This window comes from Camelus dromedarius, chromosome 8 (assembly GCF_036321535.1).
Source record: "Camelus dromedarius isolate mCamDro1 chromosome 8, mCamDro1.pat, whole genome shotgun sequence".
Taxonomy (NCBI): Eukaryota; Metazoa; Chordata; class Mammalia; order Artiodactyla; family Camelidae; genus Camelus; species Camelus dromedarius.
This window is the reverse complement of record NC_087443.1, coordinates 49,717,353-49,861,531: the sequence shown is the minus strand read 5'-3', so window position 1 is coordinate 49,861,531 and position 144,179 is coordinate 49,717,353. Positions and strand designations below refer to the sequence as shown.

General features: G+C 41.4%; 3 protein-coding genes and 1 non-coding gene across 10 annotated transcripts; 2 read left to right on the top strand and 2 right to left on the bottom strand.

Moving 5' to 3' along the window:
- Nucleotides 1–10,840: 10,840 nt before the first annotated feature.
- FAS (Fas cell surface death receptor) lies at nucleotides 10,841–41,858 on the bottom strand. Of its 4 annotated transcripts, none has more exons than XM_064488193.1 (10): nucleotides 41,553–41,856; nucleotides 28,487–28,652; nucleotides 22,881–23,018; nucleotides 21,723–21,831; nucleotides 19,766–19,821; nucleotides 19,539–19,610; nucleotides 18,239–18,300; nucleotides 17,300–17,324; nucleotides 13,464–16,543; nucleotides 10,841–11,108 (listed from the first exon to the last, which is right to left on the bottom strand). In XM_064488193.1, the coding sequence occupies exons 1-9, from the start codon at nucleotides 41,580–41,582 to the stop codon at nucleotides 16,212–16,214; spliced, it is 990 nt and encodes a 329-aa protein (XP_064344263.1). In that variant the 5' UTR covers nucleotides 41,583–41,856; the 3' UTR covers nucleotides 10,841–11,108; nucleotides 13,464–16,211. The 4 variants fall into 4 exon arrangements, with proteins under 4 accessions (XP_064344263.1, XP_010994581.3, XP_010994582.3 ...); XM_010996279.3 differs by having other exon boundaries at nucleotides 14,912–16,543; XM_010996280.3 differs by lacking the exon at nucleotides 19,539–19,610 and having other exon boundaries at nucleotides 41,553–41,858.
- A 30,017-nt stretch (nucleotides 41,859–71,875) lies between these two features.
- ACTA2 (actin alpha 2, smooth muscle) lies at nucleotides 71,876–89,015 on the top strand. The gene is made up of 9 exons (XM_010996278.3): nucleotides 71,876–72,168; nucleotides 75,828–75,982; nucleotides 77,726–77,854; nucleotides 80,399–80,509; nucleotides 82,364–82,448; nucleotides 82,815–82,976; nucleotides 84,463–84,654; nucleotides 85,867–86,048; nucleotides 88,723–89,015. The coding sequence occupies exons 2-9, from the start codon at nucleotides 75,854–75,856 to the stop codon at nucleotides 88,864–88,866; spliced, it is 1,134 nt and encodes a 377-aa protein (XP_010994580.1). The 5' UTR covers nucleotides 71,876–72,168; nucleotides 75,828–75,853; the 3' UTR covers nucleotides 88,867–89,015.
- On the bottom strand, nucleotides 80,505–138,935 carry STAMBPL1 (STAM binding protein like 1). Of its 4 annotated transcripts, none has more exons than XM_064488191.1 (11): nucleotides 136,568–136,586; nucleotides 118,112–118,194; nucleotides 114,044–114,261; nucleotides 112,646–112,721; nucleotides 110,805–110,900; nucleotides 108,382–108,739; nucleotides 107,212–107,336; nucleotides 105,140–105,277; nucleotides 100,924–101,036; nucleotides 99,454–99,553; nucleotides 80,505–82,032 (listed from the first exon to the last, which is right to left on the bottom strand). In XM_064488191.1, the coding sequence occupies exons 2-11, from the start codon at nucleotides 118,139–118,141 to the stop codon at nucleotides 82,024–82,026; spliced, it is 1,263 nt and encodes a 420-aa protein (XP_064344261.1). In that variant the 5' UTR covers nucleotides 118,142–118,194; nucleotides 136,568–136,586; the 3' UTR covers nucleotides 80,505–82,023. The 4 variants fall into 4 exon arrangements, with proteins under 4 accessions (XP_064344261.1, XP_031317214.1, XP_031317215.1 ...); XM_031461354.2 differs by lacking the exons at nucleotides 80,505–82,032; nucleotides 136,568–136,586 and adding exons at nucleotides 97,869–98,191; nucleotides 138,519–138,935; XM_031461355.2 differs by lacking the exons at nucleotides 80,505–82,032; nucleotides 136,568–136,586 and adding exons at nucleotides 97,869–98,191; nucleotides 138,073–138,229.
- On the top strand, nucleotides 128,829–128,934 carry LOC116156175 (U6 spliceosomal RNA). The gene has a single exon (XR_004140020.2). It is a non-coding gene; the product is annotated as a U6 spliceosomal RNA (small nuclear RNA).
- Nucleotides 138,936–144,179: the final 5,244 nt, after the last annotated feature.

Below are 144,179 nucleotides of genomic sequence, written 5' to 3'. Positions count from 1 at the left end.
AGAATTTTTTCTTCCCATTACATTGATTTGACTTTTTTTCATTGTAATTGGAGCATCTTCAGTTGAATGTGCATTATAAACCTCCCCTGCCCCATCTGCCCTATGAAGTTGTTTTGTTTTGTTTTGTTTTTTGTAAAATCACCACTTTTCACTCATGTCCATGAATAGATTTTGTTTTTGTTGTTGAATCACAAGAAGAATTGATAATCTCTCTCCTGTGTTTAGAGCTATGTTTCTCCTGGGGACTCTGCAACATCTAATTTAAGTGGGAGAGAATTCTGACTCTAGACCACCTTCAGACTGAAAAATTGCAGCACAAAACTCCTGCCTCCACAGATGGCAGACATCCCTGCCCCCACAACTGCATGAGCCAATTCCTTAAAACTCTCTCATTGAATATATATATCCTACTGCCTCTGTTTCTCTAAAGAGCCCGAGGTATGATGTAGAAACAACTCTGAGTGCTGAGGCTAGGTTTTAAAAGGCAATGGAGCTTCGGCTTGCTACTTTTGGGATGCTTGCCGTTGAAATCCAGTGACCACGCTGTGAGGAAAGTAAGTGAGAAGACTGTGTGTTGGTGTTCTGACCACAGTCCAGCTGAGATCCCAGGTGACAGCCGGCCCCAACCACCAGACACACGATGGAGGGAGGGAGCGAGTGAGCCGTCTCGTGCTTCCAGCCCTAGGCGGCTGAGCTGCGCTAGTTCATGCAGCACGAACAGAAAGAAGCTACCCTTGACTCTCCCCACCCCACCAAGCCCTGCCTACGCTGCAGATTTGTAAGCAAACTAAATGATTATTGTGGTTGTAAGCCACTAATTTCAGGGCAGATTGTAAACAGCAACAGAGAGCTGAAACACTTTGCAAATGAACGTAGGGACCAGTTTAGACTAGGTTTTACTACAGTAACAATCAATTCCCAAATCCCAGAGATGTAATATCAGAAAAATTCTCATTCATATCACTTGTCTGTTGTGGGTTAGCTGCAGTTCTACTTCAGATAATCTCAGTTCTGGGCCCAAAATGAAAGAGTTGCCTCTATCTGCAACCGGATGGTGTCACAGTAAAGGGCAAAAAGGAAATGAAGAAACCACACACTGGCTCTGAAAGCTTCTTCCGGGAAGAGGCACACATTTCTACTCACACTTCACTGGACAAAGAAACCACAGCGGCCAAGATTGACAGCCCTTCAAATGAGGCGGGAAAGTATGATCCTTCTGCAGGAAGGAGCGGAAGTTGCACGACAAGCCACACGGGGGTGTGCATGTATAACCCCCCACCCCAACAGGGAGGAGTGCGGGGGGGTGCAGGACAATACTGTACTCTACCAGAGTGAACATCCTTATGTAGGAGAAAGAACAGTAAAGAGTCAACGGTTTGGAAACACTTTCTAATTCTAGTTTCAGAAAAAGACTGCTCAGATAGCAATACCTCTTTTAAAACAGTGCCCACTATCCCAGCCAGTGTAAGATTGTTTCCTTGTTCTCTTATTACATAGCATTTTCCCCCTTAATATTGATCATACTCTTGTAATTACTCCGTACTGGTGGGGAAAGGGCGGATGGTCACAGAAAGAATTTAACCGGAAGGCTTTCTCTAAGAGGTGGTGAGGAGTTATTGAGGATTTGTAAGCAGAGGAGCAAAGCAATCTGCCTTATATTTTAGAAAGTCTAGTAGCAATTTGGAAGATGGATTCAAGTAGTGTGAGCCTGGAGTCTGGCTAACCAGCAGTTCTGAGGATTTTGTCTAGATGAGTGGTGAGTAGATTCTGAATAAGTTGATAATGGGACAAAGACCACGGGCATTAAAAAATATTAGTAAGCTCCATTGACCAGCAAGGGTCATGGAAAGGATGTGGGAAGTGTGGGAGAAAAAGATGAGGATGCTTGAGTTTTCTAGCTTAGACGATTGCTTGTGAAGACAGAACAGCTGGGATGTTTCCTTACTTGGGTTATCCTTCTCCACTTTTCAGAGAGCCTGGTCTGCAAAAGAGGCTTCCAGGAACACTGGACTTATGTTCAAGGCATGGGTTTTCCACTTGTTTATCCATGTTTGTGTCACAGGTCTTAGCAATTTCTTACCCAAAATTTATGTGAAAAAAAGAGTCTTAGACCAAGAAAGGAAGTAATGTTGGTAAAATTTAGACCTGAATTCTGCTGAAATGTGTGTCTGAGAATTCCTGGCAAGGAAGGATGTGAAGCCATCTGAAATGATGCTGTCTTTGCTCCATGGCAAGTCGTGAAGAGATCCAGAGGGTTGCTCAGCCCGCATATCTGCTTGGATGTTATCCATTTGCATGGTGAGGATAAACTATCCTCTGAGGAAAGAGGAAGAACAGAGGATGTATCTGCCCAGATTCCTCCCAACTGATGTTTTCCAATGGTCAAAATTTCCCCCACAAGGAGATTATGCCCCTGTACTTCCGGATAGTGTCATCCAGTCTTTTCAGTAATCTCTTGGGATGTTGGACCCTACACCCTGATGTGCGGTGTTCTGTCTACACCCGGAAATGGTGATCAGAACCAGACACATCGAGAGTGCAGGTGGTCAGTCAAGGCTGGGTTGACATACTCAGCGCAAGTTACTAGGTAGACTCATGCAGCAAAACGATGGGGATAAGCAGACTTTCAACATCATTAGTCATTAGGGAGTTGCAAATCAAAACCACAGTGAGCTATTACTTCACATCCACATAGGATGGCAATAATCAAAAAGACAGTAGCAAGTGTTGGGGAGAATGTGGAGAAATTGGAATCCACATTCATTGCTGCTGGGAATGTAAAGTAGTGCAGCCACTTTGCAGAAAATTTTGTCAGTTCATCAAGATGTAAAACATAGAGTTACCATGTGGTCCAGCAATTCCTCCTACTCCTAGGTATATACCTAAGAGAAATGACAATGTGTCTACACAAAAAACTAGTACACTCGTGCTCATAACCAGCATTGTTCATAATAGCCAAGAAGTGTAAACAAGTCAAATATCCATCAACTGATAAAACGTGATACATCTATACAGTGGACTATTATTCACCCATAAAAAGGAATGAAGTACAGATACGTAGTATAACATGGATGAACCTTATGCTAAGTGAAAAAAACCAGTCACAAAAAAGCAACATACTGTGTGATTCCACTGATACCCGATGTCTCGAATATAGAGACAGAAAATAGAGTAGCAGTTACCTAGGGCTGGGGCTGGGGAAATGAGGACTCACTGTTAACAGGTATGGGGTTTTTGCAAGAGGTGATAAAAATGTTCTAAATTTAGATTATGGTGATGTCTGCACAATTCCGTGAATACACTAAAAACCATTGAACTATACGCTTTAAATGGGGGAATGTTATGGGGGTGCTGATCAGGTAGAGGGGATATTTAACTTCTCTGAGCCTCAGTTTTGTCATTTGTAAAATACTTAGTTCGCAGGTTTTTGTTGGAAGAAGTGATGTCTGAAGTGCCCGGGTGGGACCTGGCCCTTGAGAAACGCACAGCTGTAAATTCTCCTCAAGGAGATAATGTGGAACCTGTTTTCAACACGGATTTTAGAGAGGCTGATGGACAGGATGGGCTGTTTCCAAGACAAACTTACAGGTAAGCTTAATTTAATACATAGTTTTCAAGGATTCAAGGCTCCTGGAAGCCCATGTATGCGTCCTCTGGGTCAGTATTTCTCAGGGAGCCTTCACTGGAATTCACTCATGGGGAAGCACGTTAGGAATTCAGATGTGGGCACTGCTCCTCTGCACACGAGAACAGTCCTCTCCAATTTAAACTTCCCCTGCTGGGTGATTCATGTAAACTCAGTGCCACAGAGGTTAAATGACCACAATCAAAATGTCCTGCCTAACGTTCTGGGTTATTCTCAGGGATAAAAGAATGCAGCCCACGTGCACTCAGAATGTATTTTGATGTGGTTGGCTTGTCTTTCCCACAAGACTGCAAGCTCCCAAGTACTAGAAACTCTGCCCAGTAGCTTCCTTCTTGTATGAACATGGCAAAGGTGCTCCGACCTGAGAGAGAGGGTCCTAAAGGAGGCTAATGGTCTGGTGCTATAGGAAGATTAGCCGGTGTGATGGCTTCAGTTAGGGTCCAGTAGACACTGTCAGTATCTGAGTTTGTAATAACTATCTTGTAGTCCAATTCTTGGAAAAATAAAACATCTGAAATTTCCTAATTTCCTCTATGAATATCAAATAGCACCTTATTTAGTAAAAGTTACAAAGTCAAAGATACAAAATGAGCAGAGTTTAACCCAGCTATAGGTTTGAGTTGCTTGTGCTTAAATCTAACTTTCAACAAATGTGTATGTACCTATCTGCATGGGAAATGGCTTAAAAATAACTTTTGTTTTATAGATGTCTAAAAGAATAAGCCCACATAATTCTAATGTTCATCACTGGCTAGAGATAATCAGTTTTAATTGTTCATGAATATCTGTTCATATCTATATAGAGATACGTTTAGATTTGGAAGGATACACAGTTTGATGTCACTTCCTTGAGAAGCCCTTCCCTGATCTTCCACCCCTAATCCAGTCTAGATTAAGTTTCCTGGTTATACCAGTTCATAGCACCTCTACTTTTTCTTGATACCCCTTATTGGAGAAGAAATTATTTAGTTAATTGCTATAGATGTTTTCTGCTATATATTCCCACCATGAGACAAGCTCAGTGAAGTAGATAAACTCCATGAGGTGAGAGCAGTGTCTAACTACTTGCTGCTATGTCCCTAGCATTTAACTGAGTGCCACAGATGTAGTTGGGTAAATATTCAGTGCCGATTTCTTGAGTTAACAAAGTGTGATATTAAAGCTCTGTGTGTGTACATGTGGGCGCTTCTCAAGCTAGTTAGCTCCCACCTCGTTTTGTCAAGTGCAATTATGAAGCATCACGTGGAAACAAAAAATGCCACTATAGCGCTTATTAGGAACTACTGCATTTTGTAAACTTAAAACAGAATAGAGAATTCTCCCCCGCCCCCCGCCCACACACACACACACACACACACAGTTTGTGAAAAGCGGTATGAGGATAGAAGATGCCTCGCTGAATTGAGCCTGGTCTGGTCATCTTTACTGAGTGTCAGCTGAGAGCCTTCTCTAGGTAGGGGCAGGCACTCCCTCATCTAACTTTAAATCTTATGTCAGCCCCATGTTGGTTTTCACTTAATGTTCATTAGGCTTCCAATGAGCATAAGACTAAAATTTCGTGCAAATGACACTGCTCATTATTTTAGAACTCTCTCTAAAGTACAAAAGCTCAATCTGAATTGTCAGCAGAAAGGTGTATGAATTTGTACAAAGCTTTATCTTCTTGGAGTCTCATCTTCTTGGAATATCAGTTTCTTCATCCTTAAAATGGGGGTAATAATAATAATAACCTACCTCAAAGTCTGGGAGTAGAATGCATTGATGACAATAAAATATAAAGATGTTCTTGCATGGACTGGTGATAATACGCTGTAAATGGAAGAGTAGGAATATCTCAAACCTCTCCACGTCTGTGACCCTCCATCCTCAACCCCTGCAGGAAACTATCTCAGCAAACTTCCCTGTTGAAACACTTGCTCTTTTTTTTTTTTAAATAGAAGTATAGCTGATTTACAATATTGTGTTAGTTTCTGATGTACAGCATGGTGATTCAGTTATACATATAATATATATTCTTTTCATATTCTTTTCCATTATGGTTTATTACAGGATATTGAGTATAGTTCCCTGTGCTATACAGTAGGACCTTGATGTTTATCTATTTTATATATAGTGGTTTGTATCTGCTAATCCTAAACTCCTAATGGATTCCCCCCACATCCTCTTTCCCCTTTGGTAACCGTAAATTTGTTTGCTATGTCTGTGAGTCTGTTTCTGTTTTATAAATAAATTCATCTGTGCCATATTTTAGATTCTACATATAAGTGATATAGGGTATTTGTCTTTCTCTTTCTGACTTACTTCACTTAGTATGATCATCTCTAGGTCCACCCATGTTGTTGCAAATGGCATTATTTCATTCATTTTTATGGCTGAGTATTCTGTTGTGTATATATACCACATCATCTTTATCCAGTCATCTGTCGATGGACCCTTAGGCTGCTCCCATGTCTTGGCTATGGTCAGTAGTGCTGCTATAAACACTGAGGTGCATGTATCTTTTCGAATTAGAACTCCTTCTGGATATATGCCCAGGATTGGGATTGCTGGATCATATGGCAACTCTGTTTATAATTTTTAAAGGAACTTCCATGCTGTGCTCCATGGTGGCTACGCCAGTTTGCATCCCCACCAATAGGAAACACTGGCTCTTACTGACAGGAAGGGCAGAGATTGAGGCAAGGGATGAGGTGATCTATCAAAACTATTACTGCCGTCGTCTGAATTCTGGATCTTCATCCAAAGCAAACTCATCCAAGGAAATGAAAGTCTGATAAGCATTGTATATGTCACCTGAAGCTGAAGAGCCCAGAAAAGCCTTTGATTGCTACTATCAGACAAGAACTGGCTTTCATTACATGTCGTTTTCTGACTGTGCAGGATTAAAATCTGCAGCTGAACTTGAAAGTTTTTAGTGCTAAAAGATGCAGTTTCATGGAAGAAGCCAGCCATAAAAGACCACATATGATAGGATTCCATTTGTATAAAATGTCCAGAAGAGTTAAACCCCTAGAGACAGAAAGCAGATTGGTAGTTTCCAGGAGCTGGAGAGAGGGGACAGTGGGAAGTGATCCTCAGTGGATACAGGGTTTTCTTTGGGAATGATGAAAAGTTTTGAAATTAGAGAGAGGTGGTGGTTGCACAACACTGTAAGTATACTGAATACCGCTGAATTGCCCACTTTCAAGTGGGTAATCTTATGTAAATTTGATCTCAGTTAAACACAAAAAAGGGAGGGGTGAAGAAAGGGACTTTCCAAATTCTATATTCTTAAGAAAGCCCTTTCTCAGTGAAAAGATGAGTAAGGTGTGAGGCATAGGTCAGCTGCTAGAAAAGTTGGAGGAGTGAAGAAACTGCCCCAGGGCAGAGTGTGCCTGGAACAAGAAGTACTTGGCAGGATTAGGAGTAGAAAATGCTGTTTGAGGCCCCCTCCCCTCATTTACTGATTCAGGGCTCCACCCATTCAACAAGTGGGCTTGGCACCCCCCACCCCAGCCCACAAGTGCAATCAAGTCCATTTACTGATATTTTTTTTTCCCATTTACTGTTTATTGTGTGTCTCCTGCTGCTAAAACCTCAGCTCCACAAATGGCAGAGTCTTTGGCTATTTTATTTCTCTTTTAGTGAAGGGCCTGACATGGTACCTGGCTCAAAAATAGTAGTCGTTCAATAAATATTTGCTGAAAGAGGAGAAATTCTGTAGTTCCATTTCAGCACCTTCCTTTCTCTATCAGTGTGATGTCTGAACACAGTCCAAGTGAAGCAGGTTTCTACAGCCTTTGCTGAAAACTTCACCAGCAGCCCTATCTCCCGTTGCCTAAGATGAGAGCAGAAACACCCACGTCCAGGTGCAGGGGCTGTCACGTCCAAGCTAGGTCGTTCACACTGGCCACGCCCCCAAGGGGTCAGACCGCATAGCTCTCTGGCTCTGTTCACTCTTCAGATCAGACCTTCTCTGCTGGGGGAGCAGCTCAGGGGAGGAGCACCCTCTGAGGAGTAGCGGGGCTGAATATTTGCTTAGAAATTGTGAGACCCTTGCCAGTACTGGTCAGAAATTCCAGGTGGTCTTTGATAGCCATTGTGAAAGAATTCCAGGAGACTCGTGGAACTTCATTTCTAAACTGCCTGCACAGCTTTACAAGTCCAAAGGCATGGCTCAGTGGGATAGCGAAGCCTGCTTGTATCAGCTCAGAAGAGTTAATTGTTAAATGCTCAGGAATTTTGTAAGCCAATTCCTGCACCGCTGCCTCCTCCTGCAGGGTGAAGGCCCCGGTCCAGAAGGCACTGGCTCACTGATTTAGAAGCAAAGATAAGCCCATGAGGTCCAGAGGTAAAGCTCAAGACAATTCTGTTGAGTCTGCCAAGTCCTATTACTCAAATATACCCATAAATGGGGTAGAACTTTTAAGGATGCTCTGCAGACTGCCCAGCCTAAGTCTGATTATCACCCCAGAAATATTTCCAATTACTTGCTGTGAACGTAAAAGGATGAACAAAACACACAATTCTGCCTTCATTAGTTAACCTTCATTTGTGAGTAGAGGATATTTTGTAAAACTTTGATTCAAAATAGAAAATAATAAGTGCAGTTATAAGGGAAGCTAAAAATAGCTTCTGGGCCTTAATCTCTCTCCTTCCACTGGTCTGTCTTTGCATAATGCAGTGTCTTAAACTGTGGTCCAAGGGCTTTCAGCGTCACAGCTATCAAGGATACTGGGTGATGTGCACATTCCCAGGCACAGCGCTGGACTCACTGAAGGTCCCTGGGAGCAGGACCTGGGGAAAATGCATTTAAAAATTTCCTCAGGTCACTCTTATGCACGTAAATGGTTAAGCACCTGTGTCATAGTACATTAAAATTCATTACACTTGCACTTGTATTTTTCTCTTGTTCCTCCCAATGTAAAGAAGGGCAGGTGAGATGTGTCTGTATTTTATAAATGAGGAAACAGAAACTCAGAAATGTTCAAGGTCGCAAGTTAATTTGTGGCAGATCTAGAATTGGACCTTGCATTTGCCTGGTTGTAGATCGAGTCTTTGACCTACCAGTCCATGCTGGGCTCCATGCTTTCCTCTATTGGAAAAAAAAATGAATCAAAATATGAAATGACTGGAAAATGTTCCCAAAGGATAACAGTCTTTTGTACAATCAGGGCAGTTAGTACTAGGAGAAACACTGCCATCTTGTGGTTACTTGGAAGCAAAGTGCAGCCTTGTGGTTGAACAGGGGATCATTTCTTTTTGCTTGCCTTTCAGGGATGGGTCTGTGCTGAGCCATCCTCACTCTCCGTTGATGCGTCTGAAGGACCAGCTGACTGGTTCTTTGACTTTTGGCCTATGGTTTTGTAGCTGAGATTTGTTTCCTCCTAGCTGAAGTTAATGTACTCATTGAGGGCAGACACCACAAGATGACTAGTGCCGTACAATAACCAGTAGATGCAGGGGACCCTAGTGAAATACTTCCTGAGGCCAACAGATCCTAGATCTCTAGATCTTTAGTCTTTTTTTTTTTTTTTAAGATTTTAAAACATTTTTGCCATGGTTACAAAATCTTCCTGAAGAAACCAAGGTGTGATCTCACTGTTGGGAAGGGAGACCCCCAGTGCCCACTCCCGGGAGAATACAGAGATGAGGGAGCTCTCTCCTCCCTTCAGCTCCAGCACACTGACCTCTGCAAACTCAGACAGAAATCCTCACAGGGGGCGGTCATTGGGCAGATGTATCATACAGACCACAGAACTATCAGACACCCCCCAGAAACAGCCAGTGTTATCTGGCCAGGGAGTCATGGGACAGTCAGCCTCCAGGATGACAAAAAATCTGCTTCAGCTCCCCCAAGCCACTCCCACCCACCCCCCCCCCCCCGACATCTGTGCAAATTGCTGATTACTGCTCAGTCCTCAGGTTTGGAACATTTCACACATGCTTCCCTGCCTCAAATGGCAAACTTCCCAGGCTGCTGCATAGCCGAACCACAGTCAGTGACCTCCATCCGCACCACTCCCATGTGAAATATGAAAGAGAGAGAGAAGAAAGGGCATATCAAAAGGAGGGATGGAGGAAAAGAAGAATAAAGATGGGGAAGAGGAACTGAAGAGAGGGGAGGGCGCAAGAGAGGTGATTTTGTGCAGTGCTATAGAAGAGAGGGAGGAGGAGGAAGCTGAGAAAATGAGGATGAGCAGGAAGGAAAGGAAGTGGTCGCCGGGCACCCAGATTCCATGTTTCTGGATCTGTGGCTCCAACAGGAGCTGATAGTTGATGGCTGGAGACATCTCGCCAGGCGGCTAATGTTACCACGTAGATTGGTCTTCTTTCATTAAAAAAAAGAAAGAAAGAAAGATCAATATTGGTGTCAGGAAGCTAATCCCTTCCTTCAAACATTCTTATGGAAGAAAAGAAGATAGAGCTTGGTCTCTGCTTTATCTATGATAAGTGTTTCCAGACAGACACTTCGCTTGGTGGCTAGAAATTAAATGTAGGACTTTTAAGCAAAACCTGCAGAACTCTCCTGACATTCACTTGGTCTCATCGTAAACTGAGCTCTTCTACTTTAAAAATGCAAAGTCTGCAGTGTGAGCATAGTATTTACTCCCACCATAGTAATATCAAGCTACCGACAGTTTAACAATTGGCTCACACATTTCCTAAGTGTTTAACAATTGACTCTTGTGAGCTGGTACAAACAGGCTTCCCTGAGCCATGCCTTTGGACTGCCTGTCCTATAATGTAATACACTTTTCTATTGTCACCTTGAGTTGAGTACCCCAAATAGCCCAGCACTCCTACCCAGACACCCCTTTCACCCTCTTATCAAGAGTCCTCCTTCCCACTACATCTTTGGAAATTTAGGGGAGCCCGATCCTACCCCAGGCTCAAGGAATGAGGCTTGTGGATTTAGTCAACCAGCCCATCTTGTCCCTGTGCTACATAACTCTTGTCTTTTCCGGATGTTGTGACATGCAGATAGGTCCAGGTAACTTGTCATTATCACTCAGACAAGTAGGTACTGATGAAGATGGTAAATCCAAGAGACTCACAAGGAATCATGACTGGAGGCACTGGGTTAGGTTAGTCCTTAACCCCCCGCCCCCATCTCTGAACTTCCAGTGAAACATACCAATCACTTTACATTTTGCTTAAACATCTGAGTTGGGTTATTATTACTGTCAAGGTATAGAGTCAGGCACTGTGGTATATACTTCATATGCATTTTATTTAATCCTCATAAAACCCCCAACATATTGAAACAAGTTTCCCGTTTTATAGAGGGGGAAACTGAGGCTCAAAGAGATTAAAACATTTGTTTCTACTATTACGGAAAAAATAAATATTTAATCCCAGATCTGTAGGCCTCAAGATTCACCCCAATAACAAAACTCAGATCCATTTGACCACTCGGACTACAGGAAACCCCACGGGCTCTGTTCTGCTCTCTTGATCTCTGTCAAAGGGCACCGTGTAACTGAAAACAAATTGAGTGTTACTTGTAACTTAAAAATGTAAAACAAAACATTGCTTCTGATCATCCAATGACAAAACTGGAGACTTAGGGTCAATACAGAGTTGTAAGTTCATTTCTTGAGGTTCACTCCCTCCCCATCTGAACAAACAGCAATGATACACAACATATTTTATAAGGAAAACTAAAAGGCATAGCCAGGCTAAAGAATAAGAACTGTAAGAATGGAAAACAATTGCAAGGTAATTAATGACTTTGGACACAAGCCAAAGCTGCGTGCTATCAATGCCTGGAAGAAAAGCCGAGTTTGCTCCTGGGTTTAGCCAAGGCTAAATGTGCAGAAGGACAGGAGCCAGGCTCCTTTCTTAAAACCAGGGACTGAGGCTGAGCTTTCTGACTCATGAAAGACAGCTGAAACAGGGCTACTGCCAAACACCGCCTGGGACCTATGTGAAGTTCTGGGGCTCGGGAGCTGGGAAGACCTAGACGCAGCCTCATGACGTGGAACTGAGCCAAGCTGCCCCCAGATGTGTGACTGAATATGTGACAGCCCCAAAGTCACCAAGTGACACCAGTGTGAGTCACCAGATGCCTCTGTAAATCCTGGCTCAGAACTGAGGACTGCGGAAGCCCTGGTAAAAGAAGCCACAAAACTACTAGGTAGACAAAGGTGAGTGCAGAGAAATAGGGGGGAAAAAATCTGTCATTCAAGATGAACCTACAAAGCTCAAAAACACCAAAGGAAATCACACGAGAAAAGCCACACTACAAAATCAGCATGAAATCACTGCAGTTAAAGTCATGGTAACAAAGCCATTCTAAAAAGGATTTTAAAATAACTAGAAGATCCTCAAAGAGGAAGATGGTGGAATAAAATCTATTAAACTATACTAAGTTGCCAATGAAAGCCAAGCAGAAATGAAACAGGTATAAGTGAAAGTGTGAACGAAGCAATTAGAAATGCTAAGAATGAAAGATGTAGACAACAAAATACATCTCAGTGGGCAGAATACTAAGCCTGATTAATAAGAAAGAAAATAGTTAATTTGAAGAGAGTCATGGCAATTCCCCCAAATGCCACATATAGAGACAATTACATTAAAAACACAAAGAAGTAAAAATAAGAGACCTGAAAAATAACTCAAGAAGCTTCACCAGATAACACAGATTGCTTCAGAAGAGAAAAGGGCTAAGAATTTTCCAGACATGACAAAGGCTTCAGCCCTGTCTTTCAGATTTAAAACTTACTCTTACTAAATAGGTTAAGTAAAACTAAATCCACACTGAACCTCATTATAGTGAAATAGCAGAACACCGAGGGAAAGGGTAGGGGAAGCTTTAAAAATGACCAGAGTTAAAAAATAAATATTGCCTTTGAAGGAATGATATTTAGGCCAACTGCAGACATTTGATCCACAGTGATAGATGTAAGAAGATAGTAGATCAACATTTTCGAAGTGCTGAGGGAAAATTGCAGGTACCCTGGCATGAAGTTCTATAGTCAGATAAATTCCCTTTTAGGAGTGAGGATGGAAAAAATCCTAAACTGCATTGAGTAGATACCTTATCCAGACAGTTGTACAGAAACTGACGATTCAATAGTCCAAAAAATGTCTGATCAAATTAGAGTTGGGAGAACGCCGTGTACAAGCCGATGAGATAGACCAAGATGTGTGAAGCAAGGCTCACCGTGTGATCTATGACCTCCTCCTAAAAGTAGCCTTTGTTCTGCAGCTCATGGGGGACCTCTGGGTGACGCTCTTACCCTGAATGTCTGCCACAAAGTGGACCAGACCAGGTCCACCACAATAAAGGTGATCTTGAACCAAGGGCACCTCAGACTCTGGGACACGACTGTGATTATTGGGAAGAGTGACACTCAGGAGAAACTGTGAAGGAAAAGAGCCACTGCACCAAGTCCAAAGCCTTTCTCAACCTCCCTCGTCCTCCCAAAGGAACCTGAATTTCTTGGGTTGGAATGCACCAGAGTGGGTACAGGGCGTTCTCTAACTCACTTCAGCTGGCCAAGTACAAGGCGTGCCTCAGAGATACCGTGGATTCAATTCCAAATGACCGCAATGAAGCAAGTCCCACAAGTTTTTTGGTTTCCCAGTGCATATAAAAGTTACGTTTACACTACACTGCAGTCTATAAGTGTGCGATAGCATTATGTCTAAAAAAAATGTGCATACCTTAATTAAAAAATACTTTGTTGCTAAAAAATGCTACCTGCCCATCATCTGAGCCTTCAGCAAGCCGTAATTTTTTTTTGCAACAGTAACATCAACAATCACTGATCACAGATCACCATAACAAATATAATCATAATGAGAAAATTTGAAATATTGCAAGAATTACCAAAATGTGCATGAAGTGAGCAAATGCTGTTGGAAAAATGATGCCAAGAAACTTGCTCGATGCAGGGTTGCCACAAAATTTCAGTTTGTAAAAAGCACGATATCTGTAAAGTGCAATAAAGTGAAATTCAATAAAATGAGGTCTGACTGTAGGACTTCTGCTTCTGGCCATGAAGATTAACTAGTCCCAGAGTTGCCCTCCAACTGTCTGCAACTAGAAAACTGGACAACTGTCAGTACAGACCATCCCTTGGAGAAGACAAACTAATGAGGTGAGCCCTCTGATCTCTCAGACTTTCTGCCCAGAGGCAACTTCCAGATCCTAGGGCAGGAGGAACTCTAAGAAGAGCACAGTCATCATGTGAAAGTGGAGGAGCAGAGGGTGGAGTTCAGGAAGCAGAGGCTGCCAGAATTTTCAGAACAACGTACTGAAAAGAAGGAAGCTACCCACAAAAGAGATCCAGAAATCTGTACGGAAATTCCCTGGAGTCTTTGGCCCATACTATGTGCACATGCAGAGAGAGGACTTTCCCAAAGCCAGGCAAACAACAGCTATGGATGCTGTAAGCAGAACAAAGCAGACATAGCGGTCGGAGATGTGGACGATCCAACCAATCAGAGTGAAAAGACCTCATTGAACAGACCCAGGAAGTGCTGGACTTTAGTCATAGGGCTAAACCGGCCATTGAGTGCAGGTTGCCAGCCCTAACAAAGATAGACCCAAACTACCTATGCTGTAGCCACTGGCCACATGTGGTTGTTGAACCTCTGAAACGTGGCCAGTCCAAACTGACAGCTGCTTATAAGTATAAATAAAATACAAACCACCTGACTTCAATTAAAAAATAAAATAAAATGCAAACCAGATTTTGAAGACTTTACTGTGAAAAAGAAGAATGTAAACTATCTCATTAATAGTTTTTATATTGACTACATATTGAGATGATAATATGTGGGGAGTAATCACTTAAATAAAATACATTATTAAAATTAAATTTAAAAAAAAGAGATAGTCCAGTGATCACTAAGTAGCCAGAATGGGAAGTATGCATGAAAGAATATTTCAAAATATTTATTTAGCTTTCTTACCAACAAAACCAACCCTTTGAAATATTTACTTTCTTATCCACACTTCCAGTGCCTGATATGTACTCCTGTCGTAGTAAATCTTCGCATAATAAATAATTAGATATTGTTTGGAAGGGGTATTCTTGGGAGTAACAGGGAATTATTTAACTACTAAAATGGCTTTAAAATGGCAATACCTCCTGAGAGACCAAAGAAAGGATTAAAGCTTTATAAACAGGTTACATTTAGCAATAGTTAGAAATAAAGGAAAACAAAAACAAAAAGCAAGCCCCCACTAAAAAAAAAAAAAAAAAAGAGATAACCAGAAATACCAAAAACATGATTTTAATTAAATATTTTTTACCTATGTTCTATACGTACAAGCAAGAGGAGAGAATCTTCTATCAATGGATGCTCTTTACGAAGTCCTAAGTATCTTCTTCAGCTTCTGCCTATTTTCAGTTTACAACTATACAAATATAAATAGTATTTATTTAAATTCACATTTAATACAAACTTTCAGAAGTGTTTAAATGTAAAAGTCAAGACGTGGTAGTGAGGGGAGGAGCTTGTTTGTCTAAGAAGCTGCGGGAAATCACAGCAGAGCCTAAAACCTGGTATGCTTTCACTTTTGCCTTGTATAAGCTGTTTTTGCAGCAAGAGAGAGTACATGGTGGGGGGTGGTTACTGAACATTTTGTGGGGGGCGGGGCAAAATTCAAATCTACCTTACCAGCTTTGGCGGTAGACTTGGGTCTGCCCATGTCTACCTTCTCTAAGTGCCCTTGGTCTCTCAGAACCAAGCTAGACGTTTCTAAGGGCGGCCCCAGCTTTTTGTGAGTCACCTGTTTCTGAGGCAGTACTTCCAGGAATGGGAGTGCATAGGCCACCGAGATGCACATCAAGGAGAAAATAGAGAGGGGGTGATGCTCTCGTAATTCTTTCCTGATCAAAATGTTTTGACACCTGAGAAAGCAGATTATTTCAACCCAGTAAAATGGCAAACAAGTATATTCAAGCATTATAATTAGTTTGCCTTTTCTATGTGAATTCAAAATTGAAGTATTTCACAATGAAATGCCAATAAGCCGTGCAAAGATCTTCGAGGTAGTACCTTATTAAAGTCTGCACTCAGATGTGTATGCAAGCTGTCCCCGAATAGGCTCCTCTGAGAGCTGTAAACAAAGTTTATAAAAAAAATAGGATAAAATCTCTAGAATTATCAGTGGAGCTGGGGAGGTAATTTAGAGGCAGTGGTTGTGACATTGCAACAAAAGAGGCCATCTGCTAATTGATGGAAGGGGGTCAGCCTGTGGATAGGCATTTGTATTCACACACATTAATTACATTCATACTACCGAATTATACATTTGATACTTGAGCACGATCTCAACCTTTTGTCCTTTGCGTACACACCTACTTGCATATGTAACACACCATTGTATTTACTCTTAACCGTGTCCATCTTCCCAACTAGATTTTAAACATCCTTTAAGGTAGAATCATGAGATGCTCAAAGCCTGTAAATATATAAGCCTTACAAATCTAATAAATGAGAAGAGGAAACACACCCAGTAAAGAGCCCAAGCAATATTTATAGCCTGCAGCTCTTAAGAACTTACTCAAACAAAAATCTTTCTATTGCCTAGTACGTTCTCAGAACTGAGTTAGTGCTGTTCACTTTAGGCCACGATTTCATTTTCATTTTGAAAGTCTGCATTTTCGTGTTCACTCGTAACATCTTTCTGGACTATGTCTTGAATTTTGTCTGCAAGAGCACAAAGATTGGTTTTCCTGAGACCGTTAATCAAAGTGCTGTATGCGCCTCTCTTCCCATGATGTTGATACCAGTAACGGAGCAGCTGGACCTTCTGTTCAGCTGTGTCATGGAGATGGTCATTCTTAATCTCGTCTATTTTGGCTTCATGGATACCATTCTTCCGAACGAATTCTTTGACTTCAGTTATTTTCATCTGTCCAGCAATAGTAGTGATATATTTACTCAAGTCAACGTCTGAAAAATAGAGAATAGTCTCTGGAAATTTGTTTTCCTAAACAAAATTCCCATGACCGAAAATCATGTTTACTTCCCTTGACAGTAGTTAAGTCCTAGAAACCTAAAAGAGCTGATTGGGCGGAAAAACAAAAACAGAAAAAACCTTGAGTTCTAATCCGAACTCCCCCTGTGTCCCCAGGCGTTTGATTTAGGACCTGGGCAGGATACACAACATCTCTGTATCTTCTTTCCTCCTCTATAAAATAAAAGGGCTGGAAAAAGTCACCCATAACATCCCTTATGGATCTGATCATCAACAACCCACACATCTAAAAGGCGAGCAGAGAGTTTATGACCATCTTACCACTGGATCAGTCAAAGAACAGAAGCGAACAGAACTGAATAGAGTCATGAATGCTGTTTCAGAACTAGGTTACAACAATCATAACTGGGTCTACCATTCAGATTAGCCTCTACGTCAGTTCAGGCAGGAGTTCTATAATACGCCTAGCTGCTTGTGAAGGAAAATTTTCTTAAGTCTCAGGATGTAATGTCTTATTGCTACCTGATTTATTTTTAACCATGAGCATTACTTTTATACATTTAAGCAAACTGCCTAATAAACTCTTGATCATGAGCCAGAAGAACAGTAGCCTCAAGGACTAGCAAGACCCCACAATACGTCCCTGAAATTAGCAATGTCATTTTACACTAAAATTGGCCTGCTACTCCTAAGGAAGCCATCTCTATGAAGTAAAAGGATAAGAGCCTTACCTGTCAAATTCATTGGCATTATTTCCTGAGAAGAAAGAAAAAAAAGTGGAGGGAAGGAGAGAGATAAATAAAAATATATTTAGAATGCTCTAAATGTAATCTTCTAATTCTTCCTTTACACTGAAGGAAGTATGGTTACTTCATGTATAAAATTAACTAGACTAAGTGACTATGGAGGATTCTTTCACCATTCGAATTTTTATTCTGAAAGGTTCCAGCCTTCCCAGAAACTCAGGAATATTGGCTTTGCACACAGGCAAAGAACCTAAGGAATTCATGGAGTTGCTGAAATCACTCTCTGTAGGGACTCATGAAAATAAATATAATCAATATAATCACTCTGTAATATTCTTTACTGAAACTATTTTAATTTTCAACAGGAGAAAACAGTTTAAGTTGAAATTATTTTGTACCACATTGATTTAAAGAACCCTAAGTCCCACCGGGACAAATGAGAAAGTCATTATTTATCGGGTGAACTGGTGACTCTCTGCAGTGTATCTTTTGCTATTTGAAATGCTTTGATCCCATGTTGGGAAAAGATAAGGTGAGAGGTAAGATAGCAAGGGGCTAGAGAGAGTTGTGTTGTGCCTCTGCAGTGGACTTTAAGAGTTATCTCTGTCCCTGGGCTTGGAAGTCTCTCTGCGTTTCTCTTCCAGGATTAACACCAACATGGAACGTGGAGGTTTGGCCATATCCTTTTTACAGCTCTCTTTGTGTAAGTGAGCATTTGTTGATAAGAATTTATTAATTCTCCTATTATTTGTATAGGAGCTTCTTACAAACTGGGTACCATATCTTAATTCATTTTTGATGCCCCTCTGAACCCATGCACACACAAACACAATAAATGTTTGTTTTTTAAAAAGTAACAAGTGAAAAGGTGAATGACTACTTTCTCTATTTTTTTTTAAAGCTAATGCCCCTTTCAACACTTACAGTATGTGAGGCTATAGATTTCCGGTCACCATTCTCTTTACTCCTGCGCCATCTTTTCACCTCTGAAAGAGCCAAGAAATTTCTGTCAGACTCAGGTCTCAGCCTTGTAGGAAGCATGTGAGAACATACTCTCATACTAAGAGAAAATGTGAGAAGAAAGGAGAAATTAATTGAAACTTAAAGTGACCAATCACCATAAGAGGCAGACTTGTCCTGATTTTGAACATGCCATCCCACCGGATCAAGTGGTCTAGAGATATGTAACATCTTAATGGAGCCATCTATCTGATGGCCACACTAGCCTGGCTGAAGCTGGATTTTGACTTTGTATGGCCATCACCACCCTCACTCACCGGCTTGGAGTTGGGTAGCATGGCTACAGCAGGGCACAGATACCCTAGGCTTTGCGAAGTTGATACCAGTTTGCCATGGAGCAGCATTTAATACCCAGAAACTCAAGTACACACACTCACAAATAACTCAGACTCATATACACTTGAAGTCAGTATGAGATGGAAGAAAGAAATCTCTAAGTCTCCAAGCACAGTTAAAGTATTTAAAACACTGAGTGTATATTTTTAGCTAAACAACCTCTAAAGGCAAGACAACCTCTGTATCTTCAGCTGACCTGGAGAAACAGTGACTTGTTCCAACAGAAAAGGAAAACTTGGATGCTTCAGAGTTACTGAAAGTTGGCAACACCTTGTGTTGTATGAATGATCTAAAGGGATTTTTCTAGAGTAATTGTATTTATACCCAATTTGGGTTTACCTGCTGACTTTACTAAGTACCCCTTGCATAAAATGTATTGCCATAGTATTTTAAGTTAAAGTAGAGAAACAATAAAAAAAAACAACAACAACAACATGGAGTCTGGACAAGTGAGAGGAGGCACAGAGAGGGATGAATTTATCATGTGTCCCCTGCAGTGCCTTTCCTGGGAATGCCCTTGCTTCTTGAGTTCTCTTTATGCATGGAATGATCTCAACGTATAGTGAAGAACAACTTCTGATTCTTGGCCAACTGGGCTGCTGCCTGAATGAAAATACCCTTCTTCATAGGGAGGATGGGAACACCCAATCAGTGCCCTCAAAGGGTTGCTCAAAAACAGTAGCTGCGAGATCACATCTTCTGTTCTTATCAGCCCTCAGCAGTGCATTTAGAGGCAGGAATTTAACACTGTAACAGAGCTGCCTGCCCGCTAGGAGCTTTCCTGTAGGTAGGAGACAGAGGGGAATTCTTGTGAACAACTACTTCCCAAGTTACTTCCACATGCAGTGTGAACAAAGTAAGAACTTACGCCTGTATATCAGTGCAGATATTGGAATGAGGATCAGGATGGCCCACAAGCCGTGTAAGTATGATCTGGGTCCTGTGGATTGGAACATTGGACATGGTGTATGAAAGTAAGAAGACTTTAAGATTAAAACAGAGTACTCTCAGCAAATCAAAAGCGATTGGCTTTTCTTCGTGTTTTACAGTAGGGTTGGAAGAAAGGAGAATATGGCCATTAAAAGAGATAATAACCTTGGCATTTGGTGTTGCTGGTTGGTGTGCAGTTCTCAATGATTCCATGTTCACACCTAGAAAAAAAACACAGAAGGGATTCAAAAAGCCTGACAGACTGATTCCTTGATCTTCTACAATGACACACTGTAAATCCAGGGCCATTGTATTCATTTTTGCTTCTCTGGCTAACGTATTCCCTCAAAGATTTCTAGATGAGCATCTAAGTTGGTATGAATCATAACCTAATTTGGATGTTTGGATGAAAAATATCTGAAAGAATGACTATGGTTTAAAACCTTGAGGTAAAGGAAAAGTTTTAAAATATCAACATGTAAGAAAAAGGATGAAATAGACACAAAAATAAACTTTAAGTTGGTAACACACTGTGCTCTTAAAATCATAAATTGCCAAAAGCAATTTCAAAACAGGGCTATAGAGCAGTAAAATGGCCAGATAATAACCCCTTCCCAGGCTACTTCTTAGCAAGTCTACCCAGCTGGCCCTTATAGGTGTCCCCTTTTAACATCAAGTGGTGATCAGGACACTGCAGAGGCCCCTGTGGGATCTTCTTCAGACAGCCGAAGACTGACAGATTGTCTGAATCACAGCCTGGCTCTGCCCACTTCCTAACCAGGTGAGCTTGGGCAAGTCCCTTAACCCCCATGAGCCTCTTTTCTCATCAATAACAAGGAAATATAACCTGTAATGAAAAGGAATATGAAAACGAATATATGTTCCTATATGACTAAAGTATTGTGCTGTACACCAGAAACTGACACAGCATCGTAAACTGACTGTACTTCAATGAAAAGTAAAAATAAAATAAATAACAAGGAAATAATAACACCTGTCTCAAAGGGTTAGGGTGAGAAGAAAAATCGAGACTGTGAAATACTTAGAATTATTATTATCATCATCCTTATTTTCCTACATTAGTTCTTTCCCCCATCCCAACTTATGCGGTTATCATGAGGGCACTCTCAAACACTTGGGGCTAGGAGGGAGAGGCTAGATTAACTGCACATAATTTAACATTTTCTAGTAAATAAGAGATAAGACATTGTGTCCCTACTTTTCGAGTCTGTAAGTGAACTCCTAAAAATTTCCCAAGATGAGTTACATGTTGTTAAGGAGAGACACATGAATATAATCCTAAACATTTATACTTCTGCAAAACAATATCTTACAAAGCAAAAGGTATTTTTACAACACATGTTACCCAATCTGATCTTCACTGAAATGAGGCTGATAGGACAAATGAATATTATTTGCATCCTATGAGTGAGGAAACTGAAACTCAGAGAGGTTAAGTGATCTGTTCAAAATCACCCAATTAATCAGAAGAAAAGTGAAATGTGCAACCAGGTTTTCTAACTTTGGGTCAAAACCAAGCTCTTTAACATGAAAGACAGGCCCTGGCTCCATCTCAAGTCTTTCCTACACTCCAGCCAGGTTCTCAGTTCTCCAGAACTTCCTTTTGTCTCTTTGCAGCTGCTGTTCCCCTGCCCAAAATGTCTTTTCCATCTGTGTACACCTGGTAAGTCTCTTTCTTTCTTTCCTTCAAGACTCTAGCCATTTGCCATAGCTTTACCCAGCTCCCCAGGTGGAGTTGAAAGGTTTTCCTACATAACTCATAACACCCTGAGCACAAGTCTCTTCTGGCCACGTGGTGTGGACACAAGAACCATTGCTTTTCTTGACACTCTCTGCCTCCAGCCTTAGACCTTGAATGCCAGACACATGTTTGCTCACATTGTTAGCCTGACCAGCCAGTACAGTATCAAGCACACGGGAGGTGTTCAGTAAATGTTTGGAGATCAAATGTTTGGATGAAGAAGTGGTTATCCAAGTTGCTTAGAGGCAAAGCAAGACTAGAATGCAAATTCTTGACTCTCAGCCAGTGTTGCTCCCCTTAGGAAATCATTATCTCTCAAGATATACCTAGCGTTTTAATCAGAGAAAGACTAAAACTTACGTGGTGCAAGGGTTACAGTGTTCGCATAGAGGAGTGTTACAAAAAAAGTTTGGTTTACATCTGCACTTGGTATTCTGGGTCCGGGTACAGTTTTTTTCCACTTCTAGGCCTGAAAAACCAATTTGCAGACTATTAATTAGAGCAGCTAGTTATCAAGGGACGATGAAAATGATGCAGAAGCTACATGGATTTCTGAGAGCCAGCACTTACATCAGCAGTCATGCGATCACACCTTTAGTGACACAACTAGTGTTTAAATCCAAAAGCCAACTCTGGGTTGGAAGAGTTGGAATCATTGAGCAGAGTTTTAAGTAGACGGACAATCCAGCAACCAAGACAGCCTGACCTTTGCTTAAACAGCTCCCCTGTTCTTCTGGTCTAGAGCCTGGCTGCTCACAAAGTATGCCTTAGGGACCAGGAACATTAGCATCACCCAGGAGCCTGTTAGAAATGCAGAATGTCAGGCCCTGATCCAGATTTAGTCAGTCAGACCGGTGCCAAAACTCTTACTTGAGGTTCTGATTTAATTGCTCCTGGCATTTTTCACAGCTTCCTGTGTGATTCTGATGTATAATCAGGGTTGCAAAACATTGCTTGAGAGCCTGAGTAGGGACAAGAAAAGATTTCTGTCCAGAGAGTTCCTGATGTCTGACAAAACCTGGAGTACTTCCGTTATATTTCAGTCTGAACCCTGGGCATAGGTTGGTATATCCATGAAAGTGCAGGTCCCCAGTTGGCATTTTGAGGACAAACCAGATCCCCAAAGAAGGGGGAGCGGCCCACCCGCCTCTCGGATTTCTTTGTCCCTGTATCTGCAGGCTCCGAGCTCTTTCTGGCCAAGAACAGGAGCCGTTATATAAGCATAAATAAAGGCAGGGAAAACAAATGTCCCTGGGATTTTGATTGGAGCTGATGAACCCTGTTCACCATGTTTACGTTTAGTCATTCTCCCACATCTGGGAGAACTGCCTAGACTTGATCCATAAACGCGTAGGCCAGTGATTCACTCAATACCTGGACCTGCTCCACCGTGGCCAGCCCACTCCTGTCCCTCCTGTATGCCAGCAGCGCCAGAGTAGGCCCCAATTTCAGGCTGTATTATCAATGGTGCTACATGGAGTGTCACGATTAGTCCCTTTCGATTGTTTTTTAACTTACCGTGTTCTCCATCACAAACGCTACATCTTCTGCATCTATCAGAATGATGGCTCTTGTCTGTGTACTCCTCCCGCTCTGAGCAGAGCACACATTTTGATTCACCCCCAGGGCTTGTACAGTCGCCATCTTTCCGTTTGCCTGCCCAAGAAAAAAAATCGAGCAAGTGTTTGAATGCAAGGTGGTCAGGCAACAGCCTGGGAAGCGTGCCGGGATGATAATGAAACACTGCTAAAACAGGAGGGGCGGGGCTAAGCTAATGACATATAGATACAGTAAGGGAGAAGGTGGGTGTAAAACTCATGTGAAGAGACGGAATTTCTCCCAAGACGAAAGCTCAAAGAGTAACTGAGGGATATGCCTACAGAAATAGGATAATTAACAATAGGAGCATATAAAAAAGAAGTTAGAATGACCAAAAGCACTGGAAGAGATGCCTTGCTCAACTTTTTGGGGAGGAGAGGAGAAGGTTGGTAAGTATATATTCACAGTAGAGAGGACCGCCACTGGCCACTGAGATTGATTATCTAAACAAATCTACTTGCTCTGACTTCTCATTTTACTTTTGAAAGTCCACAAATCCTGGCAAGGATAGTATTGTTTAAGGAAGAGGACATTTGAAGTTCTAAAGACTTTGGTCAAATTTTTAATAGCAACAATATCTTTAACAAAATACTTTGTCTCTCTAAGTCTCAATTCCTTCATGCACATAATGGAGATAATAATGCTGTTCTTGCATGGCTAACAGAGCTGCACAGGGCCTGCCTAGTAAATGCTCACAGTTCCCTTTTCTCTCCCCCGCTTTTTTTCCTATTCCTTTGCCATTAAAGAACAGAGTACATTTTCACGTGCAGGAATGACCATAGTTATTTTAAAAAATTATTATAAGGTTTGCTATCTTAATACACATAATTTTAAATCATATTCACAATTTCTTTAATTTAAAAATAAAATGAGTCATTGGATTGCTATTAGTAAGCATTATACAACAATGCCTTTTGGAAAATTCATTTATTTAAGAAGTGTTTATTAAATACCTATTGTGTGCCGGGAGCTTTGTAGAAACTGGAAATACTGCAGGAAATAAGACAAAGCCTCGGTGTCCAAAGACTACATTCTCAAGGTAGAAGCAGGCAATGCATAAATAAATACTGTAAGATGTCAAGTGATAAGTGCTGCGGGGAAAGCTAGTCTAGGACAAGGAGATAGAGAATGAAGATGAAAGAGATAGACAGCATAAGGGGACATCTAAGAGAAAAGCGTAACTAGTGACTCTTAATTGCTACGTTATAGTTAATTGAAAAGAACAGACAAAGTGTAACGTGCCCCACTCGCTTGTACAGCAAAAATAATTTATGTTTTCTTTCCCAAGTACATGACTCTCTTAATAACGTCATAGCATTCTTTTGATTTATTTTTGCTTTTTAAAAGCAAATTTATTGTAACATTTCAGACAATTACTTTACATGACTGTTCAGAGAATAGTCTCATTTCAGATCCCATGACAACAATAACAAAAGGTTAGTAGGTTAGTATACAGAGAAAATGAAAGAAGGAAAATTTGAGATCTATATTAAATTTGAAAAAAAAATCCCCAGTAACAGTAGCTCCGTGCCATTCATGAGACATACGTTACAAAAGCATCACAAATACTCAGTTTCACTTAATCCACTACAGCATGTAGTTTCCATCTAGAAGAATGAAGGTAAAATGTATATGAACCCAGCAGCTCTGTAACAATTCTTATAACGGTAACAATAAATGAGAATATTAACACCTATCAAGCCAAGCACTCTGCTAAACACTATTAGCATATTTCCATTTAATGTGCACAGCAATCATTAAAGGTCAGAACTATTGTTATTTCCTTTTTACTGTTAAAGAACGTGACTCAAAGAGATAAAAAATTAGCCCCAGGACATGAAGCTTGTAAGTAGCTAGGAGGACCAACCATCCCCGTTTGCCCAGAGTGTGGGACTTCTGGTGCTAAAATTGGGGAAGTCTCAGGCAAACCAGAATAAGTTGGTCATCCTGTAAGTATCAGATGGAGGATTTGAATCCAGCGTCTTATGCGAGAACTTGAGCTGTTAAACCCTTTTCAGTATCAGCTTGGTAAAGATTTCAGCTACCATGTTACAAACTAAGATAAAACTTTGGAAGTAGTTCCAAGTTCATCAAGTTTACATGCCAAGACTGGAGGCTCCCTGGGGTCGGGAGCTCTGTCCCTCTTCCTTCATCTCAGTCCCAACAGCTCATCTGCTACACAGGAGAATCTATGCCCCGGGCCGTGATTTCTTCACTTGCTTTGCCTTTTGCTTTTTAACACGATCCTGTCACTCTCTCTGAAGTCAGGGCTTCCCTGTCTGCCTTCCAGGGATCTCTCTACTAGGGAATTATTTACTTGGTATGGCCACTCCGGGTGCCAGAAACCTAACTGCAAATGGCAAGTAGCATGCAGTTCAATACATTACAATATCTTTACATTTTCCCTAATTGAGAACTTTGTAAAGGATTAGTCATTGTGTCAGAGAGCCTTGACTGTCACCCAATATCCCTTTTCCCTTCTCCCATAGGAATAGAGTACTTATCAGGGGAAACGGCTGCCCTGAACCAAGACCACATCTCCTAGCATCCTTTGCATGGCCATGTGACTAAGTTCTGGCCAATGCGATGTTAGCAGAGGCATCCAGTGATACCTTCCAGGACTTCTCCTGAAGAGAGCCAGTGTGCAGTTTAAGTCTGAACTCTAATCTGCCCCACTTGCATGTACGACAAGAATAATATATGCTGTCTTTCCTAGGTATATGACTTTCTTAATGATTTCATAGCATTCTTTTTGATAAATACTTACTACATGAACAAATTATTAAATTTTAACATATATAAAATCTTAGCAAACAAAGGCAATAGTATGCCAATAGGAAAAAAGAAACAAATTGTGGAAACTCAGAACCAAATTTAAATACAGTGCATCAGGGCTCTATAACACTGGAGCAGTCTCTTTAAGAAAACCAAGTCAAAGTATGATTTTGATTGCTTGCCAGTGGAATTATACTAGTTTCTAAATGAATTGACCTCTTTAATGCAGAGTGTGCCTAGCACAATGCCTACGACATGCCAGGGATGTCATATCAGAGCTTCTTTCTTTCCTCCAACATATACAGCCTAAATTTATCAAAATATAAAAAAAGAGTGGTTGTTCTCTTGAAAATAAGATTTTAAAATATATTTGTTTCTGAGTATAATAGTATATATACTCATTGTAGAAAATTTAGGAAAGTATAAAAAGCACCTATATGTCAACCACTCTGAGATATCATTTTGGTGCATTCCTATGCATATAAATACACACATATATAGATGTATGTGTGTGTGTGTGTGTGTGTGTGTGTGTGTGTGTGTGTACACACATAAAATATATGCAGTGTACCACAGAATTCTTCTTATTATGGTGATGTGACAAGGACTTTTTTTTTTTGATTAAAAAAATGTCAATTCACATAGGGGATCATTGTAAAAATACTGTAAATATTTCAGTTTATAAAGTATAACTGTATAATTATTTGCCACTCTTGTGGTGTAGAAACAAGTTAATAAAATTCCAGCTTCTTTCTTACTTAAGTTACATTCAAAATGCATCCCCTATAATTTCTTGTTTCTCTTTCTCCTTTTTCCTGTCTTTCTTTCCTCCTCCTTCCTTCCTTCTTTTCTTTCTTCCTTTCTTTTTGGGGGAGAGAAAACTAAGACACCAATAATCTATACGAAAGGCTTTCAGATTTTTTTGATTTTCTCCATTTATTTTGCCTCCATCTAATTCATTAACAATTTTTTCAGTAACTCAACTTTACTGAAATTCTCCAAAACATTCAAAATAATTTTCATAGAAATAAACTGTTTTTTTCTGTGTATGTTATATATTGATTTATGTAACATTTAATTAAATTACATATTAATATCACACCACCAACAAGCATAAACAGATTTGGAAGCAATGTGAATACTGATAGGCCTAAAACTCAGTAAGAGGGAACAGAAGTGGAAAGAGTGTTTAGCATGTGCTGGACACCATCCAGGATGCTTTAGAGATGGAGCAGAGAGAGTCAGTTATCCAGCCAGCAGAGTAGTTAGAAACCTCTTAAGGGAATTTACCTACATTGAGGCCTATATCAGAAATATATCAGAAAACATGACTTTGATTTATACATAATATTCCAGTCTTTGAACACTCTGAAGCTTACTTAATCTCACATCATTGGGTATCATAGTGAAATGCCATGCATACAATATTTTCTTTCATTTTTGACTATTTTCTTAAGACATTTTCCTATAAATCTATTACTGTATCAGTGGGTATAAATACTTCCAAAGTTTTGACCCACCTATCCACATTTCTTTATTAAAAGGTTTTAACAATTTACGTTGAGGAGTAACATCTGAGAGTTCTTATCTCACAAGCAAACCCATCAGGGCTGAGATTGTTTCAAAAATGAGAATAAAACAAAGCAAAACAAAAAAAAGCAAACTGACAAAAATTCTTGACAGTTTGATATGCAAAACATATTATCTTCATTGTAATTTGCCTTTTAGGTTTTAAAAATATGAGGAAAGGTCTCAATTCAGAGGACAAATAGATGGTGTTTAGCAAAGCCGGGAAGCCATTCTTATTCCCGTTTGGAGAACAGTAAATATAAATAGGCTTAAGTGCAAATGGGTTAGATTATGAGAGATATTCCCTAAGGGTTATTAAAATCTGCAGAGGAGGCCAAGGAAAACTGATGGAATCTTTTTATAAATCGGGCCCATGCCTGGTTAGCAGCTTGAGTGCTGGAAGCCTGGGAAACCAAACATGAAACCGACTACCGTCCTTTATGTTTCTATTCATCTATCTCGTATGCCCACATGTTCTTGTCCTTTAACTTCCTGTCTTCCTTCACAATGTAGCTGAGAGGTCCACATCTGTAGAAAATAGTAGTCAACTCCACCCCATGTTGAAAAAAAAAAAGTCTGCACAGTTGCATTTTGCTTAGCTTCTAATTTGCCAGTGTTGGAAGGATTTCCGATCTGAAATTGGTTTGCATTTCAAAATACTGATTTTAAAAAATTGTTGGTTTTTGTTGCTTTTCTAGCTCATCTAGTTAATTTGGTTGCAAGATGCAAATGTATTTTGCAGGCTTCAGTGCTAGGGCAGATAGCTTTCTTAGAGACCTTCTGATTGAAGGGAAGTGCTGAGACACATGTCTTAAGGGTGGAAGTCCCTTGCTTTCAGAGCTCCACAATTATTTTGATATATTCTAACCAGTTCTGATGTGATAAGCTTTAATATGCACTAACAAGTCTTCTTTTGCTATTGAAATATGGTGCTAAATAAGTAAATCCTCTCATTTCGGAGATACAAATCATTTATAAATTAAATTTACTCACTCACAGCAAACAAGGGTGATAAAGATGAATTACGCTGGTCTTGGGAAAATAATGTCATATTTTTTTCTTCCCAGTCATGCCGTAATGCAGGAGAAAGAAACACTGTAAAAATACTTGCTTCATTATTATATATGCTACTCCTCATTCTGATTTTCATTCTATTCGTTGGATTCTTTGGTATAACATACCAGGAGGACATGGCTGACAGCAATATGCATGCTCACGTTGCTGGCCTTCAGGGCACCTGTCCTCCCTTTCAGTAATATTCTTACTCATTTTCAGCGTCTCAGAGTCGACTTCAGTCCCTTGGGCATTATCACCTTTAGACGATGGTCCAGCCATGGAGGCAAATATCTGTGAAAGGAATGCATGAAGAGAATTTGATTGACTTCTGATCTAAGCAACTTAGTAAAGACTTGTGTCAGCTGCCCCCAAATGGCTGTATTTTATTTGCCACGCACAGGCAACATCGACTGACTTGCCTTTTGCCGACTTGCCTCCAAAAAAGCAGCAGCTCAGCTGCATGACAGTGCAGACCTCGGGTTCTCCACACTACCTGAGAAACAGCACCACGGACGGTAGGAGCCCGAGCCCTCGGCTCAAAAGGGAACACGACTCCCACTTTCCAGCCCTGTGGCGGGGGTGGGGGGACAGTCACTTAAATTCTCCATCTGTTATCTGTAAAGTGGAAGCAACCTCTTCTTCATAGGTTTGTTGTGATCATTGAATAACACACTTAAAGCTCTTAGCGCAACTCCTGGTGTGTAATAAACAGGTGCCCGGTTAGCAGTATTATTATTAATTATTATCATTGTTATTATCATGAAATTCCAGTGAGGGACAACATAGCAGGGTAGGAAAAAGCATGAAATTTCACAACGACCATGGTTTGAATCCCAGCTCTGCTGCCAACACTGACTTTAGGCAAGTTTTATAGCCTCACTGACCCTGAGTTCCCTGATCTGTAAGTGACAACAGTCCTTTCTGTCTTGAAGGGTTATCGTGAGGATAAAAAGTGATAATCTCTCCCAAACCGGGTACTTAGCTGATAGCATGTTTTTGTTTCTTCCCTTTCAATGCACAGCCACAGAATCTAGTTTTGATGAAATCCTTCTTGGTTATCCAGCCATCCAATACACCCAATAGGATTTTCTTCACTTTTAGTCAGGAAAAAATGAACTTCTCTGAATAGAGAACTAATCTTTAATCTATTATTGGTTCCCTTTTTTCTGGAGGCAAAAGCCCATAGGTCTCAATGACATTGTGTCAAATTTATCTTAGTTATAGACTTGAGTTCCGTAGGAAAATCAGCCCCCTAAGTGTACAGAAGCATTTGAGGGTAATGTCTGTTTGATCTTTTTCTCAGTTTTCTTAAGCATTTATTGTTTGGTCTCTCTAAACATAAATTCAAATAATCTTTCATCTTACGTAGAATATGTAAAAATTTAAACTACTAGCTCTGAGGATTTTTTTCTCGAGGTCATTTGTCATAGTTTTCATGGCATATGTTATTTTTTTTACTTTATGGTATAGTAATAACACTGGCATCTTCTGGGTCAAGGGAACTAAATACTCTACACGTATAAATCGCTGCCACCGGAGTCCCCGCCTCTGCCCTTTTAGCCCTTCCCCCTTTGCCACCAAAGCTTGTACCCCCTCTAGGGCACAAGATGCCATCAAACCTCCATGGAAGCAGGGATGAAGGAAATGTGGCTGCCACCTTTTCCTCCTGAGATGGATGTATTTAGAAATTCATTTCTAACATCCAGACTTCCAGGAGGGAAAATGACACCAAAACACCAAGAGAATACCGAACTTGTCCAGGGTCACTCGTGAGCAGAAGGTAGAAAGCTAAGACTTGCCAAAGTCTCCTGACTTCTATTACCGTCCTGTTACAGTGTTCCTTCTCCTCCACCCAAGAGACAAGTGAACTCACCATAAAGTACAGCTTACGTTCTCTATACAAACAAGTCTATGTAGGGAACAACTGGCACTGGTACACAGATCAGAGGAAATATGCCTAAATATGCTGACTTCACCATCAACTACTGCCTCTTCAATCCAACAGACATTTCTTGGCACTTAAATATGTGCCAGGTTCTGTGAATACAAAGATGAGTAACGCTGACTGTAATTGAAAATGAATGTTAAGTTTCCAAAAGCAGATTTCCACATGGGAGTGTGATTTGTAATATATTAATCGTTGGGGATTTTTTTAACATTATATTTGTACAACTCTCACTTTTTTTATTGAATTATAGTATTTTTACAATGTTGTGTTAGTTTCTGGTATATAGCCTGGTGATTCAGTTATACATATGTATATTCTTTTTCATATTCTTATTATAGATTATTACAAGATGACTCACTTTTAAAAATTTGAATCTACGATCTTTTTCTAAGACATAATAAGTAGCTTTGAACAAAAAATATTTTTTAGTATAAATTTCTGTTTTCAGGATGACAGTTTCCACTTTTACTTTCTCTACAGAAGGTCATCCTGTCATCCTGTTCATATTTGTCCCTCTTCTAGATCAGAGAATCAATAGCTAAGGAACAGTAACTGAAGTGGGCACTTTAGGAAATAATCATGTGGTTGTAATCATACCAAAGGGTTAGTTGCTAAGATGGGAAGGGCTTTCAAATGAAAATCATTCACTTTTTAGGATCCTTTAATCCATTACTAACTTTGTTCTATTTGACAGTCAGGGATCAAATATACTAACCATGTAACATTCCAGACATTGCCTGCACATGAAAATTCTTGAATGAACGTAAAAATCTCTCTGTAGCCGAAGAGATCAGTAAGTCCTGTTTGCAACAGATAATGGAAAACCGAATCTAAGCAACCAGACTGAGTAGGAGCAATTCCTTTCTGCGATCAGCCACCTCCATTGCTGTGAAGAGGGGGTTAACAGTGAGATATCACTTGTTCTCCTTCCAGTTCAATTCTGGTTTCTCACCCAAAACTAAAGAAAATGACACAGAGTTAAACTCAAAGTCTTACAGTGATTGGGCTAGCCAAAACTGACATGTCAAAGGCACTCAAAGTTGATACAGCATTGTGTGTGTGTGTGTGTGTGTGTGTGTGTGTGTGTGTGTGTGTGTGTGTGTCCCCTGCAGCTATGGGGCCTATCCTCCCTGGGATGCTAATCTCCTCCAACATTCATGCGACAAATTATAAGCAGGAACCACAATTCCTGGTTGAAAGAACCCAGCGTTCAGAGAGGCAGCACATTTTGCTTTTTTAAAGATTTTAATTAAAAAAAATTTTTTTTACATTTTTGAATTGTTAGATTAGTGCTATTTCTAAAAAAACCTGTGCACATAGTCAATCTTCCAGAGCTGTCTAAAAGAAATGTACTTTCCAATTCATCTTGTTTTAGTTTTGAGGTTCTGACTGGAAATCAAAACCTACTGTCCAGAAGGCATTCAGAATTTGAGACCCGTGAATCCTGGAGCAGAGCAGTGAAAGACACAAGGATCACTGGCCCTGAAGCAGATACCAGCACCACCTCATCTCACATTTGATCACACCTGTTTCAGAGGTGAATTTCTGGGAACATTTCCTACTTAGTTCAGCATCGAAGAATTATGTCAAGTATGAAAAAAAGAAAAATGGGTCTGCAGAGCAGGTTGTAACTGTTAACATGATGTGATGTAAGCTGCTTGTATTTTTTTAAGTTTTTGCATTAGCTCAAGCTTGCAGTATGCAAAGATTTAACCCAAACTTTCCAGGCAGAAACTGGGGTGTTTTTGACTGTGACAAGGCAGGAAACCCACAAAGAACAAAGTGATCAGAATGCTCAAAACATTTTTTTTTCAAAAAAGCAGAAAAGGCCAAAAAACGAGTTAAATCAAAGATGTGAAATGTGGATAAATTAAACCAAACGGGGGGAAAAAGGAATAAAATTAATTTTAAATCTCCATCATAATTAATAATAAAAACTCACAGAGACCTCAGTTTTATATTCAGCTGGGAACAGTATTAGCTAAAACAGTTATGAGTTATTTAAATAAGCAAGTACTTTGCTGAGTACCTACTATGTGCCAGACAGATGCTTGGGAACAGAGCAGTAAACAGATGAATACTCAGCTCTCACAGAGTTTATATGTGAATGATGTATATTAGTTGGGGTTCTCCAGAGAAGAGGACCAACAGTGAGTGGGTGTGTGTGTGTATATATATATATGTGTGTGTGTATATACGTGTGTGTGTATATATATGTGTATATGTGGAGAGAGAGATTAATTCACTTTAAGGAATTGGCTCACACAACTACAAAGGTTTGGCAAGTCCAAAATCTTGCTGATGGGGTAGACCAGTAGTCTGGGGAGTCAGGGAAGAGTTGCAGTTCAAGTCCAAAGGCAGTCTGCAGGCAGATGAGCTTCTTCTTTGGGGGACTTCAGCCTTTATTCTATGAAGGCCTTCAGTTGATTGAATGAGGCCCATTCACATTATGGAGAGCATCTAATTTACTCAAAGTCTATCCATTTAAATGTTCAACTCATCCAAAACAAACAAACACAACCTTCACAGAAACATCCAGAATCATGTTTGAGTAACTATCTGGGTGCCATGGTCCAGTCATGTTGACACATATGATTAAGCATCACATGGACAGAAGTGATGATGAGACAGAGAAAAAGGCAATATGTCAAGGAGGAATTAATGCTATTTAAAAGAATAAAGCAAGCTTAGGGGCATGGAGTTTGAGGGGTGAGGCAGTGCTGCTTTATAAAGAGTGGTCTGGGAAGGCCACTGAATAAGACGACATTTGGGCAGTGACCTGATGCAAGCTGGATGACTATCCCGGAAGGGCTTTCCAGATGGGTCACACCCAGGGGAACTTGGCTTTGCCAAAATGGGGAAGTACCTGAGGTCCTCAGTAAAACATCACTAGCAGCTAGCTGTTGAGAGAAATAAGATCAATATTTCCTGAACCACACAAGTAATTAACATTCTGACTGTTGAAGCCATTGTGGGATCACATGGCCAATCATAACCACAGAAACTGCAAGCTCGTAGAATTCTGGAGCATCAAAGCAGAAAGGACCATATGAGCATCTGCTCAGCTTCAATATAGATCTTAAAAATGGACCTCCTTGGGTCTTTCATGATCTACAGAATTTTTTTAAATTGAACTATAGTTGATTTACAATGTTGTGTTAATTTCTGGTGTACAGCATAGTGACTGAGTTATATATATTCTTTTTCATGTTCTTTCCCACTATAGGTTATTGCAAGGTAATGAATATAGTTATAGAAAACAAACTTACAGTTACCAAAGGGGAAAGGAGAGGAGGGCTAAATGAAGAGTTTGGGATTAGCAGATACCAACTACTATATATAAAATAGATAAACAACAAGATCTTACTGCATATCTACGGGATTTTAATATTTCCTGAAAATCAGAAATTTGCTTTTCTCTCTCCTTCTGAATCATTCATGAAAATGTTAAGTAAGAAAACCAAGCCCTAGAGTCATTTGCCCATCCTCTCATGACATTTGCCTGGCTTATCACCTCATGGTCTTCACAATAAACCTGCGCATCAGGAATTACTGCTGTCTTGCCTTATAGCTGAGGAAGCAGAGCAGAAAGCATGTCAAATGACTTGTCCCATAGCCCTTAGGTAGGGCTGGCTAAGGGAGGACTCAGCACATCCGGCCAAAGTCTGGGCTCAGTTTCAGGTTTATCAATTAGTTTCCTAGTTAACTTTCTCCATTTAGGCACGCAAACAACTCAAGTTGTTTTCAGACAATTGTTGGCAAGGCGCTTCAGTGTTAATTATACAATGAACCTTCAAAACAAATGCATGTTGAGGGTGGAGGGAGTCTGGTAGGAATTTTCTGAAAGCCAGAAGTCAGTCTCAAGCCCTCTGGTCTGAGAAAGCTGCAGCTGGACTGTCCCGGCTGGGGTTCTGGCTGGAAGGGAAATTTCTCAGCCCTGGTCTTGAGAAGAAGGGGAGTTTAGGTTTCCCTTCCCCCAATGTGGGTGCTGAGTTTCTGATTACAGCCACAATACCCACTGGGAGTGCAGTCTCCTGCAGGGATGGGGATTTGCCGACCACAAATCCTGGGAACCAGAAGTCTTCCTGTTCTGGAATCTTTGTATTTGTTCTCTTTGAAACTCTCAGAAACAGGGTAACATGAGATTCTGTCCCTTGTATCGGATGATGAGAAACTGAAAAGAACGGTTGGATTTTTATTAATTATCTGTGTCCATGATGAATCACTTTTCATAGCCAACCTGGTTACTACATAGAAGAAATGAAGCAGAAGAGGCCAGAAATATCTCCATATTTGGAGATAGGGCCTTTAAAGGGGAAATTAGTTAAAAGAGGTCCCTGGGTGGGCCCTAATCCCAATGGCTGGTGTTCCTATAAGAAGAGGAAATTAGGATACAAAGAGACAGAGGGAAGACGATGTGAAGACACAAGGAGAAGGCCATACAAGTCAAGGAGAGAGGCGTGGAGTGGACCGTTCCCTCAGTATCCTCAGAAGGAACCAAACTTGCTGACATCTTGATCTCAGACTTCTAGCCTCCAGAAGAGAGAAAATAAATTTCTGTTTTTAAGCCACACAGTGTGTGGTACTTTGTTACCACAACCACAGGAAACTAATACAGGCCCAAAACACTGTCTGCTGATTTCCTCAGATCCTGGATTTGAGGGAGGTCAGGGGTGCATACACACTGGGGAAATCCCTCGCAGCTGAGCACAAGGATTTCCCACCCTGAACTATCACTGAGCTAAACAGACAAGAGATTTCAAATTGTCTTCTGAACCGGCATCACCAGTGACCAACAGGAGTCTGAACTTCTTCCCAGTCTTCCAGGCCCCACTGGGGACTGAAATCTCACTGTCCTCTACTGCCTGGGACACAGCTAGAGGGACAGACTGGTTCTGCTCATTCACTTTTTAGACTTTTAGTTACTTTCCAACACTTTAGGAAAAAGAAATTCTAAAAAGACCATCAACAGTCTACCATTTCTGGCTGCATAATGCATCTCTAATATATTTGTGTAAAAAGGAAGGAGATAGTAATGGTATTTTGTAGCATGTACGTTATTGAAAAACTGAAATAAAAGTAAATAAAATAAAATTTTCTCCATGAAAGAGATAAGTGAATGTTCCATTCATTCTTATTTTTTTGTTCCAAACTTGTAAATAAAAATACACAAGGTAATCTTATTCCGGCAATGTGTTCTTTCTTTCTTAAGGCCAGTTTCTGGGAAGATCAGAAGAGAGATAGTTGAGGTAATGGGAGTAAGTGACTGGTTAGACCCCTGACTGAATCCAGCAATATGTAAAATAAAATGAGGGTCTGTTTCTGTTTTGTAAGTAAGTTCATTTGTGTGTGTGTGTGTGTGTGTGTGTGTGTGTTTTAGATTCCACAAATGAGTCATATCGTATGGTATGTTTCTTTCTCACAGACACAGAAAACAAACTTATGGTTACCAGTGGGGGAAGAGGGTGGGAAGGGATAAATTGGGAGTTCTAGATTTGCAGATACTATTATACATAAAATAGATAAACAACAAGTTTATACTGTATAGCATAGGAAACTATATTCAATATCTTGTAGTAACTTATGGTGAAAAAGAATATGAAAATGAATATATGTATGTTCATGTATGACTGAAGTGTTGTGCTGTACACCAGAAATTGGCACAGCATTGTAAAATAACTATACTTCAATAAAAATAGTTTAAAAAAAAAAGGAAAAAAAAATAAAATGAGGGAACTAGAGAATTCCATCTGGGGTTAGGTTTGGATTTTAGTGCTAGAGTTAGAAAAATAGTTCTCAAAACCCTGAAAGACATCAGAATTTTGCAGGGATGCATTAAAAGTAAAGAATGTTTTGATCTCAACACAGACATAAAGAATCAGGATCTCTGAGAATGGGGCCCTCCTTATGATTCTCTTCTGCCCTGGTATTTCGATGCGCACCCTAGCTGAAGACCAGCTAGGCTGAAGGAAGCAGAATCTGGGGTTAGCAGGCTACTACATTTACACGTGAGAAGATAAAAACATTACAGACTAACTGCATCTGTGCTCTGCACGTGAAAATCCGAATCTGACTTTTCAGGGAGAAATAATGACCCTTCCCAAAATAAGCCTGAAAAAAAGAGAAATCATCTTTGGTGGAGGAAATGGGTAGTGGAAGGGCTACCAAGTTGTAGACTAAAACCCTAGAGTTCTTAAATGCCCTGAGGGGTCGTAGGCGTAACACAGGAGTAAAGCATCCAGGTGGAATAGTCAACAAAGTGTAGGAGGGGCTGGTCAAAATGGAGAGGTCCCCTGGACCAAAGGGGCAGCTATCTGATCCAGGCAAGTGGGGGCCAGGTGGCATGTGGGCTCAGATCTTCCATTTTTCAAGAGAGACCAAAATCCTCCAACATTTAAGTAGTGGCAGCTAATATTAAAAATACATACATGCAGAGGAGATATAGCTCAGTGGTAGAGCACATGCTTAGCATGCATGAGGACCTGGATTCAATCCCTAGTACCCCCATTAAATACATACATACATACATACATACATACATACATACATACATACATAATCTGAATCACCCCCCACCCCCAAAAAATACTTGCCTACATACATACTGTATATGTCAATACGATTCAAGGTAAACAAAACATAGTCTGGGGCAGTGTAGACTCAATTTTTAAACTCAGGCCTAAATCTATTCAGACATGCATGTGAAAAAAAAAACAACAGCCTACCAGAAACAAGGATCCTTTTGTGAGGATGGCTAAAAACAAAAGGTCAATCCTTGGCAGGGGCAAGTGCCTTTCGCCACAAGTTCTCTGAGTTCTTTTTCTCTCTCTCTCATTCTCTTCCCTCTCTTTTTTCCCAGATCTCTGACCTCAGAAATCCAAAGCATTGGGAGAAGGGTATAGCTCAGTGGTAGAGCGCATGCTTAGCACACACAAGGTCCTGGGTTCATTCCCCAGTACTGCCATTAAAAATAAGTAAACCTAATTACCTACCCCCCCCCAAAAAAAAACCAAAATAAATAAATAAATAACATGAAATTAAAAAAAAAAAGAAATCAAAAGCACTGATGTTTCCCACATCTCACTTCTTTATGGCCTCCCAGAGCACAGAGGTGAATAAGTCTTATGCATCCTTTGACTAAAGTCATTAATGACTCCAAAGCAAAGTTTACTCTTATTTTCCAAGTTATTCCCGGCTCACAGCTTAACAAAACCTATGTACAGTAGGCTTGCTTGCCTTGCTGGGCAGAGTACATCTGCCAATTGAATTTGTAGTCAGATTTGCTAATTTACAAGACTGGCCTTACTCAAAATGCACAATTTCATGCAAAAGTCACTTTCATCCGCCGCTCGGATGTGGGGCCAGGTGTCCAAAAGAGCAATGGTTGCTCTTCCTAAGTACCCAGAGATGGGGATGGCTCGGTTGCACAAAAGCTCATTTCAAAGTGGGATCAAAGGGAGAACTAGCCCATTTCCTTCCAGGGAAGGTGAAGTTAATAATCTTGCAGTCATCAGCTTTCTAATTTGGGCTTTACTACTCATACTCTCACTTCAAAGAAAACAAAAGTAGGCGAGTACACTTGAATTATTTGTTCCTGTTCAAGACTGAAATGAAGATACTTAATGATGTCAGGAGTCCAGCTACATTAAAAGCTAAAAATATCTTATTTTATTTCATTTCGTTTATTTATTCATTTTACTTCTCTCATTTTAAAACTAGGATCTTCCAGATAATGAAAATGGGCTTACTATGTAGTTAAATGCTGTTTTCCCACTTTTGCAAATAGATGCACACACCTTTAGCAAAAAGAAAACAATACAATAAATTAAGGTACTTACAGTGGTCTTACAAATAATTTTTGGCATAAGATATATATGTTATTATCTTCATATTATTATTATTTTTCATCATAAGTAAATAATTTTTCAGTACCTATTATGAAGCATGTGCTCATTTAAGGGACTTTTGGAACCCACGATAATTTACCAAAAGGTGTTTAACTCACTAGGGGTTTTTACTAGGGGATTTCCTTATTCAGGTTTTTAATCATCTCTTAGAAAATGATCATTCTGTCCAGTCGGCAGCTGTGGTATAATGATCTGCTTCCCTAAAGCATGGTAGTAGCCTTCAGAGAGATGCCTTTGAAATACTGACACTTCCACTATTAAGAACTATTCTGAAGTGAATTACTTGTCTAGTGTCCCAAAGAAACCTACTTAGAGACAACATCCAATTGTTCTTTGCCTTTATTTCATATTTTCCCTTCTCTAAACTCACTGCAAGAATAAACAGTTCTTTTTCTAAATTAAACTTGAATTTGCCACTAAGGGTGATAATTGTATTAGGGAGATGGACAATAGAAGATTTTTCATTCATCTGATTGTAGCTAGTTGTGGAGACCCCGAGGATTTCTACATACCAATTTTATTTTTGCCTCCCAATCCTGCCATCATTTATAAATTTGTGTTTTTCCATCCTGATTGTTAATGTTTTAAATTACATTTCATAATTTTCTTTTATTCATAAGACTTTTCAAGTCCTTTGTGATATAACGACAACTTGTTAAAAACAAAAAAACGGAAACACTGCAACCTAGTTCATGTTTCTTAGGCTGGTTTAAGGAAACTTACTAAATTGTAAATTTAACAACTGTTCTTTACTTTCTCCCTGGAACTCTTCTGTATGATTACTTATAAATACACTGGCTCCTTTTTCAACTGCCCTCTCCTTTCCCTCGACTATGATTTTGAGAACCACTCTGAGAAATAAAGAAGAAAATGGCTACCTAGTCATTGCCTAACCATAGACCTAGACAGTACAAGACAAGGCTGTAAGGACCATGTGCTATGAAAAGCAGCAGCAGGCGCGCTCACAGCTACTTCTCACACATATTTCTAAAGGAAGTTTGACTCTTTTTCCGTATCCTTTAGATGTTTGTGAATTGCTTTGGGATTTCAAACTTACCTATTTTTGGTGCCATGGAAATGACACCCAGAAACTAGGGGAGAAAAAAACTAATTCCAAGAGGGAAGAAAGAAGCGAAGAGAAGCAAAGAGGTAAAGGATGAGATATTTGCTGGCTGTAGATCACATTAGAGACAAGAGGACTAGAGGAAGAGAGGCAAATAGAAAATATAGTAGCTACTTCCCATCTACTTCCAGCCCACTGACATGATTAAACCACATTTGCCTCTGGGTTCCATATCACTAGCACTCCTGCCTCTGTTTTATTTATTATTGCAACTAGTGAGTAAGCATTACTAAGTGCAAAGTCATAAAAGCAATCATTTTCTGGAGACACACAAGGTGACTTAACGGTGTGGAAACTTCTTCAAGAATAGAGGCATGGTGGGGGGGAGGGTGTAGCTCAAGTGGTAGAGCTCATGCTTAGCATGCACAAGGTCGTGGGTTCAATCCTCAGTACCTCCATTAAAATAAACCTAATTACTGCCACCCCAATCTCAGAAAGAAAAAAAGAACATAAAATAATTTTTAAAAAATAAAATATTAAAAAAACAGTAAGAGGCATGATGTTGGGCCAGAGATGGGTGGAAGGCAGGATTCTGTGTAACTAAATTTAAGGGTCATATTAGAAAAGAGATATAGAGAATATACTATAAAATGTAAATGGTGGTTATCTAGGTGATAGGGTTATGTCAGATATTTACATGTCTGTACTGATAAATTTTATTTAATCTTTAATTTCTTAGGTCATATATCATATATAGCAATAATAAACAAATTATGGTAAGCATATATTATAGATACTATTATATATATAATAAGTAAATGTATATATATATATGCATATATGTGTATGAATATGTGTGCATTCTTTTGGAAAAGCTGAGTTTCCTTGATGCTTTAAACATGCACATCAGGTAAAAATCCTATGGTATAAAAGTTAACGAGTAGCTCTGAGCTTTGACAATTTTGCTACACTTACTAATACTTTTGTCCCAAGAACTGAGAGATTCTCAAATCAACCAACACTGTAATAAGGCAGTGGTTAATCATAAGGAAGAGAAGAGTGTGGCTGTATACATGTTCTCAACTTCGAATCTGAAATTTTCTTTAAGGAAATTTCTAAAGGAGCCCAAATAGTGTACATTACTTCTGAAGGAACCAGGGAGAATTACTTAAGCTTCCTGAACCCCATTTCGCCAGCTGTAAAATGGAGAGGAGAACGTCTTCCTTACTGCGCAGCAGAACTGACTGAGATCACATCTGTAAACGCTCCTACTGTAGTACGTGGTCCTTTGGTGGGGACCGACAAAATAAGAATCCATTGAATTTCAGAGAATTCGGAACTCAAATGAACCTCTCGATGCCAAGTGTCTGCGATTAGCCATCATCAAGCTGGCATTTCTGAGACAGAGACTCTCCAAAAGAGGTGGCTGCTGCTTGGATCTGTAGGCCAAGGACAGGCTTCCTGGCGCATGCGCGGAGGCAGCAGTACCAACGCCAGAGCAGTGAGGCCAAGGTTCCCTCCTGCCCCGGAGTTCAGCAAGCGATGAAACATTACAAGAAAAAAAAAAAAAAAAAAAAAAAGCCACACCTGAGATAGTGACTCACAGTCTTAGGAGAGGGGTTCCCGGAAGGGAAACAAAAGTTTCTTTTTCTGTGTCGTGATAAGAAGATAAACAAGTCTCTTCAGCCCTGAAACAAACTTTTCAAGAAAGAAACGGTGCAGTCCAAAGCCTCAGGTTTAATCACTGCCTCCGGGCTGATTTATTCCCCAAATTTGGGAACTGTTGGAAAACTCGTATATCAGTTCACAGAGAGCGCTGGTTCTCACCGTCCCGCGGCGCACACGGCCACCCGCACAGAAGCGGACCTTTGGCGTGACATGTAAGGACCTGTCCAGAAGATCCCCTCCTGTCGCCTGCCGGCCTCCCTATCCAGCGACCCCCAGACTTCCCAGGCCCCTGCCGGCCCCTCGCGCCCACCCGTCTCCGCCTCTGACAGCGTCCCGGGGGATCATCCGGAGCTGTTCCTCCGGCCGTGTGGGGTCGCCGCTTCGCATCCAACCCCCAGAAAAGTGAGGTTCCCGGTTTCCTGAGACCCGGCCCTCAGGGGAAGTCCTAGCAGTCCCGGGAGCCGGCCTGTCAAAGGCCGGCTGAGCCCGGACGCCCACACGGGCATCCCCTCGCCGTGCCCGGAGAGCGTCCCTCACCCGTCCCACTGCACCAGTCCCCGGAGCGCAGCCGGGAGAGGCCCCTGCCCCGGCAGGAGAGGACTCACCAGAAGCAGGAGGACCCAGATCACGGACATGGCTGGGGAGCAATCGCCGAAGTGAAGGAGCCTCTCAAACAACCAGCAGAGCCGGTCACACACTCGAGAAGTGACAGCCCCGCCTGTCCCCTCCCTCCCCTCCAGCCAAGCCCAGGAGTGGGTTCCCTGCCAGGACCCGCCCCGGGGCGCTCGCGCAGTCACACAAGAGCCGCTTCCCTTTCTCCAGAAGCGTCTGTGAGCATCTGCGGGTGGCTCTTCCGGGAGACCCGAAAAGAGGCCTAAAGAAATGTCCCCGGGGCCGGGGCGGAGGATGGAGGGTGGCGGCGGAGGAAGCTTTGGGGGGAACGCCGAGGTGGGGGAGGGCGCCTTTGATTCAGCAAGTCGGCCTGTGCGCTGGGGGCGGGGTGTAGAGCGGGGAGCGGGGCAGGAGTCAGGGTTTGTTGCACAAATGGGCATTCCCCACTGGGGGCGTGTCCGCAGTCGGCTGGCATGCCGGGTTCAGGTGAGGACTCTGAGAGCCAGCTTGCTGTCCTTCCTGAACTCTTCAGCAGTTCAAACTGGGAAGGCTGGGGGGGGGGGGGGGGGGACCTGGAGTACAGAGCGCAGACGTCCTGCCAAGAGCGGGAGCCTTGGCTAACTGCTGGGAACCATAGGAGAAAACGGAGCCTTCACTCACCTCCGCCTGTCGTGGTGGCGACATGAGAGGCTCACCGGAGCCCCCGGAGAACAGGCTAACTCCTATGACAAATCACACAGCTCCAGCTGAATTAGAAGTTCACAGTTACTTCCCCTCCTTTGATAGTCATTATTTCTTGGTTTCTTTTTTTTTTTTTTTAAGAGATTATCTTTAAACTTTTTTCTTAATTTTTTTTAAAGTAATACTTTAGTGCTTTGGTTAACAGCTCAAAGTAACTATTGTTTTGGAAAAGTTGATCTGTTTAGCGAGTTGTGCAAGAATTTTGCAGAAAGGAAGTCTGTCAAATGACATCGTTAAAGAACATTATTCTGAAAGTAGTTTCTAGGCTGGGCACAAGTGAAGTCGTCAGTATTTCTTTGCAGTCCTCTGCTAAGCTCTGCACCTCACTCTGTTGCCCGTTTTCCTTCCAATTTGGCTTCATTCCATTAGGAACACTCTCCTTCCCCACCCGTTGCCTGGCTCATTTCTCTTCCATCAGGCTTCCTCTTTGTGGACATTTTCTTCCAGTAGCCATTCCAGGCTCCTCGGTCTGGGTTAAGTCACCCTCCTGAATGCATTCACTCACCTTGTGTTTTGCCCTGCACACATGGCTCAGTCTTGTAGGTGTTGATAGGCCTGTCTCTGCTCCACCTCCCCGGAGATTGTTAGTGAGTACTGTGAAGAAGACCCTGACTGGCCAGTTTTGTACCTACAGTTCCCAGCACAAAGCAGACACAAAAAGATGTTGGAGGGGGTGGCGAAGGGGAAGATGGTACATGGGGACTCTGTATATTTTTGCAACTATTTTGCAAAATCTAAAACTATTCTGAAATTTTTAAAGTTTATTGAAATAAAAATATCATAAAAAGAAGGAAGGGAAGAAAGGGGCAGTAAGGGAGGGAGAGAGGAGAGAGAGAAAAAGAGAGCTAATAATCTATAATGAAAAAGAATATGAAAAAGATTATATATATATTATATATATATGAATCAATATGCTGTACAGCAGAAACTAGCACAACATTGTAAATCGACCATTATTTCAATAAAAAGAGAGAGAGGACAATTGACAAAATCAACATCTTCTTGAGAGTGAATTACAAAAGTGAATTACAACAACTTTTACAAATGGCTTTTCCTTACTTAATATTTACCGTTGTAGCCCAGTGAGGCAGGTGATGATTAAACTTACTTTCTAAATAAAGAATTGTAGCCAAAAAAGTTTAAGCAACATAGGCAATTTGGCTAGTTAATAAACAGCAGATTCAGGAATTAAACTTAAGATATTCTTGCTCCTGAGGCCCTGCTCTTCCTAACCTCCCTCCACCAACCCCCAACACATACACCTCATTATCCTCAAATTCAATGAAATAGTAATAGGTGCTTTGTGGGGAGAAATGTGTTTCATGATCAAATGATTTTAGAAAATTTTGGGTTAATTTAAACAGGTATCTTAATCCAAGACTTCTCAGAGCCTTTAATATGCTAATATGTGTTGTGAATGTCCAAGAGGGGGCTATGACATATATTGTTCCCTAGTCTTCTTTATCTTCTTTATGGAGTCCTTCGAAGAGCACCTATTGAATGAACACCTTGTAAATGCTGCTGTTCTGAGGAAAGCAGTTCGGACATCTCTAAAGGTTATTTTTTATTTTAACAACACATTCCTAAGGGCCTCCAAGCTTTCAAGAGCAAAGAAATACAATTTTAATAATAGAATTTCAAGCATTCTACCAGTTGTGGGCAATATTTTGGACAACCATCCTGATTTTACTCAAATCAAACCATACAAGTTAAGCTTGCTTCTTCTACTTCATGCCATCGAACATCTCATTCTGAATAACATTTAAAACATATCTACCTATTTGGAAAAAAAAAAAAGCTGAGAGGAAAAAAACCCTCAATACCTTTTTACCATCAAGACTACTCTTAATCTTTCTCCTCATGGACCTGTTTCAAAAATTGTTGTCAACCAAGTTGCTTGTACTAAATAGCAACAAACTGATTTTAATCATCCCCACCTATAGTGCACCTTCATGATTGTTTATCCTACATCTTTTCTTCCTGGTAACAGCACTTCAAAGTTATCTTTGGAAAATTTTCTCCTCTGTCCTCTTCTTAGTTATTTGATGTGTATGGCTGTATTAGTCAGGGTTCTCTAGAAAAACAAAACCAATAGGATGTCTATAGACATAGCTATAGACATTGAGATCTGTATAGCTAGATCTATCAATAGATCTGTGTATATATAGAGAGAAAGACATATGTTAAGGAATTGGTTTGTGTGGTTATGTAAGTGGCAAGCCCAAAATCTGCAGGGTAGGCTAGCAGGCTGGAGAGCCAGGGAAGAATTGCAGTTCACACCCAAAGGCCATCTGCTGGTAGAACTCTCTCTCTCTCAAGAGAGGTCATCTCTTTTCTTAAGGCCTTCAACTGATTGGATGAGGCTCACCCACATTATGGAGGGCAACTGCTTTACTCAAAGTCTACTGATTTAAATATTAATCTCACCCCAAAAACACACTGAGAAACATCTAGAATAGTACCAAATGTTGGGTACTATGACCTAGTCAAGTTGACACATAGAATGTTAACCATCACAGTGGCATATAGACACCAATCCAGGGCCTGTATATGTATTGGAGGGAAAGAGGGGGACAGGATTGCCACTTGGTTAAGGCAACCAGCACATCATGTTCTGTTGTGAGCTTTGCTGGAAACAGTGGGACACAGCTCTTCTTTTTCTCTGCTGCGTTTGAAGTGGGTTTATGTGAGGCGTGGAACTAATGTGGTTGTGACTAGAGCTTGTGTACTGGCCAGAGCTGAAGGCAGAGTCCACCCAAGCGGAGAGGAAACTATGCTGAGAGGTGGAGCCCGGTAGTGTCAAGTGAGTCCTGGATTGATTTAGTCCTGAAATCAAAACCTTTTACCCAACTCAATAAATTCTTAATGTTGGTTTAAGCCAGAGACTTAACAACTAAAAGAATCTTAACTAATATGTCATCAGAGCTTATAATCAGCATCAGAAATTCTGTGTTATCAAAATTAGTCCTTACAAATTGACCGTTAATAGTTTTAGGCGCAAGTAACGATAATCACCTAAACAAGCCTTGTAGAGATGGCCAAAGATCTAGGGACATCACTTGTAGCAAAGAATTTTTCTGTCACTAGAGGGCACCAGGTACCAACCACATCAGCCAAGTGACAGAAGGAACTGGAATACTGTTTCTATGTCCATTAATAGAACTGGAAGAAAGATGAGGGAGTGCTTTGATATGGGTGGATAATCAGAGAACCTGATCTTATAAGATATTTTCATCTCCATGAGAACATCTTATTTCTTACAGGGTTAAAGAAATGATGTAGACAAAACACCTAGCACACTCAAATCCTAGTTACTACCTTGGCACTGCTCTTCCTAAATGAAGTGCCTTCACAGAACAGGCTGCTAATTGGGGGTCACAGTTCTAGTGGAAAGAAAGACAAGTTTAGTAGCTTACAATGGCTTTCCTGGACTTCTTCCTGTATGAGTGTGTTCACGTACCTGTGCGTGCAGCCCAACGAAAAGTGCTTGCAGCCTGGCTGACCGGGGCTGGAAAGCTTGGCCACTGGAATGTGGAGCAAGTTATTCAGTCTCCCAATTTCTTCCACTATGAAAACTGGTAATACTAACCCACCTCTTGAGCAAGAACTGGAAAAAGACAATGGATTAAAGAACATTTAGACTTTAGTGGCTAGGTCTCAGAGAACATCCTGGACAGCAGGTAGTTGGAGAAAACAGCCCTGATTTTATAGTCCAGTTGGGCACTCCCCCGCTGAGTGCCCAGAAAGCACAGATATTCTATGAACCCACACATGAAAAGTGGGCCCACCCCCGGGTGTTCAGAACCAACACATGAAAAGGTCAGGACCACTTTTCAAGAAGTGCTAATCTGGGGCAGATAAGACTTACAGCCCAGCTTAAGGCAATGTTTCTTAAGCCTCAGTCTACCTTTTGCCATTTCGGTGGTCCATTTATACTTTCATTTAAAAAATATATATTTTTTAAGTCAACTTACTTTGTTTCTTAAGTAATCTATTTTTAAAATAAAACATTACATTATAACCATAAATGGAAAAATCAGCATTCCTTACCAAAGATAGAAGGAATCCATAAAAATAAATATACAGCTATGGAACCAAAATATTTGCCTGCATACCACTAAAAAATGTTCCCCAAACCAGAAAGGTTGACTTAAGACATGGAAGTCTCTATGCTTTAGCCCTCCTCGCTGCCCCTAAATAATCGCCAGTGAAAAGATCAGCACACTTGGACCTCAGGCCCTCCCCAGGAGAGTGGGAGAGAGGTGATGTCAAGAGCAAGAGATACCAGAGCAGCATGGAGTGAGGGGCAGCCACTGCCTCTTAAGCCCCGTTGAGTGCTAGAAGGAATGCAAATGGGGGGAACCCTCTGCCAGGGCACCAGACTTCCCCGGTTAGAACAGGCAGAGTGACAGCTCAAGGGAGATGATGGATAGGGAAGAGGAGAGGGCTGCAATGAATCCTGCAGAGTTAGAGAGAGAATGGGGAGGGTACCGGGAGGCTAATTTAGAGCCCAGAGCGATTGGACACAGGGAGATGTAGATGGTTTCCTGCAGAAGGTGGCCTTAGTCAACTAATACAGAACAGTGAGAAGGACAGCCCCATGGATTTCAATCATAGCTCAGTTACTTCACTAGCTGTGAGAAGCTTTGTGTATGATTTAACCTCTCTCAGCCTCAATTTTCTTACTTACCAAACAGAAGCCCTTTCAGCAATACAATTTGCCAGGGAGGTGGTCTGGCATTTTATACTTTAATTTTAATTTTTGCAAAGTGCAGATGGTCCTCTGAAGACCATGTGAATCACCAGCACCTTTTATAGGTGACAGTTTTTGTGGGCTCGAGCCCAAGGTGCCCTTTCAGTTATGGGTACCCCTCTCTTTCTCCTCTAGGTTAGAGGGTATAAGCATTTCCTGCAGCCCATCACCTTGGCTTCTCCACAGAGAAAATAGCATATTTTAAACATTCTGGGAAAGAATTAAACTATATTTTAAACATTCTGGGAAAGAACTAAAGAACTAAAGAACTAAATCATTGGCTCAGGCTGTTTGTTTGCATAATCATCCATTGTTGCCTCTGATCAAGTCCAAAGGTGAAAGGATACCTCTACCTCTCTTCGTAGGTGTCTTGACCACTTAGAAAGGCTCAAAGGGTTCAGGAGGAACTAAATGCAAACTGCATGCCCAGTTTGTGCTATGTCTGTGGTTCACTTGCTGGTTCAGTCCCGTGGAACTGAATGGGTCTTGACAAAGAACAAAGATCTTAGTAACTTGCTTTCTGGTGTGCCTCAACGATTATTATAAAGTGATTCAAAACCATATTGAGAAATGCCCCAAAAACGGGTGTCAAGGATTTATGATTTTAAATTATTTTAAATTTCTAAGCGTCTCCTCCTTCTATATACACACCGCCTCTAGGAAGGATGGTTCTCTAGAAGACTGTCTGGAGGTAGGTATGAGTCTGCTGGTTTGGAGAGGCTGAGACTGAGCAAAACTGCCTCATATAGGAGAGTGTTGGGAGATTTCGAGTAGGGGTGAGGGTCTTGGGGTGGGGCAGGGTTGCGTTGAGGCAGGAGCCAGGGGGTGATGTCAATGTGGGGTCAGGAGGAACAATTTAGGAAAAGACTTGTTTGATGGGATATTTTTTCCCAAAGGAATGCTCTGCATTGGGCCCTGTTTTGATAGGTCCTGTCTTTTTGTGGAGAATCACAATATGCTTATCTGGACTGCTTTTCTTGTGGAAGGGTGAAGGGGCCAAACAAAAGCACGGAAGAAGTGGACAGTGGACCCCAGAGATTTATGTACACTTAGAGCAAGACCTGTCAGAGCTCAAGAGAGGCCTGGCTCAGAGAACTTGGACCACATCTGCCTTTGGAGGTTCTCACAGTACAATAAATAAAGCCAAACAAAAACCAACACAAATATCAAAATGGGTTGACAAAAACTGTGGAATGTCTTAAGTTTTCTGATTTGGCAGATTGATGCTTTTAATACGTAAAACTTCAGTGCAGAATCTCATTGGGCACTGGTGTCAAGAATGTATATTTGAGGCCCTTCTTGGATGTGAGGACTGGGCCATTGTTGCCTCTGAGCTACACTCTCAGAATCTTAGGGTAAGAGAGACCTTTGAGACCACCGGATTAATACCCCTACTTTATTCCAGACTCTGCTTTATGACAGCTCTGGGCTTAGCTGGAATCCTGCCAGCACTGGGTCCGACTGTTACCGAGTCCAAACTCATTCTGCTTGCTGCATGACAGGCCAATAAATCAGGAGACAAGGTGTTCAGACAAGGAATAACGACTTTATCCAGAAAGACAGCAAACCGAGAAGATGGCAGACTAATGTCCTGAAGAACTAGATTCCCCAAGTCAGAATTTAGGCTCCTTTTATACTAAAAAAGGGAAGGGGGTGTGCTTGGTTGGTACAAACTTCTTGGTGTCAGAATCCTTTGATCTTGGAGCTGTCCATGTAGGTCAGGTCATGATGTTCCTGTAAACCTCCAAGGAGACAAATGTTATTCTCTGTTCTGCAACTTTTTATCTCCCTATGAATGGAAAAGTGTTGTACCCCTAGAGGTCAGAGCCCTGAGAATGAGCTATCCTGTATACTTTGACAAAAGATGCAAAACCAGCATGACTAAGCACAGGAAACACACAACAGCACAGGGCTAGCACTCAAGGGACAGATCTAATGTAGAGTCGGATTTGTTCTTCCCTACTACATGACCATCTCCCAATTCCCAGGGCACTTCATTTTAGAACACTTTCCAATGGTAAGAAATTCTTCCTGACATTATAACTTCCGGTAGTTTAAGTGTTTGCTCAACACCCACTGTGCAAAAAACCCTACTTGTAAGAAGAACTGGAAGAGCCTTGTATAAAAACGGGTGGAAGTGACTCTCCGCAAACCGAGGTTGCAAGAGGAATTTTTGCAGTCATTAAGTTTCCTACAAGCTGTTCACACACCTGCATCTTAAGAGTTTTTCAAATCCAGGCAACAAGGATAACGAGTCAACCTGACTCCCTGATCACAATAAAGTTGGGGAAAGTGAGACTTTTGCTGCAGCCTCCACATTAAGGAAAGACAAGAAGCAGGCATTCTCTCTCTGCTCACCTGACTTTGAAATCTCCTTGGAATTTCCAAGTCATTCAAGGGGCATATCAAAAATCTTAAAAAATCTTTTTCAAATATATTTTTATTTAAACCTTAATATATATGTTGGGAAGAATTGTTGAAGGAGAAAGGGATTGTGGAAGCCAACAAAATGAAGGTATTATTAATAATAATATCTAATAATATGAATTAGATTTAATAATAATATCTAATACTTAATAACTGATGTTTAACACAGACATTTGTGTGTTCTTTGCATTCCTATTAAGTCATCTAAGCCTTATAACTACCCCATGGATTAGGTCCTGTTACCATCCCATTTCATAGACAAGAAACTTGTGGCAGCTTACCCGAAGTCATGTGGTTATTAGGTGGCCGAGGTGAACCTCCGAAGTCTGTGCTGAACCCATTTCCTCTTCAGACAAGTTAGATAATGGCCTTATGATCAAGATGTAAACTCTCTAAGGAAGTACAGAACCTGATTGTTTCGTTGTTCTGTTGAACACGTGGTTTCCTGTTGACTAATGTTGCACTTTCATCATTTTATTTCTTAAATTTCAGGCTTTATCTACTAAGACTTCATGACCTAAGGGAACTCTTTATTGCCCTGAGCAATTCTATCAAGTAAGAAATTTTGCTGTTTCTGTATCCGTTCTCCCCTTCCAAGAACCATAGCGCTTGTTCACGTAAATTGGATTGAAATGAAGACTGTAATGAGTAAGGTTGTGGGGCCAGAATGCCGCACTCCAACTCAGTGCTTTCCAAACCTTAATCTGGAGATAAATCACCTGGTGATATTATTGAAATTCAGATTCTGATTCAGTAGGTCCGGAGAGAAGCATGAGATTCTGTATTTCTCATAAACTCCCATGGGATGTTGATGGCCCATCTGGAAAGGACACTTGAGCTGGCAAGGTAGCCGGCTCAGGGAAACCATCCATCCATCCAGTCGTCTGATCTCATTCAGATAAAAACAAGCTGACTCCAGTTTTAACATTTTGGCCAGTTATATTATTATTTGAGTATCTCTTATGGTATTAGGAAGGAAAGGTAGGGAAATCAATAAACTAAATAATGTTATAATAAATGTATTTTCATCCAGTTTCCATATAGTGTATTATTATACTCCTTTGGCCAGATTTTCACTTAGCAGAAACAAGTCTGTCCCGACTACATAAATAAATCTTTCCTACCAAGAAAGGGGGGGGGGTGAACTTAGTTCATTTTCAATCACACTGAGCTTTTATTTCTGTGAACAGAAAGAAAACTGGCAAGAAGCCTGTAGTTTCCTTCAGCCAATCAGAGTAATGTGACCATAAATGTCCATGAATTCCCCTCTCAGTGGATCTCTCCTTCTTTATTTCTGTCGTGGGGACATGTATCTTACAGTTCTGTGTCACATATTCTGCCTTTTATGTCTTACTTTCTCCTCAAAAAAAAAAAAAAGCACAGTGAGATTGCTCGTGTAAAAAATTTTTTTAATGTTAAACTTAGTATACATGCAGCTTTTGATTACCTTTTAAGGATAATACCTAACACATTTAGAACACTTAATATGAGCCAAGTACTCTTCATTAAATATGTCATTTAATGCTCATAAAAATCCTGTGAGGTAGATCTTCTTATACCCATTCTATAGGTGGGGTAAGGTGAGGCCCCAAGTGGTTAAGTATCTTGCACTGGTCACACAGCGAGTAAATTGCAGAGCTGGGATGTGAATTGCTTCTTGCATTTAATGGTGCACTGCCCTCTTCCTGAGCCAACACATACTAGCTAATTGAGCATTTGCTCTGCGTCGGACCCTTTTACATATATTATCTCATTTAATTCTCAGACCCACATCTACAAGGAAAGACTAACTTTTCTTATTCACGTAAACAGGGGCCTTAATTAAGTCCCTGAGGCAAGTAAGGGGCTCCTGTCTGTGTGACTCTAAAGTCTGCTTTTTTTTTGTATGATATCTCGATATCTCTCACCTTTTTAGTGAATGAGAGCTTTTGCCTCCTGCTTTTGTTTTTTTTTCCACATAGGGCCAATATAAATCCTTTGCATACATCAGAGCACAGACTAGAATATATATTCTCTGGTGCTGGGGATCTTTCTGGTAGGGTATAAAATACCTTGCCTAACTTTTTCCCACCCTTTTACCCCCTCACCTTTCCTGCCTCCCTCCCATTTCCCTCTTCCTGTGACATTGTGTCACCTCTGACCATCTACCTTTCTGTGGCCTCATTAACAATGTAGACATTGGCTCGAATTGGAAAATGCCCCTCCCTTGCCTTCCCTCGCGGCTTCCCCATGCCCTGGGATCGCGTCTCTTCATTCTGCTTTCTTTTCCTTCAATACTAGTCTAGACTGCATGCAAAATAGAATTGACTATCTTCTTTTTATGTTGTGAGTATAGCAAAAGTCCGTAAACCACAATGATGAAGGATAAAGCCTTGGCCAATTAAAAATAATAATAACAATAACAACAACAACAATAATAATAATAAGCATTCCTTCTCGCAGCCCAAAGATAAATACGTTACTGACATTTATCAGGAGTTTAACTGCACTAGAGAGCGCTTCACGCACACCTAATCTCATCTGATTCTAACACTGTCTTAATGTTTAATACGATCCTCATTTTACAGATTAAGAACCTTAGGCCTGGTGAATTGAAGCAGCTTGCCCAGTATGGGGTAGAGCTGGGTGGGGACACAGGTCTCCAGGCTCCTGATTTACCCCTCTCTCAACTGACTCCACTCCCTGTTTGATGGTGTATTGTCTTCGCCCTTTGTTTACGCCAATTTATTGGCAGTCGGCATCCTCTCACACTGTCCCCACCCTGTCATCCAAATTACCCCTCTGGAAGGATTCCCTCCCTCCACGTTGGCAGTCCAGATCTCACATCCCACACAAGGCAAGACTGAAAACTCGTAGCCTTGCCTGACTTGCTTCGCCCCACTGCGACCTTTCCAAACTTAGAACTTTCTCAGCACATTTGAGACGTGAGTGAGACTGCCTTTCATATTTGAAGTCTGAGAAAATTATCTTTCTTTTTAAAACTTTACACTTCATATAAATCCACATCAACTTGGAACTGAGCTACCCCATTCTTACTTATCTTGGCCTTGTAGCTGGACTTGACTTTATTTGTTACCAGACACATTACTAATCAGAAAGCAAGTTGCTTCACAGAAGAGCATCATTGTCCACTGTCTCTGAGAGGAGGCTTTGAGCTTGAGTCTGGATCCCAACAGTCTTCCTTACTTAGGTGAGTATCTATATGAGAGAGGGAGAGAGATGCCTCAGCTTAAGACCATCATGTTCTCTTTCTCATTCTTTGTTAGAGTTATTGCTACTACAGTAACCAGAGTTTAATATCCCACGTTGAGCAGCCTACATTTTAAGGGTTCCTGACAATTTCTTGGCCAGACTCTACTCCCTCCTAAATGCTGGCATCTTCTCCTCGTGAACATCTCTCTTTGAAGTCAGGAGGAATCTGGTCTGTGATGAATCACAAGTCTTGGCTTCCTTAGGTGCCAGGGCTGCCAAAGTTCCCTGTGCAGAGCCTGGAAATTCACTGACCCCATTTTTTTCTTCTCTTTATCTCAGCTCTCACCTCGCTCCCTCTATCTCCACCTCCCCACCCCCATGCCAGTGTGGCCCATAAGCACTGGCTTAATAGCAGTAAAGAATCTATAATTTGAATTACACTTATTTTAATTTCTGGTGTTTCAGGGAATGGACCATGTTCCTAAAATAACATGTTCACAAAATAATGTTTTTTCTCACCAGTGACAATTTTTGGATGCACATTTATTCTTCTCTTTTCTCTGCTTCTGGTCATCCTGCGTTTTCTTCCAGTAAATGAGGACACAGGAGGACCATTTGCTTAATGCAGATGTAGTTCAGGACAGGGAAAGTGCCACGTGCTCAGGTCTGTTCTGGGAGACTGGTGGCTGAGGGGCCAGCATCCTCTTAGGAATGAACTTTCTGTCTGTATGAGCCACATTTTCCCATACTTACTGCCTTCAAAGGCTCACTTGCATTAAAGGGTCTTTCTCTACTGCTATCATATAGAAAGTGGTAGGATTCTGGGTGTATACAGTGGGGTGGCCAAGTGAACACAGATTTGGCTTATTTAACAGGGTGAGGGATAAAAGGAACTTTCTAGGTTACCCTGATGACCAACCACAGTTTGGCTTTCACTTGGTTTATAATTCTGAAGGTATATGGAGACAACTTTTTCATCTTCAGTTCTGTACCCAATAGCACACATTGCTACCTGCCACTTTCCTGTCCCTCAGTGAGGAAGCAATGACAACCAGCCTGTCCCCACCCAGGAGTGAACCTGGAGGCCAATTCACTTCTGGGCTTTAATTCCAAAGCTATGTTTTGAATTTGGGGCAAGTCTCTATCTTTGCAGTGTCAGGAGAACAGGAAGATTTAGGATGCAGAGATGAACAGGACACGGGTTCTGTCCCCTAGAATAATTCAGGTAGCCAGTATAACCTATGGGCTAATAACGTGGACTCTGAAAGTCAAATTCTGGCCCCACAACTATTAATTATATGAGCAGGGAGCAGTTCCTTAGTTTTTCTGAGCTTTTAGTTTTCTGATCTGTAAAAAGAAGATGATAACAACAATGTACTTTATATGCTTATTGTAAGGGTGTAGGGTGTTGATGGAAAGGATGTGACACACAGTAATTTCTTGATGAATACTCGTTCCTGTTAGCCTTGTTATTAACTTAGAAGAGGCAAAATTGTTAGGAAACCCAAGAGGGCAAAGGCTTGCCTCTAGCTTCAGGTACCATAGAAGGCTTTACGGAGAAGCTGCTGCTACAGGAGCACAACTTACCGTGGGTTAGCTGGAGAGAAGACTCAGTTTAATAAGTTCCCCTCACAGGGTGGTCCCCAGACACCCTGACGTCTAGGTTCCCTGGCAGTAGGGTGAGCAGAGCTCTACTGCAAACAGACCGAGCCTAACTAATGACTAGACCCAGCTCTCAGCATGAGCCTAAAGGCTTTGTTCTTTCCTTTGCAGTTGGGTTCCCAGGTTCTAATAGAACAGAGTCTTTTCTATTGTCTTCCACCACTGATGGATGAGCGCAGGTGAGACGCAGGCTCTCCCAGTGTCCACAGAAAACAGGCTTGTGCAGATCTGTTGAGTGCCAACAAGTGTGTGGACTGTTGTGTTTTCTCAGCCTCAACTGTTTGTGTGAAAGGGAGAATAGGGACTTCTTTTAGCATTTTAAAAATAATTCAGCCCGCAAAACTGTTAATTCATTCGATGCCAAAGATGCCAGGAATAAGTTTCCCCTTTGGGATTCAGAGAAAGACGTTTTGCTGCTTATTCAAAGGAATCTGAGGGGCATAGACAAAAGTCCCTAACCCAGAGCTCAGCATCTCAAACAGTGTGAGCATCCTCTACAAACATTGGTATTGGTTTCAGCCTCTGAGAAGATCTAATAACGTTTGATAAAAGAAATAATTATTTAATTTTCAAACCTCAACTCTACCCAAGTGTCTGGATATTTATATTTTGCTTTATTTAGTGAAACATTTTCAAGGAATTCTGTGTAACTTTTCCACCATAACTTCTTAATTATGGATACACATTTTGAAATATCAAGAGAACACAACTGTATTAATTTAAAATTACAGGCAGTCTCAATACATAGCACATATTTTAAACAATAAAATACAATGTCACTGAATTGTAATGAATTGAGATTCATTATAGATATGATAGTTATTTTCAAGTCAGTGAAGAGGAAGTGTAGTTTAGCTATAGAATTACAGAATTTGAGGGCCAAAAACCTGAAACACATCAGTACAGTGGAAGGGTTATTTCAGTGTGATGGATGCACATACCTTTTGCATGACTTTCAAAATGAACCAGTATATTGTCCTTGACCTTATCAACTTCTCTGAGACTAAACACTTCCCTCTCATCTTTACTCCGGCATTAGTGATAATATAAACCTTATTTATTAATATATTACTTAGATGTTATCTATTACATATTATATAATTACTATGATTAATAAGAATGATTCATGATAATAACCTGTAATCTACAAAGGACGTAAGAATCCGTGGCTGGGGCATCTGGTCCTGGCCTCAAGCTTGAAAAGGACCTTGGATGTTGGCAACAATTAATTTGGGAATTTAACAAAGAGGAGCCAGATGAAGTCTCTGTCACAAACACTGATTCTCAGTTAAACTGAGCCGTAGCTGTGCCGTGCTGTGATGTGGCACTGTAGTGTTAGGGCTGTGGTAACAGTCCTTTGCACAAGTACGCACGAATGTTGCTACAAATGCACTGATTCTGCTGCTAATACTGCCCAGTACTGATGCACCCAAACCTGAGGGGAGAAGACAGGTTCGTACTGCCATAACTGTTTAGTCTCTCGCAGTTTGTGTCCTTGCTTTTATTGTAGAATAATTAGTGAGAGTCCACTCTGTGCCAGGCACTGTTTCATGTCCTGGAGATGCAGCCAGTAGCGAGCAAAATTGAAGAAAATTTCCTACTCTTACGGAGTTTAAAGTCCGGGGGGGAAAGCAGGCCTGGCCCCCGCTGAGAGCCTGGAACCCGCAGATCTGTTTTCTGCAGGCTCCCTCTCTCCCTTTCTGGGCTGCTGCCTGTATTCTCCCTGCCTTCCCCCCTGAGATTCTCGAAGTAGGGCTCTGGGAAACCAGGAATGACAGGAAAGCTTTTGTTATGTCTAATCTGTAATGAGCAATGAGTACTTTTGGTTTCCGAAAAAAAAATCACAAGCCTATCTTCCTTCTCAACTGGTTTCCCTCCCGGGGCTGGTACCTCACTGAAGCGTCGATGGTGACCTGCAAGTATCTTCTTCCGTCCTGAGTTTGCCACCTCTCTTATTATAGATTCAGCAATTTTCCTCACAAGTCTTAAAATACCCAAATGTTCAAAGATTTAGAAAACGCAGAGGCAGTATCATTGTTTGCTCTTTAGACAGTTGTCTTCTTTTGTTAACCGATAACTTAAAACAATATTTTACTTTGACTTCAGGTTCTAATTTAATGGGATGCTAATGCAACCTGTGATAATAGTTAAAGACAGTGAGCACTAGTTACATGCTAGACATCGCACTAAACAATTTCCATTATCTCATTGTACTTTCGGAATAAATGTGTCATTTCCCCCACTTTGAAGATGCAATTTAGAGAGCTGAAGTAAATTGCCCATGGCCACAAAGCCAGCAAGTCGCTGATTGGGGTTTGAAACCAGCCCTCACTCTAACCCTCTGCTGTTTGTCCCAGAAGGTTGACCTGCTCCTGGCAATCACTGAGAATATTCTTTTAAAAAAGGACCACATCCCACATACTTTTTTGACCCCATAGCTTTAGAGCATTAGTCAAGTTTCCCCAAATGCTTCCTAATTAGAAGAAAAGAGATTTATTTTACCAAGCAGTCTTATATGAGCTATACCAAGGTCAATGGTCAGGTAGAATTTCACAAAAACACTTTTATTAATTAATAACCATTAACTGATCTATCTGTCTCCCCCGAGGAATTCATTTTGAAAAAGCCCACCAACATTTAATACATTACATGCTATGGTAATTGCTTTTTTCTGTATTTTCAAATTAATTGGGTAGGGCTTTAGCCTCAGTCTCCCTTTAAATACATAAAGCATCCAATTTCAAGTGCAAACTCTTTGGACATCTATTTTGGGAAAGAGATCAAGAACATTTTTCTATTCGCTGTTGGTTTCCTAAATTGGGGTCTTGAGCGCCTAGTTTCTTTACCAAAGATTCAAGCCAAATGAAATATCGCTTTAGTCGGGTTATATTTAGAGTTCATCTCATTGTCTGGTTGAGTCCTGGCTTTAAAATCTAACAAAAATTTGTAGCTCTGAAGGTACATTCTTTGGCAAAACACACAGATAATTATACGTGAATATATATTTTTTTGCATTTGATCTGACAAAAACTAGCTTGCGAGGTGACTGTGGTTCAGCTGCAGAAATGAACATAGATTTCACTCAAATGTCTTTAATCAGGGCCATTTTGGGTTTGTTCATTTTAAGCACTTTGTACTCAAACAAAGAATGGCCCATGTTGAAGAGGCTTTGGGCACAGGGAACGGGGATTATCACAGCTTTGCAACCCAAACAGGACCCACAGGGCACACTGTCTTACACCCATGAGTGCTCGCTACACTGATGAACTGGAATGAAGCTGTACATTTTTCTTTAGAAAGGGGCAGTCTCTGGGACTGCCACTCCCTCTCCCCATCAGGACATTTCACTTCCTGTCTCTAAAGCTGTTCAGATGGGATGAGGCCCTGGAGCTCCCGGAGGATGGGAATCCATTTGGTTCAAGGCCAGGACTGCCAGGGTCAATTTCATGGCCTCTGTCTCCACAGCAGCACCTGCAATTATCCCAGTGAGGGATTTCTGACTCTGTGGGTCACGCAGAGGGAAAGGGGGGTTGGGGATGAAAGGGAAGGTCCAAGCAAAAAGAAAATAGAAAAATGAAACCTGACAGTAAAAATTTATTTTTGGAAAGATCTAGGACTTACAAAATTGGCTTTTAAAATAAAACAACCACAAACACCATATGAGTTCAGTCTGCTTTCATCTCCTGCAATGGCTCATTTCAGTAGCTCAGCCCTCACACATACCACACACACGTGGCCACGTTGACAAAGACTGAAAAGAGAATCCTTTGTCTCCACCCCATGGACAGCCTTTACGGAACATCCAATATGGGATTTGCTCATTTTGTGTTTGTATTTGTCCTTAGTTGTACTTATTTCACCACGTTAACAATCTGAGGATAAAAAACCAAATAGTTCAACTATTATTTTACCAAGTTGGAGGGGAGAGATCCATTTAAGCAGCTTAAGTTGTAAACTTTATGAAAAGTGAAAGTAAGAAAAAAGCCTGCCTTCTCCAGCTAAGGCATTCTGGAAAACCCTTTCCTGCCCAAATCCACAGTTGTCTGAGAAGGGCTTGCAACTCAGTCTCCATCACTCATGAGGGTGGCTATTATTTGTGCCCTTCATGGGGGAGGGCAAGGGAAAGACAAAGTTTGTCGTGACACTTTGTTGTCTTTTGGTGGTGGAATCCCAGTGTTAGACGCAAACTCAGACCTATCTCTTTTCAGATTTTGGATTCAGAAATCTCAAATGGAAAATTCTAGAGCTGTGCAGACTGTCTAATTTGGGGACTATCCAAATGCAAGCTTAATAATCTGATATGATGACCTTCTTGGCACCACTTAGTATCACTGCAGGCTGAGTTGTGCTTAGCTAGAACTAGACTTGTTCAGACAGTGCCAGCATTGCTAACTGATTGCCCTCTCTGACGAGCAGGGCTGGAGCTCAAAGGAAGACTTGGGATAAAAATGGTGATGGAAGTCGGAGAACATGAAGCAGTTTGCTGCCTTCAAAATCAGTGGAGAGGACCGTCAGGTCAGCAAGACTTTTCTGGGACTTCAGAGAGTTTCTGGAGAGTGGAAGTAGGAAGTGAAGATTGGAGGGAGGCTTCTTGGAGAAATAGATCTACTTGAAGGGAGTGGTGACTTTGCTTGTGAGTGAAGAAAGAGCTAATAAGCAACTTGGTCCAAGTACACAAAAGCAAAACTTTTTCTTGAGCATCATATCCTGCATTTTCACAATCAACATAAGGGATTTATGGATTGGCTGAAAACTGAAAACACTGTTCGATCTCTGAAAATGCATCTAAATTCATCTTCTTTTATTATCAGTGTGGTCTGCCATCAGCATATTTTCAAAAAGTGCCTATTTCCTAAAGGATTAGAGGCATTCATTCATCATCAAGGCCCAGGTGGAGTTGAAAATTTACCAACATCCACATGAGAGACACTTACTGAGCACCTGCTATGCCCTTGGCATTTGATAGACACTGGCGATGCCATGGGGAAGGGTCAGAGTCCCTGCCCTAACCGAGTGAGAAAGGCGGGTATGGATGAAATAATCATCATAATAAACTATTACAAACACTGAGATATATTAGAAGGTAAAGGTTTAGTGCTCTTAAGGCCCATAACAAGATCTAGTCAGGAGGGAGTATGGTGGTCAGGGAAGGGTTCTGAGAAGCTGATCATCTCAGAGATCTGAAAAATCTGAATAGGAATAAACCACCCAAAAAAGGAGGATGAGAGATGAAGTCCTAGGCTCTGGAAGTCTCCTTTGTACGAGAGAAAATGTGGCATTCTGGGCGGGTTGTTTCTTTTCAAGTAGAGACATCAAAGTTACGTCGACACAGAATGATCAGGTTACAACATGGGTTTAGGCACAACTGATGCCCCCAACCTTTTTTTTTTCTCAGAGTGCTCTGTTTATTCCAGGATGTGAAAATATTCATTTCTTCATTTCTTCCAAAGCAGTTTTTTAAAAATTGAAGTATAGTCAGTTACAATGTATCAATTTCTGGCATACAGCATAATGTTTCAGTCATACATATGCATACATATGTTTTCACATTCTTTTTCATTATAAGTGACTACAAGATATTGAATATAGTTCCCTGTGCTATATACAGAAGAAATTTGCCTTTTAATCTATTTTATATATAGGAGTTAGTACTTGTACGTCTCGAACAAAGCAGTTTTTTTTAAGATGGAGTATTGACACTAAAGTCAAGAAAGTTTTTTTGGGGATATGAGGAATGAAAGGGCATTAGAAAAATCTATTTTAATCTGATGGAAACAATGTATTCCAATTTCCCCCACTCCCATCACTTAGGATTATACTTGTTGGTTCAACAATCAAGATCGTACCTCCAAATTGTCTTGAGTACTATTCAATGTGAGGGCAAAAATAGAAAACCCTGATACAACACAGATAATAGCTTTCCAAACCCTTAACCCTTTATGTTTCCTGGGATGTTTCTTCTTATTCAGAAGGATCTACCCAGACACATTTTCCGTTTGTATGTAGTCTGGGAACAAAATAAAATAATGTCATGTTTTACCCCCAAATGCCAAACCCATACAAATTTCTGATGGACAGAAACTTTTCCTTCTGTAAATATGAGAAAACTTCCACCCACATCCACTTTCCAAGAAGGCTTTAAAAGGGGTGAATGAGGAACAGGGAGCTGCAGGATTTCCACAGCACATACTCACTCTGTTACTAGAAAAGAGGACAGAAATTCCTAAATCAACAGTTGCCTGAAACATTTTTAGCAGAGCCTCATTCCAGGCCAGCCAGTGAGAATTAAGCAGGAAAAGACTTTCTGTGACTCAGAAGCTGCCTTCCCTTATAAAGTCAAGGTTCACTGGAGTGGTATTTTGACTACTTTGGGAGGAGGGGTTGCCTGCATCCAGTTCTCTGAAGAAGCCAGAATTTTCTGTTCCTCTCTACCAAAAAAGTACTCCATCCACAAATATGTGCGCATAACACAAACCTTGCCTGCGTTCTTTCAGGTCAGCTAAGTGCCCGTGTTACCAGCATCCACCAGCTGGGTTTTGGATAAAGTTCTCGTTGTCATGGATTCAGGAAAACAGACATGTTTCATTGCTCTATTATGAATTTTAAACCCAAATGACCCAAGATCCTGCATGCTGACTTCCTGGGTTCCCATGCCTGACATATAAAAAAATTGCTGCAAAATAAGGAAGTTCATTAATGCATAGATGGGGCCATACGGAAACGTAATTAAATATTGTAATTAGTCAGATATTCTGGATAAATGAGAGTTTCTAACTCTAACATATCTGAGTTGGAAGTTTTCAAAGACTTACATACACATTTAATATACCACATACAAGTTGTACACAAATAATTATATATACAACCTTACTGAATTGAATAGTTCTAAAGAAATGTCAGGACCATGTTACACCTTCAAGGCACAACTGGAAAAATCTCAATTATTGTGATATGTTACAGTAAAAAAGCACTTGTTATCTGGACACTGTCATTGTTTGACTTCTGGATAAAATATAAGCTTGCGGTATGATGATAATACCAACAAAATCTTGAGATTCACTTAAAAAACTCAAATTTATATTTATGCTGAGTAGAGTCCCAAGGTGGGGGCGGGGGTGGGGGTAGGGGAAGACTGGTCAACCCTCTTCTTATTTTTAATTTAGTGCTGATTAAAATGGATTCAGAGGATAACCTTTAAAAATTGTGAATCACTATGTTGTACCCCTGTAACTTGTCTAATACCGTATATTGACTGTACTTCAATAAAAGAAAAAGAATAAATGCCTAGAGAAATCAGATATATCACCCAGAAAAAAAAAAAATAAATAATCTGGGCTCAGGGGCGTGAACCTTCATGGCTTCTGGACTGGCTGAAATAATTCACAGAGATTCAGCTTGTTTTTCTTTTATTGGCCTTTACAAGACTCTGCCCTTTACAAGACTCTGCCCTAGGGTAAGAAAACAATGAAACAATTTGTTCTACTGTATATGGTCATCTTTCATCTTTGGAAGTTTAAGATAAAGGTTCTTAGGCTTGTTTGTGTGTTTGAAGGTTGCCCCGATTTGCACTTTGGGTGCAGACAACGCGGACTGTGATCAAAGGCAGGTGAGCATGGAACTGGGCTGAGGAACGTTCTCCCGAGAGTCACCAGGATTCAGTATTCCACCGTGTTCTCTCGTCAGTCCTCACGACAACCAGATTATTTCGGTTTTACAGATGAGAAAACTGAGGAGCTGAGATGCTGGATGGTTTGCCCAATGACTCAGATTAGGTTGTTGGAGGAAAACCTGGCATTGGAATCCAGCTTAATTCCAAGGCCCATACACTTTCTCCTACTTCGTGGTGCTTTTCATCATAGAGAGGGGAAGTCTCGGCCTGTTCCATCTACCTCAGATTCCGAGCAGGCTTTTAAAGAAGTGGGAGTTCCTCAGTAGGAAATTACCCTATAGGGTCTCAATTTTGTTGCAAAAGGAAGCGAATGCCTCAAATTCCAAATTGCAGCTCTTAGAATTCTTGAAGCATCCAAAGATATCTTGCAGGGCCCTTCCTGTTCACTTTCTTTTCTAGGGGCTAAAGTATGCCTGATGCTAAAAACAGAGTGTTGTGTAAACTCCGGGTCGACCTTGGCACTCAGCCTGCCCTCCCTCCCTCAGCGCCGATCAGGCCACTTTGCTCTTTATGGGATTTTCTCATTCAAGCCTCAGGATCCTCTAATGGAGCCCTGAGTTCCCAGTGCTTCCCACGGCATTCTGGAAAACACGCAGTTAAGTGTCTCCGACACCTGATACTCAGCTCAATTAATCCTCATTTAGGTGACCACTGATCCTATGCCCCCTTGATTGGCCCTTTCTAGTTTTCAAAACACTTGAACAGTTAATGTCTTTCTATAAATTCCATCAGCTCAGGAACCTGTGCAGTGTTTGAGCAGGTGTCATTGTCATTCTGCAAATGAGGAAACTGAGGCGCACATCACACACGCAGCCGGTGGACAATAAGGTACCGGCTCCCGGGGCAGAATTTCAGCCACCGTATCTGAGTCACACTTTCCCTCTTGTGAAAACTACCAACCTCCTTGGCCTATTACTGCATAGATGTCAGCAGATGAGTTTATCCTTTATATTCATATTTTCAAATTTAGTTTTTCAGTGAGAGAGAAGTAGACATAAAAAAGGACATTACAATATGTAGGCCCATGTACTTAGAGTTATGGATGACAAAACCAAGGCCACAGGGGTTAGTGAACTGTTCAAAGCCACACAAGTAATTAGTGACAGAGCCTAAAATAGAACAAAGGCTTCCAGTCTTGCCCAGTTGCCTTCCCGTCTGTGGATCTGCTCTCTGAGGACAAGTATGTGGTACCCGTAACCTAACGAGAGATGATAATGATAATGATGAACTGATCTACACTATTTTCCTGCACTTTTAGAGTTCTATGTCACATTAGCCCTCGACTCTCTGCCCCCAGTGCTTCTGGGCGGCTTGTTTGTATGCACACCTCCAGGCCTCATGCCAGAGAGTCTGGCTCAGGTGAGCCCCAGGAATGTACGTTTTGACAAACTTAACAAGTGATTCTGACAGCTAAGGCTCTCTAAGTTTAAGGCATGCTTTAAGAAACTCTGCTTTAATTCACTATTTTCAAGGACTGGGATGGGAAAAATGTTGGTTAACTACATTTAAAGGACAACTTGCTTTTTGTCAGGCTGTCCCAGAGACCAGTTACAACTGGTCAGCAGCAAATCAGCCCAAACCAGTGGCGTATCATAAAATAGAGATTCTTCCAATGAGTCTGCTGTTCCTTGAGTAAGGCGCTCCTCCTGGGAAAATCTGCCCCTTGTGGAAGTGGAAAGAGAAGCCTAATGGCCCTGCTTGACTGCTTTGCCGAGTGATCTGACATCCCACACTGTGGTCCAGCCTGCTTGGCCGAGGGCTCTGTTCCGAGTACTGGTTTTCAGAAGTGGATGTCTACTGATACATCTAGTGTGTGTGACCTCCTAAGGCCGGGATACTAGACAGCCACACTCTGTTTAAGGGAAAGAGGGTGATGCTGTCATGTTGCAATAATCCTGAAATGTGCTAAAGAAAGCCTAGAGCCGTGGGGCTGCCTTATCGTATGCATCTTAACTGTTCTTTTCTTAAAACGTATTAGGAAAATGTTCTGAAAATAACAATGTCTGAGATGGTCATTGCAGCTCTTTTAAGGTTTGGGGAGAAATAGGAAGTTGCTTGACTGCATTCCTGAGTTCCTACTCTGTGTGGAAGTGCCCTGTGCCCTCGGGGAATAACCAACACTCAGGCCGCCCACAAAAGTTTGCAACCTAATGGGTGCGGGGCCCACATGAGAGTACATCAGAGCTTGTAACGAGGAAATGTGCCGAGGGGATCACTGGAGTGATAGAATATTCTCCATGTGGAAAAATTAATCTAAGAAGCTTTATTTAAGCGGGCTTTTGAAAGAAGGCAGGAGCCTGATTTAGCAGGATAAGAAGCAGGAAGGTACCTCAGGCTCTGGAAAAGGGTCACATGAAGGCTCAGAGGCTGCATGGTAGGAAGTTTGGGGAAAGAGGAAACTTAGGACATTAAAAATGTTTGTAAAGCTTGAAGTGGAGATTGCAAGGGGGCAGCAGACAGGGAGGCCTGGAAAGAAGCCTCCTTTGAATGTTCTTATTCTCTTGAGAGTTGAATTCTTGCAGCTACATAGCGAGAAAGAGGCCAGTTGGTACAAAATATGTAGACACTATAGGCATATCTAAAATGTTCTTAATTGAGACCATCCCCCAACTAGATTTGTTGCCCTTTTGCCCCCTCTTCTTTGTATCTTGTAAAGCATTGTTTTAAACTAACCCTTGAGAGTAATGCATACTTCTGCTTCTCCCTTTTTAAAATTAATAATCCATTGAAAAATGCTGGAGGGTGGAGTCCCTGAGAGCACTGGGGTTGTTTGGACTGGTCGTTATTATCATTTGTACCTCAGTTTACAAACTGAAGTCCCCCAGAAAGGATTGATTTAGCCTTCTTTAATTTATGTGTGTGTGTGTGTGTGAATTAATTGTCATCACTTAAAAATCTGGGGATTGCCCCTAAAAATTGCAATTTGCTTTCTCTTAAAAAGCGGAAAATCTAGCCTCTCTGAACAAGCATACCAACAATGGATGGGAGCTGAGTGGTGGCTGAGCCCTTTACAGGATACCTGGGTCCCCTGTTCATCAAAGTTACCATTTGGCCTTTTCAGTCATTGTTGCCTCTATAGGCATTTAGCTTTGCAAAACTTGCTCTCGAGTTTGGGATGTAGATGACTGACACGTGGCAAAAATGTCATATTTTGCATACTTAAAGAAATGTGCATGCATATTTTGCATATGGTGCATACTTAAAGAAATTAGGAAGTAGAAAGATCAACCAATGTGGTGGTAATAATTCTGCTGTTAATATTTTCTAGAGCACCATCAGCAAAGCCTCGTCTCCAGGCTTGTGAAGTTCATTGACTGGTAATGCCTAGGACTTTCTCGTTGAGATTTTGCAAACACAGTCTGAAGATAAGCATCTCTGTCACTGTCTGACAGAGAATGTCAGAACTAGGAGAAAACTGAGAGACAGAATAGCTCAAACTTTCATTTCAGAAATAAGTTATTGAGATTTGGTGATGTACAGATCTGAAGTCCCAAGTCATAACAGCTTCTTGGTGAAAGATTTGGGACTGGGCAATCCTTACACCAGGAGTCTTTCTTTTACACTGTGGCTATTCTTTGCTCGCCTGCACGAAGTTTTCCTCTGATGTGTGTAAATCAGCCAGGTTGGGGAAAAGCGTCCCTTGGTTACAGCTGTGTATTGCGTATTTGTAACAGTGAGTATGTATTGATCTTTCTCATTTGTTTTAAGGAACAGAGACAGGCAGTAACATTCATCCAAGATACTTAGTACACTATCACTCATATTGTATCAAAAGATTGGAGAGTCAAACAGTTAAAGGGTACCTAAAAGTCTCTTCAAATTTCCCACATAATACAGGAATCCATTCTACAATAGCCCTGAAACCGTCTTGCTTCCAATTAATTAATTCAGTGGATAGGCATTCTCCACTTCATATGGTAATTTGTCCTCAGTGTTATTGGGGTGTTAGAAACGTTAACCCAAGTTTCTGGGTGAGGGGGAAAGAAGTCTGTTTTCTTGTATATGTAACCACGGGTGTTAGTTATACTTTCACAAGGAACATGAAGACAGCCACTCTCCTCTGTCACATCAGTTCAGTGCGTCAGGCATCCTGCACGCCTCCCCAGGGTCCTTTCCTCGGACTCCCTGGGGTCCTAAGCCTTCTCAGTTTCTCAGAGCACTTCCTCTCCATGTGGCCAGGCTTCTGGGCCTCTCACAGTCCTCACCACCATGAGGCTCCTCACTGCCCATTTCCTGGATCATTAAAATGAAGCACTTTGCTGATTGATGCCTTGAGAAACCAACAGGTTAAGCCTCTAACTGCAAATTTGCTAAAGCCAAACTGGGATCCAGATGGCAGAGACTTTCTGTGGCTTACACACAGCAGCAGCAGACTCTCCCCTCAGTGTGACTGTTTGTTACCAGTTCAAGGCTTCCATTTGTGACGAGTGAGTCTATGGATTACTAGTCACACCATAAACTCTCCCAACAGTCCTTGTGCCCAAACGCTTGCTGATGGTCCCATCTTCAGCTTGCCTTTCCTGTATTATTTCCCTGAATTTGGTGACTTTCGTAAAAGTGCTTCCTTTTTCCACCTTCCTGAGTAGGAACATGGTTGCGTTTCTCCTATTGTGTGTGTACTATGTCATTCTGAGAGCTTTGGGAATGTCTCGTTCCTCTAAGAATACAGTTCTTAATTTAGGAATGGATATATTAAACAACAAGGTCCTAATATACAGCACAGGGAACTATTTATATCTTGTAATAAACTATAATGAAAAAGAATATGAAAAAGAATATATAACTGAAACAAATAGATAAATAAAAAATAAAGAATGGATAGATTAATAGTACAATTAATGCCTGGTACAAGCTAATGGCTTGATAAGTGGTTTTGGTTGTTGATAATGCTGTCATAGTTCTGAAGTGCCCTGTACTGTTCCTGTGCCATGTAACCTTCTCCATACGACCTTATGTGCCACAGGGTCCTTGGCTCCACCATGACACCTTTTCTCTAGTTGACATGGCTGATCCTTTCTCCTTTTTAGCTGACTGCTCAATGGTGTGTAAGACTCCAGTCCAAAGCATGATATATATTCTCCTTGGTATGGTTTTTTGTTTTGTTTTGTTTTGTTTTTGGTCCCCTGCAACATGCTGGGTTCCAATTTCAAAACACTCCTTGGTGATAATATCAACAATTCTTTATTTATCCACTGTTGTGTGTCTAGAGGACCCAAGACTTGGTTCCTAGACTAAATAAGTGCCTATCAGTTAGTCTCCAAGGAAGTCCAGCGAATCCACCCATTCCCCATGTCATCCACACTCAGACAATCAGAGAGTCATCAAATTGGAAGGAACTCCAGGACATCATGTGATCTTGGCCTTCAGCCCAGTGAGTCCCAAATTTTGGTACGGATAAGAATCACTGGGGAGTCTATCACAAGTAGATGTCACGCTGGATAAATTATGTTGATACTCTGCCCTCTGTAGATGGCAGGTAGCTCCCCTTTCTTTAAGAAGTGTGGGCTGTGCATAGTGACTTTCTTCCAAAGTGGATAGTGTGGAGGGGTTGGAAGAAGAGTAACTTTACAGTAGAGGAACCTGACCAGCCTCAGCCAGGAGATTAAGATTAACATCAGCGGTGATAAGTGACCTTGACAGCATGTGCTTTGACATGAAGTGATGAGAACGGCCCTTTACCTCTGGGCTCTTCCTCCCTGACATATAATCTCAGTCTAATTAGGACAAAAACTTCAGACGATTCCCAATTGACGGACATTGTACAAAATGCCTGATTAGTTCTCCTCAAAACTGTCAAAGTCTTTAAAAACAAAGTCCAAGGAACCATTACAGGCAAGAGGAATCTAAAGAGATACGACAGTTAAAGGTAATGTGGTGTCCTGGGTGGCATCCTGGAACAAAACAGGGGAATTAGATAAAAACTAAGGAAATCTGAATAAAGTATGGACTTTAGTTAAGAACACAATATCACTATCGGTTCACTAATAGTGATAAATTACTAATGGGCCATATTAATGTAAGAAGTTAATAACGGGGGGGAACTGGGTGTGGGGTACATGGGATGGGTCTATACTATTCTGACAACTTTTCTATAAATTTAAATCTATTCTAAAATTAAAATTTTATTTTAAAAACATTATTCTGGGATCTTTTCCACGGGTTTAGATTTAAGCAGCATGTCTGGGTGGGAGACAGTTCAGGTTTGTGTACTATTAACACACTCCCATGTTGATTCCGATGAAATCAATTCACAGGCCATGCTTTGAGAATCCTGGTTTATTCTGAAGTTTCTCATCCTTAGCTGCACTTTGGATGCCTGAACCACACCCGAATTTAATTGATCTGGACATTGGGAGTTTGTAAAGCCCCTTCCTGATTTAGTTATGTTTAAAAACTACTTACCATACTGTGCTGTTCAATATGGTAGCCATCAGCCACATGTGTATATTAAATTAAATTAAAATAAAATAAAACAAAACATTTGTATGTGGTAGGCAGACGAATGGTCTCCCCAACACGTCCACATCCTAATCCCCAAAACCTGTCAATATGTTATCAGATATGGTAAAACAAAACAAATCAAAACAAAAACAGAACCAACTTTGCAGATGTGATTAAGTTAATGGCCTTAAAATAGGAAGATTATCTTGGATTATTTGCAGGGCCCAGAGGAATCACAAGGATCCTTCTAAGAGGGAGGCAGGGCGGTCAGAGTCAGAGAGAGAGAGATTTGAAGACAGAGCAAGGGACCATAAGCCAAGAAATGCAGTGGCCTCCAGAAACTAGACAAGACAGGAAAATACATTGTCCCGCAGAGCTTCTAAGCCCAGTGAAACCTGTTTTGGATTTCAAGAACTGTAATAAAATAAATATTTGTTGTTTGAAGCAATTTTGTTGTAGTTTGCTAAAGCAACAACAAGAAACTAACACAGGGCGTCACATTCTTCTGATTAAGAATTTACCTCTGCCCCATTTTTTTGTCTGAGACAGTGTCTCTCTCGCCTCTAGATCTAATTTCTTCTATGGAATACTCGATGAAAATAATAGCTAATAATTCCATAGTGTCCTTCACGATCTAGGCAGTATTCCAGGCACTTCTCATTTATTAACCTTTCACATCTCATTAACACCCTGTGATAAGATATGATTGTTAACCCTATTTTTCATACAAGAAAGCTAAGGCAGAGAGAAGACACAGAGCTAGTAAGCGATGGATCTAGAACTTGAACTCTGAGTCAAAAATCCCTTGTATATTGCTCCAGAAATTTCTGCCTTTATACAAAGACCAAGTCGGAGGGGCTATCACTGCCTTCCTTCCTTATGCTGCAGGTTGCTTCTCACATTTAGTGTTACAAGTGTCTTCTCTTATGGGAGATTCTTTGAACGTCTCAGATGTTTAAGTAAACAAGAACACTACGAAAATAAGCACCATCTACGGAGTATTAACATATCCCCAAATACCAGCCTTTACCTTCCCACGGGAGGCGTCAAATCAAATTTGCCATCAACAAAATTCCTGATTTTGTTCACGTGAAGAACACAACAGAACCTGGCGAATCCCTGCAGATGCGATTAGACTGGTCGTTGTGCCAGCATGGTCTGGACGGGTTTGTCGGCTTGGGCTGTCTTGGTAGAACTCAGCCCTTGGCTATGAGAATTCCAGAACCTGGAGAATTCTGAGAATGAGAGATGGAAAGGCTGCCTTGTTCTCATTGAGTCTTCTCAGACAAAATATATTTGTGAGCTGAGCAAAATGGCCAGTGAGTGTGATTTGTCTAGAGAAAAAAATTACTATAGCCCAGATTTTCTACAGTAGCAGAAAAATCATTTTCCTAGCCAGGCACCCTATATGGATGTTTGCTGGTATCGACATGGCCTGACTTAAATCTACAGGGTGCTGGGGGTCAAGGAGAATCAAGAAATCCTTAGGCAATTATTGAGCACTCACTGCTTACTCAGTTCTGGACTGGGCCCCAGAGAGGATCAAAATTGTCCCAGATCTCGAGGAATTTACAATAACTCATTGCTGGATGATGTTACCAAGATGGAGTGTGCTGTTTGTAGAACGACACGTCTGGAGATGATTCTTGACTGTGCTTACAGCCAGGAACTTATTTTACAGTTTTCTTGAACTGCAACCAAGTCATCAGACACTACTGTTTTTCTAATTGCCCCACGACTCCTTGGATACATGGCTGAGAGCCGCAGAAGATGTCTGGCCACTGGACTGGGGAGTTCTTTGTACACATACAAGCTTACCCAGTGCTGCTTTCTCTCACCAAAGAGACTTGGGTGGGATAAGAAAGTATAAATCTCAACCCAGACAGGGAGACCATTTAATCACCTGCTCAGAAATTTATTTTCAGTTGCAAGTCCTCCCTGGTTATAAAATTAACAAAGGAAGGAAGGAAGAAAGGAAGGGTAGAAGGAGGAGAAAAAAAAAAAACTTGTAAGAAAAACTAAATCTTAAACCATTTTCTTGTATTTCTCTTTATGTCATCATATTCTGATCGCTCTCAGGCCCATGGCTGTACACCACTATAATCAAGGGGGGAAAATGACTTAAGAATCAAAAAGGTGACCACTAAAACTCTTATTTTTGGTATTTAAAGAAACATTTACTTCCTAAAGCTATCAAGGACTACACAGACACCGCTTGAGACAGAAGGGGGGGGGGTGCTACCTCTGCTCAAACTGCCCTCTCAGTCAAGAGAAGATGGCAGCTTTGCTTCACATGATCCCTGTGACAGAGACCACTGGTGAATCCCCAGCGCCCAGCGTTCTGTTCTACTGCATAGGCGTCATGTTTGAGCATGCAGACAGTTGTGTTTCCTGGTTCACAAAAGCTAGACACACTTGACAGATGCTTGAAAAATACAGTGAAATCTGTTATCATTTAGTCTTAAGCTATATAAAATTATATAATAATTATTAGTGCAATTTCTCAAAGATAAGTGTGTGTGTGTGTGTGTGTGTGTGAGAGAGAGAGAGAGAGATGGGTGTGGTGTGTATTCCGTAAATCAAACAGCTCAGAGATGGTCACATGAGGGAAGAGCTGGCCACAGCTGTAAAATAGAGACATTCATCCTGGGATTTTCTCACATGTCAGCAGAAATACTCATGGTAGCCTTCAGAGTATTTCTATCTTGAATTTAGTTAGAACCTTGGCTTGGAGGAGGGGAGCAGGCAAATGTAAACCCATTGAAGTTATCCATCGCCACTGGGGAATGAGAGCTTCAGGCTATATTTGCGTTGATTCACTGCCTCCCTTTGAGAAATGCCTGGTGTCTCTGTCACCTGTCAAATGGGTCAGAGGGAAGAGAGGAGGCTCAGAGAGCCTTCCCGTAAACACTGCCTTTCTCTCTCATTGCTTCTCTGACAGGTCCCTGCATGGACTCTGCTCCAAGGCCGGCCCCTGTCATGCTGCTAAATTGCTCAGGACAAAGTAGGAGACACGTCCGTCCGACGCGCCAGGGGACTAAAGTGGTTAAGTTAAGGTAGTGCTGACTTCCGAGCGCCTCTGTGAAACACGGGCCCTTAACCCTGTCTCCAATTCAGTTCCTACTTCCATTCACACCAGCCACAGACTGGGTTAATAAACAAAGCATTGACTCCCACCAAATCATCATGCCCTCTATATACTTCTGGACAATGGAAGCATCTCTTTCTTCATGGCAGGCCACCTTTGGAGGGGAATTTTGTAAAGTCCCTTCTCCTCTGAGGCTGCTTGTTTCTGTGCTCGGTTCGTGATGAAACACCCCACGATGTGTGGGTGACGCAGGCGGGCATCCCCTGAGGACGGTGCCACCCGTGCCTGCATCTGCCTGTGACACTTGCTCTGCATCTCCGGGCATTTCAGCAGCTGTTCTGGAGGCTGGGGGAGGGGTGTTTGTCTCCCACAGGCAGCTGAGCTGCCTCCCGTTTCATGAGAAGAGCAGTGGAATGCAGTGGAAGAGACCCAGGCCTCCGGCCACCCAGATTAGAGAGTTTTGTGCTGACGTCCCTATATGGTCGTGTTAGACTGGATGCAGGGCTCAAGTCTGTCTGTGTTCCTTGTTTGGGAAGCAAGTGGGAGGGGAGCAGGCCAAGGGGCTATATAACCCTTCAGCGTTCAGCTTCCCTGAACACCACCCAGAGCAGAGAAGCCCAGCCCAGCACGATCAGGGTAAGTGGCAGCAGCCCAGGGATCATGATTCCAGCGGCTCTGATATTCAGACGTCGCATCTGTAGGGATTTGGCCAGGGTCACGCACTCTGCGATTTTTGAATGAAGGTGGAACTCCTAAAACGATTATAGCTTTTAGCTCTAATGATCGAACCTTAAAATCAAAACTAAGCTGCAGCCTGGTGACGGGGAGGAGGGGGAGAAGAAGACGGAATGAAATCTGTGTGTCACCTGCAAAATCATACTAAACCAGCCGCCCAGGTCTTGCTGGGCACTTCAGAGACGCGGTCTAGCTGTTTGCAGTACGTTATGTGATGATTTATAGTCAGGCACTGGAAACTCCAGTATCTGTGCTTCAGATTTGGTGTGGGGATTTTCCCTTGGACCGTACTTCTGGTGCAGCTGAGGTGTCTAGAAGTGGATTTTAGAAGTGAAGAGAAGTTAGGTGCCTAGCCTTTGAGACTGGCTGTTTGTGTATTTGCATCTGGGTTCCCTTGGCTCTAATTGCTAGTGTCTTCTGTGGGAAAGTCTCCTGAGCAGGACTGTGAGCGTACACTGCAGGATGTGCTATGCGTCACGGTTGGTTGGTCATTTGAAGCAGAACGTGGCAGGAGCCCAGCTGAATCTTTGTGAGTAAAGAGGATGGGAGCCAGGTGTGCATCTGACAGCTGTTTGCATTTCAGCCTACGGGATGTCTGCTTTGCATTTCTCAGCCAGGCGAGGCAGGCAGGACTGTGGAGCCAGCCCTGCCACCCTGGGCTAATGGGTTGATCTCCGCTGTAAATTAGGGTTTGGCAGCTTCAGCCCAGACTAGTTTTCACGCTGAGGTTTTCCTTCCATTTTTTTGTGATTCATGCCTAAATATGGTTTGGGTTTCAAGACCATCGAGCTGGGAACTGGAGCGTTCCCCTCCCACTAACTCTTCATTTTTTGGCACAAGATGCACTTGAGTCGGTTGGAACAAACCCTCTGACCCGGGTGCCGTTCCAAAAGCAGACATTTGACTGTGTTTTACCTAATTAGGAAATACTTTGCTCCAAACCCAGCTGCTCATCAGGTTAAGATAAGAGTTGTAAACCACAGCACCAGCTCCTTTCCGGGGACATGGATTTTTCTACTGACGGTGCTCGTTTTAGAGATTTTACAATACTTCCTGGACATTTTTTGCCAAATAAAAATGCATTTACTAAATTTTGAGATTTTTTTTTTCCTACATGCTTGCTGATGTTGAGGGTCAAGCCTACTTTTTCTGCAGTTCAGTCTCACACTCCCACCCCAACGAAAAGGTTATTAAGGACATAGGTATTCATAGTGACCACACCGTCACATTTTTAGAGCCTCCTAATTTCAAATATTTCATCCTATTTTCAGCTCCTATTTTTGCTTTGGAAAGTTTGCTTCACGCATTCGGAGAGCCCGCTGACCTGTCTGGTGCTGGCTGCCTTGTCACAGGCCTCGGACTCCCACTGCTGCTTCTGTCTTGTCTCCCCTCATTTCTCACCTCTCTTCTAGCTTTTTAATCTGCTACGAAGGAAGCCAAATCACATGAATGCCAAACATGATTCAGTGTCTGGAAAGGGAAGAGAAGGGTGGGAAAGGAAAGATCCAGCCATTTGCATTTTCCATTCTTACAAGTGGATTCACAAGTTGAAGGTTTCTGTGCTAAGCCTGGAGGCAGTGTGGAACAAAAGCAAAGACTAGAAATAAAAAGACCTGGATAACGATCATGTGATCATGACCACATAATGATGTTAATCATATCATTTAAAATGGTATTTATTGGAACTCATAATGTATATGCCACAATAAATTATTTTAAATGCCTTAAAAAAAATCTAATCCTCATAAGAATTCTATGTGCTGTGTACTGATATTATTGCTGTCTTATAGATAAAGAAACTGATTTAGATATGTTAAATAACTTACTAAGTAACACAGCTTCTAAGTCATGAAACCCACACTCAAATCCTGGCAGTCTGACTCCAGAGTCCAAGCCCATTGTCACCATGTGCCGTCATCTTTGCTTTCCTAACTTTATCTGTTTTGGGGTCTTGGACAAGTCCCTCCAATTCCTTGAGTCTCGATGTCCTTGTTTGTCTGTGGGAGATAATAGTGCATGCCCTGGCTTTTCAAATACATCCTCTCAATCGAGGTCCATGTCCTTCACAAAGGGTTAGGTTACTCGGGGCAGTGCTATAGAAGTTCTAGGCAGCTGGAAAGGTGCAGCATTGGTTTCATGGGAACAGTCTGGCAGAACTCAGACTATTTTTTTTTTCTTCACAGAAATTTCCTTTAAAAAGTGTTGGCTTTTATATCTAGGTCTGGGGGTGCAATAGTTCACTAACTTAGAAGAATCTTCCTCAACTTGAAATCCTACAATCTCAAAGTCAGGCAGAGAACTCTGGATGTCCCTCTGTGTAGATTATTCCCTCCTAGTTCTGCTTGGAAAATGAAAGGCTCTGGACTGAAAGCTGAAGGGTGGCCTCATCTTTGCCTCCAACGCCTTGTGTGCACTTCCCTGGGTTTTCTCATTTGAAGAATTGAGGGCATTGGATGAAAATGTTCTCTAATAAGCTTTGAATTTCTCAAATCTCTTAAGTTGTTATTTTGCTCCAGCCTTCCAAATTTTGTTGTTAAGATCCAAGCTTAAGAGAGGGATATTTAAAATATTGTTTTATTATTAAAAAATGCAAGCTCAATTTATTTAGAAAAATTAGAAAATATTACAGAACCCAGGGTTGATAATTAAAAACATCTAGAAAGCCCACAACTTCAAAAATAACCCCCATCAACATCTCGGTGAATATGATTAATCTTTTTCCAGTGCATAAAAATATTTTAATGGGCTCATACAATGTTACTTTCTTTAATCTGTTATTACATAAGAATATACCTGTAGCTTGCTTGTCCTTTTATTTCTCTTCCTTAATGGCCACAGAGCATTCTACTGCACGATGTGTCACTTTTTCGGAGTCACCCTGGCTTGTTGGACTTTTGGGTTGGCGGTGATTTTTATTAATGGAATAACTGCAGCCCCTAAAATTTAAAGAAATTTCTTAGAAAGTTTTGATTGGTTCTAATGTTTTCCCAAGGGTAAAACTGAAGTCCTCAGGATTCAAAAGCTCTTTATCTTTTAAACATTTTCCATTAGATGTTTCAATATTTCCAAATTTTCATAGGCTGCCCATTACTCAAAATCTACCTTTCTGAAACAAAATTAAAGTTATAACATATCTAGAAAAACATGTGAGTATGGGTGGATACAGACAGCAAATTCCAGATATGTCTTTAACAAATGACAGGTGACTTGTCCCTGTGAAGATCTGGTCTCCTGGTCTGACATTCCATCTGTGCTCTGCAATAGTTCATTCATTCATTCGCTTAGTCAATCTCTAAAGTACTTATGAGCACATGTAATGTGCTGGCCACTGTGCTAAAGACCAGTGGTGTGAACGTGGAAGTCAGAGTTTTGGCTTATAAAAAGCTTAACAGTCTAATGAAAGTACTTTGAGATAAATGCTGTGTTAGATACGAATCAGCAGAGGGCGCTCTAGGAGTGCAGAGGAAGGGTCTCCACCCAGCCGGGAAGGTGGGAGTGGTCAGGTAAGTGCCAAGACTGCTGGATTACAGCTGGGGTGGTTTCCTCCCTGTTCCCCATAGGACCCGGTGAAGTAGCTCCAGCTAAGATGTGTGAAGAAGAGGACAGCACCGCCCTGGTGTGTGACAATGGCTCTGGGCTCTGTAAGGCGGGCTTTGCCGGGGACGATGCTCCCAGGGCTGTTTTCCCATCTATTGTGGGACGTCCCAGACATCAGGTGAGCAAAATTCTCTTTGGAACAGGGAGAAACAGGGCTACAGATCTTGTCCCTCTATGTCTCTGTGTCCATGGGTATCCATAGATTGTCTGTTACTCTCTGCCCAAAAATTATGGAACCCTGTTAAAAATACACCTCTGATGGCTGATGTCTAGAAATTAGTGCCAATTTCATACACAGTGTTAACAGGCTATCTGGTGGGTGTCTATCAGATACAAAATCTGACTCTTTTTCATAAGTCCTTTTGGTCTAAATGTAATCATTGTCATCATCACCGGTATCAGAAATACTTCTGTGTTAACCTGACATACTCCATAGCTACTCTTTGGGAAGAAAGTGAAATAAAAGCCCAAGTCACTCCCTCTCAAAGAGCTTGCTGTTAGATGAAAGAAAGTATCATTACCAAATGTAATTTTACACCTGCTGGCTGTCAACAAAATATATGTGGATAGCCACGTGGTAATTTTACATAACATTGTATAGAAACAAAATGTTGGTGGCAGCCACAGGGTAAAAACAGAGTTTCATCTCAGAAGTCTCCTTCACATCAGAAATGTATTTTGCACATTGAACCTATCTGATTGATATTTAAGCTTTCAGTTTGTCATATATTCACAGGAACAAAGTAGTAGGAACAAATGAACTCTGTCTCTTTGTCGAACTTGTGCAATGGAGATATTTTGCACAAACCACTACTGATGGAACTATAGTAGCCATGACTGTTTGGCAATTCTAAGTCACTGGAGTGCAATTTTAGATTTTAGTAATGAGAATTCTCTCTTTTTTTAAAGCTTCACCTTAATGATTGAAAAATACATCCAGCTAGTTTAAGCAGATGGCTTAATGTTGCTTGGTATGGATTTATCCATTAGAAATCAAGCACTGAGTGGTCATTTGCAGAAATAATGCTTTTGCTTATAACAGATAAACTCTTGGATAGGTGGTTACTTTAGAGGTACAATTTAAAGGATTTATAAGAGGCAAAATGGTGAGGAAGGTATAGCTCAGTGGTAGGGTGCATGCCTAGTATGCATGAGGTCCTGGGTTCAACTCCTAGTACCTCCAGTAAATAAATAGGGGAAAAAAACAACTCCCCCCAAAAACTAATTTAAAAGAGTTTTTTAAAAGAGGCAAAATGCCATTTAGCTAATATGTGAAACTTCATACGTTCATTCAACAAACAAATGATTGAATGTGGGGTATGTGCCAGGCAATCTGTTATAGTGAAATGAGACAAACACTATCTTTGCCCTAAGAGAGCACATCAAGGAATATAGAAGATAAAAGACACAATGTAGAGTTGCTTTATCCACAGGCTGCTCTGCTACTTGGAGGCCTATTCAGGCTTGTTTCTTTCCTTTTTTTTTTTTTAATTGAAGTATAGTCAGTTTACAATGTTGTGTCAATTTCTCATATACAGTATAATGTTTCAGTCATACATATACATACACATATTTGTTTTCACATTCTTTTTCGTTATAGATTACTGCAAGATACTGAATATCATTCCCTGTGCTATTTGGTAGAAACTTGTTGTTTGTCTGTTTTATATATAGTAGTCAGTATCTGCAAATTTGGGCTTGTTTCTAATCAACCAAGGGATGTTACTTAAGAGCCTAGTGGCAGTAGAACTCCGCACACTGTTGACTGGTTTCTGTTGTGGTGATTTAACCCTCTGTGCTTGGATTGTGATCAGTTCACAAGGGAGGGAGGCTGACTCCTAATGTGTTGAACCGTTTTTAGGGGGTGATGGTGGGAATGGGACAAAAAGACAGCTACGTGGGCGATGAAGCACAAAGCAAAAGAGGAATCCTGACCCTGAAGTACCCGATAGAGCACGGCATCATCACCAACTGGGACGACATGGAGAAGGTACCAGGGCTTCTCTGCAGGCTGAGGCCACAGGGGGCGCCATTCCTGTGGCTCCCAACTCTGAACATCTTGTCAGTCTGCGTAAAGGAGCTGCCCCACTTTGCCCAGTTGTACTTTTATTTGTTGATGTTTATTCTACATTATTACTAACTAAAAAAAAGAAATCCTGAACCGTTTCTTAAAAAAAAAGACAAAAACAAAAACAAAACTTGCCTAACAGGATTTATAAACCAATTAGAGGGAGATGGTTCTGCAGATGAGAACAGCAGTCCTTAGACAGTGGTGGGAATTAAGTCTATTGCTCAGCCAGTGGGATTGCCCCCTAGGACCTTGTATGAGCAACAGCCAGGAGCCCAAGGGGCTCAAGCTAACTGGTTAGGAGGAACCCTAACCCACCAGCTCTTGAAAGTTTTCCATTAACTCACCTGAAGAAGAAAAAAAAAAAAAAAATATATATATATATATATATATATGTTTTTAGTTTTCATTATAGAAATGGGGCTGTGACATTGTGGATGTGGTACATTCCTGAAGGTCCCTCAACATACTGACGCACAAGCAACTGACGAAAGTTTTAAATAAATCTTAAAAAAAAAAATCTCCCTGGGTTGCATTAAGTCTTTATCTCCCAGACCCATATCAAAGAGCTAATGAGGAGAAGAGCTAAATCCGAGGGTTTTGATGTTTGTTGTTAGGCTTCATAGGAACATAGGTGATCAGAGTAAGCAGAAGGAATAATGAGAAAGTGGCATAAAATTTTAAAAATGCATTAAAATATATTAGAACCAGAATATCTGGACTTTTATATATCTATCAGCTACACACACACACACACACACTAGTTTAAAAGAAAGCAGTGTTGCTATTTATTATCAGTAATAATGCTGAAACCTCTGCTTCTCCACAAAAATTGTTTCATTAGGTTTACTTAGTCTAAGATTCTGGATTTGGTTAAAACTGCAGTTGGGGGGTCTGGGGTATAGCTCAGTGGTAGAGTTGATGCTTAGCATGCATGAGGTCGTGGGTTCAATCCCTGGTACTTCCATTAAAAAAAAAAAAGGACTGCAGTTTGCACTGAGGAGAAGATATTAATAGCAGTGGGAAAATACTCTTTCAAGAGTTTCTCCCTGGAGCTGGCAGCATCTCAGAAGGAATGTGCCTGGAGAAAGATCCTTGGAACAAATAAAAGCATTCTATCATTTAAAGTGTTAGAGAGAGAAGGGGAGAGAGAGAGAGAGAGATCGATTGGTTGTTTTTAAATGATGTTTCAGGGTACCCACAGTACATGATGCGGCTGACAGAATTGCTTTTCTTTTCTTCACTTTTAAAAAAATTTCTTGAGCACTGTGCTGCTTTTACCCCGTCGAAGGAGTAGAACTTTCAGGAGTCTCATTTCCTTTCTAGAAACCACAAATTCAAAACCAAAGAAACTGGAACAAGATAAAAAGTCTTTAAAGTCGATGTAGCCTTTGTTCATGAATAAACTTTCATGAGCAGTTCTTCTTTGGTTTTGTTTTCACTCTGGATGAATTTAACATTTCTGGTGCTAGTGGAGACTTTTCACGGTTTCTTTTTTTTAAATTGAAGTGTAGTTGATTTACAATGTTAGTTTCAGGTGTACAGCAAAGTGATTCAATTATACGTAAACATACATACATATACATATTTTCTTTCCAGATTCTTTTCCATTATATGTTATTATCAGGCTTTTAAGAATAATTAATTCACTGAGCCCTTTTCACATGCTTTTTTCCTTTGTGGCATCCAGGGATTAAAGAGCATGCTCAAACAGGAAGCAGGCACACGTAGGTCTAAAGTATAGCACACAGACATGCTGTAAATAGGCACCGGGTTTTTTGGAAACCCCTGAAGGCCAAATGTCAGCCCATGAATGGAAGGTCCAAAGTGTACCAACGGAGGCAGGCTCCCCCGAGTCCTGGAGAACAAAGAGCGAGTGGAGGGCAGGGAAATTTCCCTTAAATATTAAAAAGGGCAACAAGGTTTTCAAGTAGCTTTATTCATCCACTCACGTATTTATTCATTTGCCCTTTTACTTGCTAAACTAAATCATTTGCCCATGAATATTAACTGAAGTGGAAGTAGGGAGTAGGGAAGATACAGTTGAAGAATAATAACAGGCACTGGGCTGAATAGTAACTCTTAATTCTCACAAAGACATACAAATTATTTTTATATTCCCCATAGGGAGACTGGCACTGGGGAGGGTTAAAATTTGCCTAAGTGCACAAAACCAAGAAGTGGCTGATCTGGGATTTGAACCCGGAGCCTCTGCCCTTAACCACTGCCCCATCCTGCCTCCTAGACCCGGGTTTGGGTTTGCTCATTCAGTCCCCGGGTGTGACTCCTCTGGTAAATTACCTACAGCTTTTGAGCTTCAGTCTCCGCGTCTTTAAAAACGTGGACACATAAGGGTATTCGTAGCACTTTCTTGGGTCTTGGCTTCATGAGCTCAGTGTGGTCCCTCTTGGAGGACGGCAGTGCCCCACTGCATCACATCACTGTGTTCTCTTCTGCCCACGTTAGATCTGGCACCATTCTTTCTACAATGAGCTTCGCGTTGCCCCTGAGGAGCATCCAACCCTGCTCACCGAGGCGCCCCTGAACCCCAAGGCCAACCGGGAGAAGATGACTCAGGTAGATATCTACTCCAAGACCCAGCACTTTGGGTCCTGGCGGGAGTCCTGTTTGAAAGGGGCTGTGCAGGACAGCAGAGAAAAGGCCACTGACAGTCCACTCACAGGCTGACAGCTTTCCAGGATTCCCAAGGATAGGGACATCTTGATGGCATTGACATCCTTACTGTAGGAACTAGCCCCTTAGCTCCAAGAGCCATAGGACGTTTTCAAGACTTAATTGAAAAGGTGACATGTTTAGGCTAAAATCATCTAAGGAGAAGTCATTTCAAAATGCTGGATTATATAAAATGGGGAATTTGGGTTCTGGAGGTTTGAAAACGCGATCTGTCACTTATCAGCTATGTGACTTGAAAAAAGAAAATCCACTTCATTTCTCAGAGCCTCAGTTTCCTTGTCCATATGTTGGGAGTAATATTAGTACTATCATTTTTCAAAGAATTGACGTAAAGATTAAAGAGGCAAATGCTAAATGTATTTCCTGGTACCTGGTATAATAAATTTTCAACGAATAGTTATTATTGTCATTATTGTGACCTGTCTGAATCTATAAGACTTTGGAGCAGGAGACCATCCATTCCACCAGCCAGACAAGGTCTCCAGTTTGGATGAGCTGCCAAATAAATACATGTAGTGTCAATTCCGTGCTTGCTGTGGTTAAGCACCAGGCCAAGTATTTTACATGCATTGTCTCTTTCAATCGTAACACCATGAAGCAGGAGCTAGTATTATCTTGATAAATAAATTAAGAAATCAGGACTCGAGTACATGAGGTGATTGTTCCAAGGTCACACAGCTAGATGTGGCTGAGCCTGGCCCTGGCCCCTGATCTTTTGATCTTGGGGAATAATCAGTGTACGTGTTGCAGGGCCTTCTCCTCGGAAGAGCTCTGGGTGTCTACACCCCTACAGGGGACCATCTGTGTGCCTGGGAAGTGCTCACACAGCAAGATGCGTTTCTGATGGGTGCTACTGTTCCTGTGAAATGGTGAAAAATAGTTGGGAATGATGACCATGCAGAAAGTGATGTTAGATAACCGGGTTAATAGACCAGGGAGGGTTTTGCAGATGGCGAAATGGAGGCCTGTAGGCACCTCAGCGTGCACAGATTTCTAGTGCGGGACCTAGTGTGGGAGGGGCTCTGATTCTAATTGTGTCCCTGGGCCACGTGAGCGGCCACATTGACATTCATACTTGGTTCTCTGTTACCCGCAGGCAGTTCCCTTCCAGGAATCAGGGCTCCTTCACTGCAGCCAGGGTGGCCTCAGATTCTCAGGCTGGCGTGGACCCAGCAACTACATAAAAAAGTGGGACAGATGAACTGGAGCCTCATTCAGCCCACAGAGCTGGGTCGGTCCCAGCCAGTCTGAGCTTCAGGTTTAAAAGGCCTGTCTTTTTACACCTGGATGCTCGCTTTTCCGTTTCTTTTGGCTTCGATAACAGTAGTAAGTCCCAGATGGTTCATGCTGGAGGAGCCTTCAAACTCATCTGGTCCAAACTCCTCCTCCATCTGCAGTCAAGGGACCTGGAATGAAGCCCACATGAGTCAGCTGTTAGTTTGGTGAATTCTCCCAGGTCACATTCAAGTCAGGGCCAGGGCCAGAAGCTAGACCCTCCTTAGTCCCGGCGAGCATGTGTGCACACTGCCCCTGCCCCTCCCCATGCCACTAGGTCACCCGTACAATGGTCTCTACTTATACCTTCATTTCTCCTCCACCAGGGACCAAGGCTGTCCTGGCCCTCCGCTACCCAGAACCAGGCAGGCCCACCTGCCTTCATCAACATGGTGTGCTCTCTTGAGCCTTCTTGGTAAGACTGGCAGCATCACTAACGCAGCTCTTTGGATTACTTTGCAGATTATGTTTGAGACCTTCAATGTCCCAGCCATGTATGTGGCCATCCAGGCGGTGCTGTCCCTCTACGCCTCTGGACGTACAACTGGTAGGTGGCTGGGAGGGATGAGGGCCTCACTTGAACACACCATCAGTGGCAGGCTTTCATGGTTTATAAGCATGTGGGTGGTGATGCACTAGGAGTTTGCTGGAATTGACAGGGCTAACCCCAGCCCTAGGAAGTCTTCTTCTTACTTCTAAAAATAAGCCCTTGAGCTTGTTTCCAGCAGGACTTGTGCTATTGTTTCCCTCTTCCTGTTCTTTTTTTTTTTTCTTTATCCAGACCTGCCCCACCTTTCCTATCCTATCAAATGCCTTCCTCCTTCCTTTCGAGTAAGAGGCTTAGAAATTCTTCTTCTACTAGACCAGTGAGTGACCACACACCAGCTGTTTACTGTGTCCAATTGTCCCCTAGGCATTGTGCTGGACTCTGGAGATGGTGTCACCCACAATGTCCCCATCTATGAGGGCTATGCCCTGCCCCATGCCATCATGCGTCTGGACCTGGCTGGCCGAGACCTCACTGACTACCTCATGAAGATCCTGACCGAGCGTGGCTATTCCTTTGTGACCACTGGTGAGGCCAATGGGAGATGAAGGGTGGGGGGTGGGGTGTTCTCCCAGTAATTTACAGGACTCTCTCAGGAAACAGCGGGAAGGAGTCTTGCAGATGGCAAGACCTGACTTTAATGCCCAGGGCAAGTTGCGGCATATTTTGCTAGGTGAAATTGCAAAACAATTACACAGTTTCCTTGAGAAGAACAGTTAGAACCATCTAGTATTATGTGTTGGTCAGAGTTGTATTACTCGAACATTTTCTAATCCCTTCCGTGCACACACACAAGAGAGTGCAGAGGCTGAAGTTCGTATAGGGAGGTGATTGGTGGTCTCCGGCAGTAGAGATTGGTAGAGGGCTGGGGTCCCAATTCTGCCACTCATCAGCTATGTGACCTTGACAAGATGCCCAAACTCACTAATCCATAGCTTCTTCATCTGGAAAACAAGTAATCGCAGAGCCTCTTGCAAAAATGTTGCGAGTAGTGAGACCATGCCTGTGGAATTCCTGGAGCCGAGGAAGCAGGCAGTGCTTGTCAGTGAATATTAGTAACAACTCAGCAGGCAGAGATGTTTGTCTTCAAGCTATAAAATGGTGCCACCTGGTCTCTGTCTACAAGAGGCAGAGGCAGATGTTACTGGGGACATCGGGACGTCCTCAGTGCCCTTGGCTTTACCTGCCTGCCCTGCCCTCACCGATTTGGCCTTATCCAGGTGTTTAGGTTTCTGGACATGCCTGAGGCTTACTCTAGACTTCAACTTTGAACCCTGAAGATGTTAAAATCTCCTTTTTGGAGTAGGGAGTTGAATGCATTCTATTCCTCCTCTGCTCCCTATGAAGAATTCCCAGACATCTCCAAAAGGTCCCCAGGGGCCCAGATGGAAACAATAGCTTAGAACTTCAGAGGACAGGGGTCTGAGAGGAGTCTGCCTGCCCACTTCTTCCATGTACCACTGGAGCCTTCTAGATTAGGACTGGTCCAGAGCCAAGGTCTGCCTCTTTCTGGAAGGTGATGGATTTGCCAAGGGTTTGAGCTGGAATCTACCTGGGCCAGACCACACGGTTCTCTGGAGCCTTTGGAAAGCCGTCAAGGCCGCTATGGGGCTGCTTCAGTGTGACTCTCCCTGGTCAACTGAAAATCCAACATAACAAACTGTTATAAAGCAATTATAACAGGGATTGTTTAGTTCATTGTCCAAAAAAGTTAGCGGACAAAAGTATTTCCTGCTCTTTGCCTGGCTCTAGCTAGCTCATTTTCTTTGCTTTGTGCACTTTCCAGACAATATTTGCTAAGAACCTTCTATGTGTGAGACATTCTGCTAAGAACAGAAGTGGTTCCCTCGTGGATCTATAATTTAATTGCCTTCCTGGGTTGGGAGTTGCAGAATATCCAACTTGTACCCTTTTTGGAGGGAATCCGTATCGTAGGAGACGGTGATGTAAGGCAGGTGGATTTTGACCGCCTGTGCCAACCCTAAGGCTTGCCATGTTTGTTTCTCGTTGACAGCTGAGCGTGAGATTGTCCGAGACATCAAGGAGAAACTGTGCTATGTAGCTCTGGACTTTGAAAACGAGATGGCCACTGCCGCATCCTCGTCCTCCCTCGAGAAGAGCTACGAGCTGCCTGACGGGCAGGTGATCACCATCGGGAACGAGCGTTTCCGCTGCCCTGAGACCCTGTTCCAGCCCTCCTTCATCGGTAGGCGGCCACGCCCTGCCCCTGGGTCCGGGATAGTGCCCTCTCCTCCTGGACCCAGCCAGCCCTCGGCCACCAGTGCCCTTCTGCCTGTGGGGACACGTGACAGGGGCCACAAAACCACAGCATGTCTACGCCAGGGGAAGAGAAAGAATGTTTCACTTTTCAGGGGAGAAGACTTAAGGAGACCAGAAAAGGAGTTTTCTTTGTAAGAAGACATTATCTATGCTGTAGTCGAGCCAGAAGCATCCTTGGTGTCTGGTAGACGGTGGAGGAATCAGACATCGTCCGTGTTTAGGACACAGTGGATGGATGGGAAGGGTGATTGATGCTGAGTGTGGGGAGCGTGGAGGATAGGAAGATGGAAATGCCCGTCCCTGCGTTAGCACTGACCTTGGGAGGCAGGTCAGCATGGTTATTTACAGAGCGCCGGCTCTGGGAGGGGTGACGCTGGGCTTGAGTCCTTTTGTGATCCCGGCTCCTGAAACCCCAGTGTCCTTATCTAAACCACGAGGACTGTCAGAGCACCTACGAATAGGCGGCTGTGAGGGTTACCTGAGATGTGTGGGGCGGCTAGCCCTGTACCTGGCCAAGGCGGGCACTCAGCAATTATTGCGTGTTGGCGGTAACTAATCACTAAGCATTATGACGATTACATCACAAAACGGCAAAAGGTGAAGGGCCGGCTGCAGGTTCTTTTCCAAAGGCCCAGGTCAGAAATTAACAAGAAGTTCAGACCAAAAAACATTATCAAGATTGAAGAAAACTGAGTCTTTGTCCAAGTAAAATGAAGCATTTTTGGATGATTCGGCACCATGTAACTTTGAAAGGGTGAGAGCAAGACAGCCAGAGAGAGACCTGGCAGACTCCTGAGCAACGGCTGAGATGTTGGCTCAGCGTGGGATCTTCTGCAGGGAGTCTGCCAGCTTTGATTCTTATATGAACCATATATCAAAGGGAGTCTATTAAAAATGGGGGCTGTGATGTTGTAGCCCCCCATCCTCCCAGAGCTGCTGTAGTAGGGCTTCCTCCCTAGAGTAGGAGGATGGGGACATTACGAGGACCTATTGGTCCCTGAGATGGGCAGTCCTTAGAGCATCATGCCTGCCTCGCTCCAGCCCAGTGTATGATCGTCCAGTTGCTCACGTCTAGTCTTCCATGTCAAGCTGGGTTTCGCTCACCACCCGAGGACCATGGCCTGTGTCTCTCTTCCAGGGATGGAGTCCGCTGGCATCCATGAAACCACCTACAACAGCATCATGAAATGCGACATCGACATCAGGAAGGACCTCTACGCTAACAACGTCCTCTCTGGGGGCACCACCATGTACCCCGGCATCGCCGACCGCATGCAGAAGGAGATCACGGCCCTCGCACCCAGCACCATGAAGATCAAGGTACGGCTCAGTGACAGCCCGGGCGTGCTGCTGGCGGTGCCCACCTACAGCCAGACGGGAAGGACCCTTCAGAGGCCCCCTCTAGGTCACTCGTGCGCAGGGGTTTTAGAGCGAGGCAGTGAGTCCAAGTCCGCAGGTCTCATGCTTAGGAGGCTCTAGGTCAGCTTCATACAGAAGTTGAATTACCTTGTACAAAATTTAATCTGTACTTACCTGTGTCAGTCAGCTACTTTCAGCAGCTGCTGGGAAGGTCAATAGAGCTGCCCATGTGCCCCATCTCTTTAATTTTTATTTTTGGGGGTAATTAGGTTTGTTTATCTATCTATCTAACTATCTATCTATCTATCTGTTTTTCTAATGGTAGTACTGGGGATTGAACCCAGGACCTCCTGCATGTTAAGCACATGCTCCACCACTGAGCCATCCCCCACCCCCAACTTCATCTCTTTAAAATACACATTTTGTTGTTTTTCCTCATCACAAAAATAGTGCATCTCACATGTAGAACATCAAAAATATTACAGATGAGCCAGATTTATTTCAGCAGAGGTTTGAACCCTGTAGATTCAATAGCGTATACTCTTCTGCCAATATTAAATATGACTACGTCTCAGCGGCCAGGGGTTAGTTTTTATCTTCCTCTCTCTGTTTGGCACATCTTTTGATACAAGTGCTCAAAAGCACAGCATGACTGCAGGATGACCAAGCTCAGTCCCTGGGTCACCAGGACCCTTACATTGTGTGAGTTCCGAGTCACAGTCAAAGGAACTCAGATGAAAAGATCATTCTTTAGAGGCAACCCTACATGTGGCTGGTGACTTCTCGAAGGCTATTATCACTCTCTGACACCAGAAGGCAGGCTGGGACCCTCTGATCCATGTCCCAGGGAGCAGGAAGGTATTCAGGCAAGTTCTCTGTCATTTGCACTCCCTTCTCTTTTTTGGGAAAGGGTCTGCAGGCTTTGTGCTAGACTGAAGCTCCCTTCCTCTCCACATTAGGGCTCTATTAGAGGAGAGAGACTGTTTTCTGAGGATTTGTGTTTCTTGGATGCCCCTCTGATCGGCTCTTACCCCATCTTCCTCCCACCCTGGAGGGAGGGAAATGAAGCCAGCTGCTGGGCTCGCTGACAAAGCCAGCCTCGGTGGGGGCATATGACAGACACCTAGGTTGTGGCTAGAGTCGGGTAGTTCCTAGGTCTCCAAACTCGGCGTCTTGAATAGGAACGAATGTAGCACTTTGAGCTCCAGTGTGGAGAGAGAAAACCATCCAAACCCTGGGACGGACAGTAAGATGATGACATCAGGGGAAACGGAAACTGGATTGGGGGGCAGTCTAGAGAAATTCTCTGTATTGTCTTTACAATTTTTCTACAAATCTAAAATGATCTGGAAATGGGAAGCTACTCTAAAACAAATAAAAACAAACAAACAAACAAACAAAAAAACACCTGGGACAGGTCCGGGTTTGCATGTTGGGTCTGATGTGTGCACGACTAGTGTGACGAAGCTCAGTTACTTAAACGTCTCCCAGTCTCTGTTTCCTCCTGTGGAATTCGGGAGTAATTCAGCACTTACTCTTCCAAGTGGTTATGAGAATTAAATGTAAAATGCTAGCAGAGTGCTCGGAAGTGCTCAGTGAATGTCAGCTCCTTGGATTAAAAATAAATGTGCAACCAGAGCTTGGGGAACAAACAGAAATTAAACCCTTTCACTCCAGTTTCAGAAAATACCTTATCTGTTGGCCCAAGTGTCCATATTCATTTCTACCCAGGTATCCAGGTCTGGAGTGGAATTTGGAATTGCTCAACTATAGCTATTTTTATTTATTTATTTTTTATTTTATTGACTTTTCATTTATATATCCTTTCTAAGTGGAAGCATAGTTGATTTACAATGCTGTGTTAGTTTCTGGTGTACAGCAGAGTGATTGAATTATACAGACATGTGTATTTTATATACTGAATTCTTTTTCATATTCTTAATCATTGTAGCTATTTTTAGAGTCACAGGCCAAGACAAGACCCTTGGCCTGATTCATTGCTCTCTGGACCACACCCATTCATTTATTTAGGGAACGTCAGCATGCCCTTGCAGTGGGTTGGGCCAGCCAGTGCAGCCTAACTGGGACCTATCCCAAGGGGATGTTCACCCCAGTGGGGGACTCTGAGCCCCTAAGTGGTAAACAGTGCATCCTGGTGGACCTACTCAGGTATCTAGTAAGTTCTTGTATAATAAATTCTGGCACAATCAAAACTTCTTGGAAGATGGCTGACGTTCATGCCTACAGAGTTATGTGTCATGCTGAGTTCCGAGGAACAGCTTACGGAAATCAGGGACGTCGTCAGGGCTTAAGTGGAGGTCAGGCAGGATGTGGGGCCAACTTTCAATTTGCCCAAGAGTAGACCGAATGCAGCAGAGGGGTCACAGATGCTTTGGAACAGACTGTGTAAGAGGAAGCCAGAGAAACAAATGTGCTTATGGAAGATCTCTAAACCCACAACCTATTCACACCTCACGGGTCAGGGTCAGGGTCGGGGTCGGGGTCAGGGTCAGGGTCAGGGTCAGGCATCCAACAGCCAGGACTGTCCTTGCTGTCCACCAGATCTGGACCAGGGTAGAATGCCCAGACCTGTCCTAGTGCACTCATGGCCCTTCTTTCTTGTCCTGCACAACAGATCATTGCCCCTCCCGAGCGCAAGTACTCTGTCTGGATCGGCGGCTCCATCCTGGCCTCTCTGTCCACCTTCCAGCAGATGTGGATCAGCAAACAGGAGTACGACGAAGCCGGCCCATCCATTGTCCACCGCAAATGCTTCTAAAACACTTCCCTGCTCTCCATCTGTCTCGAGCACACACTGTGAATGTTTTGTGGAATAATGCCTTCTATTCTTTTCCAAATCATTCCTAGCCAAAGCTATGACTCGTCTCCTATGTATTTTTTAATAAATCTGAAATATGTTCCCTGTAACCTGTAGCCTTGGCCTCTGATCAGCACCTGATAACGGTGTTTCTGTTAGGTCGACCTCACCCATTACACAGTGGCTCCATCTAGTGGTGCAGCCGAGGACATGCCACGCCGGGATGCTTCTGTTTCCCGGAAAAGGGTAGCTTCACATTAACATGGGAAGTACCAGCTAAATGATGTCAGTTGGAAGAATTTGAAAATACACAGGAGATGAACATAAACATGGATTAAAATGTATCAACAGGATAATCCACACTGACTTCACAATTTGATGAGTCATTATATAACTTTGCTCTATTATAACCTCAATACTAGTAGCCCGATACATGAAAACAAACCACAATAACTATGTGTGTGTGTGTATATACATACATACATATATTATATATATATATGCATATAATTTTTAATATATATCACATATATTAAACTTAATAAATATATATTAAAAGAAGGTATGACATTTAGGTTTCTCAAGGGAAACAGATTTTTTAAAAACAGGAAGAAACACTATTCTAAAATCTCACTACACATCTAGATCACCGGTTTCCCTTCTCCTGATCAATATCTGCCTCTGAAAATGAGCCCACATATACACTCTCAACCAGGAGGGGTACAGGTAACAGTGCTCTCCAAGGACACCTGGTATTAGTCATCACACCAAAGGTTTTACACGTATCATTTGTTCTTCAGAACTATGTGGGGAAAATATTACTATCGTGCCCATTTTAGAGATGAAGAAACAGAAGTCGTTCCCTTAGTATCATTATATAGAACTGCTGACTTCTATTTCTCTTTCACCCATCTGGCCCGGAAGGTACAAAGATGTGTAAGAACACCTTCCGTGCCCTTAAGCGTCTTAATCTCAAAGCACTTTTCTGTCCAGACTCTAGCATCCTCAGCAGCTCTCTAGTGGGGTGGGTGTCATTTATCTGCTGAGCATAAACATCTGAGTGGGGTCAGTGGCCCCTGGTTGTCCTTGGAGTGAGGGACTCTGTGGCAGCATCTCACTACAGAGACCTCAGCGCCCAAGATTTAATGCCTGTTGGGTCCAGAAAACGCAAGCTTCCCCTGGTCTTCTCTGCCCTGTAGCTTGAGCAAATTAGGATTAATACTACAAATAATAAGAGCTAGCATGTGCTGGGTACCCATCATGGCCAGATCCCAGGCCAAGCCCTTTATATTAGGATTTCATTTTATCCTACAACATCCCTGTGGTGTTGATAGTCCCACTGCCTTTTTGCAGATGGAGTAACCGAGGCTACTGGTGGTTAAGGAATGTACTCAGTGTCACACTACAGCAGAGGTGGGACTTGAGCTTGGTTCAAAATCCACACTCTAGACTTTGGGCGAGCATTTCTCAAAGAAAAGCCGTACGGGTCAGCCTCATGGGGTGCTCATTTTAAATGGGCAGGTTTCTGGGAAACCCAAAGCCTGCTGAACTAGAACGTCGGGAGCTGTGGCTGGGAACTCAAGTTTTTAATCAGGCAGGTTTCTCTGGTGATTCTTTTGCACCTCAATATTTGAGAACCACGGTAATGTGCTATGGTCAAAATTTTCCAGTTGCAAATGTATGATTACCAGGCAAGGCACTCCATACCCACTAGATTGAAACTGAAGGGTTAGTGTACAGATGCTAGGAAACAGATCACTGATAATTTAGGCAAACATCACCAAGGATTCCGCAGTCACTGCAGGATTTAGGTAAAGCAAAACAACATGGCTGTACTGTTGTACTTCACTTTCACCACCAGAGGGCGCGAGCTCTCCGGTAAAGGAAAGGGCGTTTAGAACAAAGAATCCGGAAACTGGCAAGACCAGAGGCAAAAATCAGGAAAACCAGAGCCGCCCATTGAATGTGCATTACTGAAATGTTCTTTCTTGTGAGCACTCAGCCGCAGGGCCTAAGCACCTTCTCCCAGCGTAGATCAGTAACGCCTCACCCCGACCCCCCGCGATGCCCATGCCCTGAAGGGCTGGATGGGGGGCAGAGCCTCCTTGATCAGCATCACGTGAATCCCCGGAGGCTATAAATCCAGCAACTCGTAGGTTTGGCTGCCTCTTCAGCAGTCCTGAGTGTCTCCTCTCCCCTAACAATAGCAAACCAAACTTCTAAAGCGCTTCTTCTAGGGCCACTAATTTTCTCACAACGGGATCATGCAGCCCCTGAAGATGACATAGGTTTTTGTTGTTGTTGTTGTTTTTAATTGAATTAGTTGATTTACAATGTCGTGTTAGTTTCAAGTGTACAGCAAAGTGAGTCAGTTATATGTACACACATATATGTATCACAGTTTATATATATACACACATATATGTGTATATATATAAAATCCTATTTTCTCAGATTCTTTCCCATTATAGGTTATTATAAGATATTAAATATAGTTCCCTGCGCTATATAGTAGGTCTTTTTGTTTATCTATTTTATGTATAGTAATGTGTATCTGTTAATCCCAAACTCCTAATTTATCCCTCCCCTACCGTGGATTGTTAATAACACTGACCCACAGAGTGCCACCTTTGCTGTGAGCCTATGAGCGGGAGGAAGCATTGTTTATTATTTTTTTAATGAATAATTCTCTGTTGTCAGTCCAGCATCATTTGTGTAGTCAGGCTGAGCTTGAGTATTTCTAGCAGGATTTCAAAGGAACAGCCTGGAGAATTTGTGACTCCTGTGAGGGAAGAGGCTGTCCAGCCAGCACACACACTTACAGTCTGACCAAAAGCCATTGCTGCAAATAAGCTCATTCAAAAATACAAGAGGAAAAAAGAGAAAAGGATGGGACAGCAGGGGACGTGGTTCATCTGCATCAGAGTGTGAAAACCAGATGCTTATGTAATGTTTATTCCTTGGAGAGTCCAGTCAATTCAAGTTTGAAGGGCACTTACCGGATATACAAAGAACAAGGCTGGAACTTACAGCCTATGAGGAAAATGGGCATTAGCAAGTAGCTAGGGTGCATTGTGAGGATTATGAAAGTGGAAGTATAGGGGGTATGAGCACGTACAGGGAACGTGCTCCAGGCAGAGGCCTGGAGATGGGAGGGGGTGCTGTATGTGTAGAAAAGGGAACCCTAAAGAGCTGGACCACACAGACTTTAGAAGGACGACTATGACTTGACTACAATTTTCCAAAGGAGAGTTCATATTTTCTCTGTGAAATGTGTGTTTTGAAATCAGACAGCCATTACAAGCCATTAAGGCAATTTTGAGTGAGAAACAGGTATCTCCGATTCATTGGCCATTCCTGAGCATTTCCTTTTGCAGGTTAATTCAATTCTTCATCTCAGTTTCACAAATGTATCTGGGAAATAAACGCTCTGAAACTACGGCCTTTTAGTCCGATTTGTCCCTGACTGTTCTTCTTATGGGAACTTCATGCCCCTTGGAGACTGAAGGGAATAGAAATGATCACAATTTGCCTGACTGCTTTTATAACATATATTATTTTAAAGGAAAACAGATCATTAAATAGGCTCCTATGTAGTGTGGTTAATGACAGTTTTCAGAGGCCTAAGGCTAAGTGGTCCTCAAGTAGCTTTCCTATCCTTGGAGAAAAAGCATCCCAGACACCAAATCAAAGACGTTCCTTCCACATTTCGTTCTGAACCTTATTCCTCTGTCCTTTCATGGGATCACTTCTTTCCTCCCACCTCTAGATATTTTGCAGGTTGCTTTGACCTGAAACTCCTTAAGAAACGGCCTAAAATCACTGAACCTTCCCTTACCAAATGGCGTCACCTACTCAGACAAAAATATACTGAGCAGGTGAGCCGTATCCTCCAAATTTAGAACCAGCCCTTATTCTTAAAAACAGGAAAAGTCTGTGATTCCAGACGGATGTTCTGATGTAGTCTTCTCTCTCAGGAATGCATAAACCTTCTCATTTAATGAAAAACGAAAGCAGCATTTTAGAGCGCTGTTACTGCGGTTCTAAGTGGGTGTTCTCTCTTCCGTTTGCAACCCTCCCCGGCCGAAGGAGCTGCCCATCCTTGATAAAACAACATTCTTCTTCTGAACCTGGCCTTCTGGCAAACTGGACAAAGGCCTGGGACGGATATCCTGCAACCACAAGAGTGCGGTGAGCGAAGGTCTAGAAGCCTCAGGTGCTTCCACCACTGATGCTGATTTTATGATTAAAAGTTGACTTGAAAAGAATTAACTCATTAACGTATTGCTCTGTCAAAGCCGCAATGAGATACCACTTCACGCCTACTAGGACGGCTATAATAATGAAAAATAATAAATGTTGGCAAAGATGTGAAGAAATTGGAACCCTTACAGGTTGTTGATGGAAATGTAAAATGGTTCCGCTGCCGTGGGAGAGTTAAGCACAGAATTCCTATGTGACCCTGGAATGCCACCACTAGCTGTACCCCAAAGAATTGAAAACAGATACTGAAACAAGAACATGCATGTTTGTAGCAGCACTTTTCACAACAGCCAAAAGGTGGAGACCACCCAGATGTCCGCCACTAGATGAATGGATCGACAAACTGTGGTCTACACACACTGGATAAAAGGAATGCACTGACATACATGTTACAACATGGACGGACGTTCAAAATGTCATGCTCAGTGAAAGAAGCCAGACACAAAAGTTTACATAGGTTGATTCCAACTACATGAAATCTCCAGAAGAGGCAGAATCCATAGAGACAGAATGCAGGGGCTAGGAGCAGGGAACGAGGATAAGGGGCTTCATGGGTAAGGGGTTTCACTTTGGAAAGATGGAAGCGTTTTGGAATTAGAGGTGATGATGGTACATACTGTGGATGTACTCAGTGTCACTGAATTGTTCACTTTAAAACGGTTGATTTTGTGTTATGTGAATTTCACCTCAATAAATTACTTTTTAATAAAAAAAAAAGTAAAACTAATGGATTGCCCTTTGAAAAACATGGAAAAGTACAAAACTTCACTGCTGCAAGAAACCTGTGAGATCGGTTAATTCACACGCCTCATTTCTGTAGGTCAGGAAACCTTGCCTGAAGTCAGGAATAGAGTAAGTGTCTTCTAGTTGTTTGCTTTCCTTGTTTAGCTGCCTTTATATTAGAAGGAAACATAATGGAGTTTATTTTGTGAACAACCTACTAATGCTTTTTCTCCTGGAAGAACTGAAGAGAGGAATTTTAAACATCCTCTTCAGACTCAAGAATACAGATTCACCACTCGTGACCTTGGTCCATCTGGGACCCACCCAGACAAAGACTAATGTGAGTGAACAGTTTTTAATTGTTCACTTGTTTACCTGATGCAGGTGTCTGGTTAATCCTCCTTGATGGAAGTAAAACAAAATGGATTATTTCCATTTGGTTTTAGAATGTCTTTTTGTCTAGATGATGCCCAAGACATTTACTTCCAACAAATTACAGCCAGTCTGCAATACCTTTCATCTGCTCTCCCTCCCCGGAGTCCTTCTCTGTATCTTTTCTCTCCCTCATCTTCTGCATTTTCCCAGCCTAACGAACCTAAAATGTTTTTGTCAGCTGCCCCCAAGGAGAGTATATTCTTGCCCTTGGAAGAGCCAAGATACTAGAAAAGGAAACACGTTTCTTAGAAAAACAAAAACAACGGAAAGAGTCCTTTGCATGTTTGTTGCAATCACAATAAATAACCAGCTAAAGTCTTCCAAGAACAAGGAGCTGACAGTTTACTTTTCTTCCTTCATCTTTGCCAAATACATGACATTTCTCAAGCATCCCTTTTCACAAAAGACATTCTCTTGCTAGATAATGTTGCAAGACATGCTAGAAGAGAAACATCTGTTTTCCACATTTGGGACAACTGTAGCTGGTTTTGCAACAGAAAATTTCAATTTAAGTCTGAATCATTGTAATAAGCACGACCGAAGTGACTGCAGCAGGGGAGGCATTCGGGGGGAGGATACTGAACCAAGTGCAGGACGTGGCCTTAATCGACACTGCATCTCGACCTAATGCCAACTTTTCTGCCAGCAAAATTCTACTAAAAAGAAACCAGGAACAACTTCGGCCTCTGAGAATAACCCACAGACGCTCTGCTTTGCTCCTCCACACTCGACAAGGTCTGCGGAGAAGAGGGTGATCCCTGCATGACCGCCAGGAAGCTCACTTCCGTCCCATCTCTGAGCAAAAAGAAAACGAACAGCTTCAGCAAATCTCTATTAAGCCTGTATTAATTTGCTAGGGCTGCCATAGCAAATCACCACAGACCGGGCGGCTTGAACAGCAGAAATCTAATTTCTCACAGCTCTGGAGGTGGGGCGTCAGAGCTGGAGGTGTCAGAAGATGGCTCCTTGTCGACAGCCATCTTCTCCCCGAGTCTTCACAGGGTCTTCCTGTGTCTGCGTCCTAATCTCTTCCTCCTTTAAGGACACGGGTCATACTGGGTTAGGGCCCCCTCTAGTGGCCTCATTTTATCTTTTAAAGCTTCTCTCCAAATACAGTCACCTTCTGAGGCGCTGGGGGTTAGGACTTCAACATGGAATTTGGGGGGGCACAACTCGGTAACAAGCAGACTAGTGTTCACTGAGTCCCAGCAGACTAGTGTTCACAACCAAAGGAAGCTCAGGCTTAACTGGTCCATCTTCTTCGGAAGCCCACATCTGAAAAGTAATGAGCTGTCTTTGCCTTAGGTGAGGGAAGTTGGCAAATGGGGCTCTGGAACGGATTCATTTTCAAAAGAATGACCGGCTGCTGTGAACCAGCTCTTCCAGGGAACGCCCGTGGTCACCCACTCACCCTCGCGTGCCCGCACACTCATGCCCACGTGGGCCTCCAGGGTGACTCGATGGGCGCGGCCTCCTGGCCGGCCCATCCCTTGGTGGTGTGGCCGCATTTCTTGAAGGTTCCTCTTTTAGACCTGGCGCCTGAGAAAGGCTTTCTTCCCAAAGAAGCCGGTCACAGGTTCGCTGCCGCCCAGAGTCGTCAGCTCCGTGACGAGGTCCTCCAGGCAAGTCTGGTTAACTGGGTTTGCACGTGGCAAAAAAAAAAAAGGCCACATCCCCTCAAGAGCAACCTGTCATGTTACAATTCATCTCAGGCCCGAGATTTTGCTGCTTCTTGCAGGGGAATGAAAAGGCCAAGAATGCCCCACTTCTTTAGAGCATGTAATGTATCTTTTTAATGAAAAATGGGTTCTCTCCTAATTCGCTCTTCAGAAGGGCTATAATTGGCTCTGCATCCTCAGAGCAGCTCTGCCTAGTCTCTTCGGAAACTGAAGATGCTCAAGGTTCTCAGCTTCCAACCGAGTCCTTTCTATCTCTGGGCACCATTCAGTGGCTATAGCTTTTCCATCAGGTACCTCTCATTTTACACCCTCTTGGTCTACTACTGTATCTTTGATTTCTATGCGGAGGATACCACTGATTTCTCAACTCTCTCTAGTCCCAATAGTCATTTTTAATTTTGAATAAATTACATAATCTTTTCCTTTGATCGAGTATGCTAGAATATCATGGTGTCCTTAAAGAATAAGATGTTGAGGACAGACAGCATCACTCGGGGAGAAGAGGGCTGTCTGCGCAGCCAGGCTTGCAGAGTTAATTTGCCCTTAGTCGGCAGCGACTGCAGACTAAAGTACCTATGCATTGAGCCAGCCAAGCTCTGCTTCCAGCATCTGGGACCTGAACTTCCCAAGCCTGTAAGTTGTCATAGGCAGAAACGAGCCACTGAGCTGCCCACAGGAGGCTCTTCATGAATGAGAACTAGAGTAGAATCTGGGTGGCTCGACACCTGCATTAGGGGAGAGACAGGTCAGGGGAGGAATGTCATCTTGTCCAAGCAGAGCACAGGGAATATCCCTCCTGGAAAACAGAAACCCTTGGACTAAAAAGTGGATGCTCATATGTGCAGACGAGATCATCTAGGCAACCCAGATACAGTGCCAGGAGGAAAGCAGCGTCTGGGAAGGCTGTGGCTGGCACAACAGGCGTTGGGAAGAGAGGTTGGATCAGATCGGCTTGACTCTCTCCTTTCATTTGGGCTAAATTTTCTTCATTATGTCTCCACCCTCAGGTTTTTTTCCTACCAACTCAGCTTGCCAACATACTCTGTAAGTCCCTCATTCCTTCTGTTTAACCCACTATCTTTTGATCCAGGTAAATACTTTTATTATCTAGGTGCAAGTCACAAATCCCGTTCCAAGCCGTGGTAACACCATAACGTTGGAGTCACATTACCCGATTCCGTTTAAACATGGTTTTCGTCCTATTCTCTGTGTCTTGGTTTAAATAGGTCCCTTTAATTTTGAATATTCTTTCCAAATTATTTTCTTATTTATTCTTTTTGGCTCAGAATGAGCAGTATTTCCTCTGCCTCATTTCTTCTCCCCGCCATCCCTGCTGACTTTCATCGGAGCTTTCTGTCTTCCTCTCTCCAGTGGCTCTGCTTTTAGTCCTCTAAACCAAGGTAATGAATCACCTGCCAGCTCAGGCCCTCGGATGCCTGATCCCTGAGTAGCTCAGGGCTCTGGTATCCTACACTAAGACTGACCGCAGACACAGCTCCCAGCCAGGATTCCATGACACGGAACACACAGGGTGGGCTTGACTGTCTGCAGCTGTGTTTCTTCTCACATGTGGAAACTGTTCACCTTCTTCAACCACCCACAGAGAAAAGCTGCAGAAACAGATGGACGTTAGAGACCACCTGGTACTCAGAATTTCTTGTCTGGAACTACACTGTACAGGAATAAAAAAAAATACAGTGAAACAGCTAAAGTTCCGGAAATGTATGCAGAGCCCTCTATATATACCAGACAGTATAACTTTTAAAAATTGTGAATCCCCATGTTGCATACCTGAAACTTATATAATATTGTATATCAACTATACCTCAATCAAAAGAAAAGTTAAAAAAAATACCAGACATGTTATTGTTTGCGGCACAATTTATTATCAGGTCATGGTACTTAGGTACATTATAGGTATTGACTGAACACCATTGTGACCTTTCTTGAGACAAAGCAACCCCCAAAGAAAGCTTCAAAATGTGCAAAATTAATAAATATCAAACGTTCTGATCTAAAATGTATAAATATAAAATATCAGTCATTTCTGGAAACATCTTAAGAAAATCCAGCAACCACATGTCCACGGGTAGGTGTCTGGTGTTGACAGTGCTAATCTTCGGAACGTATCACCTCAGATCCAGCACGATTATTTTTATGTCTTTTACCAACACATGTTTGCATATCTACGAAAGAAAAAACTGGCTTCACATCATGATGTTTAACGTGATTCTCTTTAGGGAGGGACCTAGAATTTCCTAAATTAAAACTATTTCTAATTAAAAACAATTTCTGCTCAGAACACATGCAATCATATTTATTCATTTTCGACAAGAAAATGTTTACAAACGGTGCCAAGTAATTTTCACTTTAAATAAATTCTAACTTGAAAACAATGTTTCTCTGATGTCACAGCCAGAGAACAGCCAAGCAAACAGAAAAAGATGTGGTCCTATAATGTGACTTTGGGGCCATCCAAAGCTCATCAGGAAGCAGGTTAACAGTTTTCACTGAACTATTTGGGCCATATCAAGCCGACATAGTTCATGACATTGAATATGATTTTCTTTAATAACTGCTTGCTTACTTGGACTCTGAAGAAGACTGTATTTAAGTATCACAGAGACACATAAACAGAAAAGCAACTGTATGCATAATGAACTCTGCTACAGAAATACCATCGTCCCTTAGTAAACAAGACAGTCATGAGAAGAGATCAGAAGAAAATACAAAGACTGATTAATTTTCTGAGATAAGAAAATTCCAAACTAAGCAGTAAAGTTTTATCCCATATTGCGCTGCTACTATTTCTCTCCTTAAAAAAATAAAGGCACATTTATTTTTATAATGGAGGTTGTGCCTCTTTTAACGCTTCACTTATTTTGCCCCACAGACCCAGGAGGAGGGCCCTCTGGTGGCCGCCCATTTGCTCTCTGTATTTATGACCCCATATTTGTTTGGTTTGGTTTGGTTTCGCTTTTAGGTTCCACATATAAGTGAGATCACATGGTATTTGTCTTTGACTTATTTCACTTAAACTAACGCTCTCTAGATCCACCCATGTTGTTGCAAATGGCAAGATTTCATTCTTTTTTAAGGCTGAGTAACATTTCATTGTATGTATATGTATATATATATATATATGAAATGTATATATATATGTGTGAATATATATATATATATATACACATAGTACATCTCCTTTAAGCCGCAGGGATGTAATGTACAGCACAAGAAATATGGTCAATAATATTGTAATAACTTAGTATGGGGATGGATGGTTACTAGACTCATCCTGGTGATCATTCATAATGTAAAAAACCATCACTATATACGACAGCTGAAACGAACATAATATTGTAGTCAGCTCTATTTCAATCAGAGAAAAAAAAGGAGGAGGTGAAAAATAAATCCTACGTGCAAAGGATAACCAACGTTGTGTACTCACACTGAACAGCCTGGGGTCCTTGGTGTGCGGATGAAAGCCCTTCTTTTTACAAGCGGAGACTTCAAGCATGCCAGCATCGGTGAGCCTGAAGATGCCAGTGCTAAGTTTCAGGGTTAAAAAAAAAGGTACGAAAACCAAGGATCATTTGGGCTTTCCATACGATTCATTTGAATGGCACAAGCAGACATATTCCGCAAATGGGATGGAGAAAGAAATCACAAATGAAAAATTTCAGTGATTTTTTTTAAACCAATCTTGCACTGACTGACCTAGAGAAAGAAACACTGGAGAGACCAGTGCCACTGCCCAGCGCCTGCAGGGCGGTAATGGGGAAGGGGCAGCTAACTGCTGTGAGAGACCACGGAGAGAAAGCTGAGACCCTGGGGGAGGAAATTACAGGTGGAAGATATGTCCAATTTTTCTAATACAGGAATAACTCGTTTTATGGCTCTCTACTGTATTTCAAAGATACTGCACTTCTTACAAATTGAAGGTTGGTGGCAACCCTGCATTGAGCAAATCTACTGGTGCCATTTTTCCAACAGCATTCGCTTGCTTCATGTCTCTGTGTCACAGTTTGGTCATTCTCACAATATTTCAGAGGTTTTCGCTCTTATATTTGTTATGATAATGAGTGACCAGTGATCTCTGATGTTATTACTCTGACTCGCTGAAGGTTCAGATGCTTGGTTAGCATTTGCGAGCAATGAAGTTTTTAAAAATTAAGGCATGTATTTTTTTTTGACATAATGCCACTGCACACTTAATAGACTAGAACATAAACATAACTTTTACATCCACTGGGAAACCGAAACATCTGTGTGCCTCGCTTCATTGCAGTATTTGCTGGTCTACAACCGAGCCCGCAGTAATTCTGAGGTCTAGATGGTGTATATGGCAGCAGGGAGCATTTACCGAGTGCTGGCGGTGGCGCCAGGCATTGTGCTAAGCCCTTTACATAGTAAACTATTGTCTAGTTTCACCTTCACATCAGTCCGTGAGGGGCAGGTATCAGGGAGGCAGAGGCTGAGGCTCACAGTGGTCAGGTATCCTGCTAAACACACCCCTTGAGGCTGGAGCCGGGATTCCAGTATCAGTTTGTCTGACTCCTCTGCTCGTAATCATGCTACAACAGTCACTGTCCCCCAAACCTAAGAAGATTTTGGAGGTAATTACACTAAGGCTAGACATTGTCTCACAACAGAATTAATATTACAGAACTAAGACCTCAAATGGCAAACTGGAATAGCATCCACTTCCAGGTTGTGCCCGCTGAAGAAAGAGAACCAGTCATTCCTCCATGCGAAGGACCTTAGTGACTGCACGGCTACAGGGATGTGGGAGCCAGCGGGCCCTGACCTCTTTTTCCCAAGGGTGCAGTGTGCCTGCTCATCCAAGTGCCACAACCTGGTGTGGGGACACCCTTGAACCCAGCAGCCCCAGACAAAGCCGTACTTGAACCTCACTTACTCTTTATGCCTCGGTGAACAGACAATGGCGATGGCCTCCGGCAGCATGAGCTGATAGGAACAGTGCGTGTGAAGATCAACGCTGGATAAGAATGCAGTTTGCGTCGGATGTGTCTATAAAAAGAAAAGGGGACGATCTCATTGGGTGAGCTGAGTCTTAGCTGAAGCCATAGCCGACTCTAAGAAAAAGAACTCAAGTCAGGTACTTTTTCCTTTTTACCATCATTAATCAAGTCAGGATTCTGACATCTTGCTGATATAACCCTTCCCTTTGTGCATCTGTGGAATAACTATGACTTTGGGAAGACGCTCTTGGGAGGGGTCATGTACTTTCTGCGCATTGGGAAAGATAAAACTGGAAATTTGCCAGCGGCTTTAAATAGATCCTCATTTAATCACTACAATGCATCTGGGAGATAATTATGGTATTATCTCGGTTTTATGCACAAGGATCCTGAGGCTCCTTTAAGTGACTTGCCTGTGATCACACAGCTGGTAAGGAGCAGAGTCGTGACTGGAAACCCAGAGATATTTCTATACAAAACTATGGGCACGAACGGAAAGTTTGCACTAAATATACCACACTTTGCTGGTATCCTTTTGTGGACTGTCACTGCCTGCAAATGGAGGAACAGAACTCTGCGATGGTGAAGGTGTTTGGGACTCATCTTGCATGATAAGAAGGAAGGGGACTATATGCAATATCCTGTAGTAACCTATAGTGGAAAAGAATACAAAAGCAATTATGTGTATGTAAATGTGTGGCTGAAACATTATGTTGTACACCAGAAATTGACACAACATTGTAAACTGACTACACTTCAATTAAAAAAAAAGAAAAGCAAACAAACAAACAAACAAATAAAAAAGGGAAGGGGAGATTATAAATTAAAAGAACTATCTTCCAGGTCTTTGGCTACATGCAAACTTGTGTTTATGAGAGACAGATCAAAGGTTCCTATTTGAGTATGTAAAATACATGCATCCATAATGATTTTTAAATTCACAATAAGCCCCAACTACCCCTGAAAAAAGGAATGTGACCATTTAAATCATGAATCAAGGTCTTAGTCATGCTGGGTCCTGGCTCCATCACTTACTAGTTGTGCGACACCTTGGAAATTCCTTATCTCCTCATGATTATTTCGTCCATTGTAAAATAAGGATACAATCATTTTCTTCATAGGATCGTAATGAAAATTAAATAAGACAATCCATGTAAAAGTCTTAGAACAGTGGCTAGCACACAGAAAGGAATCAAAACCATTAACTATCGTGATTGCTGCTGTTGTTATTTTAATGTTGTCATTAACTAAAGGGCATAGATTCATAGAAATCACTTCATGTTTTTACATGTAACTATGATCTGTTGAAGAAATGTTGGGGGAGGGAAATAGCTCAGTGGTAGAGCTCAGACTTAGCATGCACAAGGTCCTGGGTTCAATCCCCAGTAATTACATTAAAAAAAGATTAAAAGAATAAATAAGTGAGAAAGATATGCAAGATTTTAAAACTCCTTTATACTCTAATAGAACGAAGGTAAAACCATTGATACCTATTCACAGAAAGATACATGTTCTGCAAGGAAGAAAATAACTATTGGTCTGCAAAGACCTAGATCAACTGAAGAATAGAAATTCTCTTAACTTTTGAAACCCAGACTTTTAGTGAGGGCACACGTGGGAGAGTCTGACTGCCTGCCACCTGATTCACTGAAAACCTTCTATTCATATATAGAGCCTTCGATGCCTTGATGAAAAAGTAAGAAGTGTTCAAAGAAATTCTAGTGCTGAAGAGGCAGCCAGCAGACTGTGAAACAGACAAATCACTCTCCTGTCAATTTATTTCCAGACTGAAAGCTCACCATAAGACATTCTTTTGTTTGTTTTTATTGCTTTTGTTTTGTGGTTTTGTGTTGCACCTTAAGACTTTCTGAGCCCTTCATTTCTGCCAAGAGGAATCATTCCCACTGCAATAAGGACCGCTCTACCATGGAAGAATGGTGCTTCAACCCCATGCCACATTCTACGGAAATAAAAATGATGATGGTGATGATGATGATGACGTTGTCAACAGCAGCAAATGCCATTTATTGCAACTGAATATTGTGCCAGGCACTGAACTAATCACTTTCCATGAATTATCTCATTTAATTCTTGCAACAAGAAGAGTAGGTAAGTGCTACCATTATTCCCACTTTACAGATGAAGAAACTGAGCCAAGCAGAAGAGTAAACAACACGCTGAAGGACACGGAGCTAGCTAAGTCTCAATTCACATCCAGATCCGTCTGATTCTTTTCTGACAATTCCTATGATTAATCCATAACTAAAAAAAATTAGCTCTAGAATTTGTTGCTATCCTTATGCCAATAAAAATCATCACAAAAAGTCATCACAACCACTCTAATTTAGAATTGCATCTTAGTGTTTTCACTGAACGACAACGGTGAAATAAACAAAAAGCCAAGTCATAGGATTCTAAGATTATGCCAAATTTATTATCTAAATGTCAACTGCATTGTTGCATACATTATATGCACAGGTCATAAAGGAAAAACCTTTGTTTATAATGTGGGAAATATTTTGTAAGATAAACTAACATTGAGTTTTCAGCATAAGTGTAATTTGACTGTCATTCTTTCTCAATTTATGTTACAATTCTTTGCTATAATTTGTTTTGCTTCAAAGCACATTTCTTCTTACAGAAAATTACATTAAACTAAATAATGCCTTTAAAATTCAGCTATTTCTAAGCAAACAGTAAGGTACATTACTTCCTGTTAAGGAAAACAAACAGACATAGAAAGTTTCTGCAAACTCTTCATTATAACTTCCTGTATTTGAGAGGTGGTTTATACTTTTCAAAGGGCTTTTATGTAAAGCTGGTATCTAGTTTACAGCTCACACAAACCCAGTGAGGGAGAGAAGGCATTCATTAGCCCTACTTAATCAATGAGGGCACCTAGATACAAGAAGGTTAGGAGTCCTGCCCAAGGGCACACAGTAATTTCCAGGTGAGGCCAGGACTGTATTTTCCTTGCCCTCTTGAATTACAGAGCACCAGATGCTTGGTGATCGTGTGTGCAGGTGTGGATGTGAATGTGTGTCCTGCCCCTACTTCTCTAAAAGCAAGTAAAATAAATAATGGCCACTTATCACTCTTCAGGGCCCCAGGATGTGCTCTGGAAATCTTGGCCAGCATCCATGTAGTGAGATGACTTGTCCTTACTCCAGGCCCAGATGTGTGAGACCGAACAGAAAAATGTCCCCTCGACAGATTAAGCCATAGATGGAAATGTAGAATATCATCACTTTTGACAATAGCCACAATTTTCTGAGTCCCTAGAAAAATGTGCCGGGAAACTCACTGACATTATTTTATTTAATCCTCACCATCACACGAAGTCCATTATTATGATCCCCATTTTATGGATGATAAAGTTAGTACTAAGATTGCTTAGATAACCTGCCAACATTCCTAAGTGAATTCTGAACAGAGCTGAGATCTAAACTGGTGTCCTTGATGTGTAAGCCCTTTCCTGCCCCTATGATAGCCTGGTGGATGTTGGAACCCAGTGTTTTGGCCCCATCCCTTTGGTCGTATACTGTGGCTGTAGTGTATATTCTTGATCTGTAGGGGAGGTGCAGAGGTCCCTATCTAATATACAAACACCTGTTTAAAAGAAACATTTTTGGAAATTTTTTTTTCATTTTTGGGGGCAGGAGGTTTATTTAAGTTTGTTTATTTATTTATTTATTATTTATTTAATGGAGGCACTGGGGATTGAACCCAGGACCTCGTGCATGCTAAGCACACGCTCTTATCACTGAGCTATACCCTCCCCCCAGACATTTTTTAAAAAATAATCTACATTAGGCCCACAGCAAAGAGAAAAGAAAAAATTAATAATTGTCTGATCATATTAGACAATTTTAAATCTGACCAGGTCTCCATTAAACTATGTAAAGTCATCAAAACAAGTCACCTAATTTCCAAATGTTTCCCTCTCTTTTAACTTTGGATGGTGGAAAAAAGTATACCATAGCGGTCCCCAAATCCGGATTGAAGAAAATGCTTTAAGACGATGACATTTATTACGCTTGAAAAAATTAAACAATTTAAACTAAGTCTAATTTCCTCCAGGAGGAAAACAGCCCGCCACCTAAATAAATAAATAAATACACAAACAAACTGAAACCCAAAGGTCAAACGTACATGGATCCAGCCCAGAGTGAGGAGATCGTGTTGGTCCTGAACACTGAATAATTCTTCTACATTCTCCACGTCACAATAGTCTGGTCCTGCAGACTGCTTTGGCACAATTAAGTGGGTAATAGTAAACTCATTATATGTCTGAAAAATGAAGAGCGAAAAGAATAGTAAGAGTCTGATAGGAAGAAAAAAACAAAAAGCCTGAGTAGGAACTGCAATGCTTTGATAAGCCTAGAAAGTACCCCACCACTTAGGTCACCCTCCTCCCACTCCCCTCACAATTCAAAACCAAAGCCCCAGATCTGAAAATGGATTATTTGGCCAAAATTTGAGAGTCAGTTGTTTGGAGCTTGAAACCCATTTTCACAATAGAAAACGTGTCATAAATAAGAGTTAGCATCCCAGCTGGTCCCTGGAAGTTTAGTTAATAAATAATGTTGTGCTATGTTACATCTGCAGTGGAAAAATCAGAACAAAGCCAACAGGAAGTTTATTTGGAGGCGGAGATACTGAGAATTTCGTGGTTTTACTGAAGGACATTTCTAAGGTTTGTGAAGGTTGATGGTCTTGTTTTTATTTTATTAATTATTATTTAATTTCACGTGAAGACTTGTGACATTCTTCTATTATGGGGAGAGGTCATTGAGATTTTCCATAATTAAGGTAATGTTTTAGATTTGCGATTAGATCGAGAGAAAGGAAAAGTAAACTGACCCCCTCAGGTAAAGATAAGAGTTGAAAGGAAGAGGCTTGTAAACTAATAATAGGATCCTCAGATAAGAGATGTTTATGCCATGAGGAGCCGTCCATCTCTCCACAGCGCCATCTTTTCCCCCATCTTAGGATTTTCCGCAAACTGGGCGCTATTCTTTCGGCCTTGAGTACAACCCTTCTCCCCATCCCCTCTCCTTTCATGGCTAACTGTACGTATTCTGCAGGCCCAGCACGGACAGCACCTTTCAAAGAAGCCCTTCTTGGTCCTTCCAGACAAGGTTTCCCGTTTACACTTTCCCATGATACCTTGCACCTCCACTGAGCGCACGCAGCCCTGCTTAAAACTAATCATCTGCCTAGTTCTTTATAAGCATCATGTAGGCTTCCTGTGGCAAAGACTGCGGCTGTTGTAGCCTGCTGAATGCCAACACCTAGCCCAGTGCCTGTAAATGTTTCTCTGATGAAGAAATGAATGAAGAATGAATTAATGAATGAATGACTCCAACTAAGTACAATGTGTGGTCATGGGGAGGAGGCACCCATAGCACACTGCCCCCTGCAGGGCAAACAAGGTGGCTGTGGGCAGGAGACGGCCGCTCGTTCCCCTGGGCTTGTCTTCTAAGCCTCCTCCCACCTGGAGGAAGCGTGAGGATCCAACACTGGAATGTAGTAGGACAATGTGTGTTGAATGAAACATTTAATTAAATGGCAGTTCCCAAGTAAATGTTTAGGAGTGAAAATGTGCCTGGACTCGGAAATAGGCACTGATACCGAAAGGAGAGTACCCAGGAGCACCTTCCAAATAAACACGGTTCCTTTCTTGAAGCAGAAATTAAATGCACTTCTCTTTTATCTCCTTCTATTCTGACATTGTCTTTCATCACTTATTTCTGATTAAAATCTTCCTTAAATATGATCCGTGTTATAAGATTTCATCATGTTGAAACTACTGCCCTTAAAAAACCCCACAAAACTCTAGGGTTTTTTTGCATGTATCTGAAAAAGGGTGGCAAAAAGCAGGTAGAGTTAATTAGATGAATGTATGTGAAACTAACAATTGCAATGGAAATTTGATTTAGAAAACTGGATGGCTCTGGAAATCTGAAACCCACCATTTTTCTAAACAAAATTTAATTTATGGTTAGATTAGTTCTTTACAAGAAGCTTTTATAGCATCCCTAAAGTTTTAAAATCCATTTGCTAGAAGGATAATTCCATTAATAATGACAGCAGTTTTATGAAATTAATCTATGTAAAGTTAATGTTTCTGACACTTAAGATGCTTTTACTCTGCTCAGCTTATCAGAAAGTCAGTTCTACTGAGTATCCTGTGCAGAGAAGATATGAAACAAAGACATTACCAGTTTTCCACAGAGTATTCCACACGTTTCTATTCCTCTCACTGTATTAGATTCTGCCAGCATCAGAAATTTGTGGCAAAGATCTCTTGATAAAACAACAAATCGCAGTCCTTCGACCACTAAATCTAAGAAACAGAAAAGGAAGAAAAACCTAAAAAACAAATCTTACATCCCATCCATCATAATTGTTTTTTCAAGTGACTGCAAGTAAATCCATTCTCTGGGTTCTATTTTAAAACTCTTAAAAGTGAACACTGACTAGAAGGAGGGTAAAATTATACTTTGCATACAAATTATTTATATACAAGTGGGAAGGTGCATCTTTGTGCCTAGGTCAACCCTTCACACGTATGTAAATGAGTGTGTTTTCTTTCAGCACAAAGCGCATAGGCTGCATAGAATACATTTCATACTCTCTGTAAGGCACAGGATAAATATTCTTTTGTTTGTGTGTTTACCATGTGTTCCTTATATCTTATGAAAGTTGGTGATCGTTAAGTAAAAGCACCATGCTTTCAGAAATAATTGGCAGTAGAGTCATTTATAAAGTGGTTGTCTCTCATCACTTCTTCAAAATAAATGGAAACACAAACTCCATCTGACAGTGTCTGCCAGGAAGAATTCCCTATTTGATTTTGGAAACCTGCCAGCACTGATGCAACAGTCCCAAGCAGCACTCATTTTTGGCAGAAACACATAATCCATTTGGAGGTTAACTACCCATGTGTACAGATCCTCCTGGGCCAGGGATATGCTAAATATTTAAATTTAGTGACTGAGCAAAGTTCTAGACAAACAAATTTTGCTTCATCTTCTTTCCTCTCCAATGTTAAATGTTTACCTTTCGGATTCACGCGTTTCTTGGTTAAAATACGTGAAAGAAAAAAAAAGTGCTGGAAATTCTTCTCTTAAAATCTCTGTATCACGACCAAATATAGTCCTGTTTATTATAGAGTCTCTGCTCTATTGGAAGGGGGCAGAGATCACATTTCCTAAATGTTAAGGTTACCTAGAACAAAAGCTAGATGGTACTGAAAGACGAGCTCTCTCATTCACAGCCCATCATATGGGGAGCAGTAATAAAATGAGGAGGCCCCGCCCAGAGGTCGCAGTAATGTGGTCCCAGCAGAACAGCTCCCCCGTCTTGTGGGAGCGTATTTCCTCACTTACTCTGCACAGCACTTAGAGTCGCAGCTGGCTTTAAGGCCCTGTTTACGGGAGGAGAGTGGCCAGCGTAATTGGTTGCATCACTCTTATTAGGCTGATCTGCAAACACGTTCAGCAGGGAATTGTTCTGGTGTGTGGAGAAGCAGGACAAAGCACTCCCATCAATCTGCTCCGACAGCGCTGGGGTTTCCTGGCTGCGCATCTGACCCCGGGCTAATTCTTGCTTCTTGAGCTGATCTTCAAAAAACAAAAACTGCTCGGATTCCAGCTGCTGCTGGCGCATCTGAGCGATCCGCTTCCTTTCCGCCTCTATCAGTCTCTGATGTTCCAGTTTTTTGAGAATTTCAGCTTTATATTTGTTCTAAAAAATGTGGTTGCCAGAACGAAAGGTTAGTTTCTAAGGCAAAAATATCGCACTGGGATTAGACACTTTCAACCTTCCAGCAGACAGAGACACAGGAAGCCACTGTGATATGCCCGCAGGGACACTCCCGAGACCATGAGGAAAACGTGTGACATCGTGGTGAAAGCCCCTTAACTTGATTACGGGGGCAGTTCTAAACCCATTCATATTTTACCAGAGACAGGTCAGGACAGTCAAGTTCCCTCCATTCTCCTGTGCTTTTAAATATTAGAAAATCAAGACCAGGATTGTCTGCCCAGCCTGAATGACCAGATCATATCTCAGAAATGGTTGTATCACCCTAGACCACACTGTCCAATATAGTGGCCACTAGCTACACGTGCCTATTTAAATTTAAACTAGTTAAAATTAAATGAAATTAGAAATTCACTTCCTCATTTTAAGTACCACTGGCTAGTGGCTCCCATCTCAAACAGTGCCAAACAGAACATTTCCATCCTCACAGGAAGTTTTTGGGTCAGTGCCGCCCTGGAACCTTCTGCATTTGCCTCTAGAACTCACAGTGCTGGAACTTTATGGAGGAGGGGGAAATCACTGAGACGTGGTTCTCAGAATGTGGTCCAATCATCTCTACCAGAACAAACTAGGAGTTTGGTTAAAAGTGAAAATCTCCAAGCTCCCCAATCTTAACAAAGATATCCAGCTATTATTAGGTCAGAGGATACATCTTTAATAAGCTTCCCAAGTGATTCTGATGAAAACTAGACTTTGGGAGCTACGATAGGGCAGGAGTTGGGTGGGGGACACAGTTTACAGCAGCCCTTTAATGTGCACACGGACCCCCCTGGGTCTTATTATAGGGCACACCGGGGTGGGGCCTGGGAATCTGCATTCTCACAGGCTCCCAGATGATGTGAGTGTTGCCTGTAGCCAAGGCTTTACCCATGTGTCTGTTCATCTCTCCAAGGCATAAAGGCTGCCATTCTATCCCCTGAAAGATGTCTACCTGTTGTATATTTGGGTACCACTGTGGTAACCAAAGGCTGACCGTGTAACAGTTCCTGAGGGCCTTCCTCCCAGAGAGACCCCGAGGGGCTGACCGTACACACTGCTGAGCATGGAAGGGAGACCTAAGTGGGCTTTTCCCTCCATTCCTATTGCCCTGTATGAGCCGCCAAAATCGTTTTTGACTTTCATAGTTCAAGTCAAATCATTGGCATCCTCACTGGAAGAAAGCTTCTGATTTCAACATTCCTTCTGTCACTTAGTCAACACACCTCCCTCCAACCTGCCTTCTCGCTACACCAAAGAAGTAGGGAAGGACTGTGACCGTGTTCAGAGGTAACAAGATTGCACTGAACTGCAAGGCAGTAAAAGTGACACCTTCCAAAGCACACAGAGACATACTCAAACCAAACAGCAAACAACCTTTATCACAACGCTATAAACATTAAGAGTTTCGGTGTTGAAGCTAGAGAGCCTCTAGACTGAGTGGTCAGTTTCCTCTTTCAACACCCTTCAGTCTCTTAGACATCATTATCATTCTCACTCTTCATTTAATAAGAATCCAGAAGTCACCACTCCTTGGCGAAGTGATTATATTTCACTCGTATGATTAGCTATTGCTTCATCTCAATGCAGTATTGACTATAATATTTAAGAATCTAATTCACATTTCCAAGGCCTGCATAATTAGACACATTAGAAACCATATACTATTCTCCCCACCTCTCCTACTGCCTCTGTTCATTACTAGAGAACAGCCATCTGGCTTAAGGTTACACTGGCAAGATCTGGTCAAAAAAGCTCTGTTTAAATCACTATAAGAAGTCTACCCTCTAATGTTTCACTTTATAATTTGTTGGAGGGAAATGAAAATACCACATCTTTGGTACAAGTGCTTAACCTGGACATTGACAAGAGTTTTTTATGGGTTTCACATCACTATATCTTTAATTTTTTTTAGTTAATGCATTTAACATTTGAAAAACACAAGAAAATGAAATTCAAAAAATATTTGCATAGAAAACGGTCATGAAATAGATGTACAAACTGAACTTACTTTGCTTTGCAGATATTCTTGGTATTCTACATTGTATTTCTTTAAAAGGTCCTTTTTCAATTCATCTGTTCTTGGGAATGCAACCTCCTTCAGTTTCTTTAAAAAAATACATATATACATAGTGATTAGTGGGATGGTCAGTATAGTCTTTCAGATCGTCAGCTGAAAAAGAAAAATAGCTGGTATGTGTGTCAGAAATCAAGACACGTGTAACCAAAAATGATGGTGAAAAAAAAATCAGCCTTTTCTGGTGCTCCAAAATATAACTTTTCAGTAGAGGAGAGAAAAAAGTATCCCCTTCGTAAAACCTTTATTAACTCCACTGGTTAGATACGCATTTTGATTAGGGCGGTACCTCCGTGTTAGGTAGTGGGTTTGCAACTGCACATCCATGTAAATTATATGGCATTAGAGTTAGAAAGGACATCGGAGAACAGGGTAGGTGGAAATCCCAGGCTTGACAGACTGTAAAAAGCAGCTGAGGCACCTTTCATAAAAATGTAGCTTTCCAAGCCTAATCCCAGATCTACTGAATCAACATGTTTAGAGAAGGGACTGGGGAATCTGGATCTCAAACAACTTCCCAGTGATTCTTAGTGGAGGAGAATCTGACACAGGAAGCACCATCCCCTTCTGCAGAGATGAGGAAGCAAAGGCTGAGAGAGCCCGAAAGGCTTGCCCGGTGTCATACACCTAGCTAGTCCCCCTGTAAAAGACTAAAACCCAGATCTCCTAACTTTGGCCAAGCTCTTCCACTAAAATTTCTCTGCTCTTCATCTTTTGTCATCCATCCATCAATTTATCCATTTATTCAACAAGCACAGAGAAAATGTCTATGGTTTTGGAGGATTTTTCCCCTCCCCTACAAGTAAAAATAAGAATAACCCTAAATTAGAGTAAAAGAGACACCTTGGTAGCCTAAGACCTTTGGTTTCCATACAGAACTTTCTGAGAGTAAGTGAATGAGAGAACTGAAGGGAAATGCTACCAAAAGACCTGACAGTGAATGACCCATCAGATGGTGTATGGAAATTAAGAAATGTAGATGACCACTCGACAAAATGTGTGTCCCACTTACAGGCAGCCTCAGGTCTGATACGAGTGGTAAAAAAGCCTTTATTCTATTTTGTGGTGAAGTACATTTTGAGAGTTATTTAAAATTTCATGCTGTGATTGGCTTTGCATATACTGTTTTTGCTTCCATCACATAAAATCAACCCAAAGTATTTAAGACAAGTAAATGGAAAACATCTTTTCAATATTATTTTTAAAAATATATTCTTAGTTAACAATATTTGATACTATATATGTAGCAAAGGTTGATGATAAATAAATGTATTTCAACAACCTTCCTTTTCCTTTGGAATATTTCAGGCCACCCACTAAACACTTCATTGTCTCTTAGGCTAGTACTATGAGAAGCAAGTAATTAGAACTTTGTGGCTACCTTCATAATCAACACTGATTTTCAAACAGGTGCTGGGTTCAGGACTGTATGGAATAATCAAAATCAGCCAAAAAGACTGTCTTGAATACATATGGGGAGGTAGACAGCCATTCTCTCCATCTGGGAGGCATTATGAGATAATTCCTCCTTCATATGTATTGAGTACTTTCTTAATTTTTTTTCTTTTCTTTTTTCCCCCAGTTTCAAGCAGACCTCCCACAGTAATGGTGATTCAAGGTCTAAGAAGCGATTGAAACATCATAGCTAATGGAATGAATTTTTTTGCTCTCAAATTCTTGAGAGGATGAGACAGAGGGGAAAGGAAGGGAGTGGATCAATAATGGATACTCATGGAGCATTTGGTCCCTCCAGGGGAGAGTCGATCCCACAGTACCTTCATAATATCCTGCTTTTCGGGTACTGCACACTGCTGGTAATCTCGATGGTTGGGAAGCTTTTCTACAAACAAACTAGAGAAAGAGAAAACATATCCTTAGTATTATACGACAGAAAAAGCTCAGTGAGGATTTCTGAGAATGAACCTCCTTTGCAAGAAGGACATGGTTAATGACATTGTTTAACCTATATTCTTTCCATCTGCATTGCCATCAAAGGTTGGCATTATAGGATAGTTAAGCTCAGCAAACTAAGCACTGAGGTTAAGAGAGTTAAGGTCAGGTTGCTACCTGAATAGACCACTTCACTTTGGTTTTTCTCTGGTCCTGGGCACTTAATCCCATGAGAGCACCATTTTCCTTACATGTACTGCTGGCAACACTGATGAGCATGTGAAACGTAAGAGCTTGGAAGGACAGATGTAATCCCTTCTCACCACTGAAACAGACTTGAAGGACCACTGATGAATCAGTAGTGACGGGGTACATACATTAAACATTCTTGCATGAAAATTCATAACTAAGAGAAACGACAGCCAGAACCCCTAACGCATTAGGAGGTGATAATTCAGAGTTAATTATTTTTCATTACCTTTTGATTAATCAATGTGATTTTTTCAATTAAAACAAAAATAAGGGGTTTGGCTCAGATGAAGTAATTTTTGGTAACAGGAGATTCTCTCAATCAGTAAGCTGGCAAATTGGTAGGGAAAATCCAATCCCATTTCTGTTATCTCAAACCAGGATATGTTATTAACAAATATCTAGCTAATGTGAAATGTGGTATTTTTACATGGCTATTTTGGTGTAATGACTTTCACTCAACATTTTGGAAGCTCTTCTATACGTGCAATTCTTACACAGCTGAATAGTTGCGTTAAAAAAATACTAACTACAATGTGAAACCGACTACTACACACGACCCACGAATCAGTTCTTTCCTGTGATCACCAACTTATCTCCTAGTCTCAACCCATCAAATCAAATTTTAAAACTGTAAATGGCATGTCCCAAGTTCTTCAGATGGAGCTACAATATGACTTCTGCCCTCATAAAGCTTGCATTGTGGAAAGAGAATGACACAAAACAAGAAATTTTTTTTGTGAAGAGAGAGAAGGGGGCACAGGTTACTGGGTTGGCCTGTTGAGAGGCGTTTGATATACACGAGCCTTAACCTGGTCCCTGATCTTCTTCCATCCCTAAGCCTCAGAGATGGTTTAAGGATGCCTTTGAGGACATTGCTTGGTAACTTAAAAACCTGGACGTTTGACGCTTTTGGAACCTGCGAAATCGGTCTGAATAAGAAAACATGCCTGGCATCCAAGCTGTCTCACCAAAATACCCTGTAAATATTTTTTTTCCAATTTTCTCCAAGTCCTCCAAAGTAAAACACTTACGTTATAAATTTATTATAAAGAACATAGGCATTTTCCAAGTTTCCTTCTTCCATATACACGGACGCCATCCTCTCCATTTCTACTCCGGATCGAAAGTAGCGGCGTGGAGTGATATCTTCACTGATGGTAATGTTACAACCCAGCTTGCTTAGGGCGCGGACTCGCTCTTCCGGACTGAGGGAAACATCTGTATGGTCAGGCATTGCAGCCAGCTTTTTCTGCAGAGCAAAATTTGAAACTCTGGTTTTAATAGGAAATGAACATGATTGAAATTAAAGATGTATTTTCTGTATTAAATACCAGACATCAGTACCTAAGGAAAAATTTTCGTAAGAGTTAATGTGATAAAAAGTGATGTCTTTTTGCTTAAACATGTAGTCTACACACCAAAAAGACACACATCTCCAGGGTAAACATACCCTTTTACTGGAATAGGACTTCTTGTAGGTTTCAGCTACAATCATGTGGCAGGTCCTGGGCATGTACATGTTTTAGGTCATTTTAGGTCAAATATCATTTGACCCTACATTCTCATGAAAGCAGGCCAAGAGATGGATTCCTGCCAGGGTAGGAATCATGTCATTGTACTTGAAGGGTCTCCAAGAGATGATCTGGATTCCAAGTTACTATAAGGATTCAATCCTATTCTGGAATACATCTGGTTTAAAATAAGCTTTCAGGGCCTCCCTGCATCTTTATCAAGTGAATAAAACCCCACCAGGAAGTCCTGGAGCAGCCTTTTGAAGCATATAGACACCTCCTACTTTTTGCTTTTTTTAACATAAAGAGACTCTTGGCTCCCCACATAACAGTGATTACACTTTTAATTAGTCCCTGACTGAGAAAATAATGATAATAATTACTAAGAAAAAGCCAATGATATTAATTACTACGTCTGTATTTTATTTAAAAAAAAAACAGCATCTATGCACATTCAGAAAAACACAGAATGTATACATTCAGGATAATTATTCAATTATTCAATTAAAAGTCAGTGTTTCTAAGAAGCCAAAAAGTCAACGTTTTTTTGTTTTTTTTTTTTCTGTTAAAGGCCATACAGCAAGTATCTTAGGCTCTGTGGGACAGAGTCTCTGTGTCAGGACTCAGCTCTGCTGGTGTGAACACAGCCATAAACAACACTTAAACAGTCCTGGCTGTGTTCCCCAAATCTTTGTTTACAAAAACAAACCAGTGAATGTGGCCCTCAGACCATAGTTTGCTGAGCGCTGCTTTTGACCAGTGCTTCTCACAGGATGGTCTCTGTACCAGCAACATTGGCAGCAAGCAGAAATTCCTTAAAAATGCAAATTCCTGACAGACGTCAGCTCAGATCTACAGGCCCAGGATTCCTAGATGTGGGCTTGGAGAACCAATGTTTTAACTAGGGCTCCCCGAGGCACCTTTGCCTTTGACAGTTTGAGAACCATGGCTCTGACCAGTCTGCCATCCTCTGATGATCCAGACAGAGCAAATTCAGCTTCCCAAGGACCCCTCAGTCACTCAAGGGCAGGTTGCAAGTTTGACCAGAGTATGGGTGGAACATTTGAGTAAGATCAGCAGAAAGGTCAAAAAGAAATCCAGGTAGACATAATTTTTGTCAGGCCATGAATTGCTGGACCAACCTTCAGAGACAGAATGTGGTGAATTAAACATGTGCCATTTTTCCAATGCCATTTGGTCGACGTTGATGGTAATTTTATAGCAGGCAGAACTCTAGAGACCTGGCATGATTTTTGTTTCTGAAGGTTTAATATAGAACCAGGGAGCCATTCACATGGTTCTCAAGGCCCCATGAAGTCAGAAGCAGGCCATCCCTCTTGTACCGTCTATTACTGTTTTGCTCTGGCCTGGAGCCATGTGGGTGAGTCCTCCTCCCTGTCTCTTTCTCCCCAAGGAAGCTCTCAGGGCCTGGGCTTCCTCATGCTGAAGGTCTCCAGCTATTCCTCTTCTGCTTGGATGAGGAAGTCCGTTCAGTTTAGAGCAGAAGGGATAAGAAGACTTACCAGTCACCCACGTTCTCTAGGTCCAAGTTAAAAGGAATAAGGGCATCCTTGATTTTGATCCTTCTCTGGCATCTTAAACCTATTTCCACTTGGTCCCGAATTCTGAGATCAGACAGGTGTGACTGGTGGCAACACCAACACTCAGATTCTTCCTAAGTGATTTCATCTTAAAGTCAAGCACACTTCCTTCTATCCAAATCCTGTTGTGCTGCTCTTCAAATTCCCTGAAAGCCTTTCTAATTTTAGAGAAGCTGTTGGAAGCTTCTCCTCAGAGCTTGTGAACGCTGCACCTCAAGCCTGAGTACACACCGCCTTTTCCTACTGAGAAGCCTCCGACACCACAGCAATACAGCCACATTGTCCAGGCACACTCAGCTGTAGAGCTGGACGGCACTAAATGAAAAATACTGTTATTTGGCCACAGATAAATGCTTCAAAGACATCAGAGAGTGACTGGAAAAAATTCTGTGGAAATTAGGGTATTTTCTAAAGGGATGGATTCCCAGCCTCCTATGTGCACAAAAGTAACTAGTCCACTTTGTATTACTATAGAGTCTACACTGAGTTATAATTACTTGTGTACAAGTATTTTTGATTCCTTGTGAACTCTATGAGGGAAAGGAATCATTTTACATTCATCTCTGTCCTCTGGAGTGTAGTATATTCTAGTATATTCCCTGCAACACAAATGGTAATCAGGAAACGTATCAAATAAATGAGGAAGGGAGCAACACGATTATAATTAGATTATCTTTTGACCTGAAGATAAAAATAAGATTTCTTTTCCCTTTACAGGAATGGTGCTACCCTTTCTAAATTTAAAATTGATTTCAGAGCTACACTGGGAAACAGCCTAAAGTCTTCATCGATCTATAATGTTTTATTTGCATAAGAGCTTCTTGCATGTAAATAAAATTTTCCAGATGAAAAAGCCTTAGTGTTCCTTTTTACAATGACATGCCCATTAAAATCTTAATTATTCCTACATAGCATTCTAGTAAACCACACAAGGCACTCCATAAGGATCCTCTCTTCCTCTGCAGAGATGGCAATAGGACAGCCTTTATCATCCCAGTGCCTTGACAACAGGGGGTCAGAAAGTGAAAAGTTCTGACAATTTTTGGTTCCTCAAACATACCCTCAAAACAACTGAGCATCTGTGAAGAACTTTCTCAGAAGAGAGTGAACACTGAGTCATAACCTGTTTCAGAGCAAGACCAGGCCCTCCATTTCTTTATGTGCTGGTGCTCAGCATTGTGCATATAGGGTATCCAGTATACTGCTGCTCCCTGGGCTGCCCCTCCAGGCTGCAGTGAGTGGGGCTGGGAGGGTTGTCAGGATGAGAGGAATGGTGATGACAGCTTTTGTTTACCAAGCCCCAGCAATAGGCTGGGAACCTTAAAAGTATAGTTTCCAAAAGTCTTAAGACACAGAGTATAAAAACAGGGCCATGGAGATTACATAATGTTCCTGTATTCAAAAAGACAGATCTGGGACACAGAATAAGCCCATGGGATCCCAAGGCCCCTGTTATTTCCTCTCCAGCACATTCATTCTTCTAAGATGTAGCTGGAGAACATGGGTACCATTCTGGGCTGCGAGGGGAAAAGATGAGAAAGACAAGAGTTTCAAGTGTGCAGACATTTACACAAGGGTCCCAAAGCAATACCTAGATGTTGAATATAAAATGTTTTCCTCCGTCATTACCACACAAGGTAAGCCTCCAATTTCTGTCCGTAAAGCAGCTGACGCACAAAGAAGTTGAAGGACCTGCTATAATATCAGCTCTGAAATTCTCTTCTCTGGTGTTGTGCTAAAGGACTACACTCCTGGAACCAGATGAATTAAAATTTTAACACATGTACGGGGAAAAAAAAGAACTATTTTTAATTCTAGCAAAGATGGTTTTATTAGTCACTTCCTCAAAGGAGGGGACCACACAGATGGATGAAAACGGCAAAGGCTCAACTTCACGAAGTAATTGTGACACATTTCACATTCGGTGTTTCTGTTCTTCTTTTGGGGTTTTTGAACCATATGTAAAATATCGGTTGGTGTCACCTACCAGAGAATTCACAGTTAGTGGCTGATCCATGTTGTCCTGTCTCCAAGATGAAGGTATTCGCTGCTCCTTCTCAATCACTTCATCTGTTTCCAAGACAAAAAGCAGAAGGAAGGTTATTTCTTGAAAACTCAAGTCTCAAATCCCAAACCCCAGGGTTAGTTCTGCCCCAGAAAAATATGAACAAATTGAAACAACTTACACAATCTGAGTTTTTAGAGAGACTAATGGAAATCTCTTCCCGAAAATACAAAACTGCAGGTGGTTATAAGGTTTCCTGAAGCAGACTTTTAAAGGTGGAGGTGTCAAGGGAATTAATTATTTCCTAGTAGCCAGTATGAACCTGCTGAGTGTTATCTTACTTAGAACACTATGCAAGGTAATACAGTGGCTTTAGTTTCTTCAAAAGGAGAAAGACCATTTTGATTGAAAGCATGGACTCTTCGGCCTGGAGACAGTCTGGGTTTAAAGTAAGTCCTAGTACCTGGGAAGGTGGAATTCTAAGATGGCGCTGTGATTTCTGCCCCTTCGTGTTCATGGGTTTATGGAATCCCCTCCCCTTGAGTGTGGACAAGACCTGTAACTGGCTTCTACTCTCAGCAGAACATAGCAAAGGTGAGGAGATATTACTCCCATGCTTATATTCTGTCACATGGCAAAGATGAAGAGATTTTGCAGCTATATTGAGGTCCCTCATCATTTGACATTAAATTAATCAGGACAAGATTATCCTGAGTGGGCCTGACTTAATCAGGTGAGGCCTTTCAAAGAAAGGGACACTCTCCTGTGGGCCTTTAAGACTCAACTACCATGAGTTCCACAGCTGCAGCAAGATGAATTCTGCCAAGAATGACATGTACTTGGAAGAGGATCCCAAGCCTCATATCAGATCCTTACCCTGGTCGACACTGCCACTGCTGCCTTGTGGGACTCTGAGCGGAGGACCTAATTACGCTGTGTCTAGACTCCCGACCCACAGAACTGTGAGATCATAAGTGTACGAACAATCACTCTAGCTGTGTAACTGCAGGCAAATCTATAGACTTTCTGTGCATCTGAAAAAGGGGGGAAATCACAGGACCTATGTCATGTAGTTGTGATAAGGATTGAATGACTTAGCATATAAAGTGCTCAGAACAGTTTTGAGCCTATAGTAAATATCATATCAATATCAGCTATTATTAGAATCTTGATTTCACAATTGAGGAAATTAAGGCTCAGAGATGTTAAACGAATGTACCCAAGTTCAGATAACCCCTCAATTAATGTTAGTCTCCTTCTTTTTCATGCTAGTTTAGGTCAAGCTCTGCATGATCACTTTCCGCTTCTAAATTTATCTTGGCCTTTAAACTCCACTTATCACTTGGGTGACGCTGGACACCCATTCTCCTCAGTTCCCCATTTACGAAATGAGGAGGTTATGCTATCTTCTTTAAAGTTACAACATTCTGTGATTCTAGGAATCTCAGAAGATCATTCAATCCTTCTTTGCTGTTTTCTGGCCTGAATCCATGGCTGAAGAACTTTTCAAAGAAAGTCACTTAGTGTGTTCTAATCTTTTAAATGTTTTCCCTTCCTCCTCTCTAGTGATGCCTGGAGTAAACACCGAGCTTGAGGCCTGCAGGCTGTAGAAATGTCCAAGAAAGAAATGACCTGCAGAGAGCCCCAGTCACAGTATAGTTTAAAACCCAAATTCATGCTGGAACCTCTGAAGGTAGGCAATTCCATTTGAGAAATTATCATGTCTCAGTGAGAAGAAACCAGGAAAAAAAAAAATTCAAAGAGCTGAAGAGACAGAACAGAGGCTTATGGAAAATTTGAGGCAGGGTGGGGAGAGAATGAGCCAGGGAAATACCCATGAGTCATTGATTAGGGTCTCCTAAAAGCCAAGAATTAATTCTTTTAGGGGTTACTCAGATCTGTAAACAGAGAACAAATAATTTTAAAAGTTAGTAACATTAGAACAGTGGTTCTAAAAATTGTATACACCTGAGGCTTGTTTAAAATGCAGATTCCTGGAACACAAAAGGATTCTGAATCCATGGTTATTAGGATGTGATCCAGATGGTTCTGATGCATGAGACTTTCAGACAACGCTTTGAGAGACACTGCATTGGAGAATGGATCATCAAGATTCTTAGCTGCAAGCAAAGACACTGACTCTCAAATTCATAGAATGATCATGGCAAGATCACAAATTTCCAAGAAGGCCAGAGAAATTGGGCTTGGAGGCTACATACTCAGGATCATCACCCCAAATCCCACTGTTCTGCTGCCTGTCACTGACAGGTGGGGGGCCTGCATCTTCCACCACCAACACCAGCTGCCGTCCTGGAAACCACCTGGGGAGCCACCGCATTTTTTTATGTCACTAGTGTCTATTTCAAAATACAAGATGGAGGTGCCTGACTGGCAGAGCACAGCCTAGGTCACATGCCCATAGTCAGGCTGCAAAAGTGGTTAAAAACTCAATTATCTAGCATGTTACATTTCCAGAGGAATCAAGAGTGGGATGTGCCCAGTGAGAAAAAGTAGATTCAGGGCTGGGTGCCCCAAAAAATGGTTAAGTGTGTGCAAAAATCAAACTTCTCTGTAATGAACTTCTAAATGTCTCAAATGTTTAGTTCAATATATCTTAAATACAGGAATTTACTAAATTGCTACAGATGAAAATCAACCACTGTCAACTCCCACATAAATTTATTTCTAATTCAGAAATGGAAACTAACTCCCCTCAAATCTAAGATGAAAGTTGGTAGACTGGTTGGTCAAATGCTTCTTTTGGACCATTGACAACTCAATGGCAGTAGTCCTGTATTTTTTTTTATTTTAATGGCAGTACTGGGGATTGAACCCAGGATCTTGTGCATGCCAAGCACATGCTCTACCACTGAGCTATTACCCTCCCTCAGGTCCTGTCTTAATTCCTTTATTGTTTAATCTTCAGTCCTAGTACTTATCTGTTGCAATATAAACAATTACGAAAGCCAGCACAAACAGGTTATGTTCTCAAGACCAGTAGCTGTCAACAGCTTGGATGTGAGTCCTGGCTCCTTGCTACTTGCTAGTCACCCTAACTGGACCCTCCCAGGCTCAGTTTCCTCATTCACAACCGGGCTTATCACCACAGCCTCACTTCATTGATTCAGAGTGGTTTACAACTAACTGAAAACATTCCCTGGGAATGCCTGGTTTACTCTCAACCTGCTTTTTAATCTCCGCCCCCCGTGGAGCCCACATGGGAACTACAGCCCTGAGACACCGTTAACGTGCAGTATACTCCTGGAAAGCTCCTTTTGCTTTAGAGCTCCGGTTGTCCTGCCTGTACCTCTGGACCCTTTTCCTCACTGTAAATTCCAGAGACACAACCATTTTCCTCCTCAAACCGACCTTTTAAAGAGGAGTAGGGAGAGTGTCTGCTTTCTGTTAATCTTCGAACACAAGGGCATCGGGGAACCGGACACAGAAGAGGTATCAAAGCCATATATTCACAAAGATCACATGGAAGCGCATCCCATTCCAGCGGAGCAGCTAACAAGCAGCTACTGGACCCAGTGGAGCAGTTCCAGACTGCGCCCAGAGCGGGTGCGGCAAAAATCAAATCTCATCCGAGAGTGGCCTGGGAGGGGTCAGGACCCTCTCCAAACTGACATTTCTCAGCTCTGACTTTGAACAGTTCACTCTTTCTCCGCGCTCACACTGTTAACAGCCCAAAAGCAGGATCCTTCTGGGTTTCGGGTCCCAGTTGGATATCTCCATGTCCCAACTGCTCCCAAGGAAATGTGGCAGCAGCTCTCCGATTCTGCCCTTTAAAACCAGCAGCAAGTCATGCCGAGAACAAAAGAGGAAAATATCTGACCAGCAGCGTTTATGTTGTGACCTTTTAAGCCTTAACTCTAACTTACTGCCCTTAATTTTCCTATTCATTTAAAAAAAATTTTTTTTTTGGAGTAAGCTCAGGATGCTGACCTACTTGTATATACAGAGCCAGATTTTCCAGAATACAGAGAGGAGACTAACCAGGCAGTGAACAGTCTCCTTAGAGACTAGGCACACAGAGAAGAGCCAGGGAAACCATCGCCCAAACGTGCCATTTTCTCTCTGTGCCCCTTTCCGGCTGAACGCTGTCAGGAACTGGACGAGCAGGTGGAGACTTCCGGCAGGTGAGGCTGGAACACCTCAAGCCACCTCCTAGAGTCTCGTTTCTCATTGGCCAAACCCACAGCCTTTCTTCTCCCCACTAGGTATGAGTTCATGTTTTCTAGGAAGAACATGGTGCCAATTTACTCAGTTGGAGATAAATAAACGAAATCATCAGAACCTGGACTGTGGGCTGCAGTGACCTAATCTGACTTAGATAAAAGGAGGTAAAGGGTCACTCCCACACCCTGAATGACAGAGGCAGAAAGAAGGATCTCCTGAGTCACATTCTTACACACTGGAACCTGCTTTGGAAAAAAAAAAATGACCTAAGCCCATCCTTGCTGTTCATTTGGGAAGATTCAAACATTAAAACCAAAGATTATTTTTTATACTCAAAAGATGATTTTTTTATATAATATCTGTTAATCAGGAATATGCTGGGACCCAGATGGTACTTTATTTGTACAAAAATATTGATAAGATAAATATAAAACTTGATCCAAATACTAGAAATAGCTTTTACTGCCTTTTTTAAAATACTTGTAAGTACTACATGCGAAGACCTACTAGGTGTCAGGTGTCTGTCTCTTATCCCCCTAGAGGGATACCCCAGGTTAAACATACCTCGGTGGTATTGTTTACATTAAATCAATCAGCAAGAAAGCAGTTGCTACAAAAAAGATTAAATAAATCACCACACCCAGTGTATGTTTTAAATTACTTTGAGGTAAGTCCAGGCTACCCTGAGGGCAATCAAGCCCCCTTTGGGTCATAAAAGAATTATTTCTCATAGTGTAGTACAATTTTTATCCTGACCCTATGATGAGGTGGCACCCTTAGCACCAAATGCCCAGGCTTGGGGACCATATACACCTGTAAGAGAATCCAGCTTCCACCACTTGCGAGTTGGGAGTACTATGACATCTTATTTAACCTTTTTGTATACTTTATCTTCATCTATTAAATGGGAGGAAATAACACCTTTCCAGAAGAACTCAATGAAAGCTTATATGGGGTTAAAAAAAACCCAACACTCTGTTACAGTAGAATCTAAACTCAAAGAAAATCGGTCCCTTCTCACATCAAATGGTTAGAGGAGTAAGGTTATGTAGACTTCATTATAAATATCAGAGATGACTGATGTTTAACTGGTTGCTTCACTGCAATTCGTTTTTGACAGACTCTGCCAGCTGTCTGTCCAGCAGCTGCCCACTCCCCCCGCCCCGACTCCTTCCTGCCAGCAGGGCTCAACCTCGCCAGAGCCTAGAATTGGTAAGAGACTTAAGTAAAGGGTGGAACAGGGACTCAGAAGTAGGTGTGTAAGATCCCAGAGCTCATACTCATAGTCACACAGCGATCCTGGTAATTAACATTTAACAGTTAATGGTGAAATCAGGGGAGGGTCAAATCCCTGGGCTTTGGACAAGAGTGGCAGGATTTATTGCAGAAATGAAATTTCAGCTCAGCATTACAAATATCTGACTCACAGTCTTCTCCCTGCCAAAGACAGAAAAGGGCATCCATTCCCTCCCACTTGTTTCTTAGGCAGAATGATTTCATGTCTGTGGACTGAGCACCTGAAATAGATAGTTAAGAAATTCAAATGCATAATTATTCTACCAAGACAGTTCAATTCAAAAATTTGCTGGTTTTTAATATAAATTCTAAATTGTGATATTCAGATTACTCGGCCACAAAAAACGAAGGAAATAATGCCATTTGCAGCAACATCGATGGACCTCGGTATTATCATACTGAGTGGAGTAAGCCAGACAGAGAAAGACAAATATTACATGATATCATTTACATATGGAATCTGAAAAATATATAAGTGAACTTATCTACAAAACAGAAACAGACTCACAGACATAGAAAACAAACTTATGGTTGTCAAAGAGGGGTGAGGGGGAGGGGATAAATTAGCAGTAAGAGATTAACAGATACACACCACTATATATAAAACAGATAAACAACAAGGACCTACTGTAGAGCACAGGGAACTATACTGAATATTTTGTAAAAACCTATAATGGAAATGAATCAGAAAAATATATGTACATATAACTAAAATCACTTTGCTCTACAAACTCAAAATAACACAATATTATAAATTAAGCATACTTCAATCAAAAATAAATTGTGGTATTCAAAAGGCATTTCATATGCTTATAAATGTACTAATTTAGTATTCTGTTGTATTTTTAAATGGTTCAATAATATCTTCATAAAACATTTAAATATTCATAAAACATTTGGAAAGTGAATTTGAAGTCTCAGGGAGAAATTCATATTTGGACACAGTTAATTTGTTATCATAAATCCATATGAGCTTAAACGTGTTATCTTGTTGAAATATCAAAATTTCCTGGAAATAATGTATTCTAAAGATAAGCCACTCAAAAGCCACTAACCTTTAATATACACTTTAACATACTTCCCTTTTTATTGCAATTTGCTTTTAAGAAAATACTATCCAGAAATTATTTAATTCAATGAAGCAAAATGAATCAGAAACACATTTTTAAAATAACATCATTTTGTTGCCAGCCAGTTGCCTGAAGCTCAGAGATGAAGTCAGTCCTTACGCATTCTTAATCAATTTTATTTAATTTTCATAAATTTCCTAACGGCAGTACTTCAACAAGATGAGTTTAGTCCAGCACTACCTTCAATAGCAAAGTTCTGGACTAGAATACTTCACCCACTGCTTCTCCAATGTTCCTTAGCCACAGGAATCTAACTGTTCAATCTGTTCCAGTAGACAGCTGCAGTCACATTTTTGGTTTTGCATTAGACAATCTCTTCAATGCAGGGGACAAAATCAAAATAGGCTGTGTCCCTCCATAACTTTCCCGGGCTGGTTACTTTTATTTTATTTTATTTTTTTATTTTTTTAAATTGAAGTATATTTGACTTACAATATTATGTTAGTTTCTGGTGTATAGCATAGTGATTCCATTATACATACATAATATATATTCTTTTTCATATCCTTTTTTATTATACATAATTATAAGATATTGAATGTAGTTCCCTGTGCTATACAGTAGGATCTTACGATCCAGACATCCCACTCCTGGGCATATCCAGAGGGAACTCTAATTCAAAAAGATACATGCACCCCAATGTTTATAGCAGCACTATTTACAATAACTAAGACATGGAAGCAATCTAAATGTCCATCAACAGGTCACTGAATAAAGAAGACATGGAACACTCAGCCTTAAAAATGAATGAGATAATGTCATTTGCAGCAACATGGCAGGTTGCTGTTAAATGCTTCAAGAGCCCCATATACTGCCAAAGTCGTTAGCAAGTGGCAGTCCGCAGTTCCTCTTTGCTCACCACACTCACTTCCTTCTGATTTTCCTTCTCTGTAGCTGACATCCCTCTACTCTGATGTAAAGTTTCCTCTGAGTGTGTTTCCTGGGCCACCTGCACCATAATTACTCTGTTGGGGAGGAGACTGGTTGTTAACAAAAAACAGATTTCTAAGCCTCACCGAGTCAGAATTTCTGGGAAGGGTGCCCCTCGGATCTCTATTTTTATCAGGCAGCCCAAGAGATCTTTAGGCACAATGAAATGTGAGCCTCACTGCATTGGATAAAACTGCTCTAAGACAGTTACAAATAACCTCCTGGGTGCCTGACCTTGATCAGCCAAATAGCGCTACTTTAGAACAAACTCCTGCCTTGTTCTAAATGAAGTAGAGGTATTTCCTTTCTCCTCCCTCTTCCCTCACCTTGCAGCTAAACTATTAGTCTTCTGTCTTTTCTCTTAACATACCTTTATTCCATGGGACACATTTCTTTCAAGGCTTCAGTTAAGGCTTAACCTGAGCACTGTGTCTTCAGTCCACCCACTTCCACCAGGACATCCAACTGTGATTTCTCACTCAATAGTTCCAAGGCTAGATACATCTTTCCCACAAGGATTAGCTCCAAATAAATTCATTCATTCATTTATTTACTCAACATTATTTATGAAGCTCCTACTTCCTGCTAGGAACTCGTGAGCAAAGAGACAGCCAATATTGAGCTTACGAAACTTACCCTCTGCTGGGAGCAGAGGTACAAAGATACTAAACAATTATCTGCACAAATAGATCATTAAAACTATGGTAACTGCTACAAAGACAAAAATATAAGAAACAGAGAAAGTTAGGCATTTTTTGGCAAAAATACCTGAGGAGTGATGGTGTGTCCTCAGTGCATCAGGAGACATGGACTTGCTCTATTATGTGTGATGTTAACTTTGATCATTTGTTTTATGTCTGTCAAGTTTCTTCCCTATAAAAATGCTATTTTTTCTTTTGTAATTAAAAATATCTTACAGGGAGTTACTTTGAGAATACTCAAATATACTTTTGCCCACTCATTTTAGCATCCAAAGATGATTCTTACCTGAAGCAATTACTACTGTGGTGTTTGAAAATAGTAAATTTTCTGCTTCTAGTTTTCTTTCTATTTTTATTAGTTTAGTTGGAGTTTTTGGTTGAAGGTTGTTTAATTTTTGTACAAAATTTAAAAATTTCACACTGTCAAATGAATCTGTACTTTCTTTTATGGTAACTGGGTTTTTCATCATTCCTTAAAAGGTCTTCAAACTTACTGATGATAAAAAAATTTTTAAAAATAGGTCTACCAGTCTTTCCTTCCAGTAATTTTATGGTTAGATAATTTTGGGTAAGTATCTTTGATCTCTGTGGAATTTATTTCTACATAAGGAGTATGACAAGGATACAGTTTCTTTTTACCATCAGGCAAAATGGCCCCGAGTCTCTTCAGTTTTGCTTAGCTTCTTATTTAATTCTCAACTCTGCACAATGAGGTGATCTGCCCACTTAGTACTTAGGTACTTAGGCATTTAGTACATATTTATTCAATTGAAATAGTTTCTGTTAATCATACCTCAGTAAAGGTATTGGCAATTCAGAGAGGAGGCAAGTGTGCAATATGGGTGAGGTACCCCAGGACTGGACCGAGAGTGATTAAAAAAAATGTAGAAGGGTAAATGGCTATTGGGAGAAATTCTAAGAAAAAAACCCAGAACTGGGAAGTTAAGTGGCTAAACTGGGATACAGGAGAATAAGCAGGCAAAGATATTGTAAATGTTGGCATCTAAGGATGTGGAGATGGCAGTGCTCTGACTTCTCCCCCATCTCAGTGAATGTATCAACATCCAATCAATTACACAAAACCTGGCAAAACCTGGAAACAGCCACCCTGCATCTCCTCCGTCCCTCAACTCCCCATCCAATCTACCACTTACATCTGCAGAGTCACCTGCCAAAATAATGCCTGCAATCTGCATTTCCTCACCATCCTTCCTCACAGTACCCTAATCTGTCACCCTTTTCTCTGTCTGCATCACTAGAATAACCTTCTCATTGGTCTGTTTGTTTCCGTCATGCTCCCCTTTGTGTAATTCTACATGCAACAGGTATGCCATTCAGGTATTGTCATTCCTTCCCTTAAAACCCTTTAAGAGCTTTCCATTACTGTCAGTATCTTATACCCTTAATAGGTCCCACAAAACTGGGTCTGACCCAGCTGCCAACTCATCAGCCTTCTTTCGCACCCCCTCCTCTCCACACTGGCATCTTTTTGTCTCTAAGATGGTCTATGCAGATGTACCCCACCCTCATTTCACACTTCTACTTCTTCTGCATCTTACCAGAGCCAGGTTAAGCGTCTCTTCCTCAGGCAACATATTTTTGACCACATCCAGACAAAGTCACACTCCTAATCATGCATGCATGAAGAGATATCAGAAAAACCCAAATTGAGGGATTTTCTACAAAACAACTGGCCTGTGCTCTTAATAAGTGTCAAGATGATGAAATACAGAGAAAGACTGAGGGGCTGTTTCTGATTAAAAGCGACTATGGAGACATGACAGCCAACTGCAGTGTGTGATCCCGGACAGGATCCTGGACCAGAAGAAGGACACTGGTGAAATGTGGATAAAATCTGTAAATTAGACAGTGGTACTGTAATGATGTTAACTTCCTGCTTTTAATAACTACTGTGATTATGTAAGGTGTTACTATTTGGGGAAAATGAGTAAAGCACATACAGAAATTCTGTGTACTATTTTTGCAATTCTTTGGAAATTTGTAATTATTTTAAAATAAAATATTTTAGAATGTTTAATTAGTGTCTTTAAATCCCTTCAACAAGTAGGACAACAAAAGGAAAAACGTTTGCATCATATGCGACAGGTGTAATATCTACTACCTCTATATCTGCAGAACAGTAAGAAAGAGATGAAGAGCTGAATAAAAATGGGCCAGTGAAATGAACAAGTCATAAGAGAAATATAAGAAGCTAAGTAACACGTGGCAATGTTTAATTTCACTAGGAGATAAGAAACTATTAATTTGAACAGGTATTTTCATTTATTTGATTGATAGAATTCACACGACTGATCATACTCAATATCGATGAGAACTGGAGGAAAAATTGACAATTTATGTGTGGGGTGTGTGTGTGTGTGTGTGTGTGTGTGTGTATGTGTGTGTGTGTGATATGCATTCCTACTGAGAGAGCAATTCCAATTCTCAGATTTCCCCATAGTGCCCACTTTAGCAGCACAAATACTAAAATTGCAATGATACAGAGAAGATTAGTATGGCTCCTGAGCAAGATGACATGCAAATTCATGAAGCGTTCCATATTTTTTAAAATCTCTATGTTGTACACCTGAAACTAATCTATTCTAACAACTATACTTCACTTAAAACAAAAAGATTTTCCCATAGACTCTTCCGCCCAAATAACACATACACACACACACACACAGACACACACACACACACATACACACTCTCCCACTGCAGCATGGCTTAAAAATATTAAAATTTTGGAAATGGAAACAAGTAGCCATCCAAAAGGGGTTATTTGAAATGAAGAATCTCTATAGTAGATGAAACCGATAGAAAAGATTCACATCTATATGCACTGAACCAAGAAGTTGTCCAAGTTAAAGCATTAAGTTAAAAAAAAACACACACAGTTTGTAGAAGGACATGTAAAGCATGGCTCCACCCTTGCAGCACCAATGCATACGCATTTAAATGCACGTTGGTGTTTGCAAGCCAAAAGTCTGCACAGCGCACACTAGATTTTCCTCAGCTGCCCTCTCAAGAGGGGACTCGTGAAGGATTTCACGTTCAATTCATTCATTTCTGTACACTTTGTTACAAGTATGAATCACATCGTAATCAGAAAAATTATAAATTTTTTTTAAGCCTGTAGATGGTGAGGAGGTAGTTCCAGGTTGGAAGCCTAGCCCTGCCAGTTTCCAGATGGGTGGATTCTGAGCAACTACTCTCTCTGTTTGTTTCTCTGGTCTAAAATGAGAATAACTGTGCCCTCCTTGTCTCACGGTGTCATGAAGATAGTCGTAGTTGAAATGGTTATTCAAGGGCTTTCTAAACCCAGAGAGGCCCTCTGGCCAGATGACTGGCCTGGGTGGCCTTGGTGTTACACACCCTGACGTGCAGCTGCCGGAGAGAGCAGTTCACTGGGTACAGACCTTCAGGAACACAGAGCGGGGAACTCTTCTGTGTGGACCCTTCAGTCAGCCATGCAAATTCGAGGTCCCAAGGGCTCACCCCGTTCCCTTCTGCCTTTCTGGTGACAAATGAGACAGTGTTGCCCGCCTGATGCTTAATCCTCTGTTTTTGACCAAGTACTGTGTGTCCTTACACCTGAGCTAGGTTTGCGTCAGGCTAGGCCCCTGCTCAGAAAAGCAACTGGTAACCTAGTGCCTACCGGAAAAGGTCTGAACACCTTCTTGTGATTATAGGCTTTGTTTTCCATTGCACCCCAATCTGTAAGTCTCCCTCTACTTCACTGTTGGATCAAATTCCCCCTGCCCTATCTATCGCATCCCAACATCTATTTGGAAGGCAGTGCAACAATCTCTCTAAAAATTCTCACCAACTTTGTGTTTTTCTGATGTCATCCACCTAATAACAGGTATTAATGAGAAAATTAAACACAGGATAGGGTGCCACTATAAAAACTCCCAGGCAGCCTTCATGTATAGGTTATTACACAAAAATGTATATAGAATTCAGGAGGAATAAATGCGTGAAACTTGAAAACAAGAGGTAGGTAGAATTCCACGGTAGAGTGCATGCTTAGCATGCACAAGTTCCTGGGTTCAATCCCCAATACTGCCATTAAAAAAAGAGAAAGAGAGAGAGATAGAAAAAACTTAAAAACAGAAACACAAATGTGAATATAAAATTAGACTTAGTTCTTAAATAGGTTTTTCTCTAAATGTGCTTTCTTGACCACCTGCATCAGAATCCTCTGAAAAGGTTGTTAAAAGAAGGCTCCCAGGCCTTGCCCTAACTTACTAAAAAATTACCTATGGGGGTGGCATGGAGGTCATTTTGGTTTTTTGAGACCAGTTTGAGATGCACCTGCCGGAGCTACCTTTCTGAGTCTTTCAGTAACGTTACATTTGACAAAATAACCCTTACGCCATATGAATGTGGTCATCTCCATTTCCTTCAAATGCCATACTTTAATTTCTTGAGGTTTTCAATAATTGGACCAAAAAAGTCCCACGTCCACTAATGATTCCAAGTGATTTTTATCTTTTTTCCCCTTAAAGTAGTATATTGATGCTGTAAGCTGTTTCTCTGTCCCATTTTTACAAAAACACAATGTATGAAGGACTTTTTCCAGGCTTCTCTTTTCTAATCTCATTCCATCCACCACGTCTGATTGCTTCTCCTGGTGAAGAAAATTTACCTTGTGGAACAGTTTATAAACCAGCACTTCAAGGACAAAATAGATTGGAAAAAGAACTGGAATTAATCCACCAGAAGATGGAAGCATGAACCCACAGGCGTAAAGGCCTGTCCAGATAGCTTCTCAGTGGTCCAAATGCACATTTCCAGTGTTAAAGGACACGGTTCTAGCAACAGGATAAATAAAATTACGGGGTCCTGAGATGAGCTGAGTTTAACCATGATCGCCATTACTAACTGCAGGGTTTTTTATGCCTTTAATTAAAAGGTGCACAGTTGAATATTGCCCTAGCCATTCAAGTTTGAAATGAGACACCCTCAAAAAAGACCCACACTGGAGTTTCCCTCTGAGAACCGGCAAAGGTAAAAGGGCAGGCAGTGTTCACCTGGAGGCTGGAAGGGTTAAAAATGAGTCATCCTTGGCCTCCTGTTTCCAAATAACCCAGAATCAAATCAAGTCAAACAATTAAAATGAGTAATTTGTGACGGGGTCCCTGAGTAACTGTCTCTTGTATGAGCCTGTGCTGAATCTTTGGTTCAGTTACTGTGACACCACAGAAACATAAGTAGAGCGAAAGTTTAAGAGCACCAAATTTAAAAAAAAAAAACAGATTCACCAAAACTCAAATTCTTTCATCCTTAATCAAGTTTAAACTCACAAAATTTTAAAATAATTCCTTTAAAAGAAACTCTAGTTAAATAATTACGTATAATTTACACAAGAGGGTAAAACAAACAATGCAGACTATATTTTTAAAGATGAGATTTAAAAAATGTTCCTCAGCTAAATAGTACTCATGAACCTTATACAAGCCCAAGAAAAGCTTTTCTCTCCTTAGAAAAAACAATACTAGTTGCAGATTTCTGAAAATTATTTATGAGAAAAAAGAATTATAAGGACTAACGTAATGGTGAAATATTGAAATCAGTGATGGCATATTCCTGCCTAAACAAATTGTGGAGGAATTTAGAATTTTTTATTTTGTTGCTACAGCAGTCTTCGTATCTATAATTAAAGTCTGGCTTCTTTTTTTTTTAATTGAAGTATAGTTGAAATACAATATGAATTTTGTTGTAGGTCCAATAATAAAAAAAACTAGCCTCATAATTAGACATAATTATTTCAACAAGTCAAAGAACAGCTAAAATTTACTCTGCTTTTACTCTATAAAGTATTCTGAATAAAAATGGTTATGAAATGTCATAACTTCACTGTGGCTCATGAATGGGAGATAATATGAGACTCTGGGAGTATGGACAAAGGTGGATGGCTTAGAAGTTTTTCAGAATACTGATATGTATCCAATAATAAAATGTAAACATACTCATTTGCAACATCTCTCCTTATCCAGAGATTCTTTATATATAATGCAAATGTCTCCCTAATATAACATATTATATAGTATAATATGTATTACATATAACATAAAGTACAACATATACATTGTATATAATGAATACATTATATTATAAATACACTACATACACTGTATAAAAAGTATATATTACATAGTTAAATAGTATTACATTATACATTTTATGTATATAACATATATATTATGCATTATATTAGGGAGACATATTCTCTCGCCTCCAGCAAAGGAATCACTAGGTATAAGGAGAGCTACCACAAATGAATATAATATTATTGCATATGTCAAGTGTTAGGCAAAAACAAAACAAATCCTATTTTTAAATCATATGTGAAAACACAAATTGGAACACTTCCTAATAAAGAAGTTAATAAAAAAAACACCATTTACAAAATACCAAAACATCAAGGAAAAAATAACAAAAATTTTGTACAACAATCTGGGTACTAACTCTATGTAGGAGATGACAAATCCTAGAATAGAAATGATTAGGGTCCCAGATCTCCATGAGGACAATCCTCACTTTTCTTGTTCCAATCAGTGTCCCTAGCACTGGGATATACACAAGTTAGGAAAACAGACTTTGGAGCTGGATTGTCTGTGTTCGACACTCAGCTCTACCACTGCATCCTAGCCTCTGACCCTCAGTAATTTACCTAGCCTCTTCCTGCCTCAATTTTTTAAAATAGTACCTTTGCATAAGATTGTTTCATAAATTAGTAACAATAAACAATAACAAACACATATAGCAATTAATCTTGTTAGCACTTCTCAGCACTTTTCTTTTATATCTTTTTATTCATTTAATCCTCCTCAAAACCTCATGAAATAGAAACTAACATCCCCATTGAAAGATGAAGAAACTGAGGTTCAGAGAAGTTAGGACCTTACCCAAGGACACACAGCTTGTAAATGGCAAAAAGAATTCATGTTCCTAACCACTCCATCATCCTTGAGATAACATATAAGGGGAGTACTGTGCCTGGCATATAGCACATATTTAATACCTAATATTTATTAATAAGTATTTGTCAAATGTTTGCAAGATTCTGAGGTTACACCAGGGCTCGGGAGAGAAGAATGCTGTAATCAGCTGGTGGTGCGCTCCCCAGATGTGGATTATTGGCGTGGTCACACTGTTCCCCAGGTTTACTATTCCTCTTCCACATAAAACAAAAAATCTTGATGTCTGTCTGAAGGTTTCCCATCTTAATCTCAGTGTTGCTAGGATCTTACATCAAGCTGTCATTATCTGACACCAGATTCCTACCTCCAGTCTCTCCTACTAATCTATCCCCTAACCACCTGCCAAAGTGCTTTTCCAAAAAGGTGCTTTCATCACTTACTCCTTTCAGGAAACTGCTTTGAATTGGCTACTCACTGAAACCAAAATTCCACCCCATTGCGTTCAAGGGCCTCAATCAGACATGGAAGAAACATGCCTTTAACTCTAGTTCAAGTGATCAGGTGCCTGCTTATCAAATGAATACTTGATAAGAATGGCCGTGCTTCATTACACAGAGAATAGCAGTGTTTGTGTTACTTCAACACAGTGATAAGCAATTTTTAAATTTTATTTATTTATTTTGGACACAGCCCAATAGAAAAAAATTTAAATGTTTAAGGATCTTATTTGATTTTTATTCAGAATGAAACAAGCTTGACTAGAGCACAAAAAGGGAAGAATATCAGAAAGAAAATGTGCATTATTACTATACACTATAATGTTAATGTCTAGGCAAATTTAGTCAGCTTTCGAATCTTCCATCCTGAAATTAGATCATGAATCATAATGTAAACTTCTAATGACTGTGGATGGAAAGTTAGAACTATCAAAAAAAAAAAAAAAAAAAAAAAAAAAAGGAAGACATCACACGTAAATCAATGAAGTTAGAACACCCTCTTACACCATACACAAAAATAAACTCAAAATGGCTTAAAGACTTAAATATAAGACAGGACACCATAAATCTCCTAGAAGAAAACATACGCAAAACATTCTCTGACATAAATCACAGCAATGTTTTCTTAGGTGTTTCCCAAGGCAAAAGAAATAAAAGCAAAAATAAACAAATGGGACCTAACCAAACTTAAAAGCTTTTACACAGTAAAGGAAATATTAAACAAAATGAAAAAACAACCTACAGAATGGGAGAAAATATTTGTAAATGATGCAACCAACAAGGGCTTACTTTCCAAAATATACAAACAGCTCATACAGCTCAATATTAAAAAAAAAAAACCCAATCAAAAAATGGGCAGAAGACCTAAATAGATATTTCTCCAAATAAAATACACAGATGGCCAAACAGCACATAAAAGATGCTCAACATTACTATTAGAAAAATGCAAGTCAAAACTATAAGGAGGTATCAACTCACACCAGTCAGAATGGCCATTACCAAAAGTCTACAAATAATAAATACTGAAGAGGGTGTGGAGAAAAGGCAACCCTCCTACATTGCTGGTGGGAATATAATTTGGTGCAGCCAGTATGAAGAACTAAAAACTATGGAGAACAGTATGAGTTCCTTAAAAAGCTAAAAACAGAGTTACCAGATGATCCAGCAATCCCACTCCTGGGCATATATCAAGAGTAGACTCTAGTTTGAAAAGATACATGCACTCCAATGTTCATAGCAGCACTATGTACAATAGCCAAGTCGTGGAAGCAACCTAAATGTCCATCAATGGATGAATGGATAAAGAAGATGTAGTATATTTATAATGTATACATACAATGGCATACTATTCAGCCATAAAAAAGAATCAAATAAAGTCATTTGTAGCAACATGGATGGACCTGAAGATGATCATACTAAGTGAAGTAAGTCAGACAGAGAAAGACAAATATCATATGATATCACTTATATGTGGAATCTACAAACACAATACAAATGAACTTACTTACAGAACAGAAATAGACTCACAGACATAGAAAATAAAATGATAGTTACCAAAGGGGAAAGAGAAGGAAGGATAAATTAGGAGTTTAGGATTAGCATATATAAACTACTATATATAAAATAGAGAAACAGCAAGGACCTACTGTAAGCACAGGGAACTATATTCAGTATCTTATAATAAATAATAATAGAAAAGAATCTGAAAAAGAATATATATATATATATATGTAACTGAATCATTTTGCTGTATACCAGAAACTAACACAACATTGTAAAACAACTATACTTCAATTAAAAAAAAAAGACATAACACCCTTTATATTCAAGATCATGCAATGCACCCATTGCCAAGAGTAACTTGAAAGGCTAACTAGAGCATATCAAATACTAATCACCAGTGCTTATAACAAGAGGCTGCTTTTAATAAACACAAGTTACTACATAATCACCAGTCTGAATTAATGTCTGTAAGCCAACCACATCAATGGACCAACATAACATGGATTTACTTTAAAATTTAGTAAGAAAATCAAAGGTATGCTTTGAAGACTTTACAATCTGCCAAATGTTTAATTGGCTTTTCCACTAAGCATGAGGAGATGCAGGATTGTACTAGAAGTTCATCTGATTTGCTTAGAAATGCAACTAACTTCTGACAAAAGGCACATCCAGATGTAGCTCCATCCAGATCATTCCTGAGTTGACATCAACATTCTGATGTCAACTCAGGATTTCTAAATGTACACTCAACACATCCAACTGAACAATTCACATGTTCACAGAGCTGAAATAAGCAAGTCAGTAAGTACCAGTCCAGTGGTTTGTTTTGTTTTGGAGGGATTGTTATTATTCCTTTAGATGAGGAAATTGATCTTAGTTCATATATCATTTGCGTTCAGTGTAATGAAATGTTGGATGATTCACATGAAGTTACGGCTAAAAACAATCGATAGTAGAAGAGGTGATGTAGTAAAGGTAAGAAAATTCTAGAAGTGGTATTCATTTAACAAATATTTATGGTGCAGCTAAGATTCATGAGCCTTCTGGGACAGAAAGCTCTCATATTTTCAGAGATGACCATGAATCGTTTCTTGCAGTTTCAGTTGAAGTTACTTATACTTCTTTCACAGGACTGAGAAAAAAATGCTAGGATTAGATAGAATCACAAATCCAATGGTTTAAAATGTGTCCAATTGGTAAGTGTATCATCCAGGAAGGCACCTGGCATTTCATGGGCAGCACTTGGTATTTTTTCTTCCTCTCCCACCTTGAGCAAAAATCACCAGGCTTTTCTTCTCTGTAAAATTCAACCTCACTCCCTGGATTGTAGTTGTAAGTAGGCTTAGGAAGAAGGAGTCCATGAAGGAGGAAAGTGATCTAACGGTGTTTAGTTAAGTCCTGCGTGCTGAAAGTAAATAGAGGTAACTATTATTGACAATTCTTTATTGTTATCAGTCCTTCTCAGAAGCCAACCCCAGAAACAGTCTCCTCTCCAGGAGCAAATCTCTCTGTTTGAAGACACTCTTGGGACAATGATGCTCCCATTTCTCCCTCCAAGCCTCTCACAGGCTATGAGTCCTATGAAACACAGCAAAAGGATGCAAGAAACTGGCCCAAAAGACCGAACTATGGGCAACGGACTAGTACTCTCTACCAGCTGATTTAAAGGATGCTTGTTGTACAAAAGAGTATAAGAAAACAAGTTTCTTCTTAAAATTCCCAAGAACCAGCTGACACGTAAATTACAGTTGGAGTGGTATATTCAAGGGCAGATTCCACAGAGGCAAGCAATTTGCTGTATACATGCTTGAACAGAAAACAAGCAGCCAGTTCATTTTCCAGGGAGATTCCAGTAAAATTTCATACCTTTGAAAGAAGAAGCTGTAATGGAGCAAATAGTAAACAAGAGGAGCCTATTTCTCAAAGGCATTAACTCCATATTAAAAAGAAACATACAGATATTTACAGCGTAGCTGCAAAATGCCTACCCTAATAGAGTCACAGAGCAACATTTCTGAAGTTCAGTTTAGCATCCATTCTACAAACACAAGACTGCCAATTGAAACAAGGTCTGCAAAAACACAGAACACAGTGGCTTAATCTCTGTGTAAAACAACCATAGAAAACTACCTCCCCAAAACTTGAAACATTCCTGTTTCAAGCATTCAGGTGTAATTCATCTGCTAGGACCAATCTGCCATATTGACCTTGACAGGGCCTTGAATCATGAGATCATAGATCAGCATCCTGGTGATATCCATTATAAATCTGAAATGCCTTAAAACCTAGGACTTATTTCATTCTGGGTGATTAGCAGGATGTGTGGAAAGCAGTGTGCTCCCTGGAGCTTACTTTGAAAGATTTCTGTTTTACTTACTACCAAACACAGGTTTCCAGAAAGCCACAACCACGCCATGCAAACACTTAAGATTTTTTTTTTCAATCCTTCCGATCACGTTCTGTTTCCTGAATTACTTATTATTTATTTATTTTTGAATTTCAGTAATTACAGCACCTTAGGCTCCTGGCTATCAGTGGTGTGGGTTGTTTCAGAAAGTTCTGGAAGATTGTGTTTTGGTGACATTCCACTTCTTTGTACATTTCAGTAAAGGCTCTCAGTTAAGGCTTACAAATTATTCAGGTGAAGGAAAATGTCTTAAGAGTGGCTCTTAAACAGCGTAACAGTAAGCATCATCTAGAAACGCATGACACATGTCCTAGAGGGACGCCTGTTTTTCCGCCCCTTGCCCCTTCTTTCCCCACATCACGCACCCCCAAAGACCGGACGGTGTGTTCTCTGAAAGCCGACACCATCTCCGAGGCCACATTCCAAGTCCGAACCAGAAACACACGCGTGTAGATAGATCCCGGCCAGCGTCCCGCCCTACCCTCAGGAGCCACAGCTTCCAGCCTTCCCCAGCAAGGTGGAACTAACCCCCGGGGGCCCGCTGTGGGGCGGACAGAGGCGGCGCAGGCGGAGGCAGCCGATCGCAGGACTGGCAGGGAGGAAGTGAGCAGCCAGCAAAGTGCATTTTTTGCCCGCCGAGCAAGCCCAGGCACGGATGGACGTCGCCAGCGGAAGAGGGGCCGGCGTGCACACTCGCGCGTGCCAGTGCGCGCACAGACACAGACACAGACACAGACACAGACACAGACACACACACACACACACACACACACACTCTCTCTCTCTCTCACGCGCGCGGGCGCCTACTCACCAGCAGCCCCTGATGTCCGGGGCCCGCGTGGGACGGCGACTGCAGAGGCTGTCCCCGCGCCTGCCGTGTGGCCTTGGCATCCGTCTGGCCGCCGCGGTGGCTTTTGCTAGAAGGCACTGCAGCCGGGTGATAAGGCACCCGGCGAGCAGGCGCCCGCTGGCTTCCCTCGGCCGACCCTCCTCCGCTTCTCTGCCGACCGATGGAGCTTTGCTAGTTCCACTCGCTCGGGCTCCGTGCGTTCCTCTCCTCCTCCTCCTCCTCCCCTTCGCTGCCGTGGCTCCCCGGCGCCCGGGACGAAGAGCTCCCGCGAAAACCCACGCGCAGGCCTGGCGATCCTGAGCCTGCAGCAGCCTTCCCTGCTGCCACCGCCGCCGCCGCCGCACGAAAACAAACTATCGCTGCGATGGTCCCGGCCGCCCCGGCCCCGGCCCCTGGGTGCCGCCTCCGCCCCTGCCTCCGCCCCCTCCTCCTCCGCCGCGGCCGCGGCCTCCCAGGTTCCTCGCGAAAAGCTCGCGGGTGGAAGCGGGTCCACGCGGCTGACCTAGAGCGAGTATGAAACGACTGGGTGCGACTCTCATCTGAAGCCCTGCACGCCCTTCCTCAGCCCAGAACCACGCGGACTTTCGTTTTCTCCACCATCGATTTCACTGAGGTGGACCAGAGTGGGTGCCTATTGAGACTGCAGTGTACACGTGCCTGGATTGGGCCGTGGACTCTCATCGGAGTCGGAGGCAGGATAGGGTTTTGGTGACAATCCCGCTGATACCTCTCATTAGGAAATCCACCTTGAGATTTATGCATAACCCACCGCCACCATGAAACACGTTAGTCCTCTTCCCCTCTCCCCACTTCGTGCACTTGGGGAATGCAAGCTATTATGATATCATCTGGATATTGTATTATTACATTATTATCATGTGTAGTGTTTTTTAATATGGTCCCGGCACTGAGCCAGGCACTCTATACGTGAAATCTTATTTCATCCTTTCTGCAGCTTTATAAAAGGTACTCTTACTTTCCCTATCACTGAGAGACGGAGGAGCAAGGTAATTTGTCCCAGGTTACTCACCTAGAACGTTGTGGAAGTTAAGATTTAAATTCTGAAAAGACACCAAAAGCTATTCTTATTGGCTTATAAATCTATGGATATACAAACACTGCTACTGCTGGATGAAACACACTTTGTCACTTTTTCTGAGTTTGGTTGGGAGGTTACTTCCCAGAGAGGGAAGTTATCACAGAGAGGGGTAATGGAGTATGGGCTTTTTCTAATTAAACGTCTAGCTGAGACTCTGCCACCAACTGAGCTATTCGGCCTCAGGCGTTTCACCTTCTTAGGCCTCATCTCCCTGCACTGGTTTTTGAAATGAAGTGGTCTGATTATTGGAGAGAGCCTGCAGCCTTGATTTAAAAACAAACAAACAAACAAACAAACAAACAAACAAAAAAAAACAATGGTGCCATTGCTTTTTTCTAATTTTGAATTTGGGTCTATATTTTAAAATCAGGACATTTTACAAAAATTTAGATTTGGGGCATGTTCTGGAAAATTGGAAGAACTGGCAACCTTTGGTTCATGGTGGGTTCTAGCAATTATCAGCTGGAATGAAGCAGGTGTATCCTTTAGCATCCTGGGGAGATGCTCCTCAGTTTTCCATAGTCCCCACCACTCCCATACGTCCCACCTGCTGACATTGAGAATATGGCAGATAAGTGAGTTTCTAGTTCTGAACCAGATAATCTCATAACCTACTAGATAGTCAAAAATTCAGTGATAATTAAGATTAATTCAGATTCCTAAAAAGTATCATGAAGCAACGAATTCCAGATAAATATTTATAGTGGTCCTTGATCATGGTCTTGCTGCCTAGAACCCAAAGTCTTATAAAAGCCAAAATGGTTCAGTACTCACTGTCTCCACCCTCTAGCAGCTAGAGCACCATCATGTGACCTAAGTTCAGCCCATCAAAGGCTGCCACCCAATCTCTGAATCTGGAGTCTGGTTCAAAGAAGAAAAGACATTTTAGAAATAATTCCAATATCTGTGAAGTGGCTTTTGTGCCCATAGGCAGCAGTGTCAGAGGTGAGAGGTGGGACTACCCAATGGCAGTACCTGTGGTGTCCTAAGTGGGCTGTTTGGGTGGTGTGAGCTTTCTGCTCCAGCTACCTACCGAACTACCCTGCCTGTTTGATGAGCCTGATTCCCCAGCCTTCCTTTTTCTTTGATATGCTACCTAATGGCCTTTCAAGACATTTGTCTTCTATTTAAGTTAACCAGAACTGATTGCAGTGTATGTCATGAGAACTCTGACATCGTGACATTGGATTGATCCAACTTCTGCCTCCCTTTCATTAACTGAATTAATGAAAAGTGGGCACAGGTATACTTAGACAACTTTTGTCTTAGAGAATTTTAAAGTGTTCTCTAATTTTGCTTGCACTTATAAAGATTCTATTTCAATATTAATCTCCAAATGCATACTTTTTAAGATAGGACTTTTTTTGTCTTTACCAATTATATTCACAAAGATTGTGTCGAAATTAAAGTTGCCCTCCATACTGGTGAGAATGCAATGAAAGGAGGCCCTCATCTGGTGGTGGAATTTTAATACACTTCCAGGAAAAGGAATTTGTCAGTATGTTCACAGAAGCAGTAAAATATACATGTCCCTTTACTCCCAGCAATTCCACCCCCAGGAAATAATTTTTCTGAAGAAAATGTGAGGAAAAAAATTTTTCCTTTGAAATATTTATCACCAACTTTGGACACTAAAGTAATGTGTACGATGAGTTTTAAATAACATTGAAGCTGCTTATGATACAATGTTAAATAAATAAGAAGGATACAAAACTGCATATACATATCATCTCAAGTACATGAAAACACAGGAAAAAATCTAGGAGACTGTATGAAAATTACTTCCTAGAGATTAGTTATGGGCAGTTATAATTGCTGTCTTTATATTTCACTATAATTTAAAATTTCTATAATGGGAATGCTTTCATTTTATTTAGGAAAAAAAAATGTTTAATAGTTAAAAATTGAACACTATTGGTAGCCAGAAAAATATAAAGTAGTATCCATCACAGTGCCTCACTCATAATAGGTGCAGAATAAATGTTTGGGGAAAGGACAAAGGTGGGAATAAAGAAGGGAGGGAGGGAGGAAGGGAGGTCACACTATTTCACAAAGAAGAGTGATGAATTAAGGGATTGGGACTCCCCTGTCATTTGCTTAGTTGATAGCATATATAGAAACAAGACATTACATTCTAAATTCTTTATTAAGTTATGCTGCATTTGAGAATTTCCCAACTGTGACAAGTGACAAAACATCAAGACCTTTCTCACTGGATGAGTACCAGGGAGTCAGCACTCAGCGTTTTTCCTGTCCTACAACATTGGAGATAGGGTCTGTTCTGAGAAACTGGATGAGCACAGGTTGTTGGTAACCTGGACACAGAGGCAACCCCTTGTCTCTGATTGGCCGGAGGTCTGCCACTCTCACTGGGGCACCCACAAGTCCATGAGTGTGGCGTTGTCTGGATTCTCCCCATCTGTAGACGTCCTAGTAGGATCTTATTTGTTGGAACTGGCAGTACAAGGAGAAAGTGGGCAGGGTTGAATTTACATTAATAGAGAAACCAAAATTGCATTTGCGTACTCCTGTAATTGTTTGGTGTGTGCACATAAAATGGTGGTCCCTGGGGTAATAACCAACCTCACTGGAGGTCCTTGCTGAGACCAGATGGATGGACTGGACTCCTGGTTCTTTGTTTCACAGATTTACAATTTCCTGGCTCTGGGTCATCCTTAAAGTCAAGGAAAAGAAAGACTTAAAATATCCAACTGATTCTATTGGAAGAAAACTTCATCTCAGAGATTATGTACTTAAGCCTGTACTGAGCATGTACTTCAGAAACGATTACATTCTTAAAAACATGTATTCTTAAAACTCTAGGGTGTGCTATTGTTTATGCCAGTGGTTCTCAAAGTATGGAAGTGACCCTTGAAATCTTTTCAGGCAGTCAAAGCTACCCAGTTTGTTCAGCAAGGTCAAAACTATTTTCGTGAAAACACAAATCCATTCTTTGACTTTTTCGCCCTCATTCTCTCATGAGTTGGCAGCGGAGTTTTCCAGAGCTACATGTATGTGTCACCACATCTAGAATGCAGGCGCAGATAGGAAAAGCCAGTTATCGCCTACAAAGCTACATGTGAATGAAGGAGGTTTGTAATAATAGAAGACAGTGCCAATTTTCTCACTAATTTTTGTTTTGTGTGGGAAAAATAGCATTGTACTGTCATGAAAATGAGATATTTAATTTAACATGTAATCAATTTATTATTTTTAATAAGTTGATATTATTTTAAATGCTTCCATTTTATTTTCTAATATAGTAAAAAAAAAAAAAAAAAAAGGATAGATATCACTCATGTAAATGAAAGCTCTTTAGGGTCCTTGATAGTTTTTAAGATTGTCTGAGTGTGGAGAGTCCTGAGGCCACAAAGTTTGCAAACCACTGGTCTATGCTATTAAGGAGCTAATAAATTTTGAATAACCTATTTTTCCCTCAGACCTGGTTTGAGGAATATCATAACCATGGCAACTAGCCTGTATCAGTAAATGCAGGAAGCAACTGCTCCAAAAATGGAAACCGCAGGCACGTTTGACTTTTTCCACTCAGGAGATTTATTTTGGTGCTCTCTTCCTGTTAGTGAGGCTTCGAGAATTTCATGTCCACTGTGTCCATTTCATGTCCAATTTCATATCCAGGACACTAGATACTGGATGAGGTTTCAGAATTCCTGGAACCTTGTCCTCTCTGACCATTTACCACTGCCCTGGGCCTCGTCCCTCTGAGCCTAGCTTTTTCCATCAGAAACAGGAGAATGATGGCTCTAGACAGCTCTTGAAGTAGTTGTGAAGCTGATGATCATCAAAGCATATTTGAAATGAAAATGTGCTTTGCAGATATAAGGCTTACTAAACAGTTCATCATACAGGCAGACATTGGCTGAAAATGTAAATTCTCTCCTCGGCTGATATGGTCTGATCTCTTGAATTTAGGAGCAGAAGATTTTGATAAACGTGGAACAAATATTACTAGTGTTTGGAGCAATATGTTTTTTTCTTAAAGAGCTTCTCTTTGGGCTTGTTTACAGATACAAAGGATGTGTGTGAAGGACAGAAAGGTGGAGGGAGAGAGAGAGGGGAGGTGGTAGAAAACATCTGACCCTCACTGTCAAAACATATCCTGAAACAGTCTCATGGCTCCTAGGACTCCTTCAGTGCGCTAGCAATCCCTCCGTGGTAAGCTTTGACTGTTATTTAACAGCTATTCAGTAGGTTGGAGCAGAAAAAGTATAAAACACACAAGAGGGCATTATATTTGTTATTTAAATTTAGAATTTCCTTGGTCAACAGGAAAAGAATATCTTCCATTTATAGGAAAAAACGGGCCCGCAGAAGTTTTTACTGGAGTGAATGGTACCATCTGAAAACATAACTCTTAAATTTGTCTGTGACTGTATAAGCAAAGACATGACCTTTTCCAAGGACGAATAGTAAAAATAGCAGATCCCTAAATACACATTCAGGCATGTGCTGCTTGCTGGGCTTAACGCTCAGGCTCGTAATACAGATAACACTTCTGTCTT

Excerpts from the sequence above, each read along its gene's own strand:
- ACTA2 (XM_010996278.3), top strand. The coding sequence starts at position 75,854 with ATGTGTGAAGAAGAGGACAGCACCGCCCTGGTGTGTGACAATGGCTCT. Across the intron at positions 75,983-77,725 it reads TGGGACGTCCCAGACATCAG|GGGGTGATGGTGGGAATGGG; the intron begins GTGAGCAAAATT and ends AACCGTTTTTAG. Across the intron at positions 82,977-84,462 it reads CTATTCCTTTGTGACCACTG|CTGAGCGTGAGATTGTCCGA; the intron begins GTGAGGCCAATG and ends TCTCGTTGACAG.
- FAS (XM_064488193.1), bottom strand. The coding sequence starts at position 41,582 with ATGTCCGTGATCTGGGTCCTCCTGCTTCTG. Across the intron at positions 23,019-28,486 it reads CTGTCAGCCATGTCCTCCTG|GCAAACGGAAAGATGGCGAC; the intron begins GTATGTTATACC and ends TTTCTTGGGCAG. Across the intron at positions 16,544-17,299 it reads AATGCCAATGAATTTGACAG|ACGTTGACTTGAGTAAATAT; the intron begins GTAAGGCTCTTA and ends TCTATTTTTCAG.
- STAMBPL1 (XM_031461354.2), bottom strand. The coding sequence starts at position 118,141 with ATGGATCAGCCACTAACTGTGAATTCTCTG. Across the intron at positions 112,722-114,043 it reads CTTTATAATAAATTTATAAC|TTTGTTTGTAGAAAAGCTTC; the intron begins GTAAGTGTTTTA and ends CTCTTTCTCTAG. Across the intron at positions 107,337-108,381 it reads GACTCTAAGTGCTGTGCAGA|ATTTAGTGGTCGAAGGACTG; the intron begins GTAAGTGAGGAA and ends TCTGTTTCTTAG.